At 31.0% G+C, this 126,539-nt stretch overlaps 10 protein-coding genes across 11 annotated transcripts; 7 read left to right on the plus strand and 3 right to left on the minus strand.

Moving 5' to 3' along the window:
* Nucleotides 1-3,316: 3,316 nt before the first annotated feature.
* LOC107020646 lies at nucleotides 3,317-12,516 on the plus strand. Its single transcript, XM_015221097.2, has 11 exons — nucleotides 3,317-3,579; nucleotides 3,970-4,263; nucleotides 5,594-5,671; nucleotides 5,792-6,300; nucleotides 7,253-7,885; nucleotides 8,011-8,165; nucleotides 10,330-10,541; nucleotides 10,646-10,779; nucleotides 10,865-11,211; nucleotides 11,286-11,389; nucleotides 12,154-12,516. The coding sequence occupies exons 2-11, from the start codon at nucleotides 3,987-3,989 to the stop codon at nucleotides 12,222-12,224; spliced, it is 2,520 nt and encodes an 839-aa protein (XP_015076583.1). The 5' UTR covers nucleotides 3,317-3,579; nucleotides 3,970-3,986; the 3' UTR covers nucleotides 12,225-12,516.
* A 10,776-nt stretch (nucleotides 12,517-23,292) lies between these two features.
* On the plus strand, nucleotides 23,293-29,947 carry LOC107019826 (probable serine/threonine-protein kinase PIX7). 2 transcript variants are annotated; one of them, XM_015220194.2, is made up of 6 exons: nucleotides 23,293-24,097; nucleotides 25,673-26,010; nucleotides 26,116-26,251; nucleotides 28,399-28,535; nucleotides 28,612-28,735; nucleotides 29,103-29,947. In XM_015220194.2, exons 1-6 carry the CDS (start codon nucleotides 23,917-23,919, stop codon nucleotides 29,621-29,623), a joined length of 1,437 nt encoding a protein of 478 aa, XP_015075680.1. In that variant the 5' UTR covers nucleotides 23,293-23,916; the 3' UTR covers nucleotides 29,624-29,947. The 2 variants fall into 2 exon arrangements, with proteins under 2 accessions (XP_015075680.1, XP_015075681.1); XM_015220195.2 differs by having other exon boundaries at nucleotides 23,295-24,097; nucleotides 25,676-26,010.
* A 454-nt stretch (nucleotides 29,948-30,401) lies between these two features.
* LOC107019827 lies at nucleotides 30,402-34,978 on the minus strand (the record flags this gene model as incomplete). The annotated part of the gene is made up of 7 exons (XM_015220196.2): nucleotides 30,402-30,772; nucleotides 31,294-31,448; nucleotides 32,262-32,425; nucleotides 32,693-32,814; nucleotides 33,369-33,584; nucleotides 33,691-33,840; nucleotides 34,688-34,978. Coding segments are annotated over 7 exons (1,197 nt in total), but the record flags the coding sequence as incomplete, so codon positions are not given.
* Nucleotides 34,979-38,231: 3,253 nt separating this feature from the next.
* Nucleotides 38,232-50,425, plus strand: LOC107019828 (alpha-amylase 3, chloroplastic). The gene is made up of 13 exons (XM_015220197.2): nucleotides 38,232-38,564; nucleotides 39,210-39,340; nucleotides 39,596-39,650; nucleotides 39,808-39,909; nucleotides 40,071-40,191; nucleotides 40,635-40,984; nucleotides 43,934-44,589; nucleotides 45,229-45,418; nucleotides 47,004-47,110; nucleotides 48,060-48,309; nucleotides 48,432-48,554; nucleotides 49,527-49,694; nucleotides 49,781-50,425. Exons 1-13 carry the CDS (start codon nucleotides 38,298-38,300, stop codon nucleotides 49,937-49,939), a joined length of 2,679 nt encoding a protein of 892 aa, XP_015075683.1. The 5' UTR covers nucleotides 38,232-38,297; the 3' UTR covers nucleotides 49,940-50,425.
* A 623-nt stretch (nucleotides 50,426-51,048) lies between these two features.
* On the plus strand, nucleotides 51,049-54,888 carry LOC107019829 (pectate lyase-like). Its single transcript, XM_015220198.2, has 4 exons — nucleotides 51,049-51,428; nucleotides 52,775-53,480; nucleotides 53,582-53,824; nucleotides 54,267-54,888. Exons 1-4 carry the CDS (start codon nucleotides 51,223-51,225, stop codon nucleotides 54,489-54,491), a joined length of 1,380 nt encoding a protein of 459 aa, XP_015075684.1. The 5' UTR covers nucleotides 51,049-51,222; the 3' UTR covers nucleotides 54,492-54,888.
* Nucleotides 54,889-55,057: 169 nt separating this feature from the next.
* On the minus strand, nucleotides 55,058-58,891 carry LOC107019830. The gene is made up of 8 exons (XM_015220199.2): nucleotides 58,603-58,891; nucleotides 58,156-58,211; nucleotides 57,213-57,375; nucleotides 57,009-57,097; nucleotides 56,546-56,678; nucleotides 56,267-56,359; nucleotides 56,072-56,174; nucleotides 55,058-55,642 (listed from the first exon to the last, which is right to left on the minus strand). The coding sequence occupies exons 1-8, from the start codon at nucleotides 58,771-58,773 to the stop codon at nucleotides 55,275-55,277; spliced, it is 1,176 nt and encodes a 391-aa protein (XP_015075685.1). The 5' UTR covers nucleotides 58,774-58,891; the 3' UTR covers nucleotides 55,058-55,274.
* Nucleotides 58,892-59,500: 609 nt separating this feature from the next.
* LOC107018579 (single-stranded DNA-binding protein WHY1, chloroplastic) lies at nucleotides 59,501-63,049 on the plus strand. Its single transcript, XM_015219096.2, has 7 exons — nucleotides 59,501-59,904; nucleotides 60,871-60,968; nucleotides 61,075-61,167; nucleotides 61,396-61,490; nucleotides 61,745-61,818; nucleotides 61,918-62,006; nucleotides 62,649-63,049. Exons 1-7 carry the CDS (start codon nucleotides 59,667-59,669, stop codon nucleotides 62,766-62,768), a joined length of 807 nt encoding a protein of 268 aa, XP_015074582.1. The 5' UTR covers nucleotides 59,501-59,666; the 3' UTR covers nucleotides 62,769-63,049.
* Nucleotides 63,050-66,291: 3,242 nt separating this feature from the next.
* LOC107019188 (probable WRKY transcription factor 72) lies at nucleotides 66,292-69,349 on the plus strand. Its single transcript, XM_015219755.2, has 4 exons — nucleotides 66,292-66,399; nucleotides 67,082-67,597; nucleotides 67,751-67,864; nucleotides 68,359-69,349. The coding sequence occupies exons 1-4, from the start codon at nucleotides 66,361-66,363 to the stop codon at nucleotides 68,866-68,868; spliced, it is 1,179 nt and encodes a 392-aa protein (XP_015075241.2). The 5' UTR covers nucleotides 66,292-66,360; the 3' UTR covers nucleotides 68,869-69,349.
* A 261-nt stretch (nucleotides 69,350-69,610) lies between these two features.
* Nucleotides 69,611-73,449, minus strand: LOC107020638 (probable LRR receptor-like serine/threonine-protein kinase At1g14390). Its single transcript, XM_015221080.2, has 7 exons — nucleotides 72,052-73,449; nucleotides 71,630-71,763; nucleotides 71,079-71,322; nucleotides 70,705-70,889; nucleotides 70,584-70,627; nucleotides 70,385-70,496; nucleotides 69,611-70,083 (listed from the first exon to the last, which is right to left on the minus strand). Exons 1-7 carry the CDS (start codon nucleotides 73,412-73,414, stop codon nucleotides 69,799-69,801), a joined length of 2,367 nt encoding a protein of 788 aa, XP_015076566.1. The 5' UTR covers nucleotides 73,415-73,449; the 3' UTR covers nucleotides 69,611-69,798.
* A 6,850-nt stretch (nucleotides 73,450-80,299) lies between these two features.
* On the plus strand, nucleotides 80,300-87,214 carry LOC107018550 (protein IQ-DOMAIN 31). Its single transcript, XM_015219057.2, has 8 exons — nucleotides 80,300-80,525; nucleotides 80,697-80,742; nucleotides 82,408-82,515; nucleotides 83,184-83,465; nucleotides 84,421-84,621; nucleotides 85,132-85,212; nucleotides 85,536-86,526; nucleotides 86,827-87,214. Exons 3-8 carry the CDS (start codon nucleotides 82,441-82,443, stop codon nucleotides 86,856-86,858), a joined length of 1,662 nt encoding a protein of 553 aa, XP_015074543.1. The 5' UTR covers nucleotides 80,300-80,525; nucleotides 80,697-80,742; nucleotides 82,408-82,440; the 3' UTR covers nucleotides 86,859-87,214.
* Nucleotides 87,215-126,539: the final 39,325 nt, after the last annotated feature.

The raw sequence follows: 126,539 nt of genomic DNA on the forward strand, positions 1-126,539 counted from the left end.
CCACTCTCCATTCTCGCTCGCCTCTCTCGCTTTATACACAGAAGTGTATAATTCTGTTTCTGTTTTGTATAAAGCGAGAGAAAATTGTATATACACATGCAAAAATATATATCTTCGTGTTATACACTTAATTATACAATTTACAAACATTTTACTTCAAATATTGCAGAGAAAAAGGTCAACGAATTATACAATTGCGAATTATACAATTGCAGTGAAATACAATTTTCTCTAGCTTTATACAACAGAAGTGTATATATTGTGTTTCTGTTTTTGTATAAAGCGAGAGAAAAACATATATCTTCTTGCTATACACTTAATATTGCAGCGAAATAGGCAGTGAATTATACAATTGTGCATTATACAATTGCAGTGAAATAGGATAGCGAATTATACAATTGCAGCGAAATAGGCCAGCGAATTATACATTTGTATATGTATAGCGAATTATACAGTTTTATGTTTGCTATGGAGCGCAATTATGCAAAGTTTGCTATAGAATACAAATATGAATTTTTTGTTTGTTATGTATGAAAGTTGCCCTAATATATATACACACACCAAATAGAAGGCTTACATCCAACTTAATACGTTTTTCCATTCGATTTTTGTTTGAATGGTTATTATATATTATTTAATAATATATTATATTGTTATAATTATATTGCATTGTTTATTTTGATGTTGTGTTATTATCTAATAATTTGATTTAAAAACAAATAGTCACGTGATCATATTAATCGGCCATTACATAAAATAAAACTTTGTGTTGTTATATCATAATGAATTTAGTGACAAAATAATTTTAAATTCCAAAGAAAACAAACAATATACATTTAAATTAACTACAAACAATGTTGTCAAGGGAAAAAAATGTATTACATTATGGTAAATTACCAAACAATTTGTCAAGGGAAAAGGATTTATTATATTATAGTAAATTATATTTTAGAAAAATATGTTTCCATCCAATTATTAAATCTATTGCTGAAATTAGACTTTTTTGAAACCTTTAAAGGATCTTTTTCTATCATCAGAGATACTGTTTTTTCAAAGAGTAAATAAAGAATTATAAATGCAAAACATGGTCGTATATTTTAATTATTTTATAAAATATTTTATTTCCCAAAATATTAATATTAATTTATTATGAGGACATATTTTGAACTTTTTCTTATAAGATATATATATATATATATATATCGAGATTATTAAAAAGAATAAATCAAAAAGACAACTAAGTTGGGTGACTTGGTGATGACTGTTATAGATGTGACATGTTTGGATGGATAAGAATGTTAACAAATAAATACTAGTATAAGTTGGCAACTAACCAAAATAGAATAATGTAATTTTCTGCCCAAAAATTTGTCATTTTTATAGTTATAGTTGTATCTAGGGGAAAATATAACTAGGGCAAAACCTATACAACTTGCTTTCTTATTGATGTAAAAGGTAGTATCGCGACTCGTTTCGTGGTAAAATGTTCTGAGATTCGTGTGTGAAGCTTAGTTTTATAAGATCTACACTTCGTCAAATTGTATGTCATAAACACGCTCAACGTTCAACATTTGATGTTTACCTAACAAATCTTATGTGTTAAATTCTTTAGTTAACATTGTTGACCACCATAAGATCGAGTTAGTTAAGGAGCACTATTACTTTGACACAGAGAACAACACCTTTTAAATGTGTTTTTTTTTTGTTTATGTGTGACCGCAGAATAAATTCATGGACCTAATATTTTTGGCTTAAATGTTATATTGTGCTTACAAATTTATAAAATAGACTACTATATTTTGATTCATCGCTAGGTAACAACGAAGATTTTATTTTGAATAACGATTGATTTGATGTGACAGTGTCGTTATCTTAATTTTTTAATTTTTATTTTATCTTTACTTATTATTTAATAATCTTATTTTATCTTTTATCCTATTTTATTTGTAGTAGCCCTACTTCATATACTTTTTTTTTTATAGGTTTGTTCTTTGAATTTGTTGATGTGTGACATTATGTAAGGATTGAGAAAAATATGATTTATAGTATTGGTAAATATTATTTATGAAAAAAATTAAAAATAACAAACACTTGAGTTAGCTTTGTTTATATTATTGATCAATAGATTATTATTTTTTACACGAGTTAATGGTCAAAAATATATTTGAATTGCATTTTTGTGTGAGTTTACAACACTTTAACTATTCGTTGTTTTCTTTTCTCTTTTCTTTCTATCTAACTTATTACCATCTATATATTAAAACACATCTCCACAATCATTCATTCTCTTATCCTACTTGAACTATCATCGTTGTTTTTTAAGAGTATCATCAATAGTTTAAAAAGTTCCATTCTTTGTATGCTGATCGTTTTTTCATGAGCCGAGGGCCAGTCGAAAACTGTCTCTACCTCTAATGTATGGTAAAATTTGACGCACACTCTACCATCTCCAGACACAATTATATAGAATATGTCGTTTATTGTTAAAAATTTACTCGATTGAGATGATTGTATTCTTCAAAATAACTTCTTCCAAGGATGAAATGAAAGGAAATATTTAATATTATCTTAATCAACTTAATGATAAATAATTTATGATATTATTTTTGAAAATCATTAGAATAAATATTTTGAGACGAATGAAGTACGTAAATGGAAAAAAAAAGTATAGGACAAAATATGTTATCACACACATATTAGACTTGGGCCCAAGTTTTCAGTCTGTTATCTACTATCTGGTCCAATAAGCCAAGAGCCCAACTTTTAATCTGTTATGTATAATATGGCCCAATATTATTAGTATGGGAAATACACAAGTTCAAAATCGACTTTTTTATTTGAAGTTTGTCAAAATCGACTATCAATTAAATACTTTTGAAGAATTAAATATAACTTAAATAACATGATAAGAATAGGTTGCGAGGTGAACCTAACTCTTGTTTTTTTAGGCGTTTATTATTGTATCGCGTACAAAAATCACCCCTAAGCAAATAATAGTACCATAGTTATGTATACTATGGTAAAAATAGTTGAATCACATTGTTATACATCATGTGAATTGTAGACTCAAAATGTATATCATATAGGTACTTGTTGATTAGTTTATAAATATTGTAGTATTTTAAAAATGATCATGAGTAATTATTTTTCACTAAGGCCTTCTGTATCACGTTTATTTAAATGATTGTTATGTATTATTTCATAATATATTATATTATATAGTGAATATACTATTTGAATAATTTGTATACTTCATTATTCTGTAATATGACATATTAATAAAAATAGATAAATTCATCGTTAAATAAAATAAATTTTTTCATGTTATCTAATATTACGATATAATAAAATTTAAATAATAACTAAGGTTAAAATCGCAAAGAAACTTGTAAATTGTGAATAAATCTAACATTTTAATAAAAAATTGAACTTTGTTTTAAAAAAACGAAGCTTTGACACAGATCCAAAGCCTATCACACACAGCACCGATTTATTCCGGTCCAACTCACCACCGGTTCACCGCCGTGTTTCCGATCGACAACCTCCCTGACTCTCTTCTCCGGTGACATCTCCGATCAGGTATTTTCCGATTTCATTTCCTCTTTCTCTTTGTCCATTACTGATCCTATACCTCAAAAAACACGTACTCTTCATCTGGTAGATTCCTATCGCTTTACAATTCTCATTCTATAGTTTTATCTGTCTTCAAATTTTATCTGTTTTAGTATTTACCAATGATTGTCGTGTTTATTAGTTGAATGTTTTTGATGAGTTTGGTTGCTAGGAAATGGTCATAATTGAGTAGAAAATGTAATGCTTTGAGCAGAGGTAGATCCAGCATTTGTGCATCCAATGCCTCACTAGAACAATATTTTGTGTGCATAGAAAATTAACATACACATGTATATTTAGGTTTTTGTTGTCAGTTTCGAGGATTTGGATAGTGAAGTTAAGATTTTATTGTTGTAGGGAGTTACAGGGAAATCATGAACTTCCTGATGCTGAGGTCTAATCAGACTGCAGCTTCTGAGCATTCACCTGCTCGTGGAGTGCAATCGGTGCCAACCCATGCTTCCAAACCAAGTACTACTTTAGAGGGCCTTATTTCTGAAGAACCGTATACAGAGAGTGAGAAACGCGACGGTGAGAGTGATGAATTTGAGGATGAAGATCTTGCGGACATAAATGAGAAAAATAACTCTCAATTTGTTGCCAACCACATGGATGTCAAAGAGGACGAAGGATGGATAACTATTCCAAAGGGTAACTTTTATTTTTTTTTCCGCCTTTGATCTGAAAGTGTATTTTTTTCATTTTTGTTTTCTGCCTTGTTCTTGATGTTTGGTATCTACATCCGTGTGCTTATTACTGATCAGATGCGCTGCATCACGTTTCTTGGCTAATATTGATACACCATATGCATTAGTTGTCAGAAAGGGAAAGTAACCTGAATTGGTTTATGTGGTCCTATTACACTCTTCCTGGATGAGTTGCAACTTGCAAGTCTCTCCGGAGTCATTCGTCTATAAACTTAGAAATTTTATTGCCTAAAATCCTCCAGTACAGATTGGAATAGTAGATTTGTGCCTAATTCATGATGTCCTTCTATCTCAAGTTGTGAGAAGGAAGCTTGTTAGGAGTTTAGTCTACAATCCTGCTGTCCAAGTCTTTCTTACACACGTCCTACTTGTTCAATATCTATTTTAGACTTTAGATTACCATAGTTATTATGGAAAGATTATCCATTCTTTGAAGGAGAAAAAGGGAAACTTGTAAAGATATTCCTATCTCGGTGGAAAATTGGTTAGTACAACTCTTATCTTCACGAAAGATTGGGAGCTTTTCTAAGAGGGAGCCAGATGGTCATCATTTATATCTGATGATTGCCTGCTTTTGGGCTATTTGCCATTGGTTCCAATTAGTGAGTTACTCATAGAAGTCTGAATCTAGTGCTTGGAATGTCCCTCCTTGTATAAATTGATGACTATCATTTATAATTTTATTGTGGATAGTTCTGATAAGAATGCAGGGTAGGGAACCATCTTTTATTCTTAAGTCCCAACAATATCACATCTTATAGTTTTGGATCATACTTGCTGTAAGTATTCTGGAATTTTTTTACCGATCGAACTTTCTAATGTAGCCGTGGTTTGCTTTTGGCAATGACATTTTAGCTTTGGATTAAAACATTGGTCGAGGATCTTAATTTTTAGTGTTTTTTTTTTAATCTGTAATATTCAGTAAAAACACTGAAAGGTTTCATCATGAAGAGCACGTCCGTTGTCTTCTATTTCACTCTACTTTTTCTGTAAGCACTGATAATTTTCAAACTTGGGTGTGCAGAAGGAAATCAAAGAGTCCTGAATTCATCTGTATAATTTTTCGCATAATATCGTTATTCTCTTCGTCTTTTGAATGTAAATATAGTTATGGAATATTTTGTTAAGTTGGATGAAATCTTAGTTGTGTGCTTGATTTTTTTCTCAGCTGCTTTTTTCTTCAAAGATAGTGTTTGATGTTCAAAATGTTTGTCCAGCAATCCCGAACTCATATCTCAACGAACTAATTACCAAGTCTTGACATGCCTTTCCAGATAAACTTCCTGAAAACTGGAGTGAGGCACCAGATATCTCTTCCATATGCTCACTGGACCGCTTCTTTGTTATACCTGGTAGCTACTATTGTTAATCTCTTTTCCTACTTGTATCCTCCTCTCCCCCTCCTTTTCTATCATCTTCCACCTCTTTTCAGGTTTTCATTTATTTCTTTCTAATTTTTTCATCAATTGTAGGTGAACAGGTCCATATACTTGCATGTCTCTCAGCCTGTAAGCAGGATACAGAAATCATTACACCTTTTAAAGTTGCGGCCGTCATGAAACAAAATGGTAACACAGGGATTACTTCCGGGTCTGTTTCCCCTGGAGAAGCAGTGGATGATGGTAGTGTAAGTGAGAATGGAAATGCAAATATTAGCCCCCAAAAGGAGGTTTCTACTGGTGAAAATCTGTTGAGACTGGAAGATTACAAAAGACAAACTGAATCACTAGTACAAAGGTTTAATAGTTCTCACTTTTTCGCTCGGATTGCCGAGTCAGATGAGGCTCTATGGTCGAAAAGAAAAGCTATGGAGGAAGTATCTGATATGATTGGAGCAGATGACTCAGAAACAGTGAAGACACTTAAAAAGAAGCTGTCTTTGAGTGCTTCCACTGATAAGGGAAACTTTGATGCTAGAACCTCTGGTGGAGTGGCAAGAAATGCTGTCAAGTGTTGTTCCCTTTCAAATGGAGATATAGTGGTATGTTCCGCAAAAATTGTAGTGTCAGCAGTTACACCCAATTTCTTGTGAAATATATACAGACCAATGTACATGCCATCACCTTTTTCCTAAATTGTACAAAGGCATTCCATTTCTTTCATAGTGTTGACGTTGATATCTGCTGTCCTGTTTCTGTTTTTCTAATTGAACTTATGCCTGCATGAACCTATTTCCCCTTACTTTAGCATGTAGTTAGCAGATCCAAAAGAAACATAGTTTCTTTATTGTGCGAAATGTCCACTGTGCTAGTTGAAAGAAACCACATTCAGCTCGGGTTTCCAAATGTGGCAAAAATTTTTGTTGTCCTGTCAAAACAGTAGTTTAGATGTGGAGATGGTGGTCAGATGTCATACATAAGCTTCTCCGGAAGGAAGGAGGTTGTTTGGAAAGGGATTCTCGGTGGAGTAACCTGATTTAGAGTGTTTTTCTTGAGAAATTTGTATCAGGGTCCAGGAGAAGGTTGTTGTAGTGCTGAATGGTATGGCTAGCAAAATTCGGGTTTCTCTCCAGGTTATAATGGGTTCCTTAGTGTTATTTCTAGAAGTATGATCTCACTGTTTAATGTAGTGCAGGGCGACTAGTGGATTCTACAGATGTCTTCCCATTTTATTTTCTCCTTATTCGATCTCTATAACTTCTTTTAAAGGCAATCATAAACACGGATGTTAGACAAGAATTGTTTTAGTGGTTGGAACATTTAAATCAGAGTAAGGTAAGGGTAAGGCTGCATACACACTACCTTCCACAGAATTCACTTGTGGGACTACACTGGGTATGATGTTGTTGAACATTTAAATTAGAGATGAAAAATAGTACCTCTTGTGCTGCCCTTTCTGATGCTTATAGACTTTTAATTGTACTACTTATTAGTTGTCTTTTTAGATTTCCTGGAGAACAACTGATGTAGATACAATTTTTTGGAAGGATGCAGGTACTTTTACAAGTAAATGTCGGTATTGAGTTTGTGAGAGATCCCGTGCTTGAAATTCTTCAATTTGAGAAGTATCATGAGAGAAGTTTGTCGTCTTTGAATGAGGATAATTTGACATATGCAAAGCAGGATCCCTGTGGTGAACTGCTGAAATGGCTACTTCCTATAGATAATTCTATTTCTCCTTCCGCACGACCTTTATCCCCGCCTCAATTAAGTTCCAGTGCGAGCATTCGTAGCACATCCACAAAGCCCATCGTATCTGGATCTTCTGGATCACAACTCTTTTCTTTCGGTAACTTTAGAAGTTACTCCATGTCTTCACTTCCACCAAATAGTGTGCCACCTCCATCTGTTACAACCTCCACCACTGGACCAAGTTTTAATCCAGAAGATTGGGAACGCTTTTCATTTCAAAGGTCAGTGAAGAGTGAAAAGACCGGGAGTGAAGGACTTTTATCTTTTAGAGGTGTATCTCTTGAGCCAGAAAGATTTTCAGTTCGTTGTGGTTTAGAAGGTATTTTCATCCCTGGAAGAAGATGGAGGAGGAAAATTGAAATAATTCAACCAGTAGAAATTACTTCTTTTGCTGCTGACTGCAATACAGATGATCTCCTTTGTGTCCACATCAAGGTGGGTTTTATTCATTAGCCTGAGTAACTAGCTAAACTGGATATATGTATGTTGCTAGGAATTTAATGTACCTTATGGCTTGGGTATGTCGAGACGATTAACATGAAATCAGCATTCTTTTGCAGAATGTCTGTCCAACACATGCACCTGATATTGTTGTCTACATAGATGCTGTAACAATCATTTTTGAAGAAGCTTCAAAAAGTGGGCCTCCTTTATCATTACCAATTGCATGTATTGAAGCTGGTGAAGACTATAGTTTGCCAAATTTGGCCCTCAGGTTTAATTCGGTTTAACTTCTTATCTTTACTTAATAAATGATTTATCTTCTTTATCTAATCATTATGAATAGTGCTAGTGTATTGACTCACAACAGACATCATTTTGGGGCCTGGTGTATGTAAATTTGTATTTAATGATTGAAGTTACCCTAATCTGCATTTGTTTTAGAGGCTGTTCTTCTTTTAACCAAGAGAATGGAACATATATTGGCCATCAGCAGAAATAGAAGCATTCTTTCCATTGAGGCAGGTCTTATTAATAAGATATCTGCATAGAGTTTACTTGCTGTTATTGCAGCAAGTATCAGTGATCAAGCTGAATATTTTTGAGATTCTGAGGAAATTTTTAATATCCTAATACTTTTTTCCAAGTATGTTTAAAGGAAGGGCTACCAATCACCAATTAGGTGTTTCCTTAATTAATAGCGTGTTTGACCAAGCTTCTTGGAGGCTGAGAACACTTCTTCTGAGATTTGATCTTGCCAACTAAAAAAGTGCTTTTTCTTGGCCAACTAAAAGAAGTGCTTTTGAACAACTTGACCAACTTTTTTGTTGTTGGGATAGTTTTGTTAATTGTTGGCAATAAGCTACAAAATTTCAGCCATTCCCAATAAGCTAAAGTAGAAAAAACCAAAGGTATGGCATAGTTGTCAATGAAGTAGGTTGATAACCATGAGGTCTCAGGTCCAAATCTCAACAAAGACAAATAGACTAAGTGATTTCTTCCCTAGCCTTGGTGGACAGGGTTATCTGGTACTATTGCCGGTGAGAGATAGAAGGTATCTCGTGGAATAAGTCGAGGTGAGTGAAATCTGGCTCGGACACCACGGTTATAAAATAAAAAAAGAAAAGAAAGAAACTAAAGTAGAAAATAAATTATTTCAAGGAAAAAATATACAACAACTACGCCTCAGTCCCAAACAAGTTGGTTGGCTATATGAATCTGCATATCTTCACTTAAGCTCGAATCATACTAAATAGAATAAAAATTGAAAAAGTTTACAACTCTTATTATTATTAGAAGTTCTCTAGTAAATCTAATACCTATCCTTAACTAGTAGATATCACGTATATGGATCTTTTTCTTCCCTTGTGCCTGTCTTTAGCTAAGTTGGCATTGATACCAAGATTTATAGGTCTTTGGAGACAACTTTCTTGCATTTATATTTCACCCCCTTTAAACACCTTCACTAACCAGTGTTTTACACCTTCATTTTATCCTTAAAGTGTGCTACTTGCACCTTCTGGCAGATGTGGTCATTTCTAGTCTTATCTTATCTGAAATGATTACATATCCATCTTAGCATTCGCTTCTCTACAATTCATCTTGTGGATATTTTGTATTTTAGCAGCCCAACATTCACTACCATATAGCATTGTTGGTCTTATAGCTATTATGTAGAACTTGCCTTTCACTTTGGTCGGCTCTATATTATGAGGATTCATCATGAATTGAACTGGTTGACTGTCAGCCTACCACAACCCTCTTCCTTTCACGGGCTTGGTACCAACAATGTTAGCAAGTTCACACAGGGGAAGATTTTCAAGGAAAAATATCCTTCTTATAAATTTGTTTTTACCAAACCATCCCTCATTAATTTAACACATCTATCTTTCAAAATTATACAGAAGCTTTTCTCCTTTTTTGGTTTCTTCCTGTCCTTTTCCCCCCTTATCTCTCTGCTCCTCCTCTTCCTCTTTGGAATAGTCTATCAACTATAAATATGAGTCATTTCTCTCTTTATTAATTTAATTAAACAAATATAAATTAATTTAGGTCTTTCATAATAAATAATTAAAATTATTTCTCTGTTTTAAGTAATCCTGATTGTAAAATGAACCTTGCTACTTTTTTTTAATACTTAAAAACACTTTAAAAAGATGGCTATACACAAAATTCTTATCAAATACTGGGGAATAAATACTTCTCAGACGAATTGGTTAAACACAAACACCTTTTTCCAAAACTAGTTCTTTGAAAGCTATTTAGCCAGAAGTGTTAAAAATAAGCAGTTTTTGGCAGTTTGGCCATACAGGCTCAAGGCTATTATTTTTGTTGCTAGCTTTGAAAGTCAAAACCAGTGTCGGCCTAACTTTTTGTTTTAATTGTTACAATTGCTGGATTGCAAGTGCGAAGAAATTAACTGCAATATCCCTTTGCAGGAGAGGTGAAGAACATTCTTTCATTCTTAGACCAGTCAATCCCATCTTGAAGAGTTCCAACGGTCATAGTGGAAAAACTTTTCGATCTTCACGAGTACATTCTAGAAGTGCATCATCAACATGGCACCATCTTCCCATTATTGAGGAAAGAAATATTGGGTCACCTACTGATAAATATGCAGTTCTGGTATCATGTCGATGCAATTACACAGGTAGGTACTGTTTAAAAAGAAATTCCTTCTAGGTACATGTATCTGAAAACTATTATGGGGTCTTACACTTTTTAAGTTCTTGGATCTTCTATGGATACTTGTAGAATCAAAGTTGTTCTTCAAGCAGCCAACGAGCTGGAGACCACGAATTTCTAGGGACCTTATGATCTCTGTTGCTTCTGAAATGACAAAACAAACCCTTGGATCTTTTGAAGGAGGTGCTCAGCTTCCAGTACAGGTTGTACATGATATGAGAATAATGTTAACTTATCAAGCTGAAGGTTTAAACATCTTGAGTGCTTATCTTATGTTCAATTTGTCAGGTCTTAACTCTTCAGGCATCAAACCTAACTTCACAAGATCTGACAATGACAGTGCTTGCTCCTGCTTCCTTTACTTCCCCACCTTCTGTGGTGTCATTGAGTACTTCACCGACATCACCAATGAGTCCCTTCATTGGTTCTTCTGATTTTACGGAGAGAGTGAGTATTGATAAGCAAATTAGTGCTGCTCCGAGCAATAGCTCGGTATCAGTAAATCAAGTACCGGAAGGGAAAAATCTTTCTCAATCAGTTTCATTTAGTGAGAGAGCCACTCCCATACCTGATGTGCTTCCAAGTGGCGATTCAGGTTGTACACATCTATGGTTGCAGAGCAGAGTTCCCTTGGGGTAATCATTTATTTGTAAATTATCTTTATTTCGCAGTTCGGGTTTAATCTTACACCCCTTTGTGGTGGTTTCAGATGTGTGCCCGCTCAATCTACAGCAACCATCAAACTTGAAGTACTTCCCCTGACGGATGGTATAATCACACTTGATTCTTTACAGATTGATGTAAAGGAGAAAGGTATTAGCTGAGTTTAAATTGTTAAACTCGTTTCTTTCCACTTTCGTTATTTAAATATCCACATTGAGATGGCGGCAATAATTCGACATCAACCCCTGCCTTAGTTCCTTAAGCATATTTCACTTTTATATCAGAAATACCAGAACTTTTCATAAATATCATATTTTCCTTGGTTCCTTTCCCGCTCTTGAATTATTACTCAAAAATTAGTGCAAGGTATTACGCGCCTTGACAGTTGTGTAGGGTTTATTTGGATTGAAAGAACAGAGATGAGATCAGTTAAGAGGAAAATAAAGAAGGGAAAGAAAGGAGAAGAGGATTGCACGACCTCTCAGTAATACTCTTTCTATGTTTATCAAAATGAAAAAGACCCTATTTGGTTGGATGAAAATTAGAACTTATCGAGCTACGGTTTTACCCCAATTTCTGGTGGGTAATAAAATTAAAACTTCTGTGGCTTCAGTAATTATCTTAATCCGTCTCTTTCATTCTTCTATTTACACCTTTTTTGTTGGGTAGACTGCAAAAAGCAGAGTAAGCTGTTGATATAATTAGATTTGATGCAGTTTGTGTTAATCTTTTATGAACTATGGTGCATTTACGAACTAATTGAGTAATTTACGAGCAGAGTACAAGTGAACCTTTCCTATGGTGCTTGTGTCGTCTATAGTTTTTGTATGTGCTACTATCTGTTTGAGTCCAGAACAAGTTAAACGTCAATGTCATAGGATGAATTAACTGAGACAAATATTCTGCATTGGCAGGTGTGACATATGTTCCTGAGCATTCTCTGAAGATCAATGCAACTTCAAGCATTTCCACTGGGATTATCTGAGGTGACTATTTACAGTTTTCAGACGTCGTAAGTGGACAGAAAGATACTCATAGTGGTAGTGTCATACGTAGATGATATCGCGGGTTTGATGTAAATTTGAGGAGTCCCTTTGATGTGTGATGATTTTGTGTAGATTTATAAAATGCTTAAGGGGTGAGAATGGATTATGTGAAGGGATTGTGACTGTACCTTATTGTAGATGATGTTATGTTCAATTTGAAGTACCAACTAGGGGGAAAATTGAAAAGCAAATGATAAGAATATTTTGTTTGTGTATAATTTTTTTGTTTTAGGCCCCTTTTCCCATAAATTTATTGATCCATCGTTTCACCCTTAATCAGAGGACTCGAGTTCAAACCCAGAAAATCTCGATGGGAGTGCTACTCCTGAATGGGTCCTGCACTGTTTGTAATTTATGTTTTTTTTTTTTTGGTCAATTTCAATTTTCAAGAGTCTAATTTCTAATTTTTTAACTTATTTCTACTTAATTTGCAAAGCTTACATCTACAAAATAGTAAATTCAAGGTAATGGATTCCATCTCATATAGTTACAATCAAATTAAATGAACTCACCACTTAATAGACCAAGTTTTTGTAAGTACAATATCATAGAATTTAGCATGTCAATTAATTTAGAGGTATATTTTCTTGGTACATATTTAGCAATAATTAATTGCATCTTTACAAGAAATTAAATTAAAATACCTATAGTCTTGTTTTACCAAACTACAAAGAATAAAAATTCAAAGTTACACATTAATTATATCACATACGTACAAGGAATTAATATAATTAAAAATTACTAATATTAAAAGATAGATAGAAAAGGATTAACACCATCCTTGAATTTTCATTCAAAATTCTATATATATAGTTCTTTCCATATGATCCACTTCACCGCCCCCAGCAACAATAACATACTCAATATAGTCCTATAAAATTAGATTTTAAAAAAATAGAGTGTATACAAATTTTATCACAGACCTCAGATGTCGAGAAGTTATTTTCGATCGACTCAATAAGAAAAGAAGTCTAGAAAAAAAAATAGAAGTACAAGAAACAAAACAGGACATTACTACAATAAAAAAAATACGATAATCGAAGAACAAGAAACATTAATAACACGAAACTACTCAAAACCTTTTAATTAATTTCATGCACATTTATTCATGCACTATAGTCTATATATAATATATACCCCCATGTAAGTCCCTACCAATTATTCAAAATATAAACCCTAGAACATCAATTTAAAGAAAACATCTCCAATGGCTTATTCTACTACTAATTATTCTTCATGGAAATTCATGTACTTAATTCTCACACTATCTCTTGTTCTTGGCTATGCTTCTTCAATGAGAATATCTTCGGCAACGACGATGGATTCGAAAGAGGAAGAAGATTTTAGACTATTTTCAGAATCATCTTCGAAAAAATACAATGAAAAGAAAGAGTTTTTAATGAATAATTTATTTCATATGCTACCAAAAGGGGTTCCTGTTCCTCCTTCTGGACCATCACCTATTGGGAATAATGATGATAACCACTTCTCTTATCCTTAATTAAAAGTGAATTAATTGCTTAATAAAAAATTATGTTATTATATAGTTTAATTTGAATGGTATTTCGTATATCATGATATATAAAAAATATTATATTACGGACCGATTGAAGAGCCTATGTGATTCTCTCTCACAGTTATATTTTTTTAAGCTATGAATTAAAGGAACTATGCTCAATGAGGTGCTAATTTGAATAAATTTTCAAATTAAAAGTAAATTTATGATGTTTAGGTTGTGGGTACGATTAATATTATTTATCTATATCTAATCTTTATATGATTGATAAAGGTAAATATGTATAAATTAATCATGATTAAGTAATAACTATGTGTATATATATGTACATATTATGCATTCACATGATATAAACACTTAATATTAATTGTGTCACATATCTCGACCTATTTCGTGTATAATTTCGTATTTTTATTTCATGAGAAGCCCCCATCTTTATAATATTTGAAAATTCAGGGTCCTTGTGTATAATTTTATATTTCCTTTCTAGAAATAATGTTCAACATTTTAATCTTATATTTCTTGTAATATAACTATTATAATCAATATAAATTGCCTTCTTCAGTTTTCACATGAACTTGCTCCATCATACTCTGAAGGATTTGATAGGTTAATTAGCTTGAAATTATTTTAGGTCATAATCTCTTTAAAACCCCTGAAAATTTTATCTTTAATCGTCCGTTACTCAAATAGTTATTGTTGCATGATAACATTTACATCAGCGTCATTGTAATCAATGTTCATATGTCGAGATCATTTGGTCTTTGATTAATTTTATCTTTGTAAAGGTAGATAAATTATTTTTGATCGACTAATTCAATGTTACGAAGGACTACTATCCTAGCATTAATATATATATGGGCAAAAAAATTGAACTATTGACGATAAATACTAGAAATTCTATCTTGCTTTGTTTTACATTACGTATTAGAATTATTATTTTTTTTTTTCAATATTTATGACTGAAATTTTGACGATCATCGTAACTTCTTCGACAGAAATATGAGCTAACACATTATGCTTCAAAATTGTCCTAAATCAACACCAAATTTATATCAACTCAAACATTTTTTTATTTTTTCTAAAAAAAAACATTTTGTTTTGTTCTACAAACAAGCTCATAATAATTTTTCCCATATATAAAGTTCACATCTACAAATTAGTAAATTCAAGTTAATGGATTCCATCTCATTTAATCACAATGAAATTAAATAAACTTAGCACTTAACCGACCAGCTTCTTTAAGTACAATATTGTAGAATTTAGCATGTTAATTAATTTAGATGTATATTTTCTTAAAACATATTTAGCAATAATTAATTGCACCTTTATTAGAAAATTAAAATTCTTATAGTCTTGTTTTACTAAACTACAAAGCGAAAAATTCAAAGTACACATTAACTATATCATATACGTATAAGGAATAAATATATAAATTACTATTAATAAATAGATAGAAAAGAAATAACATCATCCACTTCACTACCCGCAAATATAATTTCACTAGCGACTTTAATTCTACTTCAGATCGAGATTGTTTCTGATAGACTCACGGCTCAAGAAAAAGAATAAAAAAAAAAGAAATAATGTATAGTAACGATTAACGAATACGATAGTACTTAACTGGAAACAACATATAGTAATAGCAATATGAAACTCGTAAATATGCTTACTACGACTACTAATATGGACGGACAACCAGGCACGACGCTCTTAACCCCCCACCCCACCCCCCCACACACACACAAAAAAAAAAAACATTTCTCAAAAATCTTTTAATTACTTCCCATGCACTATAATCTATATATATACCCCACCTAAATCCCTAAACAATTATTCAAAACATAAACCCTAGATTCAATTTTAAAAAAAAAAACATATTCCCAATGGCTTATTCTACTACTAATTATTCTTCATGGAAATTCATGTACTTAATTCTCACATTATCTCTTGTTCTTGGCTATGCTTCTTCAGTGAGAATATCGTCGACGATGAATTCAAAAGATGAAGACGCTTATACACTATTTTCAGAACCATCTCCAAAATATGAAGACGCTTATACTCTATTTTCAGAACCATCTCCGAGATATTACGATGAAAATGAAAAGAAAGAGTTTCAAAAGAGTAATTTGTTTCATATGCTACCAAAAGGGACTCTAATTCCTCCTTCTGGACCATCACGTAGACACAATGGAGATGGTGACTTTTCTAATTATCCTTAAAAGTTAATTAATTGCTTAATAATAAATAATAATTATGTTATAATCATATATAGTTTCATTTGGATATAATATTTCATAACATGATACGTAACAATACTATTATTATAGACTGATTGAAGAGCCTATGTGGTTTAATTATATATAGTTATTATAAAAATTAAGAAGCTTATTAATCTTGTTATTTACAATTATGTTGAGTTTATATGCATATATATATATATATGAAAATTCAAATTAATATGAAAGAACTATGTTAGTACGTATACTTTGTTGTATAGTGCCATCCTCCCCGCTAGCTATATGGGCGGAATATTGTCCCTCGAATTATTGCATGTGTTCTTTTGAGCTATGAATTAAAGGAATAAATGTAGTTAAATTTTTCCGTATGAAAACACTAATATATTTTTTTCTTTTGTCACTAATTCAATCAAAATATTTGTGCCTAAACATTTTTCGATGGAAAATTTCAATGGGGAAAATAATGATCTTGTAGTAGTGAACTAATGTCTCATCTAATTAGTTAGCACCAAGGGTGGAGCTAGCTAGCCAGGTAGGACTAAGGGGGGTTCAACAGTAAAAATTTACGTGATATATGATTAATTTTTTTTTAATATATGTATATAGAGTAAATGTTGTGTACTAGTCTCTGTATTTCTTTGTTTCCATCTTTTACCTAGCTACAACATTTTGATATTTCACGAAGGACCAATTACTAAGTTTACCCTAAGTCGAGAAATTATCCTCTGGTTGATATCTTAATATATTTTATTTATTTATTGCTTTGGTTCGGGAGAATTTTATTTACTTAATTAGGAGGCTCATTCATAAAAAAAAAAAGAACAGATCTAAACAATACAGACGATAACTTAATATATTTCCTCTCTAGACGGTTTAGATAACTCGATAGAATAGTTTTCCATATTTACAATATGTGATACTTGGATAAACTATATCCTATCAAAGACGATTCTATTCTCAAGCTTTAAACCTCAGACCTTTGATTGATGCATTTGAGTTTCTATTCTGACATATTTTCAAGGGTTTTATTTAATTTGTTTGTGGATTTGTTACACATGTTTGTTACTTTATCCTTCCAATTTGATTTATCTGGGGTGACTAGATCACTTTGTAGTTTTTTCTTTGAATCGAGGGTTAATTAAAAATAATTTTTCTATCGTTAAGGTAAAAATAAGATATGTTTTCATTATATCCTTTTCAAATACTATTTTATAGAATTATACTGAATATATTAATATTATTTTTGACGAGCTCAATATTTTTTTATTTTTTCTTGCCGTTTTACACCTATTAAAAGAAAAGTTAGTCAAGCACTTCCTCCCAATACACACACCAAACAAAAGAAAAGATAGTAAAACATTTTTTTTGTTTTATTAATTGTTGTTGAACTATAAACTTTCTACAAAGACACGTAAAGCCTCATGAATTTAGGGATAATCCTCTTGTGCCACACCCACTAAAGGCGGATTTAAAATTTTCGAGTCATTAGATATTACGATATTTTAAATTTTGACATTTAACTTTTTTGAATTTGATTTAGACGAGTCGATCAAATAAAAATAATTTTGAACAAAGCAGAAAACTTCAATAGTGTCATGAATATCACTAAAAGTATATTATTTATATATGTTTTTTATATTCTAAAGCTATCGACTCGATTCTCAAAAAAGTAGATAATTAAAACTAATACTCATAGAAAATCATAGTAAATTGAAGCAAGAATTAATAAAATTTGAAATGTCGATAGAAACTCCTAAAGGAGAAAAGTGTGAAGGACAAATAAAGATAAAAATAAAATAATAAAGAAACAAGGAAAAGAAAAAATGATGAAAAAGAAGGGGGAAAAAAAAAGAAGTAAACAAGAAAAAGAAAAGAAGAAAAAAGCATAAGGAATCTCTTGTAATTTTGTTAAATGCAGAGAAAAAGAATTGTTTATTTTCGATCGAAGGAATTTGAATGATTACTTACGATTTTATTTATGGTCAAAAATAGTTTAACGAGATCAAAAAAATGAAAACCAACTAGTAAATATGTCACTTATATATATATATATATATATATATGAAGAAAACAAAAATTCTTTATTATGTCCTTTTTTTTTTATTTTTGCTTCATATTCATTATTATATCATTTGCAAGAGTAATTGTTGGCTTTTAACATTTTTATAAGTTCCATAATTTCACATCTTCAATTAGTCGATATTTTTATAGGTCAATATTATCAAATTTCACCTTGTGCTATTCATTTTCCAAAAAAAAAAAAACTTAGGTACGTACTTTTGAAATATATTTATAAAAAAAGCATATATCATCTCATCTAGTCAAACATATATGATAAAAAATGTTTCACTTTTACCAGATTTTCCCATATAGAAGTTCACATTTTAATTTTACCATTCACTATAATTGTCCAATTTATTTCTTTCTTTCTTTTAAATATTTTTTGAAGTAAACGTGCAACCTAGCTATATTTATTTTCAATAATTTATAAACCATGTAAAATATGGAAACAATATTAGATAAGTTCAATATGATAAATTCGATCGAAGAAGAAATTAAGTAAAAAATATTATTCTACGCTTTTTTAAAAAAATATTACACTAGCTATGTCAAACTCAGTCGATCGAGAATTGTTATATTTGACCTACGCACATTAGGAAGAGAGCTAATTGGGTCATAAGTAGAGTGTTAGATAAGCACTTGGACCCACTTAAGTCATGTCTAAGCCAGATGATTTTTCCATTAAAAAAATAATTAAATCAAGGTGAATTATTTTTTCCACCAAATTAATATTGTAATTTTAGCCACGTTTCAATTATAATAACCCTCTATTTATAGAATCAACGTTTTAAAAGATAAAATTAAGATTTTTGTGCTACGTTATAATTTATGATTTTAAAAATAATTCTCAAATCTAATTTAATTTCAAAAATTAGCTTACGAAAATTAATCAAACTTAACCAGACATGAACAAACTAGCTAGTCTAATTCTATCCTCCATTCAATCAAGATGATTAATTGCATAAGAAGCCCTAATTAGTTGCCACTAAATAATGTTTAAACTTCATTTCTGACTAAAACCTTATTGTAGATATGATTTATATTCATAAAATCCATGAAAAACTACACTAAATTATTATTATTATCATTATATTATATATATGAAACATTAATTTGCTATATGTTGTTGACAACTATAAGGACAGATCATCATATATTAGTACTAAATTTTCAATAATGTTAGGTTATAGTTGAAGATTATTACTGTTTGAAACTAAGACAAAAGTAATGGGAACATAAAAAGAGTTGACAAGTAGCCGCACCATTAAAAGTATATGTGTCATGTGTTAATTAAATTAAACAAAAAAAATAATTTTAAGTGGCTATATATGTCACACATATATTATAAAAATAATAAAATAAAATAAAAAAGGTCTTCTTGTTTTGATATTTGCTTCTTATTAGTTTTTCCCACACTTTAAGATAACTTTATTAATTCTTTTTCTTAAATTACAACCTTTAGGTATTCATACTAATATTGACCCTAATTAGAGATCGTAGATATAAATAAATATTATTTACTATTAAAAAGAAGATTGTCTAATAAACGACTGTAGATCATAAATATAAAGAAGAGTTACAACTTTAGGATAACTTTATTAATTCTTTTTCTTAAATTACCCTTATTTGTAGACAACCTTTAGGTATTCATACTAACATTGACCTAATTAGAGATCGCAGATATAGATAAATATTACTTATTATTAAAAAGAAGATTGTTTGATAAACAACCGTAGATCATAAATATAAAGAAGAGTTACAACTTTAGGATAATTTTATTATTTCTTTTTCTTGAATTATCCTTATTTGTAGACAACCTTTAGGTATTCATACTAACATTGACCTCATTAGAGATCACAGATATAGATAAATGTTATTTACTGTTGAAGAAAAATTGTCTGATAAATAGCTGTAGATCATAAATATAAAGAAGAGTTATAATATCAAAGATATGGAGTTTTTATTCATGACGGATATCAGTATAGCTTATGAACGAGCGTAATGATTAATAGTTTTTTATCGTGCGAAGAAAGAAAAAAAATGACCTAATTTATAAGCTTATCAAGTACTGTATGGTTAATAATTTTATATTATAGAATATTGACTATACTTAGCTAATGGTTTGAATTTGTTGAAAAGATAAATTTATTTGGTAGGCCTTTAGATACGTATTTGAGTTGATGATGTTAAAGAAAATTATGGTTGAGATTATTTGGTGAGTTTGTGCGATATTGTTATTTATTTTATCATTATGACGATCGAGTAATTCAATAAAGACAAAATTTAAATACTACTCCAATGTATCACTTTTGTTCGAACTATCCAAAACTATTTTAAGTAAGTGGTGGAAAAATTTGTGAAAGTTATTTAGTGAGTAGAAATAATATTTCAGTAAACTTATATCGTTAGATAAGTATTTTCAATATCATTTCAAGATTGAAAATTATCAACATGGATTGTTGTGTATTTGTGGGAGTGTTTCACCCTTAACCAAAAGTTTCGGGGGCGAGCTTTAGATTTGGAGAAAATTTTGTTCGAATCGCCACTCCTAAATGGGCTCTGCAGAGCATGAGCGCGATCCGAACACTAAAAGATACTGTGTAAATTATTTTCATTTGTCCAAGTTTTGATAGATATTTGGTGCCTACGTTAAGGTACATGTAAGCTAGACTCTCACCATATTTACATAAATAACTAAATAAATAAGAATTATTATTATTATTATTATTTGACTCTTGGTAAGAACTTGAGTTCATAATCTTACATTCTTAAAATTATTAAAATTAATAGTGAAAAGTGTTTACTATTTGAGCATCGTATTTAAATTTGTTGCTTGGTAAATAATAAAATTTTAAGGTATAATCTACTTTGTCCTTTATTTATTTTTTAACGAATAAGTAACCTTATAATAATACTATGACTTCTTATAATAATAATTTAAAAAATGATATTTGCAAGCTAAAAAGTTGGTTAAATTAGTCATTAGTGCTTACTCAAACACGATGTATGATTAAGAGATCGAATCATTGATTAAATCAAAGAATTAATTAAATAAGATGAAATAATCTTAAATTAAACAAGATCACGATATTATGTGATCTAAAAGATTAATACCATAGGCTTAATTATCAACCGATTAATATTGACAAATCCAAAAATATTTTTTTTTGAGAGGGTATGGGAATAAATAATCAAATTATTTCAAATGTATATAATTTTATTAAAATCCCTCAAAGAGAAAATTTAAAAAGAAAAGAGTTTGTTTGATTGAGTATATAGAAAAAGTACTATTAATTAAGAGGTATATATAGATAATGTTGAGATTACGATAGTGTAATTTTATATGTTGATAATAGTTATGTTGACATTAATTTTATTTCGTATATTCGGAATTTGACTTTTTACTATTTAAAAAATATTATATTTGCAACGGATTATCAAAAAGAATATAACGAAATAAGAGTATAGAGACAAAAATGACCCTTTTTGTTAAAATGATACTATGTGTTACGTAATTTTTAGAAAGAACACTTTATTTATAAAATATTAAAATTGTCAAATATAAAAATAATACTGCGTAAAATGTATTAATAAAATCCAAGATATTAGTATCAACTAAAATTTATGTATTACCAAAATTACTATATAAGAAATGTTTTGTAAATAAACATTTTTTCCCCAAAAAATAATGTATCACGTATTATTATTTAATATACATCAAATAAAATACCAATGAATATAAGAAAAAAATAAAATAAGAAAAAAAATAATACCTTCACAGTTGGCAAGCAGTAAATTGACACGTCAACAAGTAGGTCCCGCGTTGTCACGTTCATTTCGTACGAAGCAAGATAAAGAGATTATTTTTGATAACTTATCGAAATAACATTTCTAACACGAATCGAAAAATGAAATGAAGAAAATATAGAAGCCATAACAAAATACTATAGAAAACATTTTATCTCATTTCAAAATACTCCTTAAATACTATAGATTAATTTAGTATTCCGAAGACAAAATATCATGAGTAAAATATCATAATAAAATAATCTCAAGTGCAAAAATAACATGTACTATTATCAAAGGATTAAAAAAGTCGAGTAATACTACAATTACTAGTATAGATAGATAAACGAGACATCACGCTACTACCTACTAATCTATTACATTAATTTGTCTCCTCCATAGTTTTTTTTTATCTAAACTCGTGCGTTGAATAATTAAACTATATTATATTCCGTCTAACCGATACTTCTCTAATCTATCTAGTTTTACCTTTAGAGAAACCATCCGTAGTCATCTACTCTCATCTCACACCTCCATGCTAAGACATTTTTACACTTTTCTCGTTATTTATTTGAATAATTTCAATATTATTTTTTGTATCTTGTCCTTCACCAAAATTACTATATCTTATTTTGAATATTTTAATTTTTATCCTATATCTATCGTAAATTAAATATCGTTACATAAATTATTAAATATCAATTATTAAGAAATCTTTTTTATTTTATAAAATAAGATGCTTTTCATGGTAAAATATTTTTTAATAAAAAAAAACATTTTCTCATTTCAAAATGCTCCTTAAATACCGTCAACTTCCACATGGTCATTCGGGCAGCTCAACATTCCTGACCGTATTTTCCGGTCAGTTCTCCGATTTTGCTTTTCTCGGTCTTCGATTTTATTGCAAGAAAAAAGGCAAAGAGCGCCGATAATTCATAAATTTTATTTATATATTTTCACTTTTTCAATTATTTTTAAAAAAAAATAATATATTTTTTTAAATTATCATTAATTTGTAAAATTTAGATAGAACTAAAGTTTTAAGTAATTTTTTTCGCTAATTTTAATCTCGATAATTACATAAATTTTGAAGATATTGAGAAAAATAAATTTGTAAAAAAAATAGATAAGTAATACGAGATAGAATGACAGATATAATTGAGGATAACGAAATGTTAAAGAAAAAATGAATAAGTAATATAAGACAAATCGACTAAACATGAATTTAGAACATATTAAGAAAAGTGAAAGTGAATAAGTAATATGAGACGGATGAAAGGATTAATGATATGCTTTTATTATAATACCCCACACAAACATATATTCCATATTAGATATAAATATATACTATGGTGAAATGTTATATATTTTTATATCTATATTTATGTATAAATAAAATAATATTTCTTTTGTATTTTTTTTTTCCTTTTTTACTTTTTCCTATTGTGAGAAGCCAAGAACTGGTCAGCACTCAGAATATTTGAGTCTTTTGTTGAGATTTCAATATCTTTGAGGGAGCAGACATTTTTGGGGGTTGCACTTTTTTTGAAGTGGGATTATCTGATTACAGCTTAGCTTCCACAGTGTTTGGTGCTTCCAAGTTTATTGCTTTGTAAGGTCAAGACAACAAAGCATGTGATCTGAAGCAAAGTTTAGCTCTTTTTGGGACTTTGAATGTCATATTATCTTTGATTTTTTTTCAGTTGGGTCTGAGCTATTTTATCTGTTTTATGCTTTTAATCATCTGGGGTTTGTTGAAAAATTGAGTCTTGGAGAAGTGGGGTGGATATTTTTTTGGAAATTTTCTGTTGCCCCTTTGTGTATTTCCTTCTTTTTGAGTGAATTTAGGGAAGTGGGGTTTTGATTATTTGTTTGATTTTAGGGGTTTTTGGTGATTTTAAGGTGAAGGGTAGAGAAAAGTTGACATTTTTGTGGAGTTGAGGAGGTTGATGAGGGTGGGTGGGAGGGAGGTGGGGTTGTTGGTGGGGTTTTCATGATATTTGAGTTTGATTTTAGGTATTGCAAAATATGGGATTAGGTGGTGATGGTGAAAAGGGGGAGTCTTGGGATGTAGAGAAATCAAAGGGAAAGAAGAAAGAGGTTGTTGAAGAGGAAACTGGATGTTGGACTAAGTTGTGGTTTATTGGTAGCTGTATCTCTTCAAGATCTAAAGTTGATAGCTCCATAAGTGGCATCAGTACTCATTGTGGTAACTCTTTGCTCATTTTGAATAAAAGTTGCATGAAAAATGTTATGATTTGAAAGTCTAATTGCTTTCTGTTCTATGGATTCTTTGGAAAAATTTGCTTTATAGTACCAAGGACATGTCTTATTATGTCTAGTGTTTTGGTTATTGAAGTGTTAGTCTAATGCTTTTATCTACTGATAAATTGAGGTGGAAAGTTGGCTTGCACATATTTCTTGTACCGGTACTAGTTGATGATGTTAACTCAAAAGGGTAATAATGGGGGCACTCTAAAAAATTTAAAGATGGAAGCTGAATTTGGAAAATTGCCAGAGGCCTTTTCTCAGTAACACTAGGAATCTTAAACATCCGTTTGCAAAGGCACATTTTTTGTTAGGGTGATAATGTCAGTATTCATATCAAAATGTTAGTGCAAGCTAATTCCTGTCGCTGTGGTTGGGTTTTCTTTACTTATATGTTTGCATGTGTATGGCCTAATTTGATATCCAAAAATTAACAATTAACTTGTATAATGTGAAGCTGAAAGAGCCACTTAATTTGCGATCACCTAAACAATACTGTTCTTGTATATACCATCCCCATCCTTATTCTCTATGAATATGACTCCTGCAAGGGTAGCAATTATCTCACAAATGAGAGAACTTTGAGCTGACTTTAGGGTTGATTTAGCACCCTTCTTGTCCTAGTCCTTGGTTTCTGTCTTTTGGTGTTCATGCGGGTCTTTCCAAGTTAGTGATTGCTAACGCTAGTTCCACTGTATGAGGACAGTATTTTGGTTGCAACGGAAGTTAATATCTCCCCTTTTTGGGTTGCTTGCTTCAGTAATGCAAATTTGTTTGTGGATGTTAAATTGTTGAACTGTTGTCTTCTTATAATTATCACCTGATGAGATTACTTTCGAGGATTGAGTTAGGTTCATGGTCGGTTTTCTTATCATGGCATCAGCGACACACCTTCACCGTTTTTGTTTTTTTCCAATGTTGGGCACCCATGTTATGTCCATGCTACAAAGTCCAGTTCTTGGCATTAGGCGGTTGTCGTCCCTTTGTATGGTCTTATATAGTATTCACCGATTGAGCTAGTTTTTAAGGTTGAGTTAGGTTCAATGTCCTTTTTCTTTGATCACATGAACTATCTTAGGAGAATCAACCAAATATTTTTACAAAATAACTATCCAATTGAAGTCATAGATCTCTTGACATGATAACATATCAATAAATAATTGATGACCTTGTGGACTTATTTTCTGCTGGAGTACTTGTGAACTTGTAGCTCTTATTATGCCAACTAGCATCGTGTATGCATTTTGTTTGTAGTTGTTTGAACCCTTCTCTTTTTGTAACTAACATTTTATTAATCACCAAGGATGAATTATGCAACGGCATAGCAAAACTATCACAATTACTATCTAATTGATATCAGAAATAAGTAGCAGAAAAAAGCAATAAGCCATTAGAAGAAAAGCTGTTGAATCTTTGCCCTGTTTAAACGTTTTGTTTTAGGAAAAAACAGTTATAACTTCTTATGTTTTCATTCAAGATAAATATGCCTTTGTTCTAACTTCTTGCATTGCTTTAGCAGAAAGTAAATCTACAAATGACACAAGCAGAGACCAACCTGTTGCACCAATTATCTCATCTACGACTACCAGCAATGCAGAAAGTAATTCATCCACCTCCAAACTTGAAGAGGAGCTTAAAGTTTCTTCTCGGCTTCGAAAATTCGCATTTAACGATTTGAAGTTGGCAACAAGAAACTTCAGACCAGAGTCCCTTCTTGGTGAAGGGGGTTTCGGATGTGTCTTCAAGGGGTGGATCGAAGAGAATGGCACAGCACCTGTTAAACCAGGGACAGGACTTACTGTTGCTGTGAAAACACTAAATCATGATGGACTTCAGGGTCACAAAGAATGGCTGGTTTGCAGCTCTCTTCTTTTATTTATTAAACCTTAATTCTGTGTTTATCTTCTTTTTCTTTTTACTTTCATTTTTGGTTTGCATTAAGTGTTGTCCATTTGGCAGGCTGAAGTTAATTTCCTGGGTGATCTTGTTCACCCTAATTTGGTTAAACTGATTGGTTACTGCATTGAAGATGATCAGAGACTGTTAGTTTATGAATTTATGCCTCGAGGAAGCTTGGAAAATCATCTTTTCAGGAGTATGTAACCGACTCTTCATTTTTGTATTCTTGAACATATTTGCTTCTGATCAATCTTTGAAAAAGAAAAAAACATTGTTAGTGGATCTTCGAGTAATATGTTTTGTCCATATTATTGAGCATTTTCTGAATACACTAGCTAATCTTGCAAGAGTAAGTGGGAACACCAACTATTAACATGCATATTGCTTGTATCATCTGTTAGCGTTGCTTTAGTTCCATAAGGTCTCTTCCTGCGGAATAGAACTTGGGTTCTCTCTAAGCTCTATAGCAGCATGCGATAAATCTATTTTTTAATAGAGGATTTACTATGATGTATGCAACTAAGCCTTGTAAATTTTTGAAATCCAAAATGGTATATGGATATCCCCATTAGCAAGGCAACCATTGATTTGATGCAGGATTTACTCATTGTTTATTCCCAGATTGAAGTGATGTCGGATTTACATAGAAGTGTTAGTTGGGTTGTTAGATTTTCTTGTATGTGTTAATGCTAGATTAAAGCCATGGGCAGCTCGAGGACCTATGTGATATATGATTTAAGGAAGAAACTTTATAGTTTGCCTTTGTTATTTGCTTCTGGAAACTTATCATTTCTGTTAGTCCATCATTACATTTGGTAGGTTTAATTACCATGTTGCAAGACAGCAAGAAGAATATGTCTCGGTTGATTTAGTAGGATAAAGAAGCTTGAATGAAGATTTTTTATCGTTTTCTAGAATTTCTTCCCATAAAATGGTAGAGAAATCTTTCACTGGGATTTACATGTAGCACTTATGTGAGGTCACTTATTTGATTTGAAGCACTTTTTGCCATTTTGGGCATGTCATGGACAATGCCTCAGTCAGTTTTGGATTTCTTATAGCTGGTCTAAATAGGAAGATTCAAAAGCTTTGGAATACTTTCTCAAAAAAAAGGCTTTGGGATACTATCGCAATCTGTCACTTGGACAATTTTTGGATGGGAAAAAAAGAGTAGAGTTTTCGAAGGCAAACATAGCAACATACATGCCGTTAAACAAAATTGTATATTTTGCTAGCTTTTTGGTGCAACCTGGCCATTGTAAAATGGAGTGGATACCATGATATGATTAAGGCCTTGCAGACTTTTGTAATTTTCAGTGCTGTTTATACATTTATAGCAACTGTCTCACTAATGTCATTGACTCCTATAATAACCTTCAAACAGATTACTGCCATAAACCTAGTCATATGCCCAAAAGAGATGTGCTTTTCATGTAATATACTAATATATCTGTAGAAGTATTCACATCTCTAACTTGTTTTGTACACCTGACCTACCAAAGAGATCTATTAATTTTTTTAGTTAGCGGGTATATCCTACCTTTCTGAGAGGATTATATGATTGTATCACCTACACGCTCTTGATTATGACCATCCCTTTTATGTTAATTGACTCAAGGTAGCACGGTATTCAATTTAGGGATGTGATCAAGTATTCTAAACCCTCAATTGAGTAGGACCCTGGAGTGGTTTGAAGTGATTGTGCTGCTCTTTCTCTTGTTTTGCTTTTCCTCTTTAAAACATTTCAATGGTGTATCAAGTCAAATGTGGTTCTTTAGAGTATTAACTGCCTGCAAACCAAGTACAAATAATGCCTAAATAGTGAGATGCACTAGAGGCTCCTCCTTTGAAATATGTTTCAGTTCTAAGCAATAATCATGATAAGTGATGATGTTTGTTGTATATAACTGAGCTCACAACTCAAGGTTCAACTTCAGTTTTTTGGGGAGATTGTAATACTATGAGCTCGGCCCTGAGCCCAGGCATCATGATTCTCTACTACACACAATACATAATGCACTGACTTCAATTTCTATGTAGCCATGGGCTGGAAAGATGAAAGTGAAATTGTGTGTTGGGGATGATGTTTCATGGGGAAGATAAATGATACTATCATACTTATATTTCCTGGTTTCTCTTTTTTCGTGCTCATTAGAATAACCAAAAGATGAAGCTTTTATAATTTTGCTTTTTTCCCCCTTAAGAATGCTGTCTGAATAAGTCTAGTGACAGTGCACTACTCTTCTGAAATTTTAGTGCCATTCATTATGTTACTATATTGTACTTTCTGCAGAAAATCTTTATGTTCAACATAGTCTCTGCTAATAAAGCTTTTATGTGCAGGATCCATGCCTCTTCCTTGGTCTATCCGCATGAAGATTGCTCTGGGTGCTGCAAAAGGTCTTGCTTTTCTTCACGAGGAAGCAGAAAGACCAGTAATATATCGTGATTTCAAAACATCCAACATTCTACTAGATGCGGTATGTTTGAATACATTGGAAAAAAGAAAGACGTTTCCCCTTTGAGTTTTTTTATTTCTAAATACTCTTCTCTCAGGATTACAATGCCAAACTTTCTGATTTTGGTCTTGCCAAAGATGGTCCTGAGGGTGATAAGACACATGTTTCTACTCGTGTCATGGGAACGTATGGTTATGCAGCCCCTGAGTATGTGATGACAGGTAGGGCTGAGATCTCGTAATTCCTACATTAGTTACCCTTTTGGTCGATTCCAGTTTATCTGTATTATGTGGCACTTCAAGTCTAATCTAGTTGGAGACTATTCTGCTCAAAAGACCACTTTCCTTGATTAGTTCACTCCAGTTTATTTATATTATGTGGCACTTCAAGTCTAATCTAGTTGGAGACTATTCTGCTCAAAACACCAAACTTGCTTTGAAAACCTTTCTGTACAACTCCATAACCTGAGTACAGACTCACAGTTAAAGAGTTTTCAATATGTTTGTTATTTGTTGAGTAAAACTTTCATTGGATGGCTGATAAGTACCTCTCTTACTGATTGTAATTTGTCCTACTCATTTGTCTCAGGGCATCTAACGTCAAAGAGTGACGTCTACAGTTTTGGTGTAGTTCTCCTTGAAATGATAACAGGTAGGAGATCGATGGACAAGAACCGACCAAATGGGGAACACAACCTTGTTGAATGGGCACGGCCTCATCTTGGTGAAAGAAGAAGGTTTTACAGATTGGTAGATCCTAGACTTGAAGGTCATTTTTCAATAAAAGGTGCTCAGAAAGCTGCACAGTTGGCTGCTCGTTGCCTTAGTCGTGATCCCAAAGTTAGGCCTATGATGAGTGAAGTGGTTGAAGCCTTGAAGCCATTACCAAATCTTAAAGACATGGCCAGCTCATCCTACTATTTCCAGACAATGCAAGCAGACCGAGTTGGATCAAGTCCAAGTACCAAAAATGGCGTTAGGACACAGGGATCATTCTCGAGGAATGGACAACAACATCCTAGAAGTCTTTCGATCCCAAATGGTTCTCATGCTTCTCCATACCATCAGCAGTTTCCTCAGAACTCACCAAAACCAAACGGCAAAACATAGTATTATTGGATTGACAAGTAATCTGTTTCTATCATTCTTTTCGTTTTCTCTCCAGCTATGAATATATTTTGTTGGCCACCTCCCGTTTTGTCGTTGGATGAACTGGCAAAAGGGAAGGAGTGCACAATTAACTTAAGTTGTGATCTTTGAAAATGCTGAACTCCCTCTTGAAAAGAATGTATTGTAAGCGGAGCTCAAGTCCATGGAGTAAATATTGTGTCGAATGTACCTCTCCTTCAGCTGATTTTCGCAAATATTCCTATTTTCGGCCTATATTTTGATCTTGTTCCTTTTAGGCCTGAAAACGTTTAATGTTTGTTCATATATTTTTCAACCTTACATATCAATATTTGACTCTTGCCATAAGTTTGGGATAACTTACAAAATTTTAACATTTTCTCATAACATCATATGATTTTAGAGGTTGCATAAGTTTAAGAGAAATGATGTATGCAACAGTCTATTATACTCTATACTTCAGCTTTTTTCCTTCAAGGATATGACCACTACCAAAGTAAACCTTTGGTTTGGAGCCATCGATTCTTGTGTTAAGATAGGTTGTCTATATTGCACCCCTAAAAGATAGTGACACGTGAATCTTAAATTCGGTAAGAACACGAGATGTTTTGAACATCGTAAATCTATTGGAGTTGTTGTTTTTGACCTTACACTTGTCCAGTAGAAGGTAGAGTTATCAAAAACCAATTTATCCTTAGCCTGCTGATCATGTAAGTGCATACCTTAATATATATATATGTTGTATCTTTCAAACAACTAATTTTTGTCAAGAGAAATCATAAGATGGATAGCATTGACAAGTTTATTTTTGCACTGACTACATCAATATTGGTGTTTAATTAGTCCATCTATCTACTTTATCATCCAAACATATGCCAAGAGTAAATTTGTGATAGTTACAGATAATAATACTTTCAGAGCTACAATATCATCTTCTTTCAACAACAGTTAATCTTGGAGTTAGTCATCCAGCTGAACATGCCAAGAATTAGCTCCACAGAGTCGAAACATCCAACTGCTTCGCGCTTACTTTCATGCAGCACGACGAGTTAACTGATCCTTGGATGTACTCTCAAATATCTTGTCAGCATTTCCAACTTCAAACCCGTCCCGCCTATGAAACTCCTCCACCTAAGTAGGTATCAAAACATAGTTGATCAAAGAGGCGTTTCATCGAAGTGCAAATAGTCTAGTTTACGTTCAAGCTACCTTACTATTGGAAAAATCATAAAATTGTATACTCCCATGAGGTTGAAAGTAGAACATATGGATTTAAACTACGCAAAATGCAACACCGTGAATTTAGTTAAGTCCCAAGAATAGAACCTAAACCTCGAGACTACTTCGAATTAAGATATTACAATAAGCATGTGTTCGAATCCAATCACAACACATGATATCTTTTTTAGTTTTTCAACTCAGCTGACAAATGATTTCCATTTTAAAGCTTAAGAGTAAGTAGATTTTATTCAATTACATTGCCACACAAGTATTTGAACAACCATAAAGGGTAGATGAAACGGCGATGATGCATTTTTTTATTCTCGTCTATGGTTATAAACAGGTGTTGGACGAACCAAGTCCATGTTATCGATTTATTGCTTTTACTGCAGATAAATATGCAAGAAAATTGAGGGATAACTAGAACTAACCTTTTCTGCTGGTAAATCTTTATATTGCGGTAGTACAAGTCTCTCAGCAAATTCAATGTATGAACAAGGTACTGCTTCTGTAATGCCGTCTGAAAATTCGAAATAGGTAGAATCTGCTACAGTTGAACTTTGCAGCAAAAGACCATCAGGGCTCACTGGAAAGAAAGAGAATAAATCAAGACTTCTTTGCAATATCAGGAGACCATTTTAAAAGAACAGTTGTCGCTTAAAAGAACGAGATTTCAAAATCAACAGGTTCTCTATGACGAAAATGAATTACATGTCGTCAATAAATGTTCCAAATATTCAAAAATATAATGAGCAATAACTTTCTGAGGCAAAAAGAAGTAACAGAACACAGCACCAAAAAGCTCTTCAACCTGGATTTCCTTCGTTGAAGTACCAAACAGATACACCAAGATAGATCCCTTATCAACTAACATCTTAGTCTAGCTTCCAAAAAAATTTGAAGATCACAGCGTAATGTTTTATTAAAGCGAGAGCTGTAATCTTCCTACTACTACGTACTAATTTACACTTAGTCAGGTGCGCATATTGCGAAGAAGAAAATCAGTAAGTTGGGAGTTGCAGGCAGGCAAAGACCCTTTACTTCTGCTGAACTAACAGGTATTAATAAAAAGAGTTCACAAGATTTTGGTTTCAGAACGGTTGCTGGGGTAAACACTGAACTTAATGAGAACAGATTAAGTAAAAAAGCAAGCAAATAAATAGTGTACTATAAAGTACATTATATATGATATGATGCAGCTATAATTAAGTATGGATATTACTACTCTCTCAGATTCAATTTGTTTGTCTTGTTTTGGCTTAACACGGAGTTAAAGAAAAGTAAAGAAAACTTTTGAATCTTGTGGTTTTAAGGTAAAGATATATACAATGTTCTAATATATCTTTTAATCTTTGTGGTCAAACATATCATTTTATACATAAAGTTACTTTATACTAACCCTTTAGAATACCCCCTTCAGAGTTCAAATTGAAACCATTTTCTTCGATAAATTGATTTAGATTTCCAATGCTTCTCAGATGTGATGCCAACCGATGGGTAGATATGGTAACATGATTCAATGCATATCCATTAACAAGTGTCCAGGCAGCATACTCACTCTCCCTGATAATTTCAACAATCACAACAGAATAACAATAATTAATTTGACAATGCTGTTGATGATAATTAGTGTTAAACTAGTTCAGTTGGTTGTAAAAAAGTAAAAAGGTATGAATTCTGATAGAGATGTATTAATATCATTCCCACTCTCTAAATGACACCAGTAAGCTACAATCTATTGAAACGTTACTATTCAACTTGATCCATGAGCTAGCACGGGGCATATAAAATACGTCATGAAATTAAAACATGGTGGACAATGCCCAGTACCTAGCCAGTAGTTGAAATTCCGAATACGAGGGTTTTTCCCATGTCAAAATCCCAAATGCACTTGCAAGTGCAGCATACTCTTTTCCGCAGTGCGAAATATTAGTGTACTTTTTGATTATTTCCTACAAGAAAAAAAAATGAATTTCCGTGTAACTAAAAAGTTGACCATCTATGAGATTATTTAGAAGTGACCTTCACTAGAGAAAAATAGAAGTTAGCCAGAATAAACATGAAATTTCTTTCTCTACTTCTGCGAGGTTGCGACTTTGAAGAACTGAAAGGTCTGAAATGTCACACTATGTCATATATATCAATCTTGAATTCAGAAAATATTCAAGAACAGTTGAAGTAAACCAGTAAAAGCAATGCCTCCACTGCAAAAGATATCATCAAGGTGCTTTCCAACGATATCAGGACTACTACAATCAGTACAATTACAAAACATTTTGAACTATACTCCCTTTCTTGGTCTTATTTTAATTCTAATATATCTAATTAAAGTCCAATATCTAAATAAATCTACACTTGAAAGCAAAAGGGGTATAAAATTGTTGGAAAATATCATACAAAAAAAGAACCGAACTTTTGAAATTGTGAAATTCATCCATTAGACCAGAAATTGTTCTGTTAAAAAAGCATACACAAAGCTATGTGAAGAAACTAGCTGATGAAAAACCTGAGCTTCTGGACTAAGCTGATCGACAAGAAGTTCGGATATAAATATTCTTGGCAATGGCCCGTGAACCCCACTCCCTCGACTGGAAGTTGATACCTTCGGAGGAGAAAACCAGAAAGCTTTCAACTTCTTAGCAGGGAATCTCAACTCCTCTCGTCGTTCGTAACCAAAATCTAAGAAGAACTTTGACATAGAATCAATGCCATGACCATTTACCTGCAGTGATCAGCACCACAAAAAAATGCAGTTATTAGTATGCTCACATAAACAAGTTTTTCCACATCTCCATCTCAAATTTTGCATTAAAGAAGAACAATCGTACCCCAAATGTCCTAAATGCAAAATGATCATAGCAAATTTGATCACCATCAGCAGAACGAATGAGCTCCAAAATAGCCTTAGCAGTGGGGTTTTTATTCAGATATATGGCTTCCATGTTCCCCAACACACTCCTGAAGAATGATTCACTTCCCTGAATACTCAAATCCAAAAAAGTTAGTCAATCAACACCACTCAAAAAAGAAAAATCAAAATCCCATTAGAAGATGAAAGTAGTGTTGCAAGCTCAAAATAACTAATTCATTCAAAATGGTGTTGGAGCAAACTGAGATTCCGGTCTTACAAACAGGACACAACGACAACAATTACGCCTCAGCTCCAAACAATTCAGGGTCAGCTATTTCAGTTCCCACTTCTTCACGTGAGCTCATTTCATATAATCATCATAATAATAACATTACAAGTTCCTCTAACGAATCCAAAACCTATTCTCAACAAGTATATCATTTCTTTTCCTTTCATTGTGCCATATAAACATTTCACTTGAGCTCGAGGGTCTATACCTTACTACCTCCCAAAATAGGGGTAAGCTATGCTTAAACACTATCCTCCCTAGACCCTACTCGTGGGACTACATCGAGTATGTTGTTGTTGTATTGACCCCTACAACCATTAATCAATATAAATATTTACCAAGTCTTGGCCCACAAAAACAATTAGATCCTCAATTAAGCAACATATTACAGACCTAAAAACCACAAAGATTGCTCGGATGGTAAGTACCCTCCACCTCCAACACTTATATATAGTCACCAAGAGAGCAAAACTTAAAAACAAAAACTTAATACAAACCTAAAAGGCTAAAATAAAAAAAAAGATTGTTCCTTTTTAACAACTACTATACAAAAAAAACCTTTTTTATCACAAAGAAATGAGCCAAATACACCACATACAAAAAAATCCTACATAGTAATGAGATTACAGCATGATTTAACAACAACTAATCAATGATTATACACAAGGGGTTTGATGAAATTAACCTGAAAAGAAGAATCTTGAATTACAGCTCCATTTTGAGGTTTAGAAGCAGATAACACTGAAAAACTCTGATTTTCCATAGGAGTTTTAGAGTTCAAAAAAGGGTTCTTGAAATTATTAAAATGGCTAGAGGAAAAAGAGATGGATTTTGGAAAAATTGATGATTTGATTGAAAAAGAAGATGAATTGACACTTAACATGCAAGATGGTAATTTGATCATTGATGACATCTTTTTTGGTTGTTTATTGTTCCTTAATTGGGCTTTATCAACTGAGAAAGAATACTTAGTGTTTCAATTTTTATGATTTAGTTTAATTTGATACGAAAATATTTTATTATTTAAATAAATATTTATATGAAGAAAAATTATTTAATAAGAATAAATTAATTATTATTAAAAGACAAAATATGTATATACTTTTTAAGTTAACTAATAAAAACATAAATCATATAAAATAAGACAGAGACGAAGGAACGGATCGGTGTTTTGTTGCGTAACGTTTTTGGATCAGCAAGACAATTGTTGGGACTCACTTACACGTATTTTCCATTTGGATTAACACAAACAAAAATTATTGATTTGTTAACTGAAATGATGTGCTGGATAACATTATTTTTTCTTAATTAAATATTTTAAATTTAAATATGATTTTATTTAAATATGGAATAATTATACTGAAATGTAGGTATCAACCATCAGATAAGTAATTATAAGTAAAATATTAACAAAAAGACATAGGAGTAATATATAAACGTATTATTTAACTTATTTTTAATTAATATTTATATCCTTTAATTTTAAATGAACACAAAAAGGTAATTAATTAAATTAATATACTTCTTACGTAACAAATCACATAAGATCCATATGATGAATCACATGTGATTTTACATATAGAACATATGTGTTAATATTATTTAATTTTATAATAATTTAAATATTTATATGCGTATACATATAATTGAAAGCTATAAATATGAGATCAAATTAAAAAATATATTCATATATTATGACTAAGAAAAATGTTTGAGCGCTTCTTTTGTAGAGAAGAAACAAACTTATTTTTTAAAGCAAAAAAATAAGTATTTATTTTATACTAAGTTTATTTGTACATGGTACCATACTAAGAATAGATCTTTATTTTTGTTTGTTCGATTTGGCGCACAAAATAAATATCTTATTTTATTTTGTTATTATGTATTAATTATTTTTAATTTATTGTTTCAATATAATAAATCATATTTTATTATTAATTTATAGAGAAGTGTCAAATCGAATATGACATATATGTTATGAATTTGGTAAGAAAATGTTTTGTGTGGACTAGTCCAATAAATTAGATAGATACATTTAAACATATTTTTTTTCCTTAATTGTCCTAACACGATAATTTAGTGAATAAGTTGCACACGAAAATTAAAGGTCCAAATTCAAATAATTAACGTCTATTTTGAAAATTTATAGGTTCAAGTCAAATAATTCAGGTTTATTTTAAAAATTTGTAAATTATCGATTTAAATTTTGATGAACAGATTTATTTAATGTTAATTTTCTTTTTATAGCAATAGATAAGCTAATTGCGTGCAAATTGATATATCGGCGAAATGCACTAATTTAAAATTAAGTCTAGTTGATTGATTACCATTTTTTTTAAAAAAAAAAATAGAAAAAAGGAAGAAAATAGTAATAAAAAGAAAATGTATGTTATATAGTCCTCGCAATTACTATTTGACAAAAATATAACCTATAAATTATCCTACTCGATAGTCATAATAAGATAAAACAATAAAAGAAGTGTAAAACTCATAGTTAATGACTAATAAGAGTAATACTATGACTAATCATACGGTTGTATAGAAGAATAAGCTAGAGACTGTTCAACTATCTAACTAACTCCTACCCTAATTTGTATCCTCAATAACCTACTAGATATCTAAGGTCATGTCCTCGATAAGCTGACGTTAAGTCACGCCCTGTCTAACCTTTTCTCCCCAATACTTCTTCGTCCTATTTCTCCCTCTCTTGAAACCATCCTTAGGTAACTAACCTCTCACAACATCTGTGCATCTCCTCTGCCCATACTTATACTATCACAAGTTTGTTTTCTATCGAGGTCACTCCTACTTTATCTCGAATATCTTCATCCATAATCTTATATTTTAATATGGTCATATATCCATCTCAACATCTTTATCTGATCTCTGAAATATAATAATAAAAATTAGGAAGAATTTTTTGAAAAAAAAAAGGAAAATTAGATACATATGAACAAAAAAACAAGCATGTTAGTATCACATTATATAACTTGAAATTTCAAAAAGTTTTAGCTCAAGATAACTATTTTATGCATAGACTTCACCTCCCATAAAATACATATAAACTATTTTCATGATTATTATTTTCATAATGTGAAATATAATACATACTCCATTAGAAATTCAATCTTAGAAAAACAAAACCTTTTTTTATTGGAAAAAGCCTATTAAATTAAGATATTTATTAGATATTATTTTTCTTTAGGACCACAGAATGTGTGTGAGAGAGAAAAACTTTGAATCTAATTAAAGCTACCTTGAAGTAGTATTATACTTAGAAAAAGCCGTATCCGATGGAATTGGAAAGTGCATCTCCTTTTTGATTTACGTACGATAAATAAGGTTATTTCTTCCATAATTGAAAGTTTCGAATTTAAAATCTTGAATATTGAAATTTTTTAAAATGCTTTTCTTGGGATGTGATTCTATATGGAACGAATCTTTTTTCTAAAAATTAGGATAAATAATTTAAGAAAAATATAAAAATGATTACAAAACGATACTTCTGTTGATTGAAGTATTTTTGATTTATTCTATGAAGGGATAGCGTAGAATAACTTTTCGTTTTTCCCATTATTTGCATTGCAAGAGTTTTACGAAACGAAAAGTCAACTTTTATTTGATATTATAAACTACTCTTTACGTTTTTCTTTAATGATACGGTATATTATATAACTAGATCTTCCTTTTATTTACTTGCTTTTAAAAAGTTAAAAGAGATTTTTTATTCAATATTTATATATAATTTTCTAAATTAAATGAATTATGAATTGTCCAATTTAAATTTTCAAAACATAGCGAACAACTAAAAATAAAAGTAAACTTTGAGAGTGTTATTCTAATCAAAAGATAAAATTATTAACATTTAGATAATGAATTTTGAATATAACACAAATATATAATTTTTAAGTTGAAAATTATTAAATTCCGTCAAATTATATTTAGTATTGACTTCATTGTAATAGATTTTTTTTTTGTTAATAATGTAGTTGAAGATATCTTTGATTAATATCGACGATTATATTGAATTAAATATAGTACTCTTTTTTCTTCATTGAAGTTTTTGATACAAAACATTTTACTATCGAATAAACTTTTTTAACGAGTTAATTAATCAAATTTTAAAATAAATACGATAATCGAATTAAGAAAAAAAGGAAAATATTTTCGAACCGCAAAAACCGAATAATTATCCAAGACGTGATCTTTATAAATATCTGACAAACCAAAAATCTATTTCGTTCTCTCTTTTTTTTTTCTCATGATTTTCAGGTGAGATCTACTGATCGGAAAAAATGTCGACAGTTACTATAGAGCCTCTCGTCGGCCATTATCTCCGGCGAAGCCCAAAGCTATATCCAAATCAGAAGAAAACCTCTCATTTTTCTCTAAATTACTCCAGGAGGCCACTCTCCGGTACCGCAACTTTGAGATTCTGCGATTATCGGCGTCGCCGGACGGTACCTATCAGGGCTAGTTCCACCGATGCTGTCGTCATTGAGACGTCGGAGCAGTCGGACGTAGTTTTTAAGGAGACTTTCTCGTTGAAACGACCGGAAAGGGTAAATTGTTGTATTTGATATTTATTCGTGTGTATATGTATTAACCTAGATATTTGCAGATCCGTGCATTGTGTGCTCTATTTTTCGCTTGAATATTTATTGGATCAATAGAAATGAGAGATTTTTATAGGAATTAATGAGTATTTGGAGCTTGAAGAATTGAGTGTTTCGCGTTTCCCGCCATTTCTGTGAGGAATTTCCTTTTTGTTAATTAATACAAGTAGTTTTGGATTGTTTGTTAAGTGTAAAAGCAAACTCTGCATGATTGGGCGTTGTGTATTCTCTCTTGGTTCAAAAGAATTAATATGTGTTTGGATCAGTGTTTAGCAACTATTCATATTGTTGTTATTATTATTATTTTGATGGTTTTCAACCCATTTCATTGATCACTTGGCCTGCACAACTATTCATATTAGTTTATGTTTGCATAAAGGGAAAAAAAGGAAGAAGAAGATTGGTCAAAAGTAGAGAGAGTAGCTGAAAATTCCGCCGTCATTTATAGATGTGCAGTTTTCTTTAATGTATATGTTTGAATCTCCTCTATTTCTTAAATAAAAGTGTAAATGTTATTTGGCGAGCCCATTAATGGTATAGCGAAAGAAAAAAGAGCTGTTGAGGAGTGATTGTCTTGTGTTGGTATTGCAGGCTGAAGGAAAGATATCCATCAGATTGGATAAGGGGAAGGATGAAGAGAATTGGAACCTCACTGTGGGATGTAGTTTGCCAGGGAAATGGATCCTTCACTGGGGGGTCCATTATACAGATGACACTGGCAGGTTAGTCTGATTTGAATATGGAAGCACTGCTATTTTTTTGTCCTTTGAAGGTAGGAATAACTAGGTGAATAAATTTTACAATATCATGTTTAGAAAAGGAATTAGCTTTAATTCAAGTTGTAGTCTTTAAGATGGGAAAATAGCTTTTTAGTTCTCGTTTGGAGATATATACCTCTTCAACTTTTGTGTAATAGTTATTGATTTCCTAAAGACTCTGAATATATTTTTTTTAATATTTGTATTTTAAACTGGCAGTGAATGGGATCAACCTCCTCCAGAGATGCGGCCGTCAGGTTCAATTGCCATAAAGGTGTCTGCTACTATCCCTCCTGCTAGTTCGCTTCGTCCCCTTTTCTGTTAATATTTCTTCTTGAATGTGGATATAGTCGCTTCAATTTCAATTTTAATGAAGGTGTGTATTTCTTTCTCATATTTTTCTTTAAATGTGAATTTCATTGTTGTTACAGGATTATGCAATTGAAACTCCTTTGCAAGGAGACACATTTCAAGAGGTGAAGATCGACATAAGTTCTAAGTGGTCTATAGCAGCTATAAATTTTGTGTTGAAGGTGAGCTTCTGTGCTTAGATGTTTCAACTTTCTTCTGTATGTGTTATGCTGCTAACGAAGCATTCAACAAAAAGCATATTCATGTATGCTGCTGATCTGATCGCTTTAGTTTTACTTTTTTGGTGGTGATGTTTAGGTGTTGGTTTATTTTGATGATGCAGGATGAGGAAACTGGAGTTTGGTATCAGCACAGAGGGCGGGACTTCAAGATTCCTCTTGTTGACTGCCTTGACGATGATGCTAATATCGTTGGTGTTAAAAAGGAGTCGAACATATGGTCAGGTTGTCCAGGGTACTTTTTGCTGTGAAATGCACACCAAATGTTCATATTTCTTGCCTCTCCCTTACATTCAATCCATGTCATCTCTTTCATGTTAACCTCACTGACTTTCTCCAGAGAAGAAAATGACTTAGATATGTTGAAACATATCTTTTCTAACAATGAAGATTGTTCACCGAGGCTAAAGAAGGGTTATATCTGTTTATGAAATATCTGTTGTTGCACTACTGTACTCTTGTGAATTTATGTACTTAACAAGTTATTTTGTATCATAATAGTTCAATTACTGTAATAGTTTCTAATCAAACCATTCCTCTGCTTAGCTGATATCTCAGCATGGATAGAAAGATCCTTAATGTCTTATCTTATTTGAGTAATTCTGTGACAAATTCAAGTTGTACTGAGAAAAGAAAGTAGAAGTTAAGTTGCTCTTCTTGCATTGCAGGATCACTAGGAAAGCTGTCCAACATACTCCTTAATCCAGAAGCTTCTCCTTCTAAAGGGGAATCAAGCAGCAATGAGGGGTCTAGTGCGAAAAACAGGCGTCTTGAAGGGTTCTATGAGGAGCATGCCATAGTAAAAGAGACTCTTGTCGATAACATAGTTAATGTCTCTGTTAAGCAGTGTCCAGAGACTGCTAAGAATATTTTGTGTGTAGATACCGACTTACCTGGAAATGTAATTCTTCACTGGGGAATCTACAAAGGTGATGCTAAAATATGGGAACTACCTGCAATGCCATATCCAGCGGAAACAGTAGTGTTCAAGAATAAGGCACTGCGGACTTTGCTGCAGGTACTTGCTTTTGGACTTCCGAACTTCCAATTCCTTAGTTGTGTGGTTCAGTTGAGTCTACCAACAGTTAACGTCTTAAAATGTTAGCCAATCAAATGCTGTATAATTTTTTTTTCATCAGCAGTTCGTTGATTTTTTCCTGACCTGCTATTGTAGATTAGTGGTCATGGAAATCTCGAATCCTGGATTTTACTAGTGTTGTGTGCCTGGAATCTTCATACTCCCTCCACCCGAGCTAGAAGTCTAAGTTTGATTTCATGTGTTTAAGAGAACAGTTGAGCATGTTAAGTCTTTAGTATTTGTTAGGGTGGGTGGAACATGCAGGCCTAATACGATGACTTTTTTGGCTTCAAGAATACAGTAAAAGTTGCATTAGCGACATAAACATCGTAAATTGGTCTACTATTTTAAAGAGTAAATCTTGGTCCTGCATAACTTTTTCGATATCTCTAAACTATATTAAATCTTTTCTGGACACAATGTTGGACAGTCCAAAAGAGGGAAATGCAACAGCAACAACTTAGCCACAGTCCCGAACAAGTTGGGTTAGGCTATATAAAAACTACCTCATCATGTCCCCCACTCAAATCATCTCAAGAAACATTATACTCCAAAAGGGGGAAGTAGGATTATTTTTTTGGGGATAGAGGGAGGGAGCACTATTTTCTTCCTTTTTTAATTCTTTCCATTGGTCACACACTCACATGTTTAGTATTCCTTGGCCAGACTACTGCTTTAATGTATTGGATACCTTGAGAATTGGAATTTGGCTTCCCTACACCTTCTGCTTGAAAGTGGCACAGTAGTTCTGGATCAAACAGGGCTTTTTGTTGCAGTGTGGAAGCTTGTGTCTGTTGTAGCTTAGCATGTGCATATCCAGAGAAACTAACCTTCCTCTTCTTCTTTGATGAATGAAGGATCGTGATAGCCTTTCTATTTTAAAATTTTAATCTGTTTGTCCAATTTTACATTAGTTGTCTGGTTCAGTTAATTCTAGCAAGTTACATGCCCTTTAATGTTAAATCATTGAAAGTGCCTTGTGAATTGATGTAAAGAAGTCACTCTAGGTTATTGATGCAATTTTGTAAGCACTATCTTGATCAAAATGCTTACTTAGGAAAAGGAAACATGGAAGTGGTCATGTGGATCTGTTTCTGACCAGTAAGTCATTGGATTTTATCAGCCATGTTTTTCTAACCTGCTATTTTGATTAGTGGCTGTCATGACCTCCGATCACGGATTTTGTGAAGTGCTGAAAACCTGGATCTTCGTTGATACTCTTTCCATTCAAAATGAGTTGTCTTTAGAGTAACTCAGCATGTTAATCAAAGGAGGTGCAAGATGTAAATTACTTAGCATTTCATGAGGGAATATGTGGGTGCTATATGTTAGACTTTTGTGGTTTAGAAATTAGAGTGAACACTGTATTCTTAAGTGTAAAATGGTTCCTACATGATATTTAGAGTGCACAAACTATTTAAAAAACTGTAAAGAACTTTTTTTTCTTATGAAAATAGTCAGAATTTTGGACGGTCTGAAAGGAATATGACATTTTTTGGGGGACAGAGGGAGTACGCTTTTGTTTTCTTTTCTTTTCCATTTTCCATTTGTTATCCCTTTGATATACTATATTGCTTAACATTTTAGTTGCCACGAAAAATGGAATCTTTGCCTTATCTACATTTACTTGGTGAAAGCAGCTGAATATGTCTGGACATGAAATGGGGCTACTAGTTGCTTAAAATGTGCAAGTTTGCACTAGCACATATAAATCAAAGCAACTAGTCTTTCTCTTCTTCTTTAATGAATAAAGAGACGTATAGTGATCTAATAACTGGAGATTAAATGAATCAAAACATTTTTGGGGACGATTTTCTAATTTAGTAATAACCGAAAGAAATTGGATTAAGAACTAGACAAATAACAGAATTAACGGGAAAATGGAAGTATAACAATTGACACTCCAATGAAGACTTCTGGAGCTGCATGAGAAAAGGAAGAAGATGTCATAGAATTGCAGAATGAAGAATAGAAGAGAAGAAAAATGGAAGAAGAAGGTCATATGATTAGGAGTAGAGAGAATATACCATAGGTTCGTTGCCTGCTCCTTTTCTCTTGGTTGTTATATATAGCAACCAAAAGTGATAGTGAGATGCACTATCTTAGGGTTTGGAGCTCATTAATCACTCACAATCTCAGCCCTCTACGTGTTATTAATATAACTAAATCCAGCTTCTTAATCATTTATATACCAGATCATGACAGGAAGTTTGACCTCTTTTTTCCCAAGGTTTTAATCTGTTTGTTTATTTTTAAGAGGGGAATTCCTACATGTAGTGCAAATGTAGAACAATTGTTCTTTTCTAGGGAAACTTAGAATCGGACTGCTATCAGTTGAATATTTAATTTGAATAGAGATGATGCTTGATTTTTGTATACCGCGATTAGAGAGGAAACTACAAGGAAGGTAGCCGTTTGGGAACGTGAACATATTCTGAACTACTGTTTCTCAAGGGGAGGCTCAAACATGACTTAAGATAAGGCCAACCTGGGCTAATAAGTTTGCTACTGTCATCAAGCACTTTAAAGTTTGGAATCTTTTCCCTTCAACAACTGCTGTATTTTAGATTTGTCTGATCTCCCACGACGGAAGGGTCTGACAGAGTGGTGCACATGCATCTAGGATTCTTTTTAAATACTAGTTTATGTCTCTACAGTTAAAATTTGAGTTTATGCAACACAAATCTGCAACTTAGAATGTATCCATGTTTGATATAAAGTTGCAATGCCATACTTGTGGGTCTCTTTCTCATTGGATTATCATCTTCTTCACTTTTCTTTTCGAGATTCTCTTTGGAAAATTTCTCAATATCCCGGAAAATTAAGTAACCATTTGTTTTTAAGACCAGCTATTTCTCTATATATTGATGACATATGCTCTTGTTGCAGAGAAAAGAGGGAGGCAATGGTTCTTCGGGACTGTTTACTTTGGATGTAGGACTTGCCGGATTTGTTTTTGTGGTGAAGCTAGATGAAAATACGTGGTTGAATTGTAAGGGAGATGACTTTTATGTACCTCTGTCAAGTGGCACATTACATTTGGAGGAAAGTAAACAAAGCGAGGAGTCAAATTCTTCCCAGATAGTCAATCGTACGCCTGAGGAGAGCCAAATAGGGTCTGTGTATACTGATGAAATAATAAAAGAGATAAGGAGTTTGGTGAGTGACATTTCTTCTGAAAAGAGCCGAAAGACAAAAAATAGGGAAACACAGGAAACCATTCTTCAAGAAATTGAGAAGCTGGCTGCTGAAGCTTATGGTATATTCAGAAGTTCAATCCCAACAATACTAGAAACTGTTGTTTCTGAATCTGAGCTTGTACAACCTGACGTGAAAGTAACTTCAGGAACTGGTACAGGATTTGAAATTTTGTGCCAGGGTTTTAATTGGGAATCTCATAAATCCGGAAGATGGTACAAGGAGCTGCATGATAAAGCTGCAGAGTTATCTTCACTTGGTTTCAGTGTGATCTGGTTGCCTCCACCAACTGACTCAGTGTCACCAGAGGGATACATGCCTAGGGATTTATATAACTTAAATTCCAGGTATTATAATAAAAATTTTCTCCGTTTTCATTTTTGTTAGCGTAAATCATGCATTTTTGGTCTAATTTATAGCGCAAGTAATGGATATCATATCTGGATTTATGAGATGAAGTTCAAAGTATCTCAAACTATTTATAATTATTTTTTTTTCATTATAATTTAAATAGGAGATACATCAAATATAATGAAGGGCAGTGTCATTTAAAATTTTTTACTGATGAGAATTCAACGTCTCTTGGCTATTAGCTTCTTTATTTGGAGTTAAAATAGGGGATATGCCAACATTTAAGAAGGGAAACGTTGCTTGTACTTCCTCATTCCTTTTTCCCAATCTTTTCATTTTCTACTCGTTTGTTATGATTAAACCTACAAAATTAGTTGCCACAAGAATATTTGTTTTGCTCTTTTGTTTTTTTACTGAAGCTGCTTTCTGTCTTTCTCTGCTTTCTAGTAAACCGTTACTTAGTACCTAAATTTGGCATCTTATTTTATCCTTCATTTTGAACATTGATCAGGTAGTTCCTACTAGGTAAAATGAGACTTTCATGAAGCAAATTTATTTCTCTCTCTATTTGTGATTTTCTATCTGTACTTGTTTAGTGTATCTCATTTTTGTGTGGTTTTCTGTATCTTTATCAGATATGGTAGTTTTGATGAATTGAAAGTTACAGTAAAGAAATTCCATGAAGTGGGCATCAAGGTTCTTGGTGATGTTGTCTTAAATCATAGATGTGCAAGTGAACGGAATCAAAATGGTATATGGAATATCTTTGGTGGTCGGTTAAATTGGGATGAGCGTGCAGTTGTTGCAGATGATCCACATTTCCAGGTGTGTATTTCTCTCTTAATATTTCCTTGCTGTTGTACCAGCAAAGGAAATTTTTTGGTGATGCTTGTCCTTCACCAGAAGATTAGAAATAATAACAAATTCAGAGAGGATGCAGAGTAGCAAACTGGAATATTTGAGAATTTGCTTGTCCCCCACCGGATGAATAGTATATCCGTTCCTTACTTTGTAATTTGAAATCAATTGCAGTGAGATATTAATCCAGAGAATTCTTTTTACATTAAAATATTTTTAATATGTCAAAATAAGGTTTTCCAAAAGGGCTGTTGGAAAAGGTGAAAGGTCAAGGATAGGACTAATTGAGATTCTTGCTCAAACTAACATTATGGTTCTTTAGCCTTCTAATATGCTAACCTAGAATCCGTGTGCTCGATATATCATTTAGAATACGTTCAGATCTTGAAAACTAAATGAAGCACTAAGAACACTATATTTGCATTGTTCACATTTTTTATTCTCAAATATTTCATCTTAGTTACATTACTATCTCTTTCATAATAAGGATATCTTTGCCTTTTTACGCTAATACAAAACAGATCCTTGCTTCTCATGGTCCCTCTCCGTTCTTTCCTCTTTGCCATTCCTCTCAATTTCGTTCTTCAGAAAAGCCTTCCTGTCAATCTCTTTCTATTGTCTTCCGCATTTGATCTCCGGCATCTGCTTCCTTGTTTTCCTATGCCATTTCCTTTTCTTCTGGGAATAACTTCATCATTAGATCGGTGGTGCTATCCATTTAATATACTGCCATCGTACGGTGGAACTTCATTGGTACCACCAACACCAGCTTCAATTGTGGACTAGTAGCGGGAGCCCATGGCTGAACCTTTTTCTTTGTACATTTTTTAACATCATTGCTTGCTGTAGTCTTTGAAATAATCACAAATTTGTGCAATTGGAAATGGTCCAAGAGAAAAGAATGATTAACGTGGTTGCTATCATTGGATCATTGATACTCAAAATTATCTAGTGAGCGAGAAATCTGAAAAGAAGAAGAGAGTAACTAAGGGGAAACAGGAATGAGAAAAAAAGAAAACTTAAGAGGAAAGAAGTAGGAGATTGTTTGCTCAAACATACAAAAAATAACCTTAAAATGATTAAATGGCAAAGTAACTTTAAGGGAAATTTGAGAAATGAAAAAATTGAGACAATGCTAACCTACTATGGAAAAACCCATAAATATGGTTTAAACTCCTTGGGGGTTGGGTGAAGCAGACAAGAGAGTCCAAAATCATCATCTTTTACCCATTGGCTGGTGCTCTTATCTTCCTTCCGGAGTGCATTATCTGATTTCTATTTGCTTACTTCCAAAAGTAGATGGCATAAGTGAGGGGAGGTACACTTTCCTATACTCGTTTGATTTTCATTTGTGCTTTTAAATTGGCTGGCTTACTCTTTAAAATATCTATTAATCGCTAAAGCAATGTTCTGCAACTCCTTTACTATGGTTTAGCCAGAATAACTTTGTGGCTAGCATGACATTTTTGCTTCCCTTTCTCTTAATGAGATACGGACTGGTTTTACAAGATCTGTTTAACCAGATGTCTGAACTACCTTCTTTTTTCTACAGGGAAGGGGCAACAAAAGTAGTGGAGATAATTTCCATGCTGCTCCTAACATTGATCATTCCCAGGAATTCGTGAGAAAGGATATCAGGGAATGGTTACTCTGGCTGAGGTTCAATTCTCTTTGCTTTAACCTATATTGGTCTTCTTTTTTTCCCTTTATTTTTGTTTCTGTTTATTCTCATTTGGAACACCTTTTGATGGTTAAATAAAGAGAATGTCATCCTTTTACGTGTAATGCATGAGCTTTTAGCGACCTAGGTTCTTTTGCAATAATTACATAGGTGTTACCAAAATAAATATAATTTGGTGTCTGTCAATCCAGGGTTAAATTTTAATCGACCAAGCATATTTAGCACTATATAATAAAATGCAAAGTATTGGAGCAAAAGTCAAGAGGTTTTCTACTGTGTGTATGTCAAGCACATTAGAACAGGAAGCCAACAGGATATAGATATCACGTGAAGTGCAAGGACTTCTGTTTTTTGGGGAATTGATGCATTCTGTGGGAAGAATAGGAAAGATATGGCAGATGGAAATTTGATACTGCTTAAAGAGAAGACTTGAAATATACTGCTATCACTCTGGAAGACATCAGATGTCATTTTTCTAAAGAATTTCACCACGATCTCAAGGGAAAAAATTGGTAACTGAAGGCAGTTAAAATTGAGATTGCGGTTGGCAAAGGGACTGCATTACTTACGCCACACTAATGCTTTGATTCAAAATGTGAAAACTAAACGAGGTTCAATAAATATCCTTTAAGAACATTTAAATAAATACTTGATTGATAGTTGATTCAGTAACTGCTTTCTTTACTTTACAATCCATTTCTTTTGAAACAGAAAGGCAGTATCAGCAGGTCCTACTTTAGTCACTTGCATATAGGAGCGAAATAGAATCTGTTTCATCTGTATTTCTGCTTGATTGTCTGTTTACTTGCTATACAATATAATTTTACGTGTCTTGTCTTTCTATTTCCCATGTGTTACTCAAGAATGTCCCAACTAACTTCAGAGGTCATCTTGTAACAATATTTTATGATTACGCTGGTTTGACAGGGAGGAGATTGGTTATGATGGATGGAGGCTTGATTTTGTTCGTGGGTTTTGGGGTGGTTATGTGAAGGATTACTTGGAAGCAACTGAACCTTACTTCGCTGTAGGCGAGTTTTGGGATTCCCTCGTTTATACTTATGGAGAGATGGATCACAATCAAGATGCGCATAGGCAGAGAATTATTGACTGGATTAATGCTACTAATGGAACTGCAGGAGCATTTGATGTGACAACGAAGGGAATTCTTCATTCTGTAAGTGTTTTAAACTTTATCCTTGCATGCAATACTTGACCGACAGTACTTAATAAAAGGAAGGATTGGGAAATCAGTTTTTCTAGGTTAACAGCATTCTCTTTCAAATTCTATGTAATCAGGCAATTGAGAGATGTGAATACTGGCGACTATCCGATCAGAAGGGGAAACCTCCCGGCGTTGTTGGATGGTGGCCATCTCGTGCTGTTACATTTATAGAGAATCATGATACAGGTTCTACACAGGTAAAATATGCTCTTAAGTTATCAGAGGACTAGAGAAGCTCCTCTTTTAATCTTGATCAATGATAAAAGGGTTTTTATGAGGAGGCAGATAGTTCAGCATATCCACTGGCCTGAACCAACTATACCTTTCTTGATCATTCAATTAATTTACTACCTTTTTCCTGCTTAGTGTGGTTGGATTGCTCAAGCGTGAGAGCTAAATGTACTCTTGAATCCTGGCAGCTGCCTATAAATGCTATTTACAGCTAGATATCATGATGAAATGTAACCCCTGTAGCTTCTCTATTGACTCTAGTGCATAGCTGTGACCACCATTAGGAAGAATAGTTCTCCTTGGAAATCAGTGAAGAAACAAAATCCTAGTCCAGCCTAGTCATCAACTTTGATTTTGTTTGGTTTCTTTGCTCTTGATGTTCCATGATTTGCTTGTCAATATCTAAATTGGCAAAAGTTCTAGCAAACACAAGGCTGTAAAATTCTTCAGCGTTTTTATTTTTTTGGTACAGAACGTCTCTCTTAGGTTCCATTTGGACTCAACTTAAAATCCATGGATTTCTGCTGAAAAAGTGATTCACATATGAACTAATGGGATAATTGTAAATTTGAAATGGATTGTCTCCCAATTTAGGTAGCATTCCAAACACTTCCATTGATGTTTTTCAATTCTTTCTTTACATTTTCACAAGTATTTAGAGTTTGTAGTTGAAAATTTAGAAGTCCTCAGCAGGTGCAATCAAATAAAATTGGGTCTATTCTCTTTACTTTTTTGGGTTACATGGACTTAGTTTAGTTTCATCCTCTTCTTTCTCATGCTGAACCTCTAGTCATCACATCTTTAGGCTTGTCATATAATCTCCTCAGTGGACTTGTAATTGATTGTTGTAATATCATGGAATAATACTACACATAAGATCTGACTTGCTTTTCATCCTTATTATTTATTTTTTCTGTATCTTGGGCTTTTCCTTGAAGGGTCATTGGAGATTTCCTGGTGGGAAAGAGATGCAAGGTTATGCCTATATCCTGACTCACCCTGGAACCCCGTCAGTCTTCTTTGATCACATTTTCTCTGGTTACCGATCTGAAATAGGAAATCTTATATCACTCAGAAAGCGGAACAAGATTAACTGTCGGAGTTTGGTAAGTCCATGATTAAGACATCTTTTTTCTCTTATGGATGCAGAACCATTACTATTCCTAATATGCTGAGCTTTCTGTCTGATCAGGTGGATATAACAAAAGCCGAAAGGGATGTTTACGCAGCAGTTATTGATGATAAGCTGGCTGTCAAAATAGGACCAGGCCACTACGAGCCTCCAAGTGGGCATCAGAGATGGAAAATGGCTGCTGAGGGTAACAATTATAAGGTTTGGGAATTGTCATGAAAACAATCGCCTTCTTTCCCTGTTACCGATATTCTACTATTTGTAAATGTTTGGGGTTAGCATTGAGTGACTGGAGATGGAAACAGTTAATGTCGTAAAAACGCTGTACTGCAACGGATTGTATCTAGCTTTGCTGCAACACAAGTTGAAGTTGTTGGAGCTAAAATAGCAAGAGTATGAACAGTCTGGTAATAATTGCTGTTAATATTGTTGTATTTGGAAAAATTCACCATGTACACTATACATAGTCTGGTAAAAACTGTATATGATAGGTACCACTACATTATATTGCCTTTTTCAGAAGATAATTAGGCATTGTAGAAACTGTATGATGTAAAGAACTTCTGTACAACTTATTCGCCATATTGGCGATAGACGCCTTTTTAGCGTATAAATACTAGAATGTATGTATTGCTGTATTTTATTTGTATTATTACAATTGAGTTGCTGGTTCAGCTACTGAATAAAAGTCTCCAGCCTTATTTGGACAGAATTTGTAAAGATTTTGAGTTTTATTACACTGAATATGTTTAGCTTTAAAAGGATTTCCTAATGGAAACATAGATGCGAATCAAGAATCTAGAGTCGTGGGTTCAGTATAGTTAAATAAGAAAGGTTTTAAAAGTTTACATATTAAAAAAAACCCTTTTTGTTTAATTATACAAAATTCGTCCGTGAGAGTTCAAAAGTTTGATAAAAGGAACTCGGGAGAAGGGTCAAATTTACCTCTAATAGACGAAAATCATCAATTTTATTGTACTTTATTGATTGTCCAACAACTCTAACGGATGATATAAATTATTCATTTTCACACAATATATGAGTAAATTTAACTGCATAGTAAAAACGAATAGAACCACCAGGACATTTATAAAATAAAAAACTATCGAAAAAAACATATGTTTAATCTAATTATAAATTTCTTTTATTATTCAGTTAGAACAATAACATAGATCCACTTTTATTGTTTCCATTTTATTAACATCCTTTGACTTTTTTTACAAAAATTCAAAAGTTAGTTAGAAAAAACAGTTAATTACAACCTCAAATTATTATTTGGACATCCTCTTTTCCCGCAAAAAATTATTGTTATATATATATGTTTATTTAGTATTATTTTATTCCCAAGCTCTGGGAATTCACCTGCAGTTAATAAAATCAAAAACTACCAAATCTTGGGTTTTTTCCCCAAGGCTGCAGGTGGTAGCAGAAAAAAAAAAGACAAACAAAAACCAAAAAAGAAGAAAAAGAAATTAAAAAAAAAATATCTGCTACCAAAAAAAATGGCCTCTATTAGTTTTAATAATTCAGTTATTTTTCTGTTTTCCCTTTTATGTTTTTCTTCTATAATCCCAAAATTATATGCTAATATTGCTGATTTTGATCCTTACTTGGAAAAAAGAGCTGAAGAAGCCCTCCAATCTTCTCTTGCTGCTTATAATGAAAATCCTGAAAGTGTCACTCAAATTTTCAACAAAGAAGTTGGAGAGTAAGTGTTTTTAAGATATCGAAATCATGTATATATGTATCTTTTTCGAGACACGAGGTTAGAATATTGTATAGAAATGAATCTTTTTGTCTTGTCAATCTCGAAAAACTAGCTGATAAGGAGAGGATTGTTGATATCACAATACATAAAGTATATATTCCGATTATGTAGGGACATTTTGATGAGCTGCTGAATAGAGCATTCACTCTACCCTTCCCAGACCCCACTTGTAGAATGTATATTGAATAGATAGGATGTATGTTGAATTGAGCGTTCACTCTGCATAGATTGTCAAAAGATTCTAATTTTTTAGGGATAAGGGTCTGATATACCCCTCAACTTTGTCATTTAGAGTTGATATACCCCTCGTTATAAAAGTGGCTCATATATACCCCTACTTGTAAACAAATGGCTCACATATACCCTTTTCCTCTAACGGAAATGAAAAAAAAATAATTTTAATCTAAATTTTTATTATTTTTTTTAAAAAAATATAATCCCATATGAGTAAATTTAATCCTCGTCAAACATATCCTTTTGACTTTTTTTTTTGTTTCAATGACTAATTTATAATTATTATTTTGATAATCAAATTTATTTATATTTCACTAATATTCTTGTAAAACTTATTGTAGATGACCAAATTTTTTCGAATACGAAATTAAATTACAATACACACACAAAAAATAGTTTAAAGTTTTTTTCTTTAAACTAAGGAATGAAAGAAAAAAACAAAATAAAAATAAGAAACTCAAATAATTATAATAAAAGAAGACAAAAAATAATTTATGTATGAAAAAAATTAAAATATACCTTGAACTTTGATAGAAGAATCATATATACCCCTAAATATTTTTTTTTTTAAATTAGAAGTAACAAATATAAATTTAAAACTAATTTTTTAACTTCCGTTAAATGAAGGGTATATGTGAGCCATTTTGTAACGGCAGAGGTATATGTGAGCCGTTTGTATAACGGTAAGGGCATATATGAGCTACTTTTATAACGAGGGGTATATCAGCTCCAAATGACAAAGTTGAGGGGTATATCAGACCCTTTTCCCATTTTTTTATGACAAGAGAAACCCGCAGCTGCTATCCTTTGGGTGCGCACAGGGTAAAACCGTCGCTCCAATGGAATAGCTTGCAAAACAAACAGGAGAAGTAACCCGCACTAGGCAATCCCGGTGCAACGAGCTAGACCCAGAAGGCAAAACCCCTTGCTTTCGCTGGCAAAGGGTTTCGAACTTGAGACCTCCAGCATGAAAGTCCGAAGCCCAAACCAGTGGGCCACCCCGAAGGATAAAGATGCTATTTTTAACATGAGTTATTGTGTAAATGTTGCAGAACACTTCTCAATGGCACAAGGAGGCATTTGAAGGAAAAAGATAAAGAGGACAAGAATGAGAAGGTTGACAAGGATGATAAGGAAGGTGATGAAAAAAGTGTTGATGGATGCAAGGCATACAATCCAATTGACAAGTGTTGGAGATGTGACAAAAACTGGGCTAATAACAGGAAGGCACTAGCAGACTGTGCTAAGGGATTTGGTCATGGTACAACTGGTGGTAAAGATGGTAGATTCTATGTTGTCACCGATCCATCGGATAACAACGTGGAGGAACCTGTTCCTGGGACCCTACGTCACGCTGTCATCCAAGAGGAGCCATTGTGGATCATCTTCGAGAAGTCGATGATCATCAGGTTGAAACAAGAACTTATGATCAACAGTAATAAGACAATTGATGGCAGAGGTGTTTCTGTTCATGTTGCATATGGAGGTGGACTTACCTTACAATTTGTGCAGAATGTGATTGTCCACAACATTAGAGTTCATCACATCCTTTCTAAGAATGGTGGTATGATTAGAGATTCTGTTAAACATATTGGTCTTAGGACAGTGAGTGATGGTGATGCTATTTCCCTTTTCGGTGCTAACCGTATCTGGATAGATCATTGTACTTTAACCAAGGGTGCTGATGGACTCGTCGATGCAATCATGGCTTCCACTGCTATCACCATTTCTAACTGCAAATTCAACCATCACAACGACGTAAGTTTTTCTCATCTCATTTTATCAGCTATGTTCATAAGCCAGGTCTCGAAAGGCGGTTGTCAATGTGTTTAAGCTAACAACAACAAATGACTATTCAGGTTATGCTTTTGGGAGCAAACGATGCCTTCCCTCAAGATAAAATCATGCAAGTTACAGTTGCATTCAATAGGTTCGGAAAGGGATGTATCCAGAGGATGCCAAGGTGCAGGTGGGGATTCTTCCACGTTGTCAACAACGACTACGCCAAATGGGAAATGTATGCTATTGGTGGCACAGCTAACCCCACCATCATTAGCCAGGGTAACCGTTTCAAGGCTGCCGACAATCCCAACACTAAAGAGGTACTATCTACTTAACATTCCAATCACATTTTCTTTTATAAAAGCTGTGCCCGTGAGGTCAGCTTGCACCCACCTCGACTATTTCACCAACTACCTGCTACCTCCAATCAACTCATATATCAGATAGTATATATATGTCTACCAAGGCTTAAGCATATATGACGAGATCACTTAACATTCTTGTTCAATCACATTTTCTTTCATAGAAGTGGCATCCGTGGGTCAACTTGCACCCCACCTGGACCACTTCACCAAATACCTGCTACCTCCAATCAGCACACATACCACATATACGTGACGAGATCACCTAACTTTTTTGTTCAATCACAGTTCTTGATATGTTATATTAGATTGTAGCATAAGTACAACATAAACACACTTAAAACATCATTCTCGCCTTATTGCATTGTCAATTGCTAACATAAAGTATGCTAAAATGAAGGTGACAAACCGGAATGGCGCCCCAGAAGCTTTGTGGAGAAACTGGCAATGGAGATCCGAGGGTGATTTGTTCAAGAACGGAGCCTTCTTTAGGGAGTCTGGACCAGAAATCAAGAGCACTCCATTCACACAACATACCACAATCCAATTTGAGCCTGCTAAATTTGTAGGTAGACTCACTCGCAAGGCTGGTGTAATCCAGTGCAAGATTGGAAAAGCATGCTAGGCATGTTATATGTACAATGTAATATCAATTATAATACATAAAACATATTGTACATTTCATTTTTGGGGTTGACATGGAGCCGAATATTTTTTTTTGGGGGGGTCTTTTACAGTAAGAGAAGAAGAAAACGGCTAAGACATCTATCTGTTTTCTCTGTTTTTTTCGACTATTGCTTTCTTTCTTCTTCCTAGCTGGTTTACTCTATAGGTGAAACAGTGAAGATGGGGAAGAAAACGAAAAAAAGTGGGTTCTCTGGAGCTCAAGTTTATCTTTTTGTAACAGAAGTTTTGGTTTACGATTTTCTAATAAATGTAATTTTCCCTGTTTGAATTTCAATATAGGCTACATGTCTCCCCAAGACTGAAATTTATTGTAATACAACCTATTCTATTACTTACTACTCCCTCCGTTTCAATTTGTTCATCTCATTTTGACTTAGCACCGAGTTCATGAAAGTAAAGATATTTAGAATGTAACAAAATGCTGATCAATCTTGTGGTCTTAAACATATAGACAAACAGATTGATACGGAGGGAGTACATGTTTCATGCAACAAATACTGATGATATTTATAACAGTTTTATATTCAAGACAGATTTTTCCACAACCTTAGAGCAAATTGATCCAGAGTTTTCAATTGAACAAACATTTAAAACGAAGAAATATCAGAATTGAATTGGAGATCGATCACATGTACAAGCACAGAAGAGGAAAAACCAGAATAATGCATTAAACGAGATATGAAAACAAAGTCGAAACATCAAGGGATTTCCTTACAAAGAACTATCTGCTTTTGGAGTTGCTTTTATGAAGACATGTCCTGGCGTTGTGTCCTTTTCCTAAGCACACGCTGCAGCTATAAGTTCTCTTTACTCGAGTCTTGATTGTTGCAACAACTTTAGTGTCGAATTCATTCTTTTGGTGGCATGTTCTTCTGTTATGGCCACTTCTTTGACACTTGCTGCAATGATGATTAACCTTAACTGTCTTTTTCGGTACAATTAAGCTCAACTTTAAGCAAGTTCTTCTGTTATGACCCTTTGTTCCACATAATCCACATCTATAATGTCTATCCGTATTGTCTCGAATTTGTGGACAGTAGTTACTCCTATGTCCTTCCTGTCCACAATTTCTACAGTAAAATTTCACCCCTGCAATTACAAAATGACAGTAAGATGTTGCACCAGAATACCAAGAATTATGTGCAGTTTTTACGCTACACAAGCAAATGGTGAACTCAACTTACTGTGACAAGTAAATGAAGGGAAACAAGAATGAAATATTTTCTTTCTTTTTCTCTATATCATCTCGTTTTACGTCCTGTATAGACAAACATAGAGACCGTACTCTAGCTTGCACGTATATTGTGTTGTACATTTCTGCTAATTGTATGGAGTCATTATAAAGTGGTTTACACCAATTATTACACCAATTATTTTCTTTAGTGTAACAGTTTAAGACCCTTAAAGAAGCATTCAAGGAGTGACACTCGACATTTTCGTTTCAGCTAATGATATATCCAAAGAAGAAAGCAAAAACATCATCAATTTAAGTGTGACATGAGCTAAAACTTTATACACCTTTCATGGATATGCTTCTCTTGCGGCGGTTATCTGGATCACGGAAGTAACTTTTCATGGATTCTGAGGCACGTTTCCTAGCGGCAGGTGTCCCCTTTGCTTTCTGCATAACAAGTGTCATGGCAAGAAGGTGAATGTCTATAGTTACACACAGCTAGAGGTCAATCATTAAGATATGAAGTTAGCAAGTCAAACCTTAATAGCAGCTACTCTTTGTGCATGGAGCATCGGATCGCCATGGATAATCTTCATCCTTTTACTAAATAATCCAGTTTTGGCATTTAGGCTCTGCAATCATCCAACTAAACAAAAAAGATTATATTCAAGAAATGGAAAATCCGTCAAAAAGTTTAACATTTCGCATGAGGAACCAAAGATCATCCAAATGAAAGGTTCACTACATTGTCCAGACAATAGTGGTGAAATCGAAACATCAAAACAAGAAAACCAAGTAACAGAAAAATGAATACTAACTTTTAGTGATCTGCTGATCTTCAAATTGACTTCTGTGTTGGGAGATTGGTAGACACGCTTGGTTTTTCTCTTCGCGTCAAGCTTTATGTCTAAGTCGTCCACTTCATCGTCTTCTTTTACTTTTAAAGGTGAACTGCAAAGTATCATGTAGATTTCTTATATAGCAAAGTTACCTAAATTTGCAGAGAAATATTGCGTTTGAAGAAAGAACGATTTCAGCACAAGATGTCTAGTGCAGAATATAAAACAAAGGTCATTTTAACTCCTTCGACTACATAAAACAGAATGCCATGGTTAAGCCAAATGTGGCGATGCAAACATGTTGGTACATATTGAGAGTAGAACAATGAGTAAAACTTGATTATAGAGCAAACGTACAAGTCGGATGTAATAATAGTACAACGAGAACACATGGCTTTGGCAAAATGGTATCTAAACTGAAACTTGAGGCTGGAAATATTACCTTGATCGAGCTTTCTCCCAAGGCCGTTCATCGATAGACTCTTCCCAAATGACACAATCTCCACCACACTGATGACAAGTTATCATACCCTGCCGTACATGAAAACTTATACTAAGGACATAACTCTTATACGATCAACTTACATATCAAGTGTATATACAGGTAATTTAGAGCTCAATAAACATGATCTACAAAAGAAGTTACCTTTCCGTTACACAACGAACAATCTAAGTTGGATCTCTCGATTCCACATTCAGTACATGAAGTGTATCCCCTTCCTCTGCAGCTTGGACAAGGTAATTCTCTTATATACTGGCCATTTGGGCCAAACCATGATCTCGGACTCGATGCACTAGAAATGACCTTCCTGGAAAATGATTAAAAGACAGGTAAAAAATGGATAGTTAACTTGCTCAGGGGATAATTACGAGTAAATACACGAAAGGGGGCTTCTTATCATGAGGATAGCTGGATGAGGTATAGTTTGTGCTCCGATTATCATAATATCCAGTCTATACAGTTTTCACTGTCTTATTAACAAGAAAGACTAAAAAGTATTGATGTTTCAACGACTATTCCGAGGAGCAAACTTCAACACAATTAAATTTCCGCGTTCAAAAAAGAAGGAATAATTCAGCACAAAGAAAAATTACAGAAATATAACAAAATACATATAAGGAAAATACAATAACAACAACATATCCATGTAATCCCACAAGTGAGGTCCGGTGAGGGTAGAGTTTACACTAGACCTCCCTACCTTGGAAGGCCGAGAAGCAGTTTCCGATAGACCCTCGGCTCAAGAAAAAGCATTTCAAAGAATATAAAAAATTAAATAACAGAAGTGAAGAAATCATGGCAAAGAATAAGGAACAATAACCACAACAAGATAGTGTGATAATCAAAGTACAAGAGACAATAGATAGTAAGAGCGATCGAAGGACTAGAAACTATAGGAGAAATACTACGACTACTAGTATAGATTTAACGAAACTATATAACAACAGAAAAAAAGAAAACATAAGGTCATTGCCAAACTTTACAAACTTAACAGAAAAACACAAATAGAAACTCTACTTCAGCAACAAATCATAGTCCATGATTTAATAAAAGCAATTAAACAGCAGCAAAAGAAGAAAGTTAAAACCTTGGCTGCAAATCAGCATCAAGTCCAAAAAGCTCCTCTGAAGGGTCATACATAGCCTATCAATACAACATGTTAAATATAAGCCCTCTATGATAATTTGTTCCAAGAAACAACAGGTTAATTTAACTATATCTACTATGAAGTTAAAATCACAAATGTCATACTTAATAATTTAAACTTTATTCAATATAGAAGTTAGAACTTTACAACTAACACTAAGGGGTCGTTTTGTAGCATGGTTAGAATTATGCAACTATTAATAATGTATGTATATAATTATACAAGTTTCTAAATAACGAAACAAATATAATATTAATTTTATACATGAATAACTTACTTCCTAACTAGCTATAAAACATTGTATAACTATAATGTCATCCTTTTTAGTGTGACAAAACATAATTTTGTGATATAAGGAGAACAAAAGGGGGAAAAAAAACTCAATACCTGATTTTGTTTGATGGGTGATACAGAATCATCATTATTAGTGAAAGAAGATAAAATAGGTAAATAAAAGAAGCTAAGTTTAGTTTTTGAAGGTGGTAATATCCAATAATGCAAATTCTTGTTACAATATCTCCATTGAGGCAACATTGATGACCATATTGTTGTTGACATTGTACATGAGAATTTCTTCAAATTGAAGAAGTGACTTAAAATGGAGATTTTATTTTATTTTTGATGTTTTTTTAAGGAGTTATGTGGATGAAGAGAAGACAGCAAGATTTTATTGTTTTATCCTATGGTTTTGGTCTCATTTGTTGATTATTTATTTTTTTGTGTGGGGATAATGGGGGAAAATTGCATAAATGGTCCCTTTATATTTGAGATTGGTTCAAAGTAGTCTATTAAGTATTGTTTTTATGTACTTTTAATCCTCTAAATTGGCTCAAGTAAGCTTTTTTGGTCTTGAATCTTGATCAAATATTTAATAATAAACTCTAATGGGTGATTTAGTGATCAAATATTTAATAAACATGATTTAACATGAACTCACATTAAGTGATGCAACTTTTGTGATTAATGATATTTTTTGTGCAATTTTAATTTGAGGTGTAGTTTGAATACTTTTATATATTTATAATATTATATTATAATTTTTGATGAAGTGATTTGTAAGATATGATAGAATTGTTAAATTTATCAAGACAAATTTATTAGATATTTAGACAAAAATATGTGTGGAACTCAACTCTTATTTTCATAGTCAATTTTTTGATTTATCATTGATTGATCGTATTTTAACTTTTTAATATAATGCAAGTAATATTGAAATTTAAAAATATTTTTCGTCGTGCCAAACACATCTAAATCATTTGTTATATATAAGGCTAATCCAATTTTGTTTTATTTCTATAATCACACTTTCCCTCAAAATGTTTGCTCATCTCTAATAGAGCTTGCTCCAAGAAGGGGTCTTTCCAAATTCTACTTTTCATTCTTGTTTTAGCAAAATTCTTGTAAAAAGATTGAATCTTTGTTACCCCTTTTGCCTAAAATCTTTTGTATCCATGTCTGTTTTCTCCCTTTCTGCTTCCCCTGCTTCAGGTTTTAGTCTAAACCCTACTAAAACCTCTTCTTATCTCTCTTTTTCCTCTTCCATTAATACCATTTTTGCTCCTTTAACTTCCAACACAACAAAAAGCTTTTCTGGTTTGACCTATAAAGCAGCTTTGCCTAGAAATCTTTCTTTAACATGTCGCCATTCTGATTATTTTGAACCCCAACAGCAACAGCAGCAGCTACAGGGTAAGCTCTGTTAAGTTCTTTTGTTAATGGCTTTGCATATTCTTTAGTATTTCCTATTTTATGAATTAATTATGCTACAATTTGTAGCTATTACTTTGGATTGGTTTTGGGTGCTAGAGGTTTAAATGGATTTTCCTGCAATGTGAATGGTGTTGATAGAATTTTCCCTAATTGCTTCATATGTTCAACTCAAAATAGCGAATTTTTGCTTGATTTGTTGTGGTTCTTTATGGGGGGGGGGGGGGTAATCTATTTATGTGTATAGGTTTTCGAGTGAAGTGTTAAAAACACATCTGAAGTATCTGTTTTATTGAGTTTCAATGCAAGTTCCTACCTGAATTATCACCGACTATTATCAAAACACACCTCAACTATCAGTGGTTCACTTTTCCTACTTGAATGATGGTGATATTTCATGTAAGAAACTCGCACACATTACACCTGATAGTTGAGGTATGTTTTGAACTTTTGATAAATAGTTGGTGATATTTTAGATACGAAACTAAAAAGACGTGATCTTTAGGTGTGTTTTTGACCATTAACTTCAATTTTGTGGGACATATGTACACATAATCCAAATGGAGAACATTGGTTATGGTTGAGCCCATTGTGAATGTCTTGAAATGCTCTGCTTGTGGAGTCATGTAAATTTGTTTTATATTTAGTGTTTGAAATGGAAAAGGAAAGGAGTACTTTTTAGTTTGTTCCAATTCTAGTTATCAAGACATCAACATATATATTAGAAAATTTTACCACTTCCTAATGTTTTGTCTGAAAAGAAAATTGAAGTTTTTGTCTCCCTCTACTACCTTCTGTTTTCGTCTTTCTAGTTTCTAGTACATTGTTCTTAGAACACAAATAAGAGCTGTCTTGGTATATTTGACTAAAGAATTAAGCCTGGTCAAGTTATATTGCTTTGAGCCTTTTCATGCTATGGAAGAACTAAAAATGTCATTGGTTTTTTAGGGGCATCTACGCCTAAGGTTTTTGTTGGATACTCAATATACAAAGGGAAGGCAGCTCTCACTGTGGAGCCTCGGTCACCAGAGTTCTCACCTTTAGATGTATGCTTCCTCGTGTATTTTGGTTGTTGCTCTTCTGTTCAATCTGTATTAGTTATTGAGGAAATGTAATTTAATGCTACTTTGGTGGTTCTAAATTATGGAGTAGTCAGGGGCCTTCAAGCTGTCAAAAGAGGGTATGGTGATGCTTCAATTTGCACCCGCTGCTGGTGTTCGTCAATATGATTGGAGTAGAAAGCAGGTAATCATTACCTTAATTTCTCTCTTTGCCCCACTGCTGAATATATTCTCTATGTGCTTCTCTTATTTGCGGTGAGAATAAGCTTTGCTAAATATAATTAGATAGTATGTAGTAGTGATTTGTGGTATACGTGTAAGTGACACTTTTAGTTTACATGGAGTCAGGCCATGATTTATGTCTCGTTGTGTTGATTATGAAGTGCCTTTCTCAGTATTAGTGTGTTTACAGGTCTTCTCGCTGTCAGTGACCGAAATTGGATCTATCATCAGCCTTGGGGCAAAAGATTCATGTGAGTTTTTCCATGATCCAAACAAAGGAAGAAGGTAAAACCTACATCTTTTTGCGTGGTCATAAAACCTAGTACCCACTGTTCGGCATTTAGCTCCTTCTACCATCTATCAACCATCCTGGTTATATTTGTTGATCTTCATGTATTTGTAGGCTTAACATACACTATTTTATTGCTTGCCTTCTTTGAGATCAATATATTTAATTGATAGGGACCCTATGAGTGGGGAATTAATGTGTATTATCATCAGTTTAAGTTCTAAGAAGGCATTTTATGTGTGTTTTACAGTGATGAAGGTAGAGTCAGGAAAGTGTTGAAGGTTGAGCCACTTCCAGATGGCTCCGGTCACTTCTTTAATCTAAGTAATGCCTTCTTCCTTCATTCTATTACAGTGAAAATTGGACATTTATTTTTGAACTATAGAACATGACTTGTTTGCCTTCCATCCTAAATGAAAACAGGTGTTCAGAACAAGCTTATTAATTTGGACGAGAACATTTACATCCCAGTTACGAAGGCAGAGTTCGCAGTTCTTGTCTCAGCATTCAATGTAAGATGAAGCTGGTCTCCTGTTTTCTTTCTTGATAGTCTTTGTTTGTTTTCTCACCCATGTTTAGATATACCATTAATGCTAAAGAGTGAATTTTGCCAAAGTTCATGCACACATATAACTAACTGTTTATACAGTGTATCGCTCCAGTCCCTTTGATATTTGCTCAGAATTCCTAATCAAGAGTAGACCTCAAGTTGAGACCATAAGTATTGATAGCCCCATAGTTTGCTGCTGACATGGATGAAAAAGGATTAAGGAATGAGATTAGAAGCAACTTGTGAAAGCTTAAAACTTGGTTTTCGACTTCCGTAGTTGTGTCTTTTAGATTCTTCCTATTTTAGGAAATTGTTTACTTTTTTAGCCACCCCTGGACCTTGCCAGTGGCTAGAATCCATGGCGGTGTACCATGCGCCTTGTTTTTTTAAAAGTGCCTCATGTTATACTACAAGTTGAATCATCTTAGAACGAAGCTATCTACAAGGCGTCAAGTATAAATCAGGGCATATAAATCTTTTCTAACAACAGTTCTTTGAGATTGTTGTTGGTGTTATCATTTCACAGTTGTTCTTTCTCTTCTTGGTTTCTACTCAGTGTGACCGTGTTACCTCTTCTAACATGTTTTCTGCTGAATCCGTGCAGTTTGTTATGCCATACCTTTTAGGTTGGCACACTGCTGTAAATTCCTTCAAGCCTGAAGACGCCAGTCGCTCAAACAATGCTAATCCAAGATCAGGTGCTGAACTTGAATGGAATCGATAGTTCTGGTGAAGGTACAAGCACGTTGCCTGTACTACGATTGCAGGGGCAAGATGTTCCTTCATCCCCTGGATCGACATTTTGTATGAACCCTCATTCACTTGCACCCTCCAATGAGTTCTAAATCGACGATAGTAGTATTAACTCTCTTCTTGTAATGCTGATTTACTGTAATAAGTTGTGTTTTATTATGTAGCAGTAGAAACTCATGAACTGATTATCCTGATTCCTGTTGAATGTGAAATCCAGTCTAGTTTTTGTTAAATGTATTTGGCTCTTTATTATCTTTTTTCTTCACTTCTCAGAGAGATTTTATTTCGATATCTGAGATTAATGATGAAATAGTACTTACCATATCGAGTTATCGACATCGATAGGTAATCAACTTCTTTAAATCTCTTCCAATAACAAAAACTATACAGTAAACAATAATTATTGATGTTTGGGATGAAAGAAAATGATTTGCATACTTCACTTTCTTCAACTACTTAAAATTATGAGTTCAATAATTATTTTTTTAAGTGAAAAAATATATTTAAACATGTTTTTGGTTTTCTAAGTCACGTAACTCAAACATTATCTTCGATATTTTTATTTGAACTCTCTTACCTCTTTAGGTTTACTTTACTTAAGCCGAAAGTCTATTGAAAATAACATTTTTATCACCATCTCAGATTTCACTAAATATGTTATTGTATCACTCGTTTTTATTAAATGTAATTAAAACAAATTAGAAGTGTGATTTAGTTGAAATTAAAGATTAATTATACAAATAGCTAACTTATAAATTATAATACTACAATTAGTTGAAATATAGTGTAGTATCTACTAACTCATTGACCATCACACTTCAATTCGTCATAGATATATTTTTTGTCATTTTTGAATTAGGAAAAAGTTAAGACTTTATAGTATAACGGATTAAAATTAATCATTTAGGTTTACTTGCCCACCTAAGTAAATAAAAATATGAAACAACTTTTACTTCTTTTTTTAAAAAAAATTAATAGTTGGATCCATCATGAGAACGAATGAGATAAGTGCAATTGCAAATTAAAATATAATTTTATTTGTGCAAATTGTTATTGCAATTTACACTGACCCCTCAATAAAATATTGATGAAAATCTTCATGAAAGAAATAGAAATTTATCGATTTCAGATTTTAGGTTCGAGTCTTACTTATACAATCAAATGCTTTTGTTAAAGATCGTTTTATTTCCTATAGTGAGACTTTTGACAAAAATTTGGTGCCTCAATGCAGATAGAGGACATCGTTTAAGAATTTAAAAGAAAAAAAGAGTTAAAAAATAATTTAGATATCGAACTTTTTTCTTTTACTAATTAATGATTCCAAAAATAATCAAGCGTAAAATATATGTTTTTTCATGATTTGTAACACTCTTTTAGTCATAATTAGTCGTGACTTACAATAAATTACACTAATAAACTAAATGTGCAAAGAACCTACTATTATGCAACAAAAGTATGGGATTAATATTTAATTGGAAAAAAAAATCTTTGAATAAGGTCTTAAATAAACATGCTTAGGTCTCAATAGTATAATTAAGAAAAAGTCATGTTGATTAAATATAATAATATTTTTATTTTACTAAATCAGCATCTGTTAACCCACTCTGATTAATATTGAACGACAAGTGATTTATTTAATTACTAATCCAAACAAATTCTACCTAATCTACGTATCTTAATAATTTTTTAATCTTTGAATGATTGTTACATATTTTTCATAATACATTACATTATATGATATAGTAATATTTCTTTAATCCTAGGAATTAACATAACAATCTAAAATATTTCTTAATTAAGAAAATAATACGACTACAAGTTATTTCTTTTTGGTATCATTATTCATTAATATTTATTTAGGTTAATAATATGAACCTATGAGCTATAAAACTTATTCGATCATTCAAAATTCTAAGTCCAAATATGAAATAATACGTTATTCAAAATACAAAAAATAACTATAAAAAGGTTAAACAAATTTCATTAATCACATAAAATATTTATAAAATTATATATGCATGTAATATCATATAGATTTGGCTTGATTTGACTTCTTTTTCTTGGATAAAAATCAAATAAAATTAATTATGATCGATCTTTTTTTTTCTGATTTAACTTGAATTATCAATTTTCTCCGATTTATCGATTTTCTCTGTACATTACTTACAAAATGTGTATAAATCAATTATTATTTTTTAGTCAAAGTGTATAAATCAAACTAGTAGTCCCTTAAAGTATATATCCAAATAATAACCTAATCTTAAAAGATAGAGTCAAGAGATAACCATAAACAATAAAGACCTAAATTTTTCTTCTTCTTTTTTTGACAAAATGTAGAATTTAATTATCAACCTCGTATCATATATCAAGCACTATAGTAGGTTAGAGATTGTAACAAATACATTAAAAAAATATTAGTTTTTAAAATAAGAACGTAACAACTGTATATTTTTTGGTTGATCTATTATTATTGTTCAAAGTCGTAGAAAAGTTCATTTCAGGAGTGAAAGATAACCTGACTAATTGTTAGCTTAAAAAGATAGCTTACCAAATACGGAAAGGCACTAATTACTTCATCCATATCAATTTATCTGGCATGTTTTATTAGTCTGTTCTAAAAAAATGTTAATTTTATATAGTTAAACGATTAATTTAAAATTCTTCTTTTACCCTTAACGAAGTATGTTATATTCATGCAAATGATCGTTTTAAACCACAATATTTTTTTTAAAAATGTCTCCTTTTTTTCTTTAACCTATGTCACGATAAACATTAGCAAATAAATCGAGACAGATAAAATATGTATTTTTTTAAAAACATTTGACCTTTATGAGTCGCCATGCATGTAGTCAAGAAGAGGGGGTAGTTGATTTTGACGGAAATTAATAAGAGGTCGTTGGAGTGACATCCATTTGTGTGTGAATTTTTACATTTTTCCATTAAGATTGGTTGTTCAAAACAACCTTCGACAATCACGGAGCCAAAATTTGAAATTTATAAATTGGAAAATTTTAGGATAGTAAAAATAATAAAGAAAAAGATATTTTACATGAAAACAATTTTACTGTTGCTCTAAGATACTTATTCCTTTCCAAATGAGGTATGTGATCTAAGCAGGGCGGAGCCATCTTGTACTAAGGGAAACCCCTTTCTGCAGAAAATTATATTATTTATATATAATTGAAATAATTTTTTATGTATATATAGTAGATATCGAACCCCCTTTGACTACTTCGTATGTTTGTTTCTACAATTTTCAAATTCTTTATTGAAAATTCTGACTCCGCCCCAAACACAAGAACATCTTAGTTTTGAATTAATTTGCATGGATATTGATAAAGAAAAGAGTTGAAAAGATTAGGTTAGTTGACTAGTTGACATATATTATTTAGAGGATCATGTGTAACATGCATGTCAATGTTAACAACTCTAATTTAGACTTTTTAAATATATTTTGTCATCTATTTTTTTATAATAATTTTTTTTTATAGTGGCTCATGTCCTATAAGAGGACTTGTCCAAAGAGAAGAAAATCTTGCAGATGTTTAAAAAAAAATTAAACCATGCTAAGGAAAGATAGAGCAATGGATTCTACTAAGAAGGTAAAATTTATTTTGAAATTTAATTATAAAGATCTTTATTTTTCGTAAAAGTTTTGTGTTTTAGTTCTTATTATATGAATGATCTTCTTTATACAGTTCGACCTCTCTATAACAATCGTTCTCTATAGTAATATCTTATTATAATAACTATGTTTTCTTTGGAATCGATTTTCATGTTATTATGTTGTATTATATACATATTCTATATAACAATATTTCGTTGTAGCAATAAAAAATATGTTCCTTCTAGTTTTGCATAAATTACAGGATTAATTCATTACAAATTTGGTTCCAATTTGTGGGGGGTTTTAAGATCTTTGATCAACAATTCATCTTAATTAACAAAAAAGTTTATGAACTAATTAAAGACTTTAATTTGTGATGGGATATCATAAGTAAGTGGTTAATTTAATGATCTTTTTATTATGATCAAAAACTGAGATTTAACTCTTGCTTTAACCTACAAGTAGAATCAGGTTTATAATCGTTCCAATTTATGTGATATCTTTCAGATTTCAAGAGTCAAACGAGTTTTTTCTTGACCATGATTTTTGTAAATATACATGTCTTATTGTCAATTACTATGACTTGTAGTACTGTTTTACGATCAAAACTAAAAGTTTGACTCTCGAGTTCCGAGTACAATGCTTATAACTTGTGTACATGTTTTTATTATGATCAGGATGAAGATAAGCTAAATTCAACAAAATGTGAGATATATGAAGCCAAAGAAGAAAATGAAAGGCTAAAGAAGATGTTATCTAAAATGATGAAGGATTATAAATCTTTGGAAATGTATTTTCAAGGCATATTAACTCAAAAAAATACAAAGAATATTATTGCAACAAGTAATAATATTCATGAAGAAAAAGAAGAGGTGGAACTTGTTTCTTTGAGCTTAGGGAGAAATAGTAGTACTTCAAGAGAGTTGATCAAGAAAGAGTTATTATATGATGATCAAAATAAAAGTAATAAAAACCATAGTAAATTATTATTTGATGGGCTTGAGCTTGGATTAGATTGTAAATTCACTCAAGAAAATAGTTTTGAGGGGCCAAAGAAGGAGAATATAAATAATGAACGACCAGTATTGATACAAAATTACCCTCCATTGGATTATTGTGACGAAGAATTTTTGCAGCAAATTCCTCAAAAGAAGGCTAGGGTATCTATACGGGCGGTGTGTGACACTATTACGGTTAGTTCAAGGCTACCAGTCATAAACACATCTAAATTATCATATTTTCATGAATTTAATTAACTTATCGTAATTATTCATTGTTCTGTTTAATTTAGTTATTATTCTCTTTGTATTAAAACATACCTGGATTTAATCGATTTGCAAATGCAGATGAATGATGGATGTCAATGGAGAAAATATGGACAAAAAACAGCTAAAGGGAATCCATGCCCTAGGGCTTACTATCGTTGCACCGTCTCCCCCTCATGCCCAGTCAGAAAACAGGTACTACTAGCAGCTCGATTAGTTGGTTAGCTATATTTAAACTTTTACGTTATTGGTGGGCGTTTGATTTTTAACCTTGTAATTCCCTCCGTCATTTCCCCTTGATTCCTCTACCCCTATCTAATAATGTTAAGAAAACAATAAGTAGAAATGTACTATTACTTTTTCTTAATAATTATAATTTTTTATACCGTCAGCATATATATAAATCTTCCATTCAAGGTGTATAATCAAGAAATTGTCCATACAATTATTTTTTTTAAAAATGATTTGCTTTAGTCATTGGTTATCAAATGGTTCATATTTTAAATTTTCAACTTAGAAATAAAGAATTTAAAGTTGGTATATTGAGGAGTTCTTTAAATTTCAACTTCTATAATTCAAGTTTTTGCCTTTACAAAATTTAACTATTTTTTTCAAGTAAAATTCACGTCCAAACATATTAAACGTCTATCTCTGACTCTTTTTTTTCATGTTTTGTTGATCTACGATAGGTTCAAAGATGTTCTAAAGACACGTCCATTTTGACCACCACATATGAAGGAACACATAATCACCCCCTTCCATTTTCCGCAACCGCCATGGCTTCTACGACCTCTGCCGCAGCCTCTATGTTAAGATGCACCTCAACATCATCAACATCACAACAATTTTTACCAAATATTGATCAAAATCTTCATGGAAAAATCAACTTTACCAATAATACTTCAAATAATAACTTACTATTAGCCACTCATAATAATTCACCAACTTTCTACTTACCAAAAACTTCAATTTCTACTTCCCAATCACACCCCACAATTACTCTTGATTTCACTACAAACTCATCAAGTACTAATTCTTCATCATCCAATTCCCACTCCACATTGTGTAATAATATCAAAAGTGAAATTGGACCTTCTTCATATCTAGGGAGGCCATATTATTCTAATCAACCTTATATTACTTCAAAAGAACAATCAGAACACCATCGTTCAGTACAGTGGCAGAATCAGAATTTTTGATGAATTGAGTCAAAAGAATGCAAAAGCATCACACTTAGGATTTGATCATGTGACCTAAAATGAATTTTGGACTACTTTTTGTACATTAAAGTAGAATCTTCTTTTATATGAAAGGAAGACTATTTTTGTTTTTATTTTATATGTACAGTATAATTTTTTTGCAAAAGATATTTCTTTATCTAACCTGTAAAAATTCTCAACAATTGTATTTATATGACACTATTTTCTTTTTAGTCTCTTATAAAAAAGGGTCTTTTTCATATTCGGAAAAAAATTGAACTTTAAAACTTCCCATGTTGCTCTTAGCAACATGTTTTAAGACTCTTTTTTAAACTCCGCGCCTAATCAATGGGGTTCAACATAAGATGAAATGGATGAAGTACTAATGAAGAGTAGTAGTAATAGATTTTTCTAACGGTGAATTAGAGAGAAATTTGTGTTATACAACATGTTTTTCCACTCATTTCCACCAAATCAGTGCACTGGGAATATGCATGGTGAAAAACAGATTATCAATGAAATAGTAAACTTTCTATTTTTATTGTACGAGAGCATTACTATTTTTCATCAATTCCACAATGAAATAGTAAACTTTCTAATTTTATTGTACGAGAGCATTACTATTTTTCATCAATTCAATCAAAATATCAGTGAACATATCATAGACCATAGAGACTGCATTGTTGTTTACTGAATTATATCTTCAGCTAGTTATTGATGTAAACACCAGGTGCTGGTAAGGTTTTCCGCGAGATCCCAATCGAGATTCTCAACTTCAATGAAAATTTGCTTTGTATTGTAAACTTTGGTACATTATTGTGATGTAGAAAGCAAAATCATTTATTCAGTAAGTTACTGAACTGTGCTGTACAAGATGCATACAAATGACTAAACAACAAGATATAACAATATAATGACAGATCTCTATTATCAGTAAAACTTATTATTAAGATTTCCACTTATTTTTCCACTGAGTTTCCCACTTTGGTTCCCACTGAGGTTTCCACTGTTAGTTGCTCCTTCTTGAACCTGAATTGAGTATTGCATATGCCAGAGAACGTCTTCGACTGATGGCCGCCTGCTTGGTTCTTTATCAAGGCAGTTTATTGCTATCTGGACTGTCGTTTTCAATGAGTCATATGCAAACGTCCCTCGTATACAAGGATCTGTTAAATCTCGTAGCTTTGATGGTGATTCCGCTAAGGCAGTCTCCACCTGAATGTCATAAAAGGCAATTTGGTTTAAGGTTGTTAGATAGATTGTGTAAACAGAATAGGCTCTTATGCAATATGTGAACATGTGTGTTGCTTCATATCATGTAAGACGTTTGTATTCGTGTGCGTTCTTCTAATTTCTTTATCGCATATCTCTTATATTCTCGAGTTGATTTCTCAGATGGTCACTCAACTAATCATTATTATTTCAGAAGTGACTTTCTGAAATAACTACTATTAGTTGAGTGACGATACGATTTATTTCTATCATTTGAGAGTTATAAGGATAGTGTTATTGATACCTGAAGCTTAAGGTCTTCTGCTTCGCTTCGAGAGTTGATTGGTCTACCAATAATAACCTCTAGTAGAATAATTCCCAACTGATAAATGTCTTCCTTTTCTGCTTCCTTCGCGCTGAATATGAAGTTTGTATTAGCAGATGATTCAGAAATGATAGCACGAAACAGAGAAAGTAAGGTGAATGTAGCTGCAGAATAATACCTGGTAAAATGGTCTGGTCCAGCAAGAGGACTTTCCGAACCAACCTGCGAATGTTTCGGATGGTTAAAAACAAGTTATTCTCCAAATTTACGTGTTATCGGTTGTGATTTACTAGCATTACCTTAGGTGGCAACGATATATTGTAGCTGCTTATTCTAGCAGTAAGTGTCTCATCCAACAAAACATTCTCAAGCTTTATATCATTTCCGGTGACTCCTCCAGTGTGCAAATACTGAATTCCTTTTGCAATTCCCATTGTTATTCCCATTCTTTGTGGCCATTTCAATACATCCCTTTTCCTCCAATCTGCCAAAGAACGAATACCGCAATACAAAATTCAGTCCTTCATCATTCCGACTGAAGAAAGTAATGACTATTAGATAGTAACTCAACTAATAGTCATTATCTTAGAAGTCACCTTTTCGAAAGTGACTTTCCGAGGTAATAACTATTAGTTGAGTGACCATATGAGAGAACTCAACCGTAATAGCTTACCATTAAGATGATCCTTTAGTGATCCATTGACGACGTTTTCAAGCACAATAAATACAGTGCTAGCTGTATTTGGATGATCTTGGTAAGTAACAACACAGTGTCCAAGAACACTGACTAAATGTCGATGCCTTAGCTTTGATATCATCTCCATGTGCTGCTGCAGAATTTGAGGTGAATGCTTCTGCTTCAATTTCAGACATTTCACTAGGACCACTGATCCATCTCTAAGCCAACCTCTATATAGCTGTCATTAATAATAACATCAATCCCAATGTTCAAAACACAAAGTTTGTATTCACCAAGATTTATGTAAAGCATATCCATATTACTATCTTTAGTTTTTCTAAAATGTCAAGTTCTGTTCGAGTTTGACTTTTTGGGTCTAGACTAGAAGTATAGCAATATGAGTATCTACGGACTCGTATACTCATGTAGATTATGTATTTGACTAGATTCGAATCGTTCAACGTCCAAAATGACGAATAATATGGACAGGATATAGTAAAAAATATCATTTTCATTTGCTATTTATAATGAATCAACATTTTTACCTGACCCTGGGAACCTTCTCCAACCAGATTAGTTGGATCAAAACTGTTTGTTGCTTCTTCCATTTCCTCTAAAGTGAAAACATGATATGGTGGAAGTCCTAATGATACCATTCTCATTGTCCTCCTTGCATTCCCTGATTAAATCAAGTTATCGAAAAAATTGTCATAATGATGCACTATCACTATTCAAGATTCAACGACATACCCCGCGTAATTCAACAAGTGGGGTCAGACCTTACCCCTACCTCGGGAGGTAGAGAGGTTGTTTCCGATATCACTATTCAAGATTCAACAACAACAACATACACAGTGTTTGGGGTCTAGCGGGGGAGTGTTCGCAGACCTTACCCCTACCTGGGGAGGTAGAGAGGCTATTTCCGATAGACCCTTATCATTATTCAAGATTCATTAAGGAAATATACCTCCATCAGTAGTTTTTGAAAGGGTTGAATTCTTCTCAAAAGCAAAGCTGTCATTTCTATAACTCTCAACTCTATTTCTCATAACCTTCTTCACAATGAAAAAGATCAGCAAACCAAATGCACCCACAACTACAACAATACCAGCAATAAGTCCTAAAACAACACCAAGCTTAACTGTGGATTGTTCCTTTTCACCACTAGTTCTTGGAGGGGGCTTAACAGCTATAGCTTGTTTCTCACAAAATGTATGTGGATGTTGAGACTTAGTACTAGTACTTGACAAACAATTCCAAACATTAATCACTGTCCTGTTTCTTGAACTTGATCCAAGACAAGCAGGCAACTTTCCAATCAATAAATTACTCGAAAAATCGACAAATTTTAGATTGTTGCTACAAGACACACTTCCTGGAAGAGCACCACTGAGCTGATTCTTAGCAATACTAATAGACTGAATAGCTGGAAGTGAAAACAGAAAAGCAGGCATTGGACCAACAAGTTTGTTAGAAGACAAATCAAGATTTTGCAAATGAGTAAACTTGTTGAATCCATTAGGTATTTCTGATCTAAAGAAATTGTTACTCAAATTCAATGAAACAAGATTATTGCTATTGTAATCACCTAAAGATGGAAACTTTGGTCCTAAATTGTTACCACTCAAATCCAACTCTTCAAGTAACTTTAACCCTTTCAGATCTGGTACACTTCCATTAAACAAATTTCTAGCTAAAACAAGAGATTTCAGGTTCTTGAAATTCACTATAGATGATGGAATCTCACCAAGAATGAAATTTGAACTAATATTAAGTACCTCAAGTGAATGTAACCTACTAATCTTAGCAGGCAATGAACCCCACAAACCAAGAGACACTAAAGATAGTTTTTTTAAACTAGAAAGCTTAGTAACAACAGTGAAAAATGAATCAATTGAAAATTTCCCAGAAAGGGCTTGTGGAGATGAGGATTTTAAAGACTCAAAAGGGGATTTTTTGTTACCAACAATTGTTAACTCAGTTATATGATTACCAGAACAAGTGATAACAAGAGAAGGAGATTGTGGGATAAAACAAAAATTTGTCCATTTATTCCATTGTTGAAGAACAGGTGGATTTTCAAGAAACTGTTGAATTTGAAAAAGGATTCTACTTTCTGCAGGAACTAACTGTGATGATGAAAATGGAACTTGAAAAAACAAAAACAAACCAAGAAACAACACACCCTTCATAGCTAAAAGACTCAAAATCCCAAAAAAAAACAATCTTTTGAGCTCACAAAAGAGTGAGCACTTTTTTTTAAAATTTTTTTTGTGAAGTTGAAGAATGATGTAATTCAAGAATCTATAATAGAGTGAGTAATGATACATAGAGAAAAGGTATTTTAAATGATGAGATTAAATAATGGAGTACAGATGTGTTTGTCTGTAGCTAGTCTAGTTGTACATTTTTTGTGACAAGGATTCCATATAACTTCATCACATTTGGTAGAAAAGAATGTGCAGAGAGTGAGATAAAAAGAAATTGAGGGTCGTGATGGAATGATAAGTATTTTTTTATTTTTAATTGTGAGGTTTTGAGTTTGAATCTACATGGATATGGATAGTGACGGAGTTAGAAATTTCTTAAAGAATATCCAAAAATAGTAACTTGTTATGTTAAAGGTGTCCAAAATATGTTATTTAATTATTTCGTATATGATTTTACTTGTATATATATATAAAAAGATTCTGAAGAAAGTTGTCCAATTGACTCCCTTAACACTATGTGGCTATGCGACTGGATATGGAGACTCTTTTGTCAGGGACTGTTTCATCTGTCAATGTAGAATTTTTCGACATAAACTTGAGTTTGATTGGATTTCAATATAAACACAGAACATTAAAAGTATACTGCAGTAATTAGAAATAATAGATAATCAATTTCATAATTAATTTTAAGTTGAGTTTATTTCAAATTTGATTAGTATAACCTCATCACATTTGGTAGAAAAGAATGTGCAGAGAGTGAGATTGAGAGAAGTGAAAAAGAGTATAATTATCAAGGACTATTATTGAGTACATAACATGCAATAACTCATGTTTAATTGCAATATCTTATTTCAATATTAGTTGTTTCAAAATTATAATGTTATGATAAAGATAATAATCTTTGAATAATTTGTTTCAGAATTTAAAAAATCGTACAAATTACTTTTATTTTTATCATATTAGTTAAACAATAATATTCTTTTCGACACAAGTATACGAAAGCGTTTGATTGAACTTAAGTGAAAATTGAAAACTTTTGAAAAGCTATAAAATTTTTGTGAATATAATTTATCTCATTAAAAATAAAACAAAAAAATTGAAATTAAAGTGAGGGCCTATTAAGATAGACAATTTTTTATTATAAGCCATCAATCCAAACAAACTCTAAATGTTACATACATAAAGTTATATTATTCTTTATTGAACAAATTAAAAAAAATAACATATCTTCAATAAATTCTATCGTGTTTTAACAAACACATATCAGTTTAATTTATTCGAAAATACACATATTTCTAGTAAAAATATTTGATAGAGCACCTACGAGTGTGATCTAGTACCAAATAAGTTGATAAAGGCAAAATTCCAAAGTCATTTTTCCTTATATATTCAAACCTTAAAAAAGCAAAAATACTCACATATACAACTAGAAAATAACCTCATAAAATCAATCAAAATTAAAATACTTTATACATGAACAATTGAAAGATAACCTCATAAAACTAATCATACGTAAACAATTCATATTACAAAATACTCGATATACATACACAACTAAAATACAATTTTATAAAATTAATCGAGATACACGTAAACGAACCGAAATATCAAAAAGAATTGAATGAGGTGTTAGATGAAAGAAAGTGAAGTGTCAAATGTGACATTAAGGTAACATGGTGTAGTTGTATCTGTCAGTCGGTGCTTATGTACAAAACAATATAGCCAAACATTTTTCCTTGTCTATACAAAAAAGTTATCAAAATTATTATATTTCAACTTGTTTAATATAAGATATAAATTATTTTGTATCTTATATTATAAATTTTTGCATGGATGTTAGTTAATGATCATGCTAAAAGTCAAAAGTAGGGCTCTGAAATCAAAAACATTTCATATATTAATGTATTATTACTCCTTACTTACTACTAGTATTCTACTTGTTTGTCTTGTTTATACTAAGCATTAAAATTCTTTGACTTATGACTTTAGTCTATTTTTATAAGGATTGTGGTTCGATAGATGAGATTTATTGATTTTTAATTAAATATTTTAGATATAATAATCGTGATATGATATATATATTTTTTATTTTTAATTAAATATTTCGATTATAAATTGTAGTGAAGCTTTTGATGATATCATATGTTTAAAGAGTATTTCCTTTTTCATGGAAGGATAATGCAAAGAATTTAGAGAAGTCTAGCGTTAACGTTTAAATTTATCTGATGTTTAAATTTATTTAAAAGTTGATTAAATTTATTTTTAAATTATTTTTTTTGAAAGTGTTTGTCAAATATAAAAATAATTTAAAATAAGTAAAAAAATTCATAAAATAAGTTAGAAAGTGTTTGAGTTAAAAATAATATAAAATAAGTCTTAAATGACTTAAAAATAAATTAAAAATAAAAATAGGTTTTTTCTTACTTTTTCTTTTACTTCGAAGTCATTTATGTTTATTTTTTTTAATTTTTAACTTAAAGTCAATTCAAGCTGACTCTTAATCTGCACATGAGATGAGGTGACAACAATTTATTAAAACAAATACTTCTCTCCCTATTATTAAAATATTCAGAATAAGATTAATCAAAATCTTACTCTACGTGAATATACGAGTCTATTAACATAAAATTTCAATTTCAAAAATTAAAGTAAGAGATCAAACCTTGAAATTATTAGTCGAGAATTGAGATATACACATTAACCTACTAACGATTCAAAAATACTCTATTATTTTTTTAAAATACTTTTATACAAATCTGTTACTTTTTTTTTAATATTCTAATACAAATATCCAACGTCTAAAATAGTATATATAAAAGGAAAGACCAAGTCAAAATTTGTTGTCACTGCCCAAGGGTCCTATAGTACAACCAATAATTCTTTGATAAAGAGTTGTAGAATGGTAGCTACCATTAATTGAAACCAATTGATTCAAGCACCCTCCTTTGCCTAAACATATTATGAATTTATGATATGAAAATATTCCTTTTTGACAGAAATTAAATAGGGTTTTAATTGGAGCTTGAATAAATGTTCCTCTAATTATATGATATATACAAAATACATTTATTTTCAAACTCTAAATCATTAATTATTATGGTAGGTTGACAATCACTTAAGAATAGTTGAATAGAGATTCATCATACCCTACATATAATTGATTAATAATGAAATTTAGATTTAAAATATAAGAATTTGACATAATAATAAAAAGCATGTTTATATGCAAAATCAAAGCTAGTATACATATAAAATTAAATTAAGAATTAATGAAATTAACAATAATGATGGCATTTATGTAAGTGTTAACTCTTTAACGTATAAAAGGAATGTGAGGTGCATATATATGCAATTTTTTCTTAGGAAAACTTTACCTTTTTTTCTCCGAATTGATGTAACACTTTTTTTTTAGTTAATTTTAAAAATAACGAAACACTTATATACTTGTTATAATTTAGTTTTAAATTGCTCATTAAACCCTTACTGAGATATTTTATAGTCATACAAACATATATATATAATTTATTTTCAATCACAAAGTTCAAAAGTCAATTTAAACGTAAATTCAACTACTGAAAAAACTTGAAAGATGGGACACAAAAATTATGAATTTCATTATATTCACTCTTATCATTTAAAAAATTTAGGAAAAATAGGACAAAGGAAAAAACTAAATAATCATTTTCGATAATAAACTTTAATTCCAAAAATCATATCACAATGAATGCTTTTGTACACCTGGTTAAATAGTAGTAGTAATTCCACATGCAAAAATGAATTAAATATTTATTGATTCATATAATATAATACGATAAAAATTAAATTCTCTTGTTTTAGGGGTAAATTTTTCATCCATTCATGAGTTTAATTAGATGTCACGTAAAAGATACTGATTATACATTTCGATAATAATAAAAACTCAAATTACAAAGAAAATTATACTAAAAAGCGAAATATTTAATATAATTTGATCAAATGTTTTAAAAAGTATTTTTAAAATTGAATTTCGTTAAAAACACATTAAAATATATTAATAGAGTCTAAGTATCACAGATATATTCGTCACTGAATTATGTTTACTCAAGAAATAGTAAATAACATTATTTTATCAGAAGGATATATCGTATAAACATATTTTAATTTTGTATAATAAATCTTTTGATTTATATCGATCTTAATTTAGATAATATTTTAAAAAAATTCTTGAAATAATTTATTTATCATTAAAAAAAAAAGAGACAAGTCATATATATATATATATATATATATAGGTTTTTGTGTCGGTGTAGTTTGACGTTTTAGTCCTACCTAATTTTTATGGCATTTAGCAAAATAAAATAATTTTTTTTTTGTTGAGTAATTAAGACGGAATATATATTATTTCCAAAAATAACAAAACAAAACAAAAAAACAAGTACCTGTACTCACTGTAGTATTGCCATTCTTTTAATGCATCTCTATGTATTTTTTGTTTTGTTTCACTTTTGTATTTTAATACGTTTAGAGGTATTCATATGTTCCATATTCATACTTGTCCATTAATTAAAAAATACTTTTTTAATTTTACTTGTCACTTATAATATATATATAAAAAAAATTAAAAAAATATATATTTTATTATAAACATAAGATTATTTATTCATTGGCTAAATTATTTATCAGTATCTGAAATGATACATCAATTAATATGAATATTGTGATAAATATTTATATTAATTAATATTTTTAAAATTCAAGTAAAGTTTAAAATGAATAAGTAAAATTAAATGAACTGACTATATTTTTATCCACTTGGAGAACTTTTAACATCTTAGATAAGTTGGACTTAAATTAAGATATAATTTGTGTTTATATTTTTATTCTGAATAAATCATGGAAATCTTTGATTAGTTGAAACTATAGATTATTAATTTGTTCCTATATTATTTTTGTTATTATTATATGATTACAAGAAGGACAAAAATAGTATTAGCTGTTTCTTATAAGTCAAAATATGTTATTTATCAATTGGATAAAAACAAAAAAAACAAGCTTAATTTAAGTTTTAAAAAATCATATTGCGGATCAAGGAAGAGAAAAGGAATAATTGAATATTGAACTTAGATTTATAGTGGCACTCGAGATCGAGAGAGTCTTGTATTAATATTTTATTTGATTTTTTATTAGGTATTATTTTGAGGTTCGACTCATTCAGATTTACATAAAAAAATCCTACTTTGTAGGTAAAACTCTTCCTACTAAAAACGACTTCATATTCAGAATTCGAAATCAAGATCTTTGATTAATAATGAAAGAATATTTAGTTTGAACTAACTTATATTTAGAGGGGGAAAACGTAATATCCTAAATATGTTATTTTACCTGAAATTTGACTATTAATATCTAATTAGTGACAAATTCCTTCAATTATATAAATTAATTTTTACATTTATATACATATTGAATGTGTGATGTAAATTTGAAATAAATTTTGAAAAAATCATATACAAGTTGTGATTAAATAATAGTAATTTATTATTTCATATATCTTAGTCAGAATGATCCAAGAAGGAATAAAACAAACATTAGCTGTTTTTAGGACATACAAGTCAAAAAAAGCCAAATATAAATCGAATAAATATCCAAAAAAGTGTAAATTCCTTTTTTTTTTCTTCTTATAAAACACTTTCTTTTCAATAATTCAATTAAATATTATTCCAGCTATACAAAAGAGAAGATAACTTTAAATATGCCAATGACTAATATTTCAACTTCAAATTTATAAGATAAGTTTTAAATTCATTTTAAGGTTATTATCAATATATATATGGCAAGAATTATTTTTGAGACCATTTTTTAAATTCATTCTAAGGTTATTATCAATATATATATGGCAAGAATTATTTTTGAGACCATCTTCATATGTATATATGATGTATCGATATGCATATAATAATATACTGCTATTGTATAAATAGTATATAATCATGTATAAATAATGTATAATTATCTATCAAAGATGTATATACTTTGTATTATTTACATAATGTACTAATAATGCATTATTTATATGTATAAGTATGTATCAAAGATCAAAGATGTGTATATGCATTATTTATACAATAAAATATACATTGCTCATTTATTTTCTATCCCGATCAACTCAAATCTCTTTTAAACAATTTCAAATTTTAGATCTGAGCTAATCTCGACGTTTTGAGTCGATTGAAATGTTAGTCCCATAGAAGTTTTAGTACTTGTTAAGTTTCAATATTGGGCCAAAATATGAGACCTCAATCATTTGGACCAGGATTTAACTTTCTAGTTAATCAAATGGAATTCTTTTTACAATAATAGCCATAGCCCATAGTGAATTGAATTTATTATTTATTTTTTTGTTATTGAATATACATAAATTATATACTAATTATACATAATTTAACACATATTATACATATGCAAGAAAATTAGTTTAGATCCCATAGCTAAGGCTATACAGAGAGAAAAAGGAAAATTATATGATATAGCAATTTAAGTCCACTAATTATCAGTTTAGTAATACTTTTAAATAATTAAAAAAGCTACATTTTTATTTTATAGCAAAATTTTCCTATATGTATATACATAGTTGCTATATTTTGAAATTTCATAAATAACTATAGTTTGAAATATATTTACCATTTGTAGTTATTATTTTGATTTAGAAGTCGTATTGTATCTATTCGCTCAATATGTATACATGAATGTTATCACAATTGTTACTAACTTGTATTATTCATACTAATAACAGTATAAATATATACAATTTTGACAAATATAATCACATGAATTACATACGATTGACTAAATTTCAATATATCAACTAATAACAATCACAATAGATTCACTCAACAAACTTCTTTTCTTTCTCCCCGAACTATAAATACATATCATATGTTTGCTCGATTCAAAACCCTAGCTGAGCTTCGCTCAACAAACTTCTTTTCTCTCGAAGTGTAAATACATATCACTCCATCACATCGAAAATTCCCCTTAAGAAAAACCCCTAGCTGAGCCCAATAAAATTCACTTTTTTGGCATTTTGGATAATTTCAAATATCTTGAAAACTGAAACAAACAAAAAAAATTACACAGAGGCTACAGTGACAGTACCAAATTTCCAGGTGTTTTTGAAAAAACAAACTTTACCCTGCTTGTTGTTGAGTGCCGTTTGTCTCTCTACTCTCTTCTTCTTGAAGATGAACAAAAAATGGTGAATTCTCTCTCTTCATAACTTCATACTTATCTACTAACTCATTTTTTCAGATCTTTCAGTAAATAAAGTTTGATTCTTTAGCTGTTTTTTTTGGTTGTATGTACTTTTTCTCTTGACCCTTTTCATTTTTAGACATCTTTTTGCTAAATTCATTTTTCTTTCTTGCAGTTAAACAAGGGGTTTTGTTAAAGTTGCAATCTTTGCTCTGTTTGAGGTAAGTTGTAGATCCAATTTACTTCAGGTTTTGATTTATAATGTTGGATTCTTGAGCTTACTCTGAAGCTAATGGAGAATACTGATTGCATTTTCTTTTTGTTGTAAAATAGTTAATGTTAGATGTTAGTGGTAATGTTTGTTACTTCTATATGCAAGGTTTAATCTGTGTTTGCTCAACTTGTTTCAACATTGTTGCATTTGGGGCTCTGATTTTATTTGAAATTGGATGTCCTGAAAGACTATGAAGCTTGGACTCTCCAAAAATGTTTCTTACTTGTGTCGGATTTTCCAAAAAGAGTGTATTTTTGGAGTATCCGACATGCAGCTTTTGATATTTTTTGAAGAGTCCGAGCAATATAGCTGAAAGATGTAGCTGGAGTGCTTTGGTGGTAGGGTTTTCTGCAGAAGGGCATTGCTACACTTGCTAAATTTCTTAGGAATTAGATAAAAGTATCACCTTGTTGGTTTCTTGTGTATCCATTTCTATTGAGGTTTTCATCCAATGTGTTATAGGTGATACCAGGGTTAGAGTAAGTAAAGCTTTCCCTTCTCCATTCCCAAGCCACAACGGAGGAAAGGAACACAACTAGAGGCGAATCCAGAATTTAAAATCTATGGGCTCAATCTTTAAGATTTTTAGTGTCCATTATTGTTTTGAAATTATGGGTTCAGACCTTCTATCTTAGTAAACTTTTGCATATAAGTTTACGTTGCGCGTCAATGTAATGGGTTCAGATGAACCCAGTGTTTGCATGCTTGCTGCATCCGCCCCTGACACAACGTTTTCTGTATTACACTCATCAAGTCTGCCAAGCATCTAATTCTCCTCTTCTGGAAGAGATTCTTTGTATAGTCCCATTGGATAGGCGTTAAATTCATGAATCTTACATGAGAGAAGATCACTTGAGATGGTTTGGTCATGTCCACGTCGATATCTAGACGCACTAGTTTGTATGTGTGACCATAGTTAGTGAAGATGTTACATGGGACGAGGTAAACTCAAATCACATGGTAAAAAGTTGTCTGGAAAACCTGAATCTTTTGGAATCCATGCATGCTTAGAGAAATATGTCTATGTATGTTTAGTCATGTTACTATGCTTACTTAATGTCCTATGCTTTCTAAGAGTCCTTTAGATAACATATATAGAGAACTGCTACTACTTTTTATATATTATTTATTTTATGTTGTATATTGTTGGCTTGAGATGAATTTAATTGGAGAAACATAGTCAGTGAGAATTTATATAATCGACCCAACTTGTTGATTACTGAGGTGTAGTTGTTGCTTCTCTTCTTTTATTTGTTGGCATGATGATAAACCAATTAGGCTTTAGGCTCTAGATCCTTGAAAAGAAAAGGATATATTGACAATCAATCATCTTTATTTTACCACACTCATTTTGACCATAAAATCTCTTTTAATCTACAAAATTGGTCACTGATGGTAGGTTTTTGTCAGATCTCTAGACTTTTGTTATGCAACTTCACTTTTATACATGCAAAATCACTATTGTGCTTTAGTTTCGGAAGAAGAACACGTAGATAAACATTTCAACCCCATCAATGGCTTATATTACATCAATGGCTACTTTCTGCTGCAAGTTTGCATGTGCTTACTTGATATAGAGCTCTTTTGAACCTTCCAGACTTATTATTCACAGGTTCTTACGTTGTGCGCAATCAAACTTATTACTATGGGAAAATCTCCTGGAAAGTGGCTCAGGTCATTGCTGCCAGGGAAAAAGTCTTCCAAATCTGGCACATCAAAGGTAGGAGATATGATCCAATTTTGTTTTGAATTGAATTATCCCTCTGGTTCTGCCTTTTGCTTTTTATCTGCCTGCTTTCTAGTAAAGTGGATTTGTCCATATTTCTCTTTGGTTTATCAAGAGTTGAAAGCTAGTTTTGTACTTCTGTTTGTGCAAAATTGCTACTACTTTATTGTTCAGTGGATTCACAAGTTAGTAGGTAACATTTTGCTCCTTCTGCAATAGAAGTGGATAAGGTTTATACTGAGAAATGTAAAATTGGTGCCATTAGAATTTTTCTCATCTCATCAAGAACAATAAAAATTAAAATTGTTGCCTGTAGAACCTTCATGGCGTAAGGCCATAACCCATGGTAGTACTTTTTGGGAGTGGACATTCTTTTGAGGCAAGCCATAAGGCGAGCTGTCTAATTACTTTGGTGAATAACATTCATGAAAATGAACCTTGTGTTCTGCCCTAATGTCAATGCCTATGGTCGCTGGCCACGTAAACAGAATTATCATCACAATGCAATAAACTTGAGCAGGGCAATTTGTAAAGGATATGTTTCTTTTAGAACAATTTTCCACAAGCATTACTTGTTCATTCTGCTTATCTTCCAGTGTGGGGTTTATTAAATTCAAAATATTTCTATTAAGTTATTTTAATCTCTGTTTCTTTCTTTAAAGAAATCTTCAAATGAGAAAGCATCTGTAATTTCCACCAATGCGGCATTGTCCGGTTCGTCTGTCCATCTGCCATTGATATCTGAACCAATTGCTTGTAATGCTGGTGGAATAAAAGAAGACTCGAACTTTGAGAAAGGAGGGGTCACTAATGAGGTGATTCTCCCTTCTATCGAGCAAGATGGAGACAAACAGAATACTTGTCTTACCTTACCTGAGGATACTGAGAAAATGAGGCTTGAGCAAGCTGCTACAAAGGCACAAGCTATTGTTAGGGGTTATCTGGTAATTACTTACCATATTGATTTACTGGTGTCTTAAAATATTATTGTTTTTTTGTGTTTTTATTACAATTTTAGGAATTATGTTTGTTTTCGGCAAGCTTTGTCTGCTACCTTTTGATGTCTTCCCCTTCCACTTCAATATTGTGGCAGCGAGTTACTTTCACAGATTTTTACTCTACTATGCTTGTTTCTTGTGGTTAATGAATGTACGAGCTGATTTTATTTCTATTATTCTTTCAGCCAACATATATGAATAGGTTTTGATTTCTGTTAAAATGGTTAGAGACAACTGACAACTGTTAGATGTTTAGAGACTGGAAGTTGTAGCATCTGCTAGTTTTTCTCTTAGTTTAACCTAAACAAGAAATGCAATTGTCCATGTTTGTTTAGTAGGGTTTGTCTATATAAATTATTCTTTTGCACAAAGGTGCGGAATGCCGGAAAAATTCTGAATATTTTACAAGTCTATATTGTAAAGATGTGAACAACTTCCAAAGAATGGAAGTTATGCTACATTAGAATTGCTAGAAAATGATCTCATCTGAGTCATAAATCTTGGAAAATGACTATCATCAGCAAGCTCTTATACTACCCACAAATGGGTTTACCAGTGGCTCCAAAGTCACTTTGAATCTATGCGTTGATAACATTTGGATTCTTGCAACCCTTGAAGGTCTTAATGGGTTTCTTGATAATGTTCACCGAATGGCTTTGAATAGTGCTTTCCCGATGAGATCCATTTTAGACTTTATGTGACTGATACTTTAACCTTTTCTCTGTTCATGTGTTTCCTTAATTTTGCAAATGATTTGAGTGTTATGAAAGGACTTCACTACTTACATCTGACATGATCTTGCTACCTTTGATGTTTAAGAACATTTTCTATGACAATTGGCTAATATCTAATTTAACTTGAACATTTAACCTGTACTGATGCCGATATGGTCTCTCTGAAGGCTCGCCGAGCATTTCTTAGGCTCAAGGGGACCATAATGCTACAAGCTGCAGTACGTGGCCATCTGGTCAGAAGGCAGGCTGTTGCTACATTATACTGTATACATGGCATTGTCAAACTTCAAGCACATATCCGTGGCCAGATTGCTAGACGTTCCAGTATTGGCTGTGAACTAATAACCAAACAAGGACTTGAAAAACAGGTAAACTACCAAACTGACTTTTTAAAATTTATTACTCCTTGTGCCCCAATTTATGTGAAGGTGTTTGAAAGAAAGACTTGAAATTTGTGTCTAAAGAATAAACGAGCCTGAGAAATTTTTGCTGCTATAATCATTTAATCAAGGGTAAAATAGAAATTTTAAAATTATATTGTTACTAAATATAAAAATGTCATTCTTTTCGAGACTCACTGAAAGGAAGTGCATCACATAAATTGGAACTGAGGGAGTACTTTGATCCCTCACCTCATGGTGAAGGATGATGGGCTCACGCCATGTGAGCTACCCTCCAAGACAACCAAATTGAGTCAATTTAATTGACTTAATGGTATATAGTCTTATAATGATTTGAAATAACAACGTTTAGGAATCCAAGTTATTTAGACTATATGCTGCCAAGAGTGTTCAATGTACCATTTTTTATAACTGTTCTGCTATGAGTCTTGACTTGCTCGATGGTTTATAATTTTTTCTGGTACCTTTCATCATTAGGATGCCAAACAATTGGATTATCAGAGAGCTAATGCATCCAAACTAGCACGGGAGCTATCCACTAACGGATTCACTACAAAGGTACACATCTAACTTCTCACCATTATTTCTTACTTTTTTTTTAGTACTGTTCCTGCATTATCTGGACCTAGAGGGAAGAATATGCCCACAAGACAAGTGGTTATCCTTAAATGACCAAACGAAGATACCCAGATATTGAAGTTCTGCATACATGAAAGCTCCCCTTACTGTTAAAATTAGTATTTTTTAGATTTTGAGGCATTAAGTGCAAAAGAATGTCCCATTTGAATTTGGAAGTACCAAATTCTCGTTTTTACTTGGTTATTGTTACTATAGTAGACTGATCCACTGATTGAACAATCTTTCCATATGGTATGTTTCAGCTACTTACTTCATTACCTACTGGAATGCCTCTACACCTCCATTATGGTCAAGAGGATCCAAATTCTAGTCAGGAATGGCTTGTCCGTTGGACTATATCACAGATTTGGCAACCACGATCTAAACTGGAAACACTTCCGGGAAAAAAACATCAAAATGCTGAAGCAGACATTGCTATGTCAAAGCACAGTGTAAGGAAAGTACATTCTAAAAAAATGCAGAACGGTTCAAATCATTCCACTTCTTTGGGGTCAGAAAAGAAGAAATCAAGTCATTTGGTAAACTCTGTTCTTCAGAATCCAGGAAGTGAGATTAAGAAGGTAAAACATAGTTTAAAGAAAACGTCCAGCCCTATATTGGAAAAACCAGTTCAGTCTGAGGTTGACACTGAGCGAAAAAGGCAAAGTCATGACAAATCATCAAGCATGACATCTGATGAACCATTGAAAAATTCAGAAGGGACAGTTGAAAATTCTACTAACGTGGCCCCACCTCAAGAAACCGTAGTGGTGGACGATACTATCACTCATTTGGATATCCTTTCTGTATCTGATACTCATCACAAATCGACTACTGATGCTGCGGATCAGAAATCGATCACTGATGACAGAGAGGATGATACTCCTGTTGCGAATGAGGATTCTTGTACTAACCATGATAATAATGAAGGAAGTGAGAGCAACAAGGTTAACAGAAGAGTTTCTTTACCTGCAAAGCATGATGTCGATGCAAGTACACCCACAACAAGAAAGGTGCCCAGCTACATGGCTCCAACCAAGTCTGCTAAAGCTAAGCTGAAGGAGCAAGCCTCACCAAGGTTTGGGCAAGATGTGGCTGAGAAGAATGCCGTAACCAGACGTCATTCTTTACCGTCCCCTATGAATGGAAAGCTGAGTTCATCACCATCACCACGGGTACAGAGGCTGGTCCAAGCTAGTGCCAAAGAAGGAATCAAGATCGACAGATCTTTATCGTCTTCAAGGGATGGTACTGGTGAGTATTTAAGTCAACTCATTCTCTTCGTCCATTTCGATATGTTTGTCTTAGTTTGGTTAGACACAGACTTTTTAAACAGACGAAGTAGTTCACTCTGTGGAGTATGAGTATTAAAACATACAAATAAGATCCATCGTTCACGAGTCTCCTTAAGATGACATAGTTGTGAAGTCTGCTAAATTTCTAACAGGATAAAACTTGTGCATTAATTTCAAACGATAGATGAATGTCTTGGGAACTCGTATACAATGCTTCTACTTGACATTACACATGTAACTTTTGCCTTTACCATTTCAGATAAGATGACTCGAGCAGAATGGAAGCGGTAACTCTGCAAGAATCTCAGATGTAGCAGGAAAATAGTACCCGAGGATCGATCACTGACAGAACAAAACTTCATTATGTCCATAATCCTACTTTTGATGTTAGAAAGGAACTAATTTATAAGATATAGATGGTGTGCCTTTTGTAGTCTTTAAATTTTGCTTGGGAAATATTGCAAGAGTTTGTACTTGCTCGACTTTAGTTATAGGTTTGTCTTGTTAAGGCTTTAGTCAGGTTGAGTTGATATAAAATGTGTGTTTTTAGGCAAAATCTATCTGTATGCTCAGTTAATGTTTTGCTTTGAAATGTTTGATAATGCAAAAAACACCAATACAAACGATTTATAGCGTTCTTACTTACCCTTCAACATGACTCGAATGCTCAACCTCTTGAGCAAGCCTCGGGATTTAGCAAGTAAGGCATACTTCTCCCACTTTTTGAATGATTTCGTTTTCTTTTAGTGTCGTTGCAATCAATTTTCTGTCAATATATTCATCCTTCTGTGCTTGTTGATGATTGTTACATGTTGAAACTTGGTGTGAAGATTAATATGTTGCACAAGTACAAGCAAATAAAGGAGAATGATGCAAAAATTGTTCCTAATTGAGAGTTGCAATTTATGTGAAGACATTTTTAGAGGATCTTCAGTTATAAAAATGTCGTGTAAACATATGTTTCATTTCAAATGTATGAAAAATTTAGGAATATTGGTTGCCCTACTTGTACTCCTATATCAATAATGGCAAATCCTAATTAGGTTTAAGTGTCTTTTTTTTTTAATTTTTTTTGAGTTTATTGGTTTGATAAATAAAACATTTTATTTTTACTATTGATTGTACATATATGTTTTTTAAATCTGTATATTTGTTAGATTGATTAGTATTATTGTTTGATATATTGGACTTATGTGTGTTGGTTGTGTTGTGTTGTGTTATGTTATTTACGAAATAAAAGGTAAAATAAAAGAAAAGGGTACTTTAAAACTATGAGAAAGTGAATAAAAATATATGAATTCGGCTCTTCTCCATTGCTTATCGGAAAGGTGATAACCCTTTGGAAAATTTACAATCTTTCGAAAAAGTCACAGTTTATTCAAAAAGTCGCAACTTTTTAGAAAAGCCACAACTCTTCAGAAAAGTCACAAAATTTCGAAAAGTCACCATCTTTCAAAAAGTCACAACTCTTAGAAAAGTCACAACCTTTCGAAAAAGTCACAACTGTCCAGAAAAGACACAACATTTCGAAAAGTCGCAACTCTTGATCGAAAAAAGCCACAACTCTTCATAAAAAGTCACAACTCTTCATTTCCCGTTCACATCTTATAAATCCAACGATCTAAACTTAGACTAACCTTAAAATTTATTAACTAAAATACCAAGTCAGAAAACGTACATGCATGTATGTTAACAATTATAGTAAAACACTTAAAATCCTTTTCAGAAATTTTTTTTGAATTCAAATATCTATAAATTCCTAACAATATTTAGTCAAGTTAATTATTTTATCATGGAGATTTTTGCTTATGAAGAATCCAATTTGTATTACACCTTAGGGTGCCCTATAAATCCCCCCATAAACCTCCATAATTCTTTTGCATTTGGATTAGTAGTAATTCAATTTATTTGTGAAATTGGACATCTTTTGTATGATAATTCTGGTAAACTATACAAACACGAACGTCCACAAATCTCAACATGTTTCACAATGGAATCTCAAGATTTCAAGAATCCAGAAAAGACTTATCAAGCTATACACGATCAGTTACAAAATTTTCAAGTTCCATTGATCTTCGAATTCAAAGTGATTGTTGATGAGTTGATCGAATTGGCACATAAATATAGCCATTGTTCTGTGCTCGTTGACGATCGTTACGTGTTGGGACTTGGTGTTAAGATTAATACGTCACACATATACAAGCAAATAAATGAGAATGATATAAGTAATGAAATGGCAAAAACTAAGAGTTGCAAAATATGTGTAGAAGATATATTTGGATCCTCAATTATAATGATGTCATGCAAACATATGTTTCACTTAAATTGTATGAAAAAATTGTTTGATAGGAACATAAGTTGCCCAAGTTGTACTCCTATAAATGATGGAGAATCCTAAATTAATTGTCTAAATAAAATTTTATGGTTAAGTCTAATTAGTGCCCTTTTTCATTTGAATTTATTGGATTGATAAATGAAATATTTTAACTTTTACTTTTGATTGTTATGAGTATTGGTTAATGATGTTTATTTTGGAATATTATTTATTATTACATGAGTGATTTATGTGTACCTTGTTTGATTCTTTATCTCACAATACCCCTTTTGAGACTATTATATATGTATTATGTAGTGTTTTCGACTATTGAATAATATTATGCATTTTTTTGTAATACAATGAACTGATATATAAATAATTAATAAAAAATATTCGAGCTTTTTCTTCTTTAATCATTTTTTAGAGCACACTAACAAAAACTCTTGACACAATTCTTAGTTCTTTTGAGTAATATTTGCAATTGATGAATCACACATTTTATTTTTTTTTTCTTCAAATCATGATATTTCGATTTATTTTATTTATGTGAACAGAAGTGTATCCTAAAACACCATAACTATTAGTCAAATAATTATTTTTTTGTGATTTAATTTCTTATTATTTAAGCAGATTCATATTTATAACTACTAGCCAAATAATTATTTTTGTGATTTAATTTCTTATTGTTTAACTAGATTCATATTTATAACTATTAGTCAAATAGTAATTATTATACTTTAATTTTCTATTATTTGACCAGATTCATATTTATCACTCTACCAATATTCGGCAAATATAGACTTTATGATTTGATTCTTATTATTTGACCAGATTCATATTTATTACTTTAGTAAGTAACTAAGATTACTTAATTAAAATAAGGTACAAAATTTTAAATGACACTAATAATATGACAAGAAAATTTATGGCAAGTGGTTGATAGACCACATCAGAACCACATCGGAATTATGAGTTCATAGACAATTTTTTGTTATATATATATATTTGACAAAAAATGATTATATCTCATCTAACAAAGAAAATACTGAAGATGATAAGGAAGATAATGTCGATGTTGGTAATTTTGATTATGTTTTCTAACAAATATAATTATGGAGATTATAAGGGTGATGGCGATGACGATGTTGATGGTGATAATAACAATATTTGAGATTCTAGAGATGATGATTATGATGATGAAACATATAATCATCTCTTAGATCTCCAATATCATCATCAACATCGTCGTCATCATTGCCTGTATTGTTTTCATCATTATTTTTTTAGAAGACACAAAATCAAGATCTCCATCACTATTATTATTATCTTCGTTATTATCTACGTTATTTCCTTTGTGAGGCATATAATCACAAACCCCCACCTCCACCCCACCCCACCCTCAAACCTTTATTAACATTTTTATCATTTATTTTGTTCAAAAGTGTAAAATAATAATATCTAGTAATCTTCCTCATCACTAAAATCATCATGTTTCTTGAAAAAAAAAAGTTCATAGCTCAAAATGTATAAGATCTAGAATTATTTTAAGAATCTAGAAAAGACTTGTCAAGCTATACACGACCAATTAAGAAATTGTCAAGTTTCATGGATCTTCGAATTCAAATTAATTGTTGATGAGTTGATCGAACTAATTGATAATTATTTTTGAAAGTATAGATAGAATTAAATATATATGGTGTAGAACGTCTGTCTAATAAAATAGTTTTCCCAGTTTTCATTTCTCTAATAGATCTAAATTAAAACTAAACCCCAATTAATATAAATATTATATAAACCACTTATATTAATCATTATTATTTCTTAAGAAACGTGCGTTAACTTAACGGAGGAGTAATTATGAATACAAGAAATATTCCTTGAAACAAACAATTACACAAATAATGCTAAGAATATATATACCCCTTGAGATTTTAATATTGAACCTGGTCTTCATTGTTATTCAAGTGAAGGCAAATATGAATACAAATGGTAAAGAGAGAACATTCCATGCACAAATAAAATTAACTCATGAACGTTATATTATTTTTGTTGACACTTTTTTATTTTATTAATCATAAAGCAAATTGTCCATCTTGAATATATTTAAAAATATATCGCACAAGAGTTAAAGTATTTAAAAATCGCGATGTGATTTTGTATATGATTCTTTAAATGCATCTAAAAGTAATTTGACATATATAAAAAATCATGAAAAATCAAATAATAATAAAAATCGGATTAAAGAAAATACAAATGAAAAACTACTAAGTTGAACAAATTTTAAATATCATAAGTTAAAATTTTGGTATAAGAATTAGAAAGTGAAGCCACTACCCAAACTTTGAAGACATGAAAAGAAAAAAAAGAAGAAAAAGTACAATATGAGATGAAAAGACAAGAAGGAATAACTTTTTTCATGATATATTCTCAAACTTTAATATTACCCATATTTGTTGCTACATTCAATATAGTGTCACCTCATATCCTAGTTCAAACCCTACATTCACATTTGGGATGGAATTTTCTTATAAAAACAATGTTATAAATAGAATAATGTATGGTGTAACAACATCAAACAAACAAGTAGAAATGCAAGAGTATACTAATTAGTTGGATCGGAGATGATGAACAAAAATGAGTTTAAAGTCTATCAAGGTGTTCCCGAGAGTTCCCTTGACCGCTTCATTAGGGCTTATTTCATTGTTTGATGCCCTGCTGAAGTGTTTGGGGGAACTCTTGGACTCACTTTGAAATTTTACACAAACAAATAGAAGTGTAGGAGTCCTGGCTGTGGATGATGAACATGATAGTTCACGTATATATCTGTTCACGTTATAAATCTATTCAGGTGCTCCCTAGAGTTCCCTTGACGCTACTTCATTGTTTGATGCCCTGCTGAAGTGTTTGAGGGAACTCTGGGACTCACTTTGAAATTTTACACAAACAAATAGAAGTGTATAAGTCCTGGCTGGTGATGATGAACATGATAGTTCACGTATAAATCTATTAAGGTGATCCCTAGAGTTCCCTTGACCACTTCATGAGGGCTTACTTTGATGTTAGAAGCATTGCTGAAGTGTTTGGGGGAACTCCTGGGTTGACTTTAAAAATTACGCGAACAAGTATATATAAATGCATGAGTACGTACTAGCTAGAGATGATGAAACAAAGATTATATATATAATATCGGGTTGGCTTTAATGGCATCTCAAATCGCTACTAATACCGATAATAGTCGCAATTAAAAGTGTATTTTTAGTGGCGCCGCTGAAAATACATATAGTCACCACCACAAGTCTGTTAGTGTCTATCTCTAGTCGCTGCTAATACCAATAACAGTCGCCACTAAAAGAGTGTTTTGTGGCAGCTCACGTCGCTGCTATAGCTTAATAGCTGCCACTAAAAGTATGTTTAGGAAACTAAAATTGCTTCTAATACTTATAATAGTTGCCACTAAAAGTATGTTTAGGAAACAAAAATTGCTTCTAATACTTATAATAGTCGCCATTAAAAGTGTTTTCAAAACTATTGAATAATATTATGCAATATTTTAGTAATTTATTCGAGTCATATATAAATAATCAATAAAAATTGTTTGATCTTTTTCGTTTTTAATGATTTTTTAGAGTAGACTAATCAAAGCTCTCTGACACAATTCTTAGTTCTTGTGAAGTAATTGCACCTGCTGAATCACACATTTTATTTTTATTTTTTCAATCATGATATTTCAATCTATTTTATTTATATAATATTGTTTATTCAATCAACCCCTTTTTATTGAACAAAAACATATCCTAAAACGCTACAAATATTTGTCAAATAATGACTTTTTGTGATTTAATTTTTTATTATTTAATTAGATTCATATTTATATCTATTAGTCAAATAATTATTTTTATGATTTAATTTTCTATGATTTGACCAGATTCATATTTATCATTCTACCATTATTCATCAAACATAGACTTTATGATTTGATTTCTTATTATTTGACCAGATTCATATTTATTACTTGATGAATAAGTAACTAAGATTACTTAATTAAAATAAGGTACAAAATTTTAAATGACACTAATAAATTGACAAGAAAATTTATGGCAAGTGGTTGATAGACCACATCAGAACCACATCGGAATTATGAGTTCATAGACAATTTTTTGTTATATATATATATTTGACAAAAAATATTATATATCATCTAACAAAGAAAATACTGAAGATGATGTCGATGTTGGTAATTTTGATTATGTTTTCTAACAAATATAATTATGGAGATTATAAGGGTGATGTCGATGACGATATTGATGGTGATAATAACAATATTTGAGATTCTAGAGATGATGAAACATATAATCATCTCTTAGATCTCCAATATCATCATCAATATCGTCGTCATCATTATCCGTATTGTTTTCATCATTATTTTTTTAGAAGACACAAAATCAAGATCTCCATTATCGTTATTATTATCTTTGTCATTATCTATGTTATTTCCTTTGTGAGGCATATAATCACCCCACCCCACCCTCCCCCAAATCTTTATTATCATTTTTATCATTTATTTTGTTCAAAAGTGCAAATAATAATCTCTAGTAATCTTTCTCATCACTAAAATCATCATGTTTCTTGTAATAATCATTATATATACTTGTCATTAATCGGCCCAAAATGATTTTATAAGAAAATACTTTTCTCTATAATTTTAACTGTTATTTTGAGAACTATGGTCATTTACTCTAATATCTAATCTTGAAAAAAAAAATCATTGCTCAAAATGTATAAGATCTAGAATCATCAATATCCACATGTTTCACAATGGAATCTCAAAATTTTAAGATTCTAGAAAAGACTTATCAAACTATAAACGACCAATTAAAAAATTATCAAGTTTTGTTCATGATCTTCGAATTCAAAGTAATTGTTGATGAGTTGATCGAACTAATTGATGAGTTGAAAGTGTAAGATACATAATTATTTTTGAAAGTATAGGTAGAATTAAGTATATATGTAATTGTTGATAAGTTGATCGAACTAATTGATGAGTTGAAAGTGTAAGATACATAATTATTTTTGAAAGTATAGGTAGAATTAAGTATATATGGTATAGAACGTCTGTCTAATAAAGTAATTTTCTCAGTAATCATTTCTCTAGTAGATCTAAATTAAAACTAAACCCCAATTAATATAAATATTATATAAATTACTTATATTAATCATTATTATTTCTTAAAAAATGCGCGCAAAACTTAACGGAGGAGTAATTCTGAATACAAAAGATATTCCTTTGGAACAAACAATTAGGCTGATAATGCTAAGAATATATATACCCCTTGATTTTAATATTGAACCTGGTGTTCATTATTATTACATGAGTGATTTATGTGTACCTTGTTTGATTCTTTATCTCACAATACCCCTTTTGAGTTATATAGATTTTGTGTTTACTTGTTACAAAAAAAAAATGTGATTCCATTTTTTGAATTTAACACACAAGTGTGACCAGGTTCAACCTGACCAAAATGCTTTTTTTTACTCTCTTATTTTTTGTGTCATGAAGGATATGTGAATTTGCATGTATTTAAAAAACAAACATAAATTTTGTTCGTCTTTCTCCCATCTCGCAATATTCTCCCATATACATATATATGTATCCAGTATGTTTCACATATATATTGTTCGTCTCCCTCCCCATCTTGCTCGCCCTATCCCTAATTTAGTGTATCTAGTAGTGCAAATGCAAGTATCTAGGTGTATTTTCCTCAACTTTTGGTAGAAAACTTTTAATTAAAATGATAAGATATATAATTATTTGAAAATATGAGTAAAATGTAAGTAGATCTAAATTAAAGCTAAACATGAATTAATATAAATATTGTATAAAATACTCATATTAATTATTATTTATTCAGAGACATGCAAAGTCCAAACTGAATAAGAACAGAGGAGTAATTATGAATATAAGAAATATTGAACCTGGTCTGCATTGCTATATGATTCTTTAAATATATTTAAAAGAAATTTGATATATATAATTTGAAAAATCGTATAATAACAGTCGAATTAAAGAAAATAATTAATTACAAAAAATAGAAGTTACAAGGACCAGGTGTAGTATTTATTTATATATATAAATGACAAACTACTAAATTAAATAATTTTTAAATATCACAAGTTAAGACTTTGGCATAAGAATTAGCAAGTGAATCCATTACCCAAACATTAAGACAAGAAAAGAAAAAAGGGAAAAAGTACAATATGAGATTAAAAGACAAGAATAAATTACCTTTTCATATACTCTCAAACTTTAATATTACCCATATTTGTAGACACATTCAATATATAATGTCACCCCATATCCTAGTTCAGACCTCACTTTCATATTTAGGATGGAATTTTCTTATAAAAAAAATGTTATAAATAGGAGTGTATGTTGTGACAACATTAAACAAACAATTGAAGTGCATGAGTATTACTACTAGCTAGTTGGAGATGATGAACAAAAACGATTTTCAAATCTATCAAGGTGTTCCCTAGAGTTCCCCTGACCGCTTCATTAGGACTTACTTCTTTTGTTTGATGCCTTGCTGAAGTGTTTGGGGGAACTCCTGGGCTCACTCTGAAATTTTACGCAAATTAAACAAATAGAAGTGTTGGAGTGCTGGTTATGGATGATGAACGAGATAGTTCACGTATAAATCTATCTAGGTGTTCCTTGGAGTTCCCTTGACCACTTCATGAGGGCTTACTTTGATGTTAGAAGCCTTGCTGAAGTGCTTGGGGGAACTCCTGAGTTGACTTTGAAAATTACGCAAACAAGTATATATAAATGCATGATGAGTACGTATTAGCTAGAGATGATGAATACAATATTGATTCACGTATAAATCTACCTCTGGAGTTCCCTTGACCACTTCATGAGAGCTTAATAGTTCATTGTTTGAAGTCCTGCTGAAGTGTTTGAGGGAACATTCGGATCCACTTTGAAAATTACAAAAACAATTAATAAAAGTCATGAAGATTGGACGTTAATTTTTGTTCTTTTATTACCTAGAGCTTTATAATGATCCATTTTGAGCTACATTGTATACTCATTGGAATAAAGCTTGTAGCTATTAATAACTGATTTGGATGTAATTGTGCTAAATTTTATTGGATTTGTTTGATGTGTTGACACTTTGTTTAATTTATTCCAGATAAAAATGGTGTAATATTTGAAAAATATTTTTTATGATTGGAGCCCGACTAATTAGATTCTTATAGTGTACATGGATTGAGTTGGTTCGAATTTCTTAAAATAGCAAATCAAATTATTTATATTATGTTTTAAAATCCACAAACCAAACTAATAGATTCATGTTTTTTAACCTCGAATTTTTTTCCCGATTTTTTTCAGATTTTCCAAGTAAAGTGTTCATACTAATATGTAATTAACTTGTATTTCAAATATTTCTTTAGTTTTTTCAAAATATAATTATCTAAGGTGATTTTTAAGAAAATAACACAAAATATAATATGACTGATAAACTAAAATATTCATGAAAAATAACAATGAAATCACATAAAACAGATATTGCAAATGAATAAGTCAAAAGGAAAATGATTATAATTTTAAAGTATAAATCATGCCAAATTAATTGTAAACAAATATATAACTAAAGAACAAATATTCAACATTATTGTCATTCTTAATATTTGATTTTTTTTCTTTTTGGGGGTTAGCAACAGCATTGGTTTGATTTTGATTTGAGCATTGTTAGAATTACTAATATCTATGGAATATAACCTTTACTGAACTTATTTAAAATTTTAAGTCAAATTTGAAATAATATGGTAAAAGACAAAAAAATATGAAAATGTGGAAGAAATATTATAAATAATCTCAAAGCTAAATAAATATTGCTATGTACAAAATACTTTTTAAAAATTATATATATAATATCGGGTTGATTTTAGTGACATCTCAAATCGCTGCTAATACCTAAAATGTAGTGGCAAAACAAGTTGCTGCTAACACCTATAATGGTCGCCACTAAAAGGTTGTTTTTAAAGGCATCATAAGTAGCTGCTTATACCTTTAAAGGTCGCCACTAAAAGTTTGTTTTAGTGTCAAATCCTGTCGCCGCTAATACCTATTATAGTTAAAACCAACCCAAGCCAATATAGTCGAGTTTTTTTTTCTTCAATATATACCAAACTAGCTAAGTCAAACTAAAATGACTAGTTGAAATTTTTTCGGGTTTGATTTGGTTCAATTTTCAATTTGATTTTGTTTATTTCTAATTCTCATTGTGTAGAGTCCCATTTGGAAGGAGGACGACGCTTCCTACTAAGGATTTTTTCCTTCTACTAAAGAGAGGAGCAAGGGAAAAAATATTATAAAAAAATAAATTAAGAGAGGCTTTGGTAATTCATGAAAACATGAGGAGATAAATAGCATAAGCTTTACTTTTTTTTACCCGGTGTTCGGTAATCCTATTGAAGACCAACTAAATTCAGATTCAAGCTTGAAAGTCCCACATTAAGGGGGTGGGGGTGGGGGAGGATAAATGGCTCCCTAATAAAGATGATTCTATTTTCAAGGGGACGACTCAAACTCCAGATCTCTTGATTAAAATTTGTACCACTCCACTATAACTTCAGACCTCTTGGTTAAGACTCTCTAACAACACTTAATGAAATTATGCGGGATATGTTGTTGTTGCATTGTTGCCTTCTTGAACTCTGGATAATGAATATTCCTTGATACATATAGGATTAGAATATACTTCTTGAGGTTATAATATTGAACCTGATCTATATTGTTATCCAAGTGAAGGAAAAAATTTATTCCAAAATAAAGAGAAAACAATCCATGCACAAATTATAAGATTGACTCAACATTATATTTTTTGTTGATACCTTTCTATTTTTATATCAATTATAAAGCAAATTGGACAAGATCTAGAATAACTTTATAAAATATATATACCCCTTCCGTCACACAAGAGTCAAAGTATTTAAAAATATCGTTGTGAATTGTTATATGATTCTTTAAAATTATTTAAAAGAAAATTGACATGCATAAGAAAAAAATATAAATAGTCAGAATTATAAGACAGTGAATTTTTTATTTCCAGCAAATTGATGCAAGATTTTATTAATATCAAAGTTAAAACCTTATGTATGAGAATTATGCAAGTGAAACCATCATTTAAACTTGGGTTTAATTAATATCAAAGTTAAAACCTTATGTATGAGAATTGACCACTTCATGAGGGTTTAATTACTTCGTGTTGGATGCCTTGCTTAAGTGTTTGGGGGAATTCCTGGGTTCACTTTGAAATTTACATAGATAAGTAGAAGTGGAAGAATACTAACGGGAGATGATGAAAGAAGAATGATTCATTTCTATATATATCAAGGTATTCTCGAGAGTACCCTTTGACCACTTCATGAGGGATTAATGTTTTTATTTTTGATGCTCTGTTGAAGTGTTTGGGGGAACTCTCGGGTTCAGTTTGAAGTATACACAAACTAGTAAACATGCAAGAGAAGTAGAGTTAGATGATGAATGCAATGCTTCATGACTACATCTATCAAGGTGTTCTCGAGAGTTCCTTTGACCACTTCATTTATGAAGTCCTGCTGAAGTATTTGGGAAAACTCCTGGGTTCACTCTGAAATTTACACAAACAACTTGAAGTTCAAGAGTACAAGCTGAAAAATGATGAATCCAACATGTCTATATCTATCAACATGCATGACTAATTTCTATAATTACAAAAAAATAAAAATAAAAAAATTTATTGATGATGGACATGCTTCTGATTTTGATTAGAACAACTTTCACTATATGAATTTATCAGTTGGTACAAAATTATTCTAAATCAATGTATTTCATGATGATAATTGATGGTCTACTAATACTTCAAGCAACAATTAATATTATGTTATTTGATGAATATATCAATGAAAATTGCTTGATTTGCAAAAGGGATGTTATTGGTGATTTGATAATTACAAAGATGTCATGTTCACATATGTTTCATGTTAATTTCATAAAAAATTGGCAAGAAAAAAATATAATAGTTGCCCAATTTGTGTTACCAATGTTAATGACCTAGAAACTAAATTGTATATATGACATTGAACTTTAAAGGTTAGCTTATTGAATAATAATTATCATATCCACCACATAGATTGAATATTTAAACATGCTTAGGTTGTTGTTAATGAAAAATCTCTCGGGGCTGAAGTTCGACGTTTAGCTTTTTGATTGTTAAGTTATAATATAATTGAGTAACATCTAATCGTTTCTGTCCTTTTGATTTGCACTAAATTGGCTTTTAAGTAACCCTCAAGAACATCATGTAGTGTTTTTTTGCTATCCTTTTCTAGATTAACATTTTTTTTTCATGTTTCTTTTTATTTCTAGACAATTATATATGTATTATGTAGTGTTTTCGACTATTGAATAATATTATGCATTTTTTTTTGAAATACAATGCATTGATATATAAATAATCAATAAAAAATATTCGAGCTTTTTCTTCTTTAATCAATTTTTAGAGCACACTAACAAAAACTCTTGACACAATTTTTAGTTCTTTTGAGTAATATTTGCACCTGATGATATTTTTTTTTCCCTTCAAATCATGATATTTCGATTTATTTTATTTATGTGAACAGAAGTGTATCCTAAAACACCATAACTATTCGTCAAATAATTATTTTTTGTGATTTAATTTCTTATTATTTAAGCAGATTGATATTTATAACTATTAGCCAAATAATTATTTTTGTGATTTAATTTCTTATTATATAACTAGATTCATATTTATAACTATTAGTCAAATAATATAATTTAATTTTCTATTATTTGACCGGATTCATATTTATCACTCTACCAATATTGATCAAATATAAACTTTATGATTCGATTTGTTATTATTTGACCAGATTCACATTTATTACTTGAGTAAGCAACTAATACTTAATTAAAATAAGGTACAAAATTTTAAATGACACTAATAATATGACAAGAAAANACTATTAGCCAAATAATTATTTTTGTGATTTAATTTCTTATTATATAACTAGATTCATATTTATAACTATTAGTCAAATAATATACTTTAATTTTCTATTATTTGACCGGATTCATATTTATCACTCTACCAATATTGATCAAATATAAACTTTATGATTTGATTTGTTATTATTTGACCAGATTCACATTTATCACTCTATTAATATTCATCAAATATAGACTTTATGATTTGATTTCTTATTATTTGACCAGATTCACATTTATTACTTGAGTAAGTAACTAATACTTAATTAAAATAAGGTACAAAATTTTAAAAGACACTAATAATATGAAAAGAAAATTTATGGCAAGTGGTTGATAGACCACATCGGAATATGAGTTCATAGACAATTTTTGTTATATATATATATATATTTGACAAAAAATATTATATATCATCTAACAAAGAAAATACTGAAGATGATGAGGAAGATAATGTCGATGTTGATAATTTTGATTATGTTTTCTAACAAATATAATTATGGAGATTATAAGGGTGATGACGATGACGATGTTGATGGTGATGATAACAATATTTGAGATTCTGGAGATGATGATTATGATGATGAAACATATAATCATCTCTTAGATATTCAATATCATCATCAACATCGTCGTCATCATTGCCCGTATTGTTTTCATCATTATTTTTTTAGAAGACACAAAATCAAGATCTCTATCACCGTTATTATTATCTTCGTTATTATCTACGTTATTTCCTTTGAGGCATATAATCACAACCTCCCTCCCCCCCTCCAAACCTTTATTATCATTTTTATCATTTATTTTGTTCAAAAATGTAAAATAATAATATCTAGTGATCTTCCTCATCACTAAAATCATCATGTTTCTTGTAATAATCATTATATATACTTGTCATCAATCGGTCCAAAATGATTTTATAAGAAAATACTTTTCTCTATAATTTTAACTGTTATTTTGAGAACTATGGTCTTTTACTCTATTTCTAATCTTGAAAAAAAAATCATAGCTCAAAATGTATAACATCTAGAATCATCAAATCTCAAACATGTTTGACAATGGAATTCAAAATTTTAAGAATCTAGAAAAGACTTATCAAACTATACACGATCAATTAAGAAATTATCGAGTTCTATTGATCTTCGAATTCAAAGTAATTGTTGATGAGTTGATCCAACTAATTGATGAGTTGAAAGTGTAAGATATATAATTATTTTTGAAAGTGTATGTAGTATTAAGTATATATGGTATATAGAACGTCTGTTTAATAAAGTAATTTTCCCAGTAATCTTTTCTCTAGTAAATCTAAATTAAAACTAAACCCCAATTAATATAAATATTATATAAACTACTTATATTAATCATTATTATTTCTTAAGAAACGTGCGCAAACATAACGGAAATATTCCTTTGGAACAAACAATTAGCTGATAATGCTAAAATATATATACCCTTTGAGATTTTAATATTGAACCTGGTATTCATTGTTATCCAAGTGAAGGCAAATATGAATACAAATGGTAAAGAGACACAAATAAAATTAACTCATGAACGTTATTTTATTTTTGTTGACACTTTTTTATTTATTAATCATAAAGCAAATTCTCCATCTGGAATATATTTATAAAAATATATCGCACAAGAGTTAAAGTAATTAAAAATCATGATGTGAATTTGTATATGATTCTTAAATGCATTTAAAAGTAATTTGACATATATAAAAAATTATGAAAAATAAAATAATAATAATAATCGGATTAAAGAAAATACAAATGAAAAACTACTGAGTTGAACAAATTTTAAATATCATAAGATAAAATTTTGGTATAAGAATTAGCAAGTGAAGCCACTACCCAAACTTTGAAGACATGAAAAGAAAAAAAAAAGAAGAAAAAGTACAATATGAGATGAAAAGACAAGAAGGAATTACTTTTTTCATGATATATTCTCAAAGTTTAATCAATAAAAAATATTGGAGCTTTTTCTTCTTTAGTCATTTTTTAGAGCACACTAACAAAAACTCTTGACACAATTCTTAGTTCTTTTGAGTAATATTTGCAACTGATGAATCACACATTTTATTATTTTTTTCTTCAAATCATGATATTTCGATTTATTTTTATTTATGTGAACAGAAGTGTATCCTAAAACACCATAACTATTCGTCAAATAATTATTTTTTGTGATTTAATTTCTTATTATTTAAGCAGCTATATATTTATAACTATTAGCCAAATAATTATTTTTGTGATTTAATTTCTTATTATATAACTAGATTCATATTTATAACTATTAGTCAAATAATATACTTTAATTTTCTATTATTTGACCGGATTCATATTTATCACTCTACCAATATTGATCAAATATAAACTTTATGATTTGATTTGTTATTATTTGACCAGATTCACATTTATCACTCTATTAATATTCATCAAATATAGACTTTATGATTTGATTTCTTATTATTTGACCAGATTCACATTTATTACTTGAGTAAGTAACTAATACTTAATTAAAATAAGGTACAAAATTTTAAAAGACACTAATAATATGAAAAGAAAATTTATGGCAAGTGGTTGATAGACCACATCGGAATATGAGTTCATAGACAATTTTTGTTATATATATATATATATTTGACAAAAAATATTATATATCATCTAACAAAGAAAATACTGAAGATGATGAGGAAGATAATGTCGATGTTGATAATTTTGATTATGTTTTCTAACAAATATAATTATGCAGATTATAAGGGTGATGACGATGACGATGTTGATGGTGATTATAACAATATTTGAGATTCTAGAGATGATGATTATGATGATGAAACATATAATCATCTCTTAGATCTTCAATATCATCATCAACATCGTCGTCATCATTGCCCGTATTGTTTTCATCATTATTTTTTTAGAAGACACAAAATCAAGATCTCTATTACCGTTATTATTATCTTCGTCATTATCTACGTTATTTCCTTTGAGGCATATAATCACAACCCCCCTCCCCCCCTCCAAACCTTTATTAACATTTTTATCATTTATTTTGTTCAAAAATGTAAAATAATAATATCTAGTGATCTTCCTCATCACTAAAATCATCATGTTTCTTGTAATAATCATTATATATACTTGTCATCAACCGGTCCAAAATGATTTTATAAGAAAATACTTTTCTCTATAATTTTAACTGTTATTTTGAGAACTATGGTCTTTTACTCTATTTCTAATCTTGAAAAAAAAATCATAGCTCAAAATGTATAAGATCTAGAATCATCAAATCTCAACATGTTTCACAATGGAATCTCAAAATTTTAAGAATCTAGAAAAGACTTATCAAATTATACACGACTCATTAAGAAATTATCAAGTTTTATTAATCTTCGAATTCAAAGTAATTGTTGATGAGTTGATCGAACTAATTGATAAGTTGAAAGTGTAAGATACATAATTATTTTTGAAAGTATAGGTAGAATTAAGTATATATGGTATAGAACATCTGTCTAATAAAGTAGTTTTTTCCAGTAATCATTTCTCTAGTAGATCAAAATTAAAACTAAACCCCAATTAATATAAATATTAAATAAACTACTTATATTAATCATTATTTTTTCTTAAGAAACGTGCGCGAACTTAACGGATGAGTAATTATGAATACAAGAAATATTCCTTCGGAACAAACAATTAAGCTGATAATGCCTAGAATATATATACCCCTTGAGATTTTAATATTGAGCCTGGTCTTCATTGTTATCCAAGTGAAGGCAAATATGAATACAAATGGTAAAGAGACACAAATAAAATTAACTCATGAACATTATTTTATTTTTGTTGACACTTTTTTATTTTATTAATCATAAAGCAAATTGTCCATCCGGAATATATTTATAAAAATATATCGCACAAGAGTTAAAGTATTTAAAAATCGCGATTTGAATTTGTATATGATTCTTTAAATGCATTTAAAAGTAATTTGACATATATAAAAATTATGAAAAATCAAATAATAATAATAATCGGATTAAAAAAAATACAAATGAAAAACTACTAAGTTGAACAAATTTTAAATATCATAAGTTAAAAATTTGGTATAAGAATTAGCAAGTGAAGCCACTACCCAAACTTTGAAGACATGAAAAGAAAAAAAAAGAAGAAAAAGTACAATATGAGATGAAAAGACAAGAAGGAATTACTTTTTTCATGATATATTCTCAAAGTTTAATATTACCCATATTTGTTGCTACATTCAATATAGTGTCACATTTGGGATGGAATTTTCTTATAAAAACAATGTTATAAATAGAATAATGTATGGTGTAACAACATCAAACAACAAGTAGAAATGCAAGAGTATACTACTAATTAGTTGGATCGGAGATGATGAACAAAAATGGGTTTTAAGTCTATCAAGGTGTTCCCGAGAGTTCCCTTGACCGCTTCATCAGGGCTTACTTCATTGTTTGATGCCCTGCTGAAGTGTTTGGGAGAACTCTTGGATTCACTTTGAAATTTTACACAAACAAATAGAAGTGTGGGAGTCCTGGCTGTGGATGATGAACATGATAGTTCATGTATAAATCTATTATGGTGATCCCTAGAGTTCCCTTGACCACTTCATGAGGGCTTACTTTGATGTTAGAAGCATTGCTGAAGTGTTTTGGGGAACTCCTGGGTTGACTTTAAAAATTACGCAAACAAGTATATATAAATGCATGAGTACGTACCAGCTAGAGATGATGAATACAAAGATTATATGTATAATGTCGGGTTGACTTTAGTGGCATCTCAAATCGCTACTAATACCGATAATAGTCGCCACTGAAAGTGTGTTTTTAGTGGCGCCACTGAAAATACATATAGTCACCACCACAAGTCTGTTAGTGTCTATCTCTAGTCGCTGCTAATACCAATAACAGTCGCCGCTAAAAGTGTGCTTTCGTGGCAGCTCACGTCGCTGCTATAGCTTAATAGTTGCCACTAAAAGTATGTTTAAGAAACAAAAATTGCTTCTAATACCTATAATAGTCGTCATTAAAAGTGCTTTCAAAACTTATGAATAATATTATGAAATATTTTGGTAATATATTCGAGTCATATATAAATAATCAATAAAAATTGTTTGAGCTTTTTCGTCTTTAATGATTTTTTAGAGCACACTAACAAAAGCTCTTTGACACAATTCTTAGTTCTTGTGAAGTAATTGCACATTTGCACCTGATGAATCAGACATTTTATTTTTATTCTTTCAAATCATGATATTTCAATCTATTATATTTATATAATATTATTTTTTTAATCAGCCCCTTTTTATTGAACAAAAGCATATCCTAAAACGCTATAAATATTTGTCAAATAATGACTTTTTGTGATTTAATTTCTTATTATTTAACTAGATTCATATTTATAACTATTAGTCAAATAATTATTTTTATGATTAATTTCCTATGATTTAACCAGATTCATATTTATCACTGTACCAATATTCGTCAAACATAGACTTTATAATTTGATTCTTATTATTTGACCAGATTCATATTTATTACTTGATGAATAAGGGACTAAGATTACTTAATTAAAATAAGGTACAAAATTTTAAATGACACTAATAATATGACAAGAAAATTTATGGCAAGTGGTTGATAGACCACATCAGAACCACATCGGAATTATGAGTTCATAGACAATTTTTTGTTATATATATATATATATATATTTGACAAAAACTGATATATATCATCTAACGAAGAAAATACTGAAGATGATGAGGAAGATAATGTTGATGTTGGTAATTCTGATTATGTTTTCTAACAAATATAATTATGAAGATTATAAGGGTGATGTCGATGACGATATTGATGGTGATGATAATAATATTTGAGATTCTAGAGATGATGATTATGATAATGAAACATATAATCATCTTTTAGATCTCCAATATCATCAACAATATCGTCGTCATCATTATCCGTATTGTCTTCATCATTATTTTTTTAGAAGAAACAAAATCAAGATCTCCATCACCGTTATTATTATTATCTTCATCATTATCTAGGTTATTTCCTTTGTGAGGCATATAATCACAACCCCCCCCCCTCCCCAAATCTTTATTATCATTTTTATCATTTATTTTGTTCAAAAGTGTAAAACAATAATATCTAGTAATCTTCCTCATCACTAAAATCATCATGTTTCTTGTAATAATCACTATATATACTTGTCATCAATCGGTCCAAAATGATTTTATAAGAAAATACTTTTCTCTATAATTTTAACTGTTATTTTGAGAACTATGGTCATTTACTCTATTTCTAATCTTGAAAAAAAAATCATAGCTCAAAATGTATAAGATCTAGAATCATCAAATGTGAACATGTTTCACAATGGAATCTCAAAATTTTAAGAATCTAGAAAAGACTTATCAAATTATACACGATCAATTAAGAAATTATCAAGTTCTATTGATCTTCGAATTCAAAGTAATTGTTGATGAGTTGATCGAACTAATTGATGAGTTGAAAGTGTAAGATACATAATTATTTTTGAAAGTATAGGTAAAATTTAGTATATATGATATAGAACATCTGTCTAATAAAGTAGTTTTCCCAGTAATCATTTCTCTAGTAGATCTATAAATTAAAAATAAACCCCAATTAATATAAATATTATATAAACTACTTATGTTCATCATTATTATTTCTTAAGAAACGTGCGCGAACTTAACGGAGGAGTAATTATGAATACAAGAAATATTCCTTTGGAACAAACCGTTAGGCTAATAATGCTAAGAATATATATACCCCTTGAGATTTTAATATTGAACCTGGTCTTCATTGTTATCCAAGTGAAGGCAAATATGAATACAAATGGTAAATTGTCCATTTGGAATATCTTTATAAAAATATACACCCCCTCCATCGCACAAGAGTTAAAGTATTTAAGAATCGCGATATGAATTTGTATATGATTCTTTAAATGCATTTAAAAGTAATTTGACATATATAAAAAATTGTGAAAAATCAAATAATAATAATAATCGGATCAAAGAAAATACAAATGAAAAACTACTAAGGAATTACTTTTTTCATGATATATTATTCTCAAACTTTGATATTACCCATATTTGTTGCTACATTCAATATAGTGTCACCTCATATCCTAGTTCAAACCCTACTTTCACATTTGTGATGGAATTTTCTTATAAAAAAATGTTATAAATAGTATAATGTATGGTGTAACAACATCAAACAAACAAGTAGAAATGCAAGAGTATACTACTAATTAGTTGGATCGGAGATGATGAACAAAAAATGGGTTTTAAGTCTATCAAGGTGTTCCCTGGAGTTCCCTTGACCGCTTCATTAGGGCTTACTTCATTGTTTGATGCCCTGCTGAAGTGTTTGGGGGAACTCTTGGACTCACTTTGAAATTTTACACAAACAAATCGAAGTGTATGAGTCCTGGCTATGGATGATGAACATGATAGTTCACGTATAAATCTATTAAGGTGTTCCCTAGAGTTCCTTGACCACTTCATGAGGGCTTACTTTGATGTTAGAAGCATTGCTGAAGTGTTTGGGGGAACTCCTGGGTTGACTTTAAAAAATACGCAAACAAGTATATATAAATGCATGAGTACGTACTAGCTAGAGATGATGAATACAAAGATTATATATATAATGTTGGGTTGGCTTTAGTGGCATCTCAAATCGCTACTAATACCGATAATAGTCGCCACTAAAAGTGTGTTTTTAGTGGCGTCGTTCAAAATACCTATAATAGTCACCACCACAAGTCTGTTTAGTGTCATCTCTAGTCGCTGCTAATACTGCTTTTGTGGCAGCTGCTATAGCTTAATAGTTGCCACTAAAAGTATGTTTAGAAAACAAAAATTGCTTTTAATACCTATAATAGTCGCCATTAAAAGTGTTTTCAAAACTATTGAATAATATTATGCAAATATTTTGGTAATATATTTGATTCATATATAAATAATCAATAAAAATTGTTTGAGCTTTTTCGTCTTTAATGATTTTTTAGAGCACACTAACCAAAGCTCTTTGACACAATTCTTCTTTCTTCTGAAGTAATTGCACCTGATGAATCACACATTTTGTTTTTATTTTTTCAAATCATGATATTTCAAACTATTTTATTTATATAATATTATTTTTTAAATCATCCCCTTTTTATTGAACAAAAGCATAACCTAAAAACGCCATAAATATTCGTCAAATAATGATTTTTTGTGATTTAATTTCTTATTATTTAACTAGATTCATTAACTATTAATCAAATAATTATTTTTATGATTTAATTTCCTATGATTTGACCAGATTCATATTTATCACTCTACCAATATTCGTCAAACATAAACTTTATGATTTGATTTCTTATTATTTGACCAGATTCATATTTATTACTTGATGAATAAGTAACTAATACTTAATTAAAATAAGGTACAAAATTTTAAATGACACTAATAATATGACAAGAAAATTTATGGCAAGTGGTTGATAGACCACATCAGAACCACATCGGAATTATGAGTTCATAGACAATTTTTTGTTATATATATATATATTTGACAAAAAATGATTATATATCATCTAACGAAGAAAATACTGACGATGATGAGGAAGATAATGCCGATGTTGGTAATTTTGATTATGTTTTCTAACAAATATAATTATGGAGATTATAAGGGTGATGATGATGACGATTTTGATGGTGATGATAACAATATTTGAGACTCTAAAGATGATGATTATGATGATGAAACATATAATCATCTCTTAGATCTTCAATATCATCATCAACATCGTCGTCATCATTGCCTGTATTGTTTCATCATTATTTTTTTAGAAGACACAAAATCAAGATCTCCATCACCATTATTATTATTTTCGTCATTATCTACGTTAGACACAAAATCAAGATCTACATCGCCGTTATTATTATTTTCGTCATTATCTACGTTATTTCCTTTGTGTGGCATATAATCACAATCCTCCTCCCCCAAAAAAACACCTTTACCATTATTTTTATCATTTATTTTGTTCGAAAGTGTAAAACAATAATATCTACTAATCTTGTAATAATCATTATATATACTTGTCATCAATATTTCTAATCTTCAAAAAAAAAATAATAGCTTAAAATCTNATATATATATATATATATATATATATATTTAACAAAAAATGATTATATATCGTCTAACAAAGAAAATACTTAAGATGATGAAGAAATAATGCCGATGTTGGTAATTCTGATTATGTTTTCTAACAAATATAATTATGAAGATTGTAAGGGTGATGTCGATGACGATATTGATGGTGATGATAACAATATTTGAGATTCTAGAGATGATTATGATGATGAAACACATAATCATCTCTTAGATCTCCAATATCATCAACATCGTCGTCATCATTGCCTGTATTGTTTTCATCATTATTTTTTTAGAAGACACAAAATCAAAATCTCCATCGCCATTATTATCTTCGTCATTCTTTTCGTTATTTCTTTTGTGAGGCATATAATCACAACCCCCCACCCCACCCAAACCTTTATCATCATTTTTATCATGTATTTTGTTCGAAAATGTAAAATAATAATATCTACTAATCTTCCTCATCACTAAAATCCTCATGTTTCTTGTAATAATCATTATATATACTTGTCATCAATCGGTTGTTTAGCCAAAATCATTTTATAAGAAAATAATTTTCTCTATAGTATTATATTAACTGTTATTTTGAGAACTATGGTCATTTACTCTATTTCTAATCTTGAAAAAAAAAATCATAAAAACTTAAAAAAAAAATACGTTTGACTAAGTTATACAAACTATACAATCACGAATGTCCATCAATCTCAACATATTTCACAATGGAATCTCAAGATTTAAAGAATTCAGAAAAGAATTATCAAGCTATACACGAATAAATTGTCAAGTTTCATTGATTTTCGAATTCAAAGTGATTGTTAATAAGTTGATCGAATTAATTAATGAGTTGCAAGTGTAAGATACATAATTATTTTTGAAAGTATAGGTAGAATTTAGTATATATGGTATAGAATGTGTCTAATAAAATAGTTTTCCTACTAATCATTTCTCTAGTAGCTAGATCTAAATTTAAATTAAAACTAAACCCCAATTAATATGAATATTATATAAAATACTTATATTAATCATTATTTTTTAAGAAACATATAAACTTAGCGGAGTAATTCTGAATACAATAAATATTTCTTTGGAACAAACAATTACACTAATAATGCAAGAATATACCCCTTGGGATTTTAATTTTGAACCTGGTCTTCATTATTATCCAAGTGAAGGCAAATATAAATATCAATGGAATCATGAAAAACGTTTTTTTTTTGTTGACACGTTTTTATTTTATCAATCATAAAGCAAATTGGACAAGATATTTGGAATATCTTTATAAAAGTATACACCCCCTCTATGGCACAAGAGTTAAAGTATTTAAAAATCGCGATGTAAATATGTATATGATTCTTTATATGTATTTAAAAGTAATTTGACATATATAAAAAAATTTGAAAAATCAAATAATAATAATAATCGAATTTAAAAAAATACAAATGAAGAACTAAAACAAATTTTAAATATCATAAACTTTGATATAAGAATTAACAAGTGAAGCCACTACTCAAACTTGAAGAAATGAAAAAGATAAAAAGAAAAAGTACAATATGAGATGAAAAGACAAGAAGAAATTACTTTTTTCATGATATATTCTCAAACTTTAATATTACCCATATTTGTAGCCACATTCAATATAATGTCACCCCATATCCTAGTTCAAACCCTACTTTCACATTTGGGATGGAATTTTCTAATAAAAACAATGTTATAGATAGGAATGTATGGTGTAACAACATCAAACAAACAAGTAGAAATGCAAACATGGATAATTATACGGCTAAAATAAAGCTCTAGGTAATTAAAGAGCAAAAATTAACGTCCAATCTTCATGATTTTAATTGTTTGTGTGATTTTCCCTCAAACACTTCAGCAGTGATTCAAATAATGAAATATTATATTAAGCTTTCATGAAGTGATCAAGAGAACTCCAGGGATAGATTTATACGTGAACCAATATTTTATTCATCATCTCTAGCTAGTACATATTCTTATATTTCTACTTGTTTGCGTAATTATCAAAGTCAACCCAGGAGTTCCCCCAAACACTTCAGCAAGGCTTCCAACATCAAAGTAAGCCCGCATGAAGTGGTCAAAGGAACTCTAGGGAACACCTTGATAGATTTATACGTGAACTTTCATCATCCATAGCCAACACTGCTACACTTGTATTTGTTTAATTTGTGTAAAATTTCAATGTGAGTCCAAAAGTTCCCCCAAACACTTCAGCAGGACATCAAACAATGAGTAAACCCTAATGAAGAGGTCAAGGGAACTCTAGGGAACACCTTGATAGACTTAAAACTCATTTTTATTCATCATCTCCAACATAGTTAGTAGTATATACACTCTTGCATTTCTACTTGTTTCTTTGATGTTGTTACACCATACATTCTTATTTATAACATAGTTTTTATAAGAAAATTCCATCCCAAATGTGAAAGTAGGGTTTGAACTAGGATATGGGGTGACATTATATTGAATGTGGCTACAAATATGGGTTATACTAAAGTTTGAGAATATATCATGAAAAAAGTTATTCCTTCTTGTCTTTTCATCTCATATTGTACTTTTTCTTTTTATCTTTTTCATTTCTTCAAGTTTGAGTAGTGGCTTCACTTCATAATTCTTAAGTCAAAGTTTATGATATTTATAATTTGTTTTAGTTCTTCATTTGTATTTTTTTTAATTCGATTATTATTATTATTTAATTTTTCAAATTTTTTTTATATATGTCAAATTACTTTTAAATACATTTAAAGAATTATCTACATATTCAAATTGCGATTTTTAAATACTTTAACTCTTGTGCCATAGAGGGGGTGTATACTTTTATAAAGATATTCCAGATACTTGTCCAATTTGCTTTATGATTGATAAAATAAAAACGTGTCAACAAAAAAAAAACGTTTTTCATGATTCCATTTTATTTGTGCATGGAATGTTCTCTCTTTATTTTTGTAGCTAAAAGCTTAGACATGTAAATTGATCAGAGAATTCTTCTAAATCTTTTGTAATTTGTTGAAATTGTGTGTGTGTGTGTGTGTGTGGGGGGGTTATTAAAAAGAATAGAAACAATATTATTAGAAGACCATTGATATTCATATTTGGCTTTACTTGGATAATAATGAAGACCAGGTTCAATATTAAAATCTCAAGAGGTATATTCTTGTATTATTAGTGTAATTGTTTGTTCCAAAGGAATATTTATTGTATTCATAATTACTCCGCTAAGTTTACATGTTACTTAAAAAATAATGATTAATAAGTATTTTATATAATATTCATATTAATTGGAGTTCAGTTTTAATTTAGATTTAGATCTAGCTACTAGAGAAATGATTACTAGGAAAATTATTTTATTAGACACATTCTATACCATATAAACTAAATTCTACCTATACTTTCAAAAATAATTCTGTATCTTACACTTTCAACTCATCAATTAATTCGACCAACTTATCAACAATCACTTTGAATTCGAAGATCAATGAAACTTGACAATTTATTAACTGGTCGTGTATAGCTTGATAATTATTTTCTGGACTCTTTAAATCTTGAGATTCCATTGTGAAACATGTTGAAATTGATGGACAGTGTTTTTATAGTTTGTATAACTCAGTCAAATGTGTAATTAGTCAATGTTGTGAGGAATTTTTTTTCCTTAAGTTTTTATAATCTGCATTTTTTCTTTAATTTTTTTTCCTATCGAAGGTGCAAGGAATTTTGCAATTCTAGATCTTATAGATTTTAAGCTATGATTTTTTTTCAAGATTAGAAATATTGATGACAAGTATATATAATGATTATTACAAGATTAGTAGATATTATTGTTTTACACTTTCGAACAAAATAAATGATAAAAATAATGATAAAGGTGTTTTTTTGAGGGGAGGAGGATTGTGATTATATGCCTCACAAAAGGAAATAACGTAGATAATAACGAAAATAATAATAACAGCGATGGAGATCTTGATTTTGTGTTTAACGTAGATAATGACGAAAATATAGTAACGGCGATGGAGATTTTGATTTTGCGTCTTCTAAAAAAATAATGATGAAAACAATACGGGCAATGATGACGACGATGTTGATGATGATATAGGAGATCAAAGAGATGATTATGTGTTTCATCATCATAATCATCATCTCTAGAATCTCAAATATTATTATCATCACCATCAACATCGTAATCGCCATCACCCTTATAATCTCCATAATTATATTTGTTAGAAAACATAATCAAAATTACAAACATCGACATTATCTTCCTCATCATCTTCAGTATTTTCTTTGTTAGATTGATATATAATCATTTTTGTCAAATATATATATATATNAGGCAATGATGACGACGATGTTGATGATGATATTGAAGATCTAAGAGATGATTATATGTTTCATCATCATAATCATCATCTTTAGAGTCTCAAATATTGTTATCATCACCATCAAAATCGTCATCATCATCACCCTTATAATCTCCATAATTATATTTGTTAGAAAACATAATCAAAATTACCAACATCGGCATTATCTTCCTCATCATCGTCAGTATTTTCTTCGTTAGATGATATATAATCATTTTTTGTCAAATATATATATATATAACAAAAAATTGTCTATGAACTCATAGTTCCGATGTGGTTCTGATGTGGTCTATCAACCACTTGCCATAAATTTTCTTGTCATATTATTAGTGTCATTTAAAATTTTGAACCTTATTTTAATTAAGTAATCTTAGTTACTTACTAAAGTAATAAATATGAATCTGGTCAAATAATAAGAAATCAAATAATAAAGTCTATGTTTGATGAATATTGGTAGAGTGATAAATATGAATCTGGTCAAATCATAGGAAATTAAATCATAAAAATAATTATTTGACTAATAGTTATAAATATGAATCTAGTTAAAAAATAAGAAATTAAATCACAAAACGTCATTATTTGACGAATATTTATGGCGTTTTAGGTTATGCTTTTGTTCAATAAAAAGGGGTTGATTGAAAAAATAATATTATATAAATATAATAGATTGAAATATCATGATTTGAAAAAATAAAAATAAAACGTGTGATTCATCAGGTGCAATTACTTCACAAGTACTAAGAATTGTGTCAAAGAGCTTTTGTTAGTGTGCTCTAAAAAATCATTAAAGACGAAAAAGATCAAACAATTTTTATTGATTATTTATATATGACTCGAATATATTACCAAAATATTGCATCTATTATTCAATAGTTTTGAAAACACTTTTAATGGCGACTATTATAGGTATTAGAATCAATTTTTGTTTCCTAAACATAATTTTAGTGGCAACTATTAAGCTATAGCAGCGACACGAGTTGCCACGAAAGCGCACTTTTAGTGGCGACATCGACTTGTGTTGCCACTAACACAATTTTAGTGGCGACTGTTATTGGTATTAGCAGCGACTAGAGATGACACTAAACAGACTTGTGGTGGTGACTATTATAGATATTTTGAGCGGCGCCACAAAAAACATACTTTTAGTGGCGACTATTATCGGTATTAGTAGCAATTTGAGATGCCACTAAAGCCAACCCGACAATATATAATCTTTGTATTCATCATCTCTAGCTAGTACGTACTCATGCATTTATATATACTTGTTTGCATAATTTTTAAAGTCAACCCAGGAGTTCCCCCAAACACTTCAGTAATGCTTCTAACATCAAAGTAAGCCCTCATGAAGTGGTCAAGGGAACTCTAGGGAACACCTTAATAGATTTATACGTGAACTATCATGTTCATCATCCACAGCCAGGACTCCTACACTTCTATTTGTTTGTGTAAAATTCAAAATGAGTCCAAGAGTTCCCCCAAACACTTCAGTAGGGCATCAAACAATGAAGTAAGCCCTATTGAAGCGGTCAAGGGAACTCTAGGGAACACCTTGATAGACTTAAAACCCATTTTTGTTCATCATCTCCGATCCAACTAGTTAGTAGTACACTCTTGCATTTCTACTCGTTTGTTTGATGTTGTTACACCATACATTATTTATTTATAACATTGTTTTTATAAGAAAATTCCATCCCAAATGTGAAAGTAGGGTTTGAACTAGGATATGAGGTGACACTATATTGAATGTAGCAACAAATATGGGTAATATTATACTTTGAGAATATATCATGAAAAAAGTAATTCCTTCTTGTCTTTTCATCTCATATTGTACTTTTTCTTCTTTTTTTTCTTTTCATGTCTTCAAAGTTTGGGTAGTGGCTTCACTTGCTAATTCTTATACCAAAATTTTAACTTATGATATTTAAAATTTGTTCAACTTAGTAGTTTTTTATTTGTATTTTCTTTAATCCGATTATTATTATTATTTGATTTTTCATAATTTTTTATATATGTCAAATTATTTTTAAATGCATTTCAAAAATCATATACAAATTCATATCGCAATTTTTAAATACTTTAACTCTTGTGCGTTGGAGGGGGTGTATATTTTTATAAATATATTCCAGATGGACAATTTACTTTATGATTATTAAAATAAAAAAGTGTCAACAAAAATAAAATAACGTTCATGAGTTAATTTTATTTGTGCATGGAATGTTCTCTCTTTACCATTTGTATTAATATTTGCCTTCACTTGGATAATAATGAAGACCAGGTTCAATATTAAAATCTCAAGGGGTATATATATTCTTAGCATTATCAACCTAATTGTTTGTCCCAAAGGAATATTTCTTGTATTCATAATTACTCCGTTAAGTTCGCGCACATTTCTTAAGAAATAATAATGATTAATATAAGTAGTTTATATAATATTTATATTAATTGGGGTTTGTTTTAATTTAAATCTACTAGAGAAATGATTACTGGGAAAACTATTTTATTAGATAGACGTTCTATACCATATATACTTAATTCTATCTATACTTTCAAAAATAATTATCAATTAGTTCGATCAACTCATCAACAATTACTTTGAATTCGAAGATCAATAAAACTTGATAATTTCTTAATTGGTTGTGTATAGTTTGATAAGTCTTTTCTAGATTCTTAAAATTTTGAGATTCTATTGTGAAACATGTTGAGATTGATGATTCTAGATCTTATACATTTTGAGCTATGATTTTTTTTTCAAGATTAGAAATAGAGTNTAAAAAACTACATAATATATATATAATAATCTAGAAACAAAAAAAACATGAAAAAAATATTAATCTAGAAAAGGATAGCAAAAAAAGGCTACATGATGTTCTTGAGGGTTACTTAAAAGTCAATTTAGTGCAAATAAAAGGACTGAAGCAATTAGATGTTACTCCATCATACTATAACTTAACACAATCAAAAAGCTATACGTCAAACTTGAGCCCTTTCGAATTAGTCACAGAGAGCTTTTCCATTAACAACATCCTAAGCATGTTTGAATATTCAATCTATATGACAACTATTATATGATAAGCTAACCTTTAAAGGTCAATGTCATATATATCATTTAGTCTAGGTCATTAATACCTCATGATGAAATGGTAGGGGGAACTCTCAGTTACACCTTGATAGATGTAGCATGTATCATTACATTTTATTTTGTCATGCTTGTACTCTTGCGCTTTTACTTGTTTGTATAAACTTTATAGGAACTTGGGAGCTCCCAAACAATTCAGCACGACATGAAAGTGGTGACCAACTCCGTAGATAAGGTCTTAACGGACGTCCATGTAAATTTTTGATGAAAATAATCTCAGAATTTTGGATCATCAAAAAAAATGGTGGACTATAGCACACCAAATTAAAATTGATAAAATAAGGGGTTTACCTGCTCTGGACTCGTTTGACCTTGAAAATGTGTCGTTTTAACAGTGGTGACCAACCGGCTCCATCGTTAAGGTCTTAACGGACGTCTATGTAAACTTTTGACAAAAATGACCTCGGAATTCCGGATCACCAAAAAAGATGGTGGACTATAGCACACGAAAATCATTAAAATAGGGGTTTACCTTCTTTGGCCCGTTTGACCTTCAAAATGGATCGTTTTGGTCGTGGTGACAAACCAACTCCATAGATAAGGTCTCAACGGACATCCATGCAAATTTTTAGCAAAAATGATCTTGGAATTATTTCGTATCACCTAAAAAAGAAGGTGGACTAAGCACACGAAAATCGATAAAATATGGGGTTTCGTTTTACCTTCAAAATGGATCGTTTTGTCCATGGTGACCAACCGACTCCATATATAAGGTCTCAATGGACGTCCATGTAAATTTTTTGTAAAAATGATCTCGAAATTTTGGATCACCAAAATCCATGGATAATAGCACACGAAAATTGACAAAATGGGGGTTTACCTAGTTTGGGGCTCGTTTGACCTTAAAAATGGATTGTTTTGGACGTGGTGACCAACTGGATCCATAACTAAGGTCTTAACGGACGTCCATGTAAATTTTTAGGCAAATATGACATCATAATTCTTGATCACCAAAAAAGATGGTGGACTATAACACATGAAAATTGATAAAATGGGGGGTTTACCTGCTTTAGTTGGTCACCACGGCCAAAATGGACTATTTTCAAGGTCATACAAGCCCTTGAGCAAGTAACCCCCTATTTTGTCAATTTTTTGTGTGCTATAATCCACCATCTTTTTTAGGTGATACCAAATTTCGAGATCATTTTTGCCAAAAATTTGTATGGACGTCCATTGAGACCTTATCTACGGAGTCGGTTGGTTACCACGGTCAAAATGATCCATTTCAAAAGTCTAATGAGCCCAGAGCAGGTAAACCCCTTATTTTGCCAAATTTCTTGTGCTATAGTCCACCATCTTTTCAGGTGATCTAGAATTTCGATGTGATATTTGCCGAAAAATTACATGGACATACGTTAAGACCTTATATATAGAGCTAGTTGATCACCACTAAAAAATAATCCATTTTCAAGGTTAAACAAGTCCTTAAGCATGAAAACCCTATATTTTGCTGATTTTCCTGTGCTATAGTCCACCATCTTTTTTGGTATTTCAAAATTCCGACGTCATTTTTGCTAAAAATTTACATGGACATCTGTTAAGACCAAAGCTATGGAGTCAATTTGTCACCATGGCCAAACCGTTCTATTTAAGAAGTCAAACGAGCCCACAGCAGGTAAATCCCCCATTTTTTAGACTTTAGTGTGCTATAGTCCATGGGATTTTTAGTAATCTGGAATTCTAATGTGATTTTTGTCGAACATTTACATGGACATCTATTAAGACCTTATCTATGGAGTCATATCGTCACCACGGAAAAAACGACTCATTTTCAAGGTCAAACGAGCTTCAAAGTTGGTAAATCCCCTATTTTGCCAATTTTCGTATGCTATAGATCACTATCTTTTTTGGTGATTAGGAATCCCGACATTATTTTTGTTGAAACTTTACATAGACGTTCCGTAAAGACCTTAGTTATGGATCCAGTTGGTTACCATAGTCAAAACGATCCATTTTAGAGGTCAAACGAGCCTAGAGCAGGTAAATTCCCGATTTTGCCAAATTTCGTGTGTTATAGTCCACCATCTTTTTTGGTGATGTGGAATTTCGACGTTGTTTTTGCCAAAAATTTACTTGAACATCCGATAAGACCTTAACTATGGAGTTGGTTGGTCACCACAGCAAAAACGATCCATTTTTGAGGTCAAATAAGCTTCAAGCAGGTAAACTGCCTATTTGTGTGTGCTATAGTCCATAAGATTTTTGGTGATTCGAAATTCCGATGTGATTTTTGCTGAATATTTACATGGACGTCCGTTCAGACCTTATCTATGGATACGGTTGGTCACCACAACTAAAAGGACCCATTTTCAAGTTCAACCGAGACTAGAGCAAGTAAACCCCCTCATTTTAACGATTTTTGTCTACTATATTCCATGGAATTTTTGGTGATTCAGAATTCCGACGTGATTATTACCAAAAAATTTACATGAACATCCGTTAAGACCTTATCTATGGAGCTAGTTTGTCACCACGGCAAAAACGATCCATTTTCAATGTCAAACAAGTCCTAGAGCAAGTAAACCCCCCGTTTTGTCGATTTTCCTGTGCTATTGTCTACCATTATTTTTTATGATCTGGAATTCCGACGTCATTTTTGCCGAAAATTTACATGGACGTACGTTAAGACCTTATCTATGGAGTTGGTCACCACAGCCAAAACGACCCATTTTAGAGGTCAAACAGGACCTACAACAGGTCAACCCCCCATTTTGTCAATTTTCGTGTGTTATAGTCCACTATCTTTTTCGGTGAACCAGAATTGGACGTCATTTTTGCCAAAAATTTACCTTGACGTCCTTTAAGACCTTAGCAATAGAGTCGGTTTGTCACTATGGCCAAAATGACCCATTTTCAAGGTCAAACAAGCCCTAGAGCAGGTACATCCCATATTTTACCGATTTTCATGTGCTATAGTCCATGAAATTTTTTATGATCTGAAATTCTGACGTGACTTTTGCCAAAAATTTACATGGACATTCGTTAAAACCTTACTATGGAGTCAATTATCATCCATGGTAAAAACAACCCATTTTCCAGGTCAAACGAGCCTAAAGCACCCCTCATTTTGCCGATTTTCATGTGTTATATAGACCACTATCTTTTTTGGTGATCCAGAATTCCAATGTCATTTTGCCTGATATTTATATGGACATTCGTTAAGATCTTATATATGAAGTCAATTGTTAACTACGGCCAAAAGGGTCACGAGCCTTAGAAAGGGTAAACCCCCCACTTATCAATTTTCATGTGCTATAGTCCACCATCTTTTTTGGTGATCAAGAATTCCGACGTCATTTTATCCTAAATTTACATGGATGTTCGTTAAAACATTAGTTATGGAATCAGTTGGTCACCACGTCAAACGAGCCCCAAAACAAGTAAACCCCCATTTTTCCAATTTACGTGTCTTATAATCCAAGTATTTTTGGTGATCCTGAATTCCGACGTCACTTTTGTCAAATATTTACAAGGACGTCTGTTAAGACATTAGCTATGGAGCTAGTTGGTCACCACACACCCCCTCCCCCCCACCCCCCCTTCCCCTCATTTTTCCAATTTTTGTGTGCTATAGTTCATGAATTTTTGATGATATGAAATTCCGATGTCATTTTTGCCAAAACTTTATATGAACGTCTATTAAGAATTTATTGGATTGATAAATGAAACATTTTACTTTTATTGTGATTGTAAATATGTAACTTTTTTTTTTGGTCTAGATTTATTGTTAGGAGTATTATCACGTGTATTTGAGAGATTTGTGTGTACCTTGTTTGATTCTTTATCTCACAATTGACTTATGAACGTTATATTTTTTATTTTATTTTTCTGAAACCTTTTATTTTATAAATCATAAAGTAAATTATAAAATAGACACAGCCCACCGTTGCATAATAGTCAATGTATTTAAAAAATTGCAATGTGAATTTGCATATGATTTTGTAAATGTATTTAAAAGAAATTTGGCATATTATTTTTTTTAAAAAATCGTATAATAATAGCCTAATTAAAGAAAATAATTAATCATAAAAAATAGTAGTTATAAGGACCAAATGTAGTAAGTATTATACAAATTAAACGCTACTAAATTAAATAAATTTTAAATGTAGTAAGTTAAAACTTTGGTATAAAGGTTCAACATGAGGTGTAAAGACAAGGATCTAGAGAAGGAATTACCTTTTTTCCTCATATATTCTCAAACTCTAATATTACCCATATTTGTAGCCACATTCAATATAGTGTCACCCCATATCCTAGTCCAAACCTCACTTTCACATTTATGATGGAATTTTCTTATGAAAAACAATGTTATAAATAGAATTGTATGTTGTGACAATATTAAACAAACAAGTAGGAATACAAGAGTACTAATAGCTAGCTAGGTGGAGATGATGAACAAAAATGGTTTTCAAGTCTATCAAGGTGTTCCCTAGAGTTCCCTTGATCGCTTCATTAGGGCTTACTTCGCTGTTTGATGCCTGCTGAAGTGTTTGGGGGAACTCTTGGGCTCACTTTGAAATTTTACACAAACAAATAGAAGTGTGAGAATACTGATTGTGGATAATGAACACAATATTTTACGAATAAATCTATCAAGGTGTTCCCTAGAGTTCCCTTGATTACTTCATGAGGGCTTACTTTGTTGTTTGAAGCCCTACTGAAGTGTTTGGGGGAACTCCCGGATTCACTTTGAAAATTACGCAAACAAGTAGAAGTGCAAGAGTATGTACTAGCTAGAGATGATGAATACAATGGTTAAAGCACTAGTATTTCTATACAATTAAAGTCATGAATATTCGATGTTAACATATTGTAATTGTATTTAAATCACAATAAACATAGATTTTCTATTCCAAAATTCAATTTCTTTTTTTAAGTATATGTTGAAATCTTATTGTAATTATCAGGTATAAACGTGTAACGCATATTTCCAAAAACCTCTTAGAGTTTCTATAGCCATAAAAAGAGAGATATCTATATTTCCTTTTAATCTTTTATTTAACCCGAGATTAATTAAAAATATAACTAAATTCTAAAAGCTACTGAAAATTAATATATAGATGAAATCATATAAAAGTAGTTTCTTCTAACCTAGAACGAAATATAGAAATACATTTTTTCATAAAAAGGACATATTTTTTTTTAAAAAAAATTGGCCGATACAAAAAAAATGTAAATATTTCAATTTCTGTATATCCCAAGATTAAGCAATCTTTAATTTTTGAAACCCTAGAATAACCCAGACCCGACTTTGAAGGCATTGAGGGGGGAGTCGATCCCGGATCATCCATGCATGTGGATAATTACGTACCCCCAAATCAACTTAGTCATCTCGATGGACAATTTTTAAACTATGTATGCATGACTTTTTTTTTGTAATATTCATCTTTAAAAAATTGTTTAATGACAATGATAGTATATATGCGATTCATCATGAGCAATCAATAATTATAAATTTAACTCCATTCACTTTCTTTTTAAAAACCTACAATAACTAAGAAATAAATATTTTTTCATGGTAAATTAATGGAATTTTGTACTATAATAATATATGAGCTTTTCATTTATTTTTCACTTAACCAGCTCACTAAAAAAATGCAAGGTGAAAAAAAGATAGTCACAAAACTATTGGAAAGTCTCTTTTTTTTCTTTTTTGTATGAAAATACTATTATTTTTTATTTTCTCATGATTTAATCAAAATATTTATAAATATAGCTACGAAATATTTTCCTATAGAAAATTTCACTAAAATAAAATAATTTTTAGTACTATTTTTAACTAAAGGCAAAAAAGTTTAAAATGTTTTCATTCAGTGTTTATATATCATTATTACATCATATTACAATTGGAGGCTTTTTTTAAAAAAAATATTGAAGTATGTGAAATCAATAAAATTGACGATAACAAAATATAGAAGAGATAAAATACTAAAGTACATCATAAGATATAAATCATTTAAAAATAAAGCTTTTTTTTTAGAGTGTATATGATTCTTAACCCAATTTGGAAGATAAGTTCTCAATATTGCAAAATTTATTAGGAAGACATAGCAATTTTAAATCTAGTCGAAATTTTAATACAAGCTCAAATAAGAGTTTTCTACAGATCTGATTCGTTCAGACATCTTCAGATTCATTAACATGTTTTCTAAAAATTAAAACAAATATACTTAATGAGCTAAATCGGAATAATTTAGATTCAGATCTGAAAACCAAACGTACTTAATGGATTGAATCAGAATGATTAAGATTCATATTTACATTAAGTGCAAACAGACGAGGCCTAAGAATTATTAAGATATAATTAATTAAAATTAATTATATTAGGTAGATGACTAAGCTTACTCAATAGTTATCTGAAATTTAGTATTCTTTCAATTTTAATTTGTTTATCTAATTTTTTTTTAACATAAAGCTTAATAAATTGAACTAAAGGAACTATTTAGCCAATTGTGTAATTAATCAGTGTGGTGCAATTTTTTTTTTCAAAATTCTTCTAATCTACATTTTTTCTTTAATTATTTTTCCTATTGAAGGTGCAATGATTTTTGCAGTTCTAGATCTTATAGATTTTGAGTTATAATTTTTTTCTAAATTAAAGATAGAGTAAATGACTATAATTCTGAATAGTAATCGTTAACTTTATAGATATAATTATTATTTTTTTTATAAAATTATTTTGACTAGTGATATAGATACAACCAATGGATGTTTTGTATCGATTATTTGTACAAGAAACATGATTTTAGTGACGAGAAAGATTAATAGATATTATTATTTTACACTTTCGAATAAAAGAAATGATAAAGGTTCTAGGGAATGATTATATGCCTCCTCACGTAAAAAATAATGTAGATAATGATGAAGATAATGACAATAATGGAGATCCTGATTTTATGCATATTAAAAAGATAATACAGATGATGACGACAATGATAATGATGAGGAGGATGATAACAACAATGATGGAAATCTAGAATATGATTATGTGTTTTTATCATCATAATCATCATTTCTAAAATCTCCAGCATTGTTAATATCACCATCCTCTTCATCATCATCATCGCCATCATCATTATCATCTTTGTTAAGACACATAATCAGAATCACCAACATTATTGTCATCATCCTCCTCACCATCTCTATTATTTTAAAATAAATTTTTTCTATGAAACAAGTTTATAATTTTGGCATTAGACTTGTCTTACATATATATATGTAATCTTTTTTGGTCTATAATCACATAATTCCGATGTGGTTCTCATGTGTGATTTAAAATTTTCTTGCCTTATTATTAGTGTGATTTAAAATTTTTTACCTTATTTTAGTTTAAGTAAATCTTTATTAATTGTCAAAGTGATAAATATAAATCTGGTCAAATCACAAGAAATCAAATCATAAAAAGTCATTATTTGACCAATAGTCGTAAAATGATAAATATGAATCTGGTCAAATTACTAAGAAATCAAATTATAAAAAAGTCATTATTTAACTAATAATCGTAAAATGATAAATATGAATCTGGTCAAATTACAAGAAATCAAATCGTAAAAGTCATTATTTGACCAATAGTCGTAAAATGATAAATATGAATCTGGTCAAAATCATAAAAAATTATTATTTGAAGAATAGTAATAAATATGAAACTGGTTAAATTATAAGAAATCAAATTATAAAAATCATTATTTGACGAATAGCTAAGGTGTTTTAATGCGTACTTCCGTCACTAAAAAAGGACTAATAAAACAACAATGTAACATAAATAAAATAATGTATATCATGATTCGAAGAAAATCAAAATCAAATTTATAATCTTTTAGCACATTAAATAATGATTAGTCTTAGACTTATTATTGTTGGCAAAATCACTTTCTTTCATATTTATATGAGTAGATATTTGGGATTATTGTTTATGTAATTGTAATGTAAAATTATTACTTTTACCGTATATATTTTAACAAACTAATCTTAATTTGATATCAAATTGTTATATATGACTATTTGATATCAAATTGTTATATATGACTTTTGTTAAATCATAAATATCATTATTTGATGAGTAAGAATATAATACATTTTCTCTACTGAAAAGGAGGCACATTAGCCAGTTCTTATTGTGTATTTACTTATTCAATTATTTTTGCTAACATATAGTTATAATATATACAATTAAGTTGAATTAAAATAATATTTTGGTTGAATACAATAACAATTCTTTGAAATTGTGTAAAATTTATTTAGACACTCAAATTATAACTTAAATTTATTGAGAATATGAACACATGATAGAATATTTTTATTTGACACTAATTATGTCTTAGCTCCGATAAAATATTAAATCACACGCATGTTCTAAGCCCTCATTAAGTGGTCAAGGGAAATCTCGAAATACCTTGATAAATATAAAAATAAATCGTTGCATTCATCATCTCCCATTAGTACTCATTTACTTCTACTTATCTGTGTAAATTTTAAAGTGAACCCAGAAGTTCCCCCAAACACTTCAGCAAGGGATAAACAACAAAGTAATTAAGCCCTCATGAAGTGGTCAAGGAAACTCTCGGGAATCACTGCATTCATTGTCTCGGGAACTAATTGATTAGTTGAAAGTGTAAGATACATAATTATTTTTGAAAGTATAGGTAGAATTTAGTATATATGGTATAGAACGTCTGTCTAATAAAGTAGTTTTCCCAGTAATTATTTCTCTAGTAGATCTATAAATTAAAACTAAACCCCAATTAATATAAATATTATATAAACAACCTATATTAATCATTATTATTTCTTAAGAAACTTGCTCGAACTTAACGGAAATATTCCTTTGGAACAAACAATTAGGCTGATGATGCTAAGAATATATATACCCCTTGAGATTTTAATATTGAACCTGGTCTTCATTATTATCCAAGTGAAGGCAAATATGAATACAAATGGTAAATTGTCCATCTGGAATATCTTTATAAAAATATACACCCCCTCCATCGCACAAGAGTTAAATATTTAAAAATCGCGATGTGAATTTGTATATGATTCTTTAAATGCATTTAAAAGTAATTTGACATATATAAAAAATTATGAAAAATCAAATAATAATAATAATCGGATTAAAGAAAATACAAATGAAAAACTACTAAGTTGAACAAATTTTAAATATCATAAGTTAAAACTTTGGTATAAGAATTAGCAAGTGAAGCAACTACCCAAACTTTGAAGACATGAAAAGAAAAAAAGGAAGAAAAAGTACAATATGAGATGAAAAGACAAGAAGAAATTACTTTTTTCATGATATATGCTCAAACTTTAATATTACCCATATTTGTAGCTACATTCAATATAGTGTCACCCCATATCCTAGTTCAAACCCTACTTTCACATTTGGGATGGAATTTTCTTATAAAAACAATGTTATAAATAGAATCATGCATGGTGTAACAACATCAAACAAACAAGTAGAAATGCTAGAGTATACTAATAACTAGTTGGATCAGAGATGATGAACAAAAATGGATTTTAAGTCTATCGAGGTGTTCCCTTGACCGCTTTATTAGGGCTTACTTCATTGTTTGATTCCCTGCTAGGGAAACTCTTGGATTCATTTTGAAATTTTACACAAACAAATAGAAGTACAAGAGTACAGATTACGTTGTGGATGACTGTAACGACCTGTTTAGTCGTTTTGAGCAGCAGATTTTATTTCTGGAAAAACTGTGTGAGTCGACGGAACCCACGACGGACCGTCATGGGCACGACAGGCCGTCGAGGGTGTATCGTTCCAAAAGACTTAGACTTCTGAAAATTGGGTACTGAAATCGACTCTCTGAACTTGGCGACGGACCTGCAGGATTAACCGTCGTAGGCACGACGGACCGTCGCAGGTGTCTCGTTCCAGAACACTTAGACTTCTGAAATTTGGGTACTG

The sequence above is a fragment of the Solanum pennellii genome, chromosome 5, assembly GCF_001406875.1.
Source record: "Solanum pennellii chromosome 5, SPENNV200".
Lineage (NCBI taxonomy): Eukaryota > Viridiplantae > Streptophyta > Magnoliopsida > Solanales > Solanaceae > Solanum > Solanum pennellii.

What these genes read in the sequence shown, in the direction of transcription:
- LOC107020646 (XM_015221097.2), top strand. Translation starts at nt 3,987, where the DNA reads ATGAACTTCCTGATGCTGAGGTCTAATCAGACTGCAGCTTCTGAGCAT. An exon ending in TCCTTTGTGTCCACATCAAG is followed by an intron (nt 7,886 to 8,010) that starts GTGGGTTTTATT and finishes ATTCTTTTGCAG; the next exon opens with AATGTCTGTCCAACACATGC. An exon ending in GATTGATGTAAAGGAGAAAG is followed by an intron (nt 11,390 to 12,153) that starts GTATTAGCTGAG and finishes CTGCATTGGCAG; the next exon opens with GTGTGACATATGTTCCTGAG.
- LOC107019826 (XM_015220194.2), top strand. Translation starts at nt 23,917, where the DNA reads ATGGGATTAGGTGGTGATGGTGAAAAGGGGGAGTCTTGGGATGTAGAG. An exon ending in AGGGTCACAAAGAATGGCTG is followed by an intron (nt 26,011 to 26,115) that starts GTTTGCAGCTCT and finishes TCCATTTGGCAG; the next exon opens with GCTGAAGTTAATTTCCTGGG. An exon ending in CCCTGAGTATGTGATGACAG is followed by an intron (nt 28,736 to 29,102) that starts GTAGGGCTGAGA and finishes CATTTGTCTCAG; the next exon opens with GGCATCTAACGTCAAAGAGT.
- LOC107019828 (XM_015220197.2), top strand. Translation starts at nt 38,298, where the DNA reads ATGTCGACAGTTACTATAGAGCCTCTCGTCGGCCATTATCTCCGGCGA. An exon ending in TTATATAACTTAAATTCCAG is followed by an intron (nt 44,590 to 45,228) that starts GTATTATAATAA and finishes TATCTTTATCAG; the next exon opens with ATATGGTAGTTTTGATGAAT. An exon ending in ATGATACAGGTTCTACACAG is followed by an intron (nt 48,555 to 49,526) that starts GTAAAATATGCT and finishes TTTTCCTTGAAG; the next exon opens with GGTCATTGGAGATTTCCTGG.
- LOC107019829 (XM_015220198.2), top strand. Translation starts at nt 51,223, where the DNA reads ATGGCCTCTATTAGTTTTAATAATTCAGTTATTTTTCTGTTTTCCCTT. An exon ending in AATTCAACCATCACAACGAC is followed by an intron (nt 53,481 to 53,581) that starts GTAAGTTTTTCT and finishes ATGACTATTCAG; the next exon opens with GTTATGCTTTTGGGAGCAAA. An exon ending in ACAATCCCAACACTAAAGAG is followed by an intron (nt 53,825 to 54,266) that starts GTACTATCTACT and finishes GCTAAAATGAAG; the next exon opens with GTGACAAACCGGAATGGCGC.
- LOC107019830 (XM_015220199.2), bottom strand. Translation starts at nt 58,773, where the DNA reads ATGTCAACAACAATATGGTCATCAATGTTGCCTCAATGGAGATATTGT. An exon ending in GTTCGTTGTGTAACGGAAAG is followed by an intron (nt 57,098 to 57,212) that starts GTAACTTCTTTT and finishes CATGTACGGCAG; the next exon opens with GGTATGATAACTTGTCATCA. An exon ending in AGATCAGCAGATCACTAAAA is followed by an intron (nt 56,360 to 56,545) that starts GTTAGTATTCAT and finishes GGATGATTGCAG; the next exon opens with AGCCTAAATGCCAAAACTGG.
- LOC107018579 (XM_015219096.2), top strand. Translation starts at nt 59,667, where the DNA reads ATGTCTGTTTTCTCCCTTTCTGCTTCCCCTGCTTCAGGTTTTAGTCTA. An exon ending in GATCCAAACAAAGGAAGAAG is followed by an intron (nt 61,491 to 61,744) that starts GTAAAACCTACA and finishes TGTGTTTTACAG; the next exon opens with TGATGAAGGTAGAGTCAGGA. An exon ending in CGGTCACTTCTTTAATCTAA is followed by an intron (nt 61,819 to 61,917) that starts GTAATGCCTTCT and finishes AAATGAAAACAG; the next exon opens with GTGTTCAGAACAAGCTTATT.
- LOC107019188 (XM_015219755.2), top strand. Translation starts at nt 66,361, where the DNA reads ATGCTAAGGAAAGATAGAGCAATGGATTCTACTAAGAAG. An exon ending in CGGTGTGTGACACTATTACG is followed by an intron (nt 67,598 to 67,750) that starts GTTAGTTCAAGG and finishes TTGCAAATGCAG; the next exon opens with ATGAATGATGGATGTCAATG. An exon ending in CATGCCCAGTCAGAAAACAG is followed by an intron (nt 67,865 to 68,358) that starts GTACTACTAGCA and finishes GATCTACGATAG; the next exon opens with GTTCAAAGATGTTCTAAAGA.
- LOC107020638 (XM_015221080.2), bottom strand. Translation starts at nt 73,414, where the DNA reads ATGTATCATTACTCACTCTATTATAGATTCTTGAATTACATCATTCTT. An exon ending in GGACCAGACCATTTTACCAG is followed by an intron (nt 70,497 to 70,583) that starts GTATTATTCTGC and finishes CTTCATATTCAG; the next exon opens with CGCGAAGGAAGCAGAAAAGG. An exon ending in CAGAAGACCTTAAGCTTCAG is followed by an intron (nt 70,084 to 70,384) that starts GTATCAATAACA and finishes TATGACATTCAG; the next exon opens with GTGGAGACTGCCTTAGCGGA.
- LOC107018550 (XM_015219057.2), top strand. Translation starts at nt 82,441, where the DNA reads ATGGGAAAATCTCCTGGAAAGTGGCTCAGGTCATTGCTGCCAGGGAAA. An exon ending in CTATTGTTAGGGGTTATCTG is followed by an intron (nt 83,466 to 84,420) that starts GTAATTACTTAC and finishes GTCTCTCTGAAG; the next exon opens with GCTCGCCGAGCATTTCTTAG. An exon ending in GTCTTCAAGGGATGGTACTG is followed by an intron (nt 86,527 to 86,826) that starts GTGAGTATTTAA and finishes TTACCATTTCAG; the next exon opens with ATAAGATGACTCGAGCAGAA.